This window comes from Larus michahellis, chromosome 2 (assembly GCF_964199755.1).
Source record: "Larus michahellis chromosome 2, bLarMic1.1, whole genome shotgun sequence".
NCBI classification, from domain to species: domain Eukaryota; kingdom Metazoa; phylum Chordata; class Aves; order Charadriiformes; family Laridae; genus Larus; species Larus michahellis.
In genome coordinates, this window is record NC_133897.1 from 126,446,889 (window position 1) to 126,591,067 (window position 144,179).

Sequence of the window (144,179 nt, forward strand, 5' to 3'; positions counted from 1 at the left end):
AACTTTGAAGCAATTAAAATTCTCTAGGCAATTTTCATTTTACTTCTGCATTACAATAAGCTGACATTTGCAATGTGCACCTTTCCTGAAAAATCTTAACAAGTTTTAATGCTGTGTTTAAATTTACACCCAACACCAATGGCAGAATGCTGCTCCTTAGATAGCCTGAGAGTACCTCTTAAAAAAGTCCAAAAAACCAACCCACTCCCCTAAATATCTTGTTATTTTGAGGTTGTTTAATGCTGGATTTGATTGAAGGGGAGAGGAAAAAAGGAAAAAAAAAAAAAGAAAAGAGGAAAACAAAACCCCACCTGCACAGAAGACAGGTTTTTAACTACATTTCATTACTATATACTTGCTCGTTATGCGCAAACTTTTCTCAGAGCAAAAGTGAGTTGCACTGAAAAGTTACTCTACACAAGCCGTCACATGAATAGCAGGAGAAAAATAATCGTATTGACACAAAATATTATTTATAATTCATCAAGTAAGAAATTATCACAAAATCAATTTATCCTAGCTTGAAAGTAAGCATGGTTGGTTTGTCTTGGCATTTATCTAACCGCAGGATATCATTAAGCTCTAACAGCTTTCCAGTCCACTGGTATTCTTTCTTCAGTCTCTGCACTTCACAAACCAGTAGCTCCCACAGAACGTGCATACTGTTAAGGATGCTCTTTTCACCAGCCCGCTAAGCAGTATTAAAATTGCATGGGCTCCTTCAGCCAGCATATCGTGCTTTACAATGACCTTTAAATTCCAAAGTCATTAGCACAATACAAACAAAGAAAAAACCCCCATATATATCCTGAAGGGCTCTACTATATAAAGACAGATTAAAATTTATCACAAAATCATCAGGTACTTATGCGCTTTCTGATTGCAAAGGATATCTGAAAAAGATAAAACGATGAGAAAGACTATCACAATGTGAAGTAATTTTTAAACAAGTTTGCTCTAAACTGTACTTAAGAACATGTGTCTTCTGCCACAAAACATATAATGTCAATGACATTAATGAAAATCTACACTAATGATGTAACTAAATTAATCCCAAACCTTTTAAAATGGTAAAACAATTCAAGATTAGTGATGATCTAGTGAAACAGAAGCTAATATACAGCTGTGTGAAACTGAGGTGAAACTCATATGGATAACTACTAATGATCTATTTCAAAAGGCACGTGTTTGAAAGGTAATACAATCACTTTTTGCAGAATGAAGACGTAAATTCATCAACATGAAGTTCTACCTAAGCTGGTGTGGGTTGTAAGTTTCAATGTAAAATTCACATATGTGACCACAAGTGGAATCCTGAACTCTGGATAAAAACCAGGCATTTCCTTTGCAAAGCTTGGAAAGTGCAATAAAGGACTTCAAAGTGGGATTCACAAAAGCCAAGATCCTTGAGCGGATATTTACCTTCTGCTCAGTATTACTCAGAAAGAATCATTCAGTAACAGAGATTTTAAAACTCACTCTTTCTTCTGAGCAAGTTAGCAGAATTATATATGGGGAAATGCCTTCTAACTAAGGATCTGAAAGATGCGTTTTCTGAGCGGCAGAAACCTCTAGCCTTCCTTACGGAAGAAAGATGGCATCCTTAAAGATCTACATACACACACACACACTTTAAAAGAACATGGCCCCCTCTTTTTCTCTACTGGATTAGTGTAAAAACTAGCTTAAGATGTAGGGCAACTACGTTCCAGTCTCTCTTTCGTCCGAGAGGATTCAAATGTCCATAAAGGTAATAAAAACAAACCTGCTACTCTTGGATGGGAGATTCGTCACCAGATCCATCACTGCACAAAATATCCGAATGTACTGGGGCAGCCGTAGCACGACTGCAGCTCAGTAGAGAGACCAGCCAGCTGGGAAGCGAGATACAGTCCCAGCCCCACCTCTACATCCTTCAGACACATCCTTCAGACTTCGCATCCTCTCCAATAGAGAAGGATAGAGGCAATTTCAGACAACGGGGAAAACCGAAGCACCTGTTGAACAGAGGTGCATCCAAAGCTCACAGCTGGGCAGTTTTATTTTTGGAAAATGAAGCATGAATAGAATTTAGGCACCTATGATCTTTTTTGCATCTAGTTCTTGGGCTTCATCTTTCACTGCGAGAAAGAAACTGTTCTTTTTACCCTGGGGACAGAAGAGAGAAAGAGTGAAGGCTGTTGCCAGAGCCATAAGGTAACACTAGGTGAAACCACGTTTTATTTGAACTCCTACGTGGATACACCTACAGCACAGAAAGCGCTGTCACTGTTCTAGTTATTTTCATGAAGTTCAGATACAATTTGTTAAGTACAGAAAGACAATTACTATACTTTCTCAAAAGATTATTTTCTTAAGTGTCGCAGTCAGGCATAAAGATTAAAGGACACGTAGTATGAGGAAGGTTGTGCAAACCAACCTCTGCCTGCCCTCTTCGTATGCTGTGAACAGCGGTGGAAATTTAGGTCTACTTGGCATCCAATTTGCAACCATTTTTAACATAATTTTTTGGACTTTGGACAAAGCACAGCAATTCATATTAAATGTCTGTCATTAGTTTGTTGTTTTCTTACACAACTTGGAAAAAAAATAATCAATTATGCATCTTTAAGTAACTCTTAAGCAGCAATCCTGCCAGAAGACCTACATACAGGCTAAAAATAAACCCGTTCTGTTAGTAGAAAAAAGAATGTTTTCTGAATTAGGGCATCTATATCAAATAAACTGAGTTAAAAATGGTTTTATATAAAGCTATGCAACACAAAAAATGTTGTTTTTCCTTTACAGTCGAGGAATTTATTCTCCAGGAACCACATGCACTCTTCCCATCCTCCCATGAATCCTTTATACATTACCATGATAGACCTCCTCAGCCCCAGGCTTCGATAAATTAAATAATATAAACTTAGGTATAATGAAAGAATTTAATCTCTTCAAAAGATGTTGACACGTTTTTTTTCTTGAAAGCGCATCTGAAAGTACTTCTAAACATGTGCACTGTTAAAAAGCAGGCTCTAACAAAGCAGTATTTATATCATTCCACATGTGGAAAAGACCATAAGTTTAATAATTTATTCTCACCTGCAGGTCTATGATTGACATCAGATACTCTACATCTCAAAATCCAGTTCATGAACAAAATTAATGTCGTTTATATGAATTTAATTTAATTTAATATTACCTCCCCAGCCAGTTCATATTGTGGTGAATTGGATAGCTGATGTTATTAGGACGGGCTACAACACAATGCCTTTGTTTATTTACAAAGTCTAAACCAAACTTGGCTGTCAAGCGTGTTAAGCAAAACTGAACACTCAAATCAGATTTAGCTGACTATTTTAAGACATTCCTAGAAATAATACCTACTGATATAATGTAAAATACATGCTTTGAGCAATAAAATTTATTGCATTGATCAAAGCTGGTTACATAAACAAGCTTAACCAACCACTGCAATAGAGGTCATCATCTCCACTAATAAATTTCCAAACCCCATGGCCATAAATATAGTCCTAATTCAGAAACAGTATGTACAAACTAGAGTTAACTAAATTGTGATTTAGTTAACAACTGAGTTTAACATAATTAGATAAGTTAGATACCTTTTCTCTTTGCAAAACTAGTGAACACAGCAGCAAGAAACAAATTCCATTCTTAGAACTGAACAAATATGGAGAGGTAAAATACATATGGGAGGAGCGTGTATGTTTCGGACTGCAAAAAATATAGCATATTATTCACATAGTTAGAAAAAAACAAGCCAATTACCAAAATGTTTAATTGGTAAAAGTTTAATGTCAACTTACTTATAAAAATGAAAAAATATTTTAACATTCACCATACAATTGAGCAACCTGGCCCTACCGACTATCAGCTATAAGGAAGGCATTTAAGGAAATGATGGTTGTGTCAAAACAAAGGCTAATTTCAGGCATGTATGCTGCTTTAAAAAAAAAAAAAAAAAGAAAACAAAAAAACAAAAATAAACCAAACCAAAAAAACCTCTTGTTTGCAGGAAGCTAGATGCTTAGCCTAATTTTTAAAGCTAATTACAAAATCCTCTTTCATACTGGTCCAGATGTCTTGAGAATTTCTTCTTCTAACAGAACTGTCAAAAGAAAAGAATTTTTATGAGATCTTCATATAACTTATTCTAAATCTTTGCAAGAAGCAGAAATATGACACCATACTTAGGATATGGAATTTACCAGTTAAAGTATTTGCTCATATCATAACCACCTCTTCACTCAAGCATCTTTATATGGACACTCTTGTAACCGCCACCTTACAGAAAGTTTTAAGGACAAATGAACTTTTCTAGGTACAGCATCAAACAATTTCTAAGCTTTATAAATTATTTAGATATCTTGGGGTATAGATTTGAACAATATTCAGTAATAAGATATGTAAAATAAGATGTATAAAAGAACTTCTTTTTATGCAGTACTCGACATACGCTGCGCAACATGGTTCTGCAGAGCTGCAGCATTCTTAACACAGAAAAAACGGCACAAGGGTACCATGCTTCATATTGCACGCTATCATATCTTAAGTTGTAAGTTGTACAGGCCTTCATTTCAGTTTTTCTCCACTTTATCGGACTACCAGTGTTCCTCAGAAGCTTTTATAATTCCCATCTCCTGAACTTAAAAAAAGAATTTAAATGAAGTTATCACTGCCCTACACTTATCCTGACACAGGAGTATGGCAGCAGTCATCTCTTTTTTTTAATTCCCTCTTCTTTTCAGAGTAGAAAAAAAAAAAAACCCAGATCCAAACAAAAACAGAAAAAACAAAAGGGCAAAAAGGCCTATTCCACTCATCGAAGTAGAGATTAAAAATGGTGAAGAAAGAGAAAACACAGTGACTAAACTTGCCACTACTTTGTATGGCAAAGCAGCATTGTAACTAAATGTCACAAGGACTAAGTCAGTGTCCTGACTTCTCTCCCTCTGCCACCGCCCTACATGTGTGATATCACACCTTCAGTCAAAAATACTTTTCTATAATCTAAAGCTATTTTGCAATATTGTGCAAATTTTACGTTTGTAATATCATTAACGGGCTAAGAAATAACCAAAAGTCAACAGAAACTCATTTGCAATTTACTGTAAACCAAAATTAAGCAGAGAGCCTGGCTGTCTGCTATCAAATATGTAGAGCAGTCTTACCTTCCATCTGTTTCCACATTCATTACAGACAACAAACGTTGTCATGGGTTCATCAGCGCTGCGGGTTTGAACCTTTGGTAAAAGCAAGAGCCAGAGTGGGAAAAGGAAAATTACTATCTTCAATTTTGTTAGCATGTGTTCAATATAGAGGTTTAAAAATCAAAGTTTAACATTAAGGAAACACATTTGCATAAAAATACAAATGAACTTTCCATATCAATTGAAATTGTTTTTTTGTCTAGACTATAAAGCAATCATAAACTTATGTTTTGACAGATTTAGCAGCATTAAAATACCCATTTTGGCATAGAAACTGTGCACATACTTCTAGGAAAAGATTCTGCAGTAAAACTACGTGTTCAGCACAGCTTTATGTATATTTACTGATGCAAAGGCTTAAAAGTCTCATGATTCAAAACCAGCTTTCTACTTAAAACATTTGATATACAATATTAAATTATAAACCCAGCTGATCCTATGATCAAAATTACATGCCCTGAAGCACTGCTGAACAAATTAAAGCCCTCCTTCTTGCACATACTCCCCAATTAAAATAGAAAAGAGTTGTAACAATGATTGTAAGTCAGGGTCTAGTGTTAGTCAAATGGTATATTTTATATATATAAAAAATATATATGTGTATATATTTTATACATGTGTATCATTATTTTCTGCTATTTATTCCTTCTGTAAAGAAAAGTTTACACACATTAAAAAGAGTAAATTAGATCTCCCCCACATAAAAACATATTAATAAGATGTAATAAGAAGAATTAGCAAAAACTCAAAGAAACTAACGTTTCTTTGTATAGATACTCAGCTTGGATTTACATAAAATCTTTGGTAAATTGGTAAATCAATACAACAAACATTCTTTATGTAAGCATACCTAAGTAGGTCCAACTATCTTTGTGTATTTTGTAATTCGTTAGCATTCTGTTAAAAATTCATTTTGTAATTAAAACCTTTTTCTCTGACAATCTGACAACAGGACTCTAAGCTTTGAAATAGGAAAACAAAGAGTATGAATAACCACGTACCTGGGTGTATGTACAGTTCTTCTTTTTGCACTTGCCACATGTAAACAGATCAGTTTGGGTACCTCCTGTTTTAGCCATCTGGTGCTCTCTGATAGCTTCTTTGGTCAGATTTTTGCGCATTTCTTTCAGCTCATCACTTGCCATTTCCTATTGGGGACAAAGAGCAGACAGTTTACCAGAGAGTTTTAGTTTTAAATAACTTGGTACCACTGTGCGAGCCCATGCTATTTTTTATTTAGAATCCAGGAACAACAACTCTAATGAAGGGCAAAGTAATTGTACACGTGTTTAATTTTACAAGACTTGAGGTATTTCACATCACAGAAGCTACAACAAGTTAAAAATGGGTGGTTTTTTTGGTTTGGTTGGGGTTTTTGGAGTTGGTGTTTGTTTTTCTTTTTTACACACCTGGAAAAAAAAATCAGTAAAAGTTACGATATTAGACACCTAGAAACATTTCCATGCAAAAGCATTTCTGAAGTTCAGAAATGTAACACAGAAACAAGGTAGAGGAGGACTTGAAAGTTCTCCAGAAAGGAGGAAAAAAGTCCATCCCCTATGTTAGATCCTTGCATAATTATCTCACTGATCTACAGAAGACTATTATAGGAAAAAATTACACTATTTTGATTATTTCTATATTTGTACTGAGAAATACAGTATAGCCATAATTTAACACATTACCAGAAGTCATATACACATAGTTCCAAAATACCAACCAGAGAGCTCAGATTCACTATTTTTCTTTTTCCTTGAAAACAGTTCTAGTGTGCAGGATCTCCACAGTGTTTAGCAATCAAGTGTGCACAGCAAAACCAAGTTGTTCCATTTTTCTTCAATAAAGTTTTACTCCACATCCCATGGAGATGCGGAACACAAATCTTGCGTTAATGCTGTTTCACTTTAGAAGTAATCTTAACACTAAGGTGTTTTTTAGCCATTCTAATTTTAATCCAAGACATAAATTAAAACAAAGAATGGGCACTCGACAATACAAAACTTATGTTTGTGCATTTGTATGTACATACACGTAAAATGAACAAACTCAAAATACACACCGAAGATACAATATATATTCCTTTACACATTCCTTTATCGACCTCTGTTTGCCCCAGCCTGCATGTAAAGCTACAGAACAAAAAAACCCAACCAACCAAACAAACAACACCAAACCTTTCCTTTAGAATAAAACTAAACATGATTTTCATTAGTTGATCGTAAATTTAATTTCTTTGTCTCCAAGATACTCTTTTATGCCTGATTTGGGGGGGAAGAATCAAACACATACACGCAGAACTACAAAACTGAAATGAAATGCTAACTGTGCTTTCATTTTTCTCTCCCACAAAACCTAACTTTTCCTTTGACTTCCTAGATTTATTTTGATTTGTAAAGACAGTGAGCATCTGAATGGGAATTTCTATTCAAGTGTCCAAAATGTTCTTTCAATAACATAAATTTAATTTGATACAAAGGGCAATTCTCCTAGCTGCTTTCCCCTATCAATTATGGCTTTTTCCATTTATTGTGATGAGTTTCCTTCAAAATCATTTGAAGCATTCTGTCAAATTTGAGATAAGCTTTAAACGAACACTGAAAATGCCAACAGGAGAGGGACTCATCTTTAAAACCGCAGTGCTACACCTTGCACAGGTGTGTAACAGCAGAGGTCAGCATTTGAAAAACAAATGGTAAGACAGGCTAACACTTACATACGCAGAAAAGTGAATGGGTAAGGAACTTGGAGTCACTAGCTAGATATATTTACATCTTCTGAACTTAAAAAACTGTCACTGATACATCACGTGTCCTTTCAAAAATGGCACAACATAACTCTGCTTCAGGAAATTTGCATGCAACAGCTTACCTGCCTTCCGACTTAAGAGACCAAAATCAAATGTTTAAGAACCACTAAAAGACACCACTCTCATTCCCTCTGCTCCCAACACAGTCCTGACTGCGCAAGCCACAAACAAACCATAGTCTTTCAGACATGCGGACAGCTGACATAAATTCTTTTTATAGCTAATAAATACAAGCCAGGACATGAGTCCAGTAGGGAAATAGTTCAAGACCTGTGCTTTACTTACCTCTGCTGTCATTTTGGCAAACTTGTCAGGGGGAATGTTCCCACATAACACATTTTTCCTTAGGTTAGGATTCTTTGCATCCTTGAGATTTGCTATCCTACTTCGTACCCTATTTTTGTATTTCATATCGGTGTTTTTTAATTCTTGAAAAATAGGTGCTTTGGATTTAAGGAACAAAACATTAACAAGTAAAACAGAGCATTATAAAGGTTGCATTCTGGGGGGCAACTTTTCTAAAGCAATGTACTTCTCCACTGCTGATTGAGTCCTTCCCCCAGTCCCAACCCTAAACCCAACCAACAGTTACTTTTCTGTTCTACACAGCAGACTTCACGTTCTTCTGAAGCCTAATCATAGTTCAGCACATGGTCAGTGAAAAATGAATTTTTGGGTAGTAGGACCTAAATTTAAATTGTGAAAAGTCACCCATAAATTTACGTCCAGTTCCTTGACCTCATCCTGAGGATTAATTGATTTCTAAACCAAATATTCAAACACTGGCAGACAGCTCACTAACATAATTTTAAAACAGGTTTGCAACAGAAACAGGAAATTCCTTAACAGGAAAGGTGGCTGACTGAAACTACCAGAGGACATCAGCAAGTTAGAATCATGAAGCTTAGACTATTTCTATGCTTAAGAACACCCCCCACAAAAAAAAGACCAACCTAAAATAAAAGACAATCCCAGACCTTTGCTCTGTAACTATTCAAACACTGCTACCAGAACAACCCTTTTGAAAATTCCAAAATCATTTAGAAATAAACTTGTAGAAATTAAAATAAAGACATTAGAAAAATATTAAATCTGTTAACAAGAAAAGATCTTAAAATAACAGAAAAGCCCAGCATTTTATGTCAGAATGCTTCAGTAAGATATAATGTTGCTGCTGCAAGGAAAACATACTGAACTGAAAAAAAACCCACACACACTCACCTACACAAATTCCTACATGTTTCAAGGCAAACCATTTAGGTTGTGCTTGTTTTTTAAACACTAAATTTCTGCACTGATGTGTTGAATGCAGTTTGCTATTTTTGTTTTAAATTAAATTTAAAAAGACTCGATATATAGATCAAGTTAATTATTTTTAAAATTATCAATGCTTTTAAAAAACAGTCTTGTTCTAGAGCACATAGGTGTAAAACAAAGGATATCTTCTTCAATCTGAGAACCCAGCTCTTCCTCATCAGCACCAATAGCAATGTAGTCATCTGAGGAAAACAAATATTAAAATATTAGCAACCTGACAATCTCATCAGTGTTCTATATTCCTGATGGCCCATTCGAAACTCTGAAACTCAGCAAATTATGAAACAACCACAGTGAATTTTCCTTTTGTACAGGAAATTGTGAAATTCCCTATACTGTATTCCTATTTACTGTATACTTATCCCTTTACTGTATACTTATCCCTTCAAAACTGTGTTAATGTTACTTGGAAGAGTAAAAATAAGTGAAATGAAGAGCAATGGAAGTTTAAAGGAGTAGAACAACCCTAAATCTTTCACAAAAACAAAAATTCTGACATCTAGTTGCAAACACAAGTAGAAACAAAAAACTCTGCTATACAGAAAAATTTTAAATATTCTAATAGGCTTGACAAATACCCATATCCACAGCGTATCTGTACTTGGAACAGACTATTCGGAAAAAAAACCATTTTGTATTGTGTTTCATCAATTCTTTCAGTCCACACAATACAAGCATAAGCAATTAATGTTTTGCAAGCATGCAAGAGAAAGATCTGATTAGAAACATAGTAATTAAATAACAGAAACAATATTATTAGATATTTATAAAAAATGCAAAGCAGAGATGTGTCACAAAACATGTAAATTAGAAGAAATAAATCACAGCAATCTCGAAGACAATGCAATACTTGTCCTAAGCTACCTCGGAAAGGGCAGCCGTCTTTATGAGTAAGGGTTTCAGTCAGAAACAGTAAATAATTATCTTGAGACATTTTAGGTCAAATTAGACACATTATGTGTTTTCCTCCTTCTCCTTTTAACATGGGTGTACTTCAATGAGTAATCCAAACATTTCTCCTCCAATTTCATGCAGAAGGCCATAAAATAACATTTTTTGAGATTGGCATTAAATCCATGGATGATCATTTTATGTGCTGAAGAAAGTAACGTAGCAAAAAGAGTTCTTGGAAAACTAGCTAAAATTAAGACTACATAGAATTATGAATAGTAAGATGCCAGATGCAACTTTCTGGTCACAAATTACTTTAGAAGTCTATGAACTACATATCCAAAGGACCACAGATTCATGGTCTTTAGTCAGTTTTGATTACTGCCTGTATCTGAATTCATGCAAATTAAAAGAAAGAATAAAAGAATGAAGAGGGTAAAACGGATGACTCAGAAGTCTGCTTACACTGGGTCATGTTACACTAAGCTAAGAACAGAGGAGCTGGGTTGTAAGTTCTGGTAGAAGAGAAGGACCCACAAGAAAAAAATCAGGTCATTCTGAGCAGCCCAACTTTTAGTTTGCTCCTTATCTAGTGTATCATTTAATTTGTCAGTTTAAAGACACCCAAGTGCACATGAGGGGGAAAAGAAATAAAAAAACCAAACCCACAGTCAAGGAATTTACAGATGCCCAAAAGGTATGAAGATAGAGCAATGCAAGACTCTCGTATCACGAGTGAAACTAACTGTAAGTGAAATTCTTATTGCAATGAAACTTCCATGATTAAATCAAAACAGAAAGGCAGGCTTCAAAAAACAAAATCTGAAGGCCCACAGGAACTCTGGTGTAAGAAAGGCAGGCATCTATATAGTGGCACTCTCAGTCAGGGTTAAGACAAAAATCCAGCAGCTTCCACAAAATGATATAAATGAGGCTTTAAGGAGGCAACAACCTTCCTGAAAAGAAGTTCCACTCTAGGCAAGATATCAGATGAACAGAAGCCACAAAATGTTCTGTATCATCAGCAACAAAAATGTATTTCAATACATATATTCCCATGCTGTCAAGGTTACTCATTCCTTGCAACTTGGGTGAACTGGCTTGTGGGTATATGCACAAAAATAGACGTTAACAAGGTTTATTCTACCCTACGGAGCAGGAGAAAAACAGAGTGGGAAGGACTGAAATAGAGAAGAAGGAAATAGTTAAACTTGAAAATATAGTCTACAAAGCTCACCTCCTGTTCTGAGAGCCGCAGAGAGCATTTCTCTACATTTCACTCGTACAGAATCCGAAGTGCTTGGAGCCCGGGGAAAAGAAGGGATGAAAGAATTTGAGGGAGCACTACCCTCCTCCTTCCTGCTGCTGGAATTGCTACTTGAACTGCTAAAAAAAGGCAAAAAGGAAACTAATATTAATATTTTTCCCTCCCCTTCAAATAACTTTGTTCCAGGGCAAAACACAGGTCTTCTCCTACATCCATTTGATGGTATTCCAAAACAAAAGAACACAGGCCACTTTTTTAAAGCTACTTACTGCTCTAGAGTTAATACAATTTTAAAAGTGCCTTCAGAACATTCACCAGAGTATTCCATACAATAAAAATACAGCAGGTATTGGTTGGACTAGATGACCTTTAAAGGTCCCTTCCAACCCAACACATCCTATGATTCTATTCCATTCCATTATGTGGCATATAAGTTTTAATTCTCAGTTCTCTACATTAACCCCTCCCCAGAACTTTATTTTAAAAAACAGTGAAGATACATCACACTAACATTCAGTCTGCTTACTGTACTGAAGTGGTACCACGGTCACAAGCAAGCAATTAGTGTAGTTTTGCAAACTGTAAACCAAGAAGTTTTCAGCTTGCAACAGGACAAATGGTTAGAGGTTAAATTTCAACTTGAAAACGGTTGCTGGAAACAGATTCACTAAAACCAGAAACATATAGAAGGAATGGGCTTGCAAATACTATTTTGGAAATGTTTTCAGCTCCTATAGCGTCATTAACATGGGCTAACATGAGCTCATTTTTCTGATAACATGTATTTCATGTTTACCAAAAAACATGCACGATGAGACTGTTCATTAAACGTAAAAGCTAGCATACAAAAGTAGTATTCTAAACCTCCAACATAGGCAATTACCACAAAGCTGTGACTGAAAGCTGTTTTACAGTTCTCAAAGCTCAGTGCTAGCATTGAGAGAGGAAGGAGTATTTGACAGATGAGACAGATGGAATAAACAATAACCAGTCTGGCCATTTCTTAACCTGCAGCTTTCATGGTTTTTTAATGTCAGCAGCAGCAGGATTTACTTCCCTAATAACACACCATTTCTTGTACAGTTCTACGTATTTCAGAAAAGAATGTGGAAGCTGCCTCTACTATGACAAAATTGGACCAAATATTTTTAATGAATGAGGTTATTTGTATAGTCATAAAGAATTAAGCACCTTTCTTCTCTTGCTTCAGGGCTGTTTTGTGAGGAAGATGCAGGCTCCTTTTTCTTTTCTTCAGAATCTTTATCAGTTGAAGGTCCATCTGGAAATAGAAAACATGAGAAACTTTCTTTTACCCAGAAATAGCAATAGATTTAAACCAGTGGTAAAATATCTTTGATGATTTCTCCTGCACCAGTTGGAAATGCTAGCAGCTCCCACTCTCGACTTTGACCTTCTCTTGCAGTACAGCCTTCCACTCCCCAACACCTTCGCCAGCCCAGCAAATGGAAAATATGACAACACTTCAGATCCTTTGAGTCAAGTCCAGCATCTGCTTAAACTGACAGTGAAGACATGATGAAAATGTAGACTTTTATGATTTATTTTTGCCAGCTCTGCTGCATGAGGTAGACAATAACTTCTCAAACTACTGTGTCAAATCTCTGGAGTTGCCTCCCGTGTTTTAAATATAAGTTCCTACTAAATACATGTCATTCTTTTTAATTATATTCACAGGATTTCTACCAAAGGACTGAACCAAATGAAACCGTAGTGTGAAAGTTACCATGGTTGCCAAAAAAATATAATTTTCATATGCTTTTGAAGGAGTTTTCCAGACACACAAACAGTATTTTCTGCGATAGCTCTTAAATTCTTTGTCTTAATGTTTATAAATATTTGAATTTTTCTTTACCATACAGGCCATGTTTAATGATGATTTTATAAAGAATAAAGCTGAAAGCCTTTATTAAAAAGGGCACTCACAATATTTAACTTTAGCCTACTGAGAACACATACACCCTTCTATTGTAAAGAGGAATTCAGAGTGGCTAAATCGAGCTCCTGCTTTGATTTGCTCTCTAAAAAGGCTGACTCTCCACTCCCTACAAGATTGGCATCACTCACTGACAGATTTTGTGAATTCCTCTCTCTAAGCCCTCATAAAGCTGCCATTACACTTCTAACTCCATAGACATATATTGCAAACTTTAAAAAGTACTAAAAACGATCAAGAAAAGGAGGGAAATCTGATAAAGCTCAAGTCTTTCCCACGAAGATGTCCTGAACTAAGGTACCTAAATCCTTGTTTAAGCATCTACAAGTATCCTCATTTCCAGGAGAGCCCCATCCCCACATTTCCCTGGGGGAACTTGGTGGTATGGAACATGTATTAACATGCACATTCACGTGACTACTCTCCATGGCAAGAAACGCTTATATGATATATAATTTAAAAAATATTCTAAATATGCACGTAATCTCATTTACCCTCCTCATTTTTTAAGTACATGACCATTTTTGTCAGAGGTTTTACGACAAACTGATAGACGAAACAGGTATCTCGGGTACAGCTCAGGTTCTACAAAGCAGCATAGCTGCCTTAGAGCAGAGCTCTGCTTCAGCCCATTTATAGAATCATAGAATGGTTCGGGTTGGAAGTGACCTTAAAGATCACCTAGTTCCAACCCCCAACCATATTTAGCTCCATATTTTTTTCTGGCACACAAGTCGTCAAATTCAGAGCTGACATAGGTACCTCCTGCATATTTTGCATCAAATAGACCACTATGGTATAGCTGGTACCTAGTTTTAGTTTACCAAACACTTCCATTTAGCTCTGCACCATTTCATCAGAGAAGGCAGGCACCAGAGAACATCTGCCAACACCCCAATTGCTTCTTCCACTTATGGAGGGCAGGGTGTACGTGAGGCACGGGGATAAAGCAAGAGGTAAAAGCACAGCTCTTCAGACACCTGCAGACCAGTCTATGCAAGTGTGTCTCAAACCAAGGTCAAACTTCAGCCGCTGAGACAACTGGACCATCTTCAGGCAAATATGTCTTCAAACCCACAATTTCTTTAATCGCTTATAGACACTTTTGTTTAATCCGGTTTCAGAAATCTGAAAATAAAGTTAACAATACTCTCTGCTCAAAATATTCTCCTAAGCGTTTAAGTCATTCTCTCTTATGCATCACAAGTTGGAAAGCACTGAGAGGAGATGCAGTGCCAAGCAGTATTTATTCTTAAACTCACACATTAATAAGGATTTCTTATTTTATTAAAATACTGTATTGACAAAAGAATGGAATGCAATTAACAGCCTGCTCAACACTATTTCAACTATCCTCTGGGGAAAAGGGGAAAAAAAAAAAAAATTATCCTTGAGAAACTAGAAGTCCCTACTAATTAACTGTACTTTCAACAGCCAGACTCTAATGCAAAAGAAAAATGACAGCTAATGGGAACTACAAACAACCACAGAAATTCTAACAAAGTAAGATGGAAAAAATGTCCCTTCTATGAAAGATATTTAAAAATTTCAATGAGCAAGTGATTCACATCAGGAAGTCTACAGAACATCATAAATATTTATATAATATAAATTATAAGTTGCTTTAAAGAGGCACAATTACCTTTTCAACTTTGTACAGCTATTAAAACTTGACAGAACTTTTTTTCAGAAACAAAATGAAGTTGTCATCAATTTTAGGACTGAAAACTGTAACTTCACAGTTTTAGCTACTGCAGCTTCAGAATGCCATAAAAAAAAATATAAGCGCTTTTTTTTAAAAAAAAATAAGGTAAGCATTAGCTTCTTTAAAATACAAAGAACAAGCTAGTAACACGAATTGACTATTGGCCATTGGAGTAAGACTATCAAATTCTGAATACCGCATTGAAGGTAAAACATGACATGACAGTGTTCTCTGTTACCAAAACAAAATTTTTAATCTAATAATATATGGTCAGAGATAACACAATTAATCTGAGTGTTAGAAGCCATTAATAGCTTCATTGTAGATTCTTCTAATTATAATTATATTACGGGTGAACTCAAGACATCTGCTAGTAAGAAGAAAAAAATTAGACAGTAAAAAGATGTAATGTGATTAATTTATAAGTTTAACTTTAAATTAAGAAACTTTTTCAAGTAAGAATTTTTCCGAAACGCTAAAAAAAGGTGGCTAGTCATCCCCCAGAAGCACATGAGAATTTAATTTAGTGGGTTATTTTATGTTACTGATTGAGATATCAGCACCAAAACTTTGAAAGTTTACTGAGCATTCCGTTTAAATAAGTTAAAGGAAAGAGATATGAGATAACAGGTATGAGATATGAGAGATATAAAGAGATATGAGATAACAGGTAACGGATGGCATAGTTATTACTTTAACAATGACCCTCATATTTAATAATTTTTTAGGCCCCATTTTCCAGACCCTGACCAAAATAATCTTGAGATGCACAAGCAGCTACACTTGCCAGCAATTCCTCTGCAAGATGTAGTAAGACATGAAGGTAAGATCAGAGAAGCTTCTTCCTAGTAGCAGCACAGGGAGGAATAATATCTAAAGTCTATAAATAAAAAACAGAATTATGAACTGTTTGCCATTTTTAAAAGATTTTTTTAATCCTAAGCGACAAAAGAGCATGACACACTAACTACTTTGCTATGCATGTTTTTTCCCCTATACAGTATGATGTAATTTGCCTCAAGTGTTATTATCTCTCCATTTATAATCCTAACAAATTATAGATCTACTAATTGTACACGGAACAGTTCCAAATATACATCTGATAGGAGGTGATTTCCACAGCTCATACTTGATATGGAAATGAAACTACTGAAATTATTTTTGCACTTGATTCTACTTGATATCTTATAAAGACATGTACTCTTCTTATCAATAGTAAACAATACTCTTGAAACACTATTAGACTGCAATTTAGGAATTTGTTTTGTCAGTAACAATTTTTTTGAGCAAAGCCAGTAGGTTATTTGATGTCCTTGAACAATTTTCTTACAGGTATGCTAATGCTGTCATTAAGTATAGTGCTAGACTGTACCAACTTGCTCCAGTAGAATCGAACTCGGGTTCGAAATAATAACGGACTGCATGAACAAAGTAATCTAAGTAAAACGCTTCTGTGAAGTCTGGCTGGTGTTATCTTCTCCTGACAACATTAAACACTTAATTATTCTTTTAAAATAAAATTACTCAGGCATGCATTTTTTTGAAATAGGCATTTCAAAATGCTTGTGGTTTCATTTTTGTTTTTTATTACTGCAATAGATGAACACACTTGCACTTAATGCCAAGATTATTGTCTAATCATTCTGCATTTCCAGTTCAGTACATAAACTTATTGGAGTTGAGCTTACTTAGAGGTTTGGACATTCTTTTTCACTGTATACCATTAGAATTCAGTAAGTAATTACTTGTGATGGGGAATGTTACATTTCTTAAAGATTTTTTTTGTGTTGTTTTTTAATATAAATGAACACTTCTCATAACCTAAATGGATATGCATAGATTCATTATCTGCAAACCATACTCTATATACTTGGCAAAAAAATCATTATTTGAAAATCCCATGTTATAACTGAACGGTATTTTATTCTGAGACCAGAATTTGCTTCCTTATGTAAATTGTGACCAACTGGGCTGTGTGGTTTAACGTTTTTACAGCAACATCTAAAAGCGATCTTCCACTGTAGCTCACTCAGCAAATCACTTCAGACAAGGCTTGCAAGACCTCTGCTGGGCAGCTTCCGACCCCCCTGAAAAAACACTCGTAATCCAGCATGGCTCAGGTAAAGCCATCAATATCTGATGATTCACAACTTTTCTTTGTCTTCTTCTCGTTTCCCATGCATTCTTAAAACCTAAGTTCCGATAGCATTGAAGTTAAACAGTACATGCAGCCTAAACAGTCAACAATTCTTGCCTAAATTCAAAATGTCATTTATAAAAATAACTCACAAAGACTTCAGATCTCTGAGTACAATGCTTGGTACGATTAACAGCTGTCCGCTTCTGTTGCCATCTTTGATCCATACCATTTTACATGCACTATAAACAGCATAATCGAAACTGATTTCTCAAGCAGCTCAACATACGGTATTCCGTATTCTTCTGAGAAAGTCAAAACTAATGATAAAACAGAATAAGAGTATTTTGTAAGATTCCCACCCATACTTCACACAGCCCAGATACCCTACCTTGCACAGTTATGAGATTTTAAGTTCTAATGAATCACTGAGCAGTGAGACGAGAGGTGAAACATTTGCCCTACTATGCTTTATTATAAGATCTACAAGACAGTCAAGGGGATTTTAACTACATAAGTTTTGAATATAAGCAGTGCTATATTTTCAGGAATAATCTGATTTTATATAATAAGTGTACAACCACAACTATACTAGACGAGGCGTAATAACGTACACGCAATAATATCTGCCCTGTAACAAAAATTAGAGCATGAACAAAGGTCATATACCCACTGCCTCAAGAAGAAAGTATTCAGTTCTGATTAATGTCAAACATCTGCTATTTACTTTCCAGTTCCTCACACGTTTGGCTTCACCTGATGCAAGTAGCCTTAGGCAGAGTCTCCCAACTGTCTTAAAATAATCTGAATGTAAAAGCCATCAAAAGGGGAAGGTCCACCTTGCCCCAGCTGTATGTTACTGCCACAATCCCAGTGCAGGAAACAGTAACTGCAAACAGGCTGGGCCAAAAAAAACCTGATAGAGCTGAAATTTAAACCCAAAGAAAGGAACAGAACAATTAGTTTCCAACTGGTCAGTTCCCAGCTGTGGTCTCCTGGATAGCCACCTAAGCACTAGTTGTAGCTCAGGAGGAAGCAAGGAGTCACCTGTGCAGAAGGGAAGCCAGGACCACCCCTTTCAGCAGCAGCCTACACCCAGATTGACCTGCTGTGACCATCAGGCACCACGGTCTTGTTCCAAACTTCTATGGCATGAACACTCTCTGGTCTGCAGGTCAGAATAATACTGCTTGTGTTTCACAACATTTGAACACTTACAGATCAGTCAGCTATAAGTAACAGTATAGTAAGAGAAGTTTGACTGATTCAAGATATTGTGTTAAAAAAAAAAAAAACGGGACCGAAGACTATTTTTACTGTCTCAAGAAAAAAATAACAATTCCTTTGCTTAAAGGACAGTGATACCCAGAAGAGTCAGCTCCCCTCCCAAGAAAAGCAGTATCCGAGGACACTCCCAGAAGTTGAGAATTCTTGGGGGGGAGGGAGACTATTTCCTCTACTTTGTTGCCTAAACTAAGTTGCAGTATCAAAAATGCGAACTTTAGAGTAAAAAAACCAAACCAAACCCAAAAGTCTGACAGGGCCTTGCTGTTGCTTTTAGAAGTCTTTAGAGTAATTCAAGTTAATATGCAAGTCCATTTCTCCACTTATGTATCTTACCACTTTTATGCACTGGATATAACACAGTTGGACTTCAAGTTGCAAGTGGAAATTTAAACATAAAAAGTGCATAATTTTCACTATTTACCAGTGAACTCTGATCAGATCCTCTATAAATATGCATTTAATTTATAATAAAAGTCAGTACCATGATTTAAAATTTATTTTATCAGCATATCTAGTATTATCTAAATTTAATTACTAAAACTAACCTAACTAGTATTATCTAACTTTTTAAAGGTAGGTTAAAAAAATACGTTGATTGTAGAGGTTGTTGCTTCTTATTAGAATATTGAAGTTGAAAGCTGTGACAAATTGTCCATTTCTACACAGATATACTGCCAGATGGATTCAAAGTCATTTCTACATCATTTACAAGAGGGTAATAAAGTATCTGACAAAATACTACATAATTGATAAAAATGAGTCTGACTTCAAATGGCAGGGGACTCTAACACCTCATGGTATCTAGCATATTATTCTAGATTGAATGGGAAATATTTAAATCACTAGAAAATAACACAAACTGTTTTCTAGTTCAAAATTTTAAGCTTCCTAAATCTTAGTTTACCTAAAATTAGATACAAAAAAATAAAATAGAGTACAGCATAGTCTATGAACAAAAACAGCTGGACACAGTTTGAGATTTGAGTGTTTTCAAATGCATTAAGTACTACAAAATACCCTTGAATAAAACCCTGCTAACAGAAAGGTTTCATTAACTGCATTCATTGCTTTAAGAAAATTAAACAAAAAGTATTAACTCATTAACTAAGAAGTTGTTTAAAACTATGAAGGTTTTAGAAAGTGCGGATCTATTTTTTTGCTACCTGTAAGTTCTAACAGATTTTTAACATCAGGTTTTTTACTGTTTTTTTTCCACTTCACAAATTACTTTATAACCAAACTTCAAAGCCTCCACACTCCCATATGAGATTCTGCACAAGTTCTTCAAAGTACCTGTTATATTTGACAAAGGAAATAGCCAAGAACAGGTTCGTTAGTGCTTAGTACTGCAGAACAGTCACTCTAGCTCAACAGCAGGCAACGAGACTTCAGAAATGAGTCACGTCACAGAAGCTGGCTTCCTACTGCTTGCCAGCCCCAATAAAAATACATTAACTTTTTCTCTGAATACACTTTCACAGTAATGCACTGGTGCTCGTCAAAGAGTAAAAACCAACTACATCAGTGCAAAAAGTTTCAATACTTACACAGGACCACAAATGTATCTAAAGCAAGGCAGTGTCAAAGATTTGCACCAAGACTGAATATAGTTAAAACACGCAAGAGCAGGAGGTAAAAAAAAAAAAAAAAAAAATTGTGTCACCATACCTAACAGTTTTTTCCAAGACTTGATAAGAGATTTTGCTAAAGATGTAACTTCTTCATCTGTGCTTTGCTTGCGTATTGCATTCACTGACATTCCAATTCTGGTAGACTGCAACAGAAATAAAAATACACATGATAAAAGGCAACATGTAGACAATTTAACAAGTAAACACATATAAAGTTGTACTTTGACATCATTTTTTTTTCTTTGTTTTTGTGAGATTTTTCTTTTAAGACTACCAGGATGAAACGCTGTAAGCCTTTACAAAACTTATTTTAACAACATCAACATTTTAAAAAGAAATACAACATTATTACCTTTTGTCTCCATCACAGAAGTTTTTTTTGGGGGGAGGGGGCACAATGGACAGCAGGGTTAAGGGGAGTCAATCAGAAGATTTTTGCTCCCAAACTGTTTCAAAAAGCTCTGCAGAACTACTTACCTAAACTAAGTACAACATCCAAAACATCTAACAATGTGGAAGTCATATATACATCTTAGTGTTACATAAAATTTTTAGCAAAGGTTCTAGCCTCAAAACCTTATTTTTCTGTGAAGCAATGACTGCATTTATATTTTGGCATGATCAGAAGCTTGCCAACTGCTTCAATGACTTCATATCTTAGAATTCACATTTAGTGGCTGTGGAAGAAGCTGCAGCATCAGCTGTGATCGACCACTTTTTAGGTTCCTAATAAATTTGACAATACTGATATTCTTCAAAATCTTAAGTACAGAGAGTTCTGTTTCTATACGGAAACAGCAAGACTAGCCCTACCTCTCTCAAAAGGCCAAGATAGTGACAGGGTTTAAATTTTTGGCACTACTGCCACCTATAGAGTGAAGAGGAGATTAATTTACAATCCACTCTTAAGACTCAGAAGATGACATAAATTTAGCTCAGCAGCAACAAGTTTCATTTTAGATTTCTGACTACCATGTTAATCTAATAAGTAGAACATTTTCCACAGTTTTAGTTTCATGAGAGAAGAAAAGCATTTAACAACACAAACAAGTATTTTATTATCATTTCATATTTTGATTGATGAACAATGTTTTTGAATTGTTCTTAAGATGTTTGGTTTTGTTGCATTTACTATTTACAGGACTCACTAAATATAATTTATTCTACTTACTTTTGCAGTAGTTCATCATAAATTTCCTTCATCTTTAAAAAAAAATTTAAATCTTTGTGGCTCGCTAAAAATGGAAATGATTTGTTCCTGTAAATTACTCCTTACAACCCACACAACAGTTTTTGGGGCACCATGGATATGCTAAATGACTGGAAATGTACTGAAATATTCCAGAGCTATTTCAGCAAAGGAAACACATCAAATAACCTCAGGTCTGAGCATCAGCTCTAAATGTGTATTTTGGATTAAAGAAAACAGATGGTTACTCACCTGTAACTAAAGTATTTCAGGACGGACTCTGTTCACTGAGACTAACAGTACCAGCCAACCCTCTTAACATGTTAAACACATACTCTGGACATTATGTGCAGACAATAAAAAATAACAAGTGCTTGGAAATACATAAAATACTCATGATACCTGAATGAGAAAAATGTATCTACAAAAAAAATAATCCTCCACTGATAACTGGGCACAACCATGGCCAACTCTCATCAGCAAAAAGGAAAGACACCAACTTAGAGACTTACTTAGGTAAGTAAAACTCAAAAACTCAAGTAAAACTCAAAATTAATTGGATAAATTCATTTCTTCCTCTGATCACATGCAAGAAACAGATTATGGTAACTATCTAAACTGCTGGCTTTCTTAAGGCAGGACACAAATATAGTTCATTTGTTTGTGTTTACAGAGCACCGGATCTGGACTGCCTAAAGATAGGGGAAGGAATGATCTACCAATTTATTTGCCTGCAAACTGGCATAGGTAAATCACAAGATCAGTGTTATATTCTCAAAGTAACTGTGCTTTAATTACAAACTAGCTGTCAGCATTTGAAATTTCCTCAGACTTCCAGCTTATGGAGCTGCTGTTCTGAGAGCCATTTCAAGTGGAAAACTAGTATTTTTGCCTAAACCAGCGTAGCCTGTGGAATTGCTTTATCTCTGTGCCAGTTTGTGTGTGCAGGTATATGAAAACCTTCCTCAGCCTGTCCAAAATGCATATTTAATGGATCATTCTTCCCCACTTCAAATTCTAGAGCCCTTTTCATCTGCTTTCTGAAAGTAACGAGACTCAAGAGACAACACAAGGCAGCTGTTTTCCCCCCGAAGCATTCAAGCTGGAGGCCAAGCAGCCTTCAGTTGGTCTGAGCAAGTTAGCATGACCCATCTCAAAACAAAGCATACAGTGGCAGCTACTCTTCTCTAAACCAGACCAAATGAGACAACATAAAGAACATAGCTGGGGAAGAAAAGCAACCACTGAAGCAAGTACAGGTGTTACCAACTTTAAATTGCAAGAGAGTATGAGGACAGAGAACTGGTGACCAAATCAACCCCTGAAGAACAACCACCTCCAGGTTCCCAGGTCTCCCTGGCTCGCCAATGAACTGTCAAGAAGTCATTAACAAGGACTGCACATCACAGCCTAGTTCTGCATACATGTGTGTCTAATTTCCGGTAAAACCTGTTTGTGAAAATAAAGACCGTCTGTCTCACTCGCTGTTTAGCTGCGCATTACCCACAATTAGCACCAGTGACACGATGCCTTTAATGCTGGGCGGCTGCTAAACAGATTTGCAACTCTGACCACCGGATAAGTCACGTGTGAGGAAGGCTACTGGCTCCCTGCCCAGCTAAGCAAGGATCAGCTTGCTTACATAAAACTCGTTGGGTATGACACAGTCGTATTATTGTCTGTAACTGCTCCAGCTTTCTGGGACAAAAATCAGGCAAGAAAGACACAAAACACAAGCGCAAGTCCAGACTACTGATGTGCACCTTCCTATTCCACACACCTGTAAGGTTTTCAGAGGACCTCACCAGGTCAGGCTGAAGTAACAGGCATGTTACAGGAAAAATCGTCACTTCTCTTATTACATAGGAATAAAAAACTATCATATCAATTAGCAGAGCTTTACTCCACATAGCCGGCTTTCACAACTGCCTAAAAACGGGTGTGGAAGTATGCTTTTCACTTGTGTCCTGTGTTTCATGAGTTCAAACACATCCAATAGATATCTCAGTCTACACAGAGGAAGTTAGTGCTCCCACTCTCTCACAATCATCACCCTTCTTGACAGTAGCACACTATTGATCCACTACCAGATTACTCTGCATTTCAAGTGTTGCTCCGAGTCCTCCATTGCTTAAGCCAATGTGGGAGACTAAGGTAAAAAATTTATGGCAGACTCTACATATTTAGAAAACTCTCAACAAAAATAGTGTCAATTTGAGTCCAAACATGTTGCAAAATGCAATCTTATGCAGCCAAACTGTTTTGAATACAGCAGTGGATACTTACGAGGCTACTTAACTAATCTACAGTCAATCTATTACTGTGCTAAAATGCCTGATCCCTTTAGACCTACTGTAACACAGAGAAATCTTCTGTACAAACTCATATGGTGCCCACCCCAACAAAGATTAAAAACAATCTTTTACTGCAAATATTCTTTCACTCTAAAACCAGGTACCTGTCATATGGACGGGAATAAACAAGCTTCTTTCAAGCAGGATAGAAAACTGGACAGAATTAATATGCAACCCTATATAAATTAAGTCAGGGTCACGCAAGTGCCCTAAAAGGCAGACAGTTGAGCTTGTTTGTACTTAGCGAGATTAAGAGTCCTCTTCTGTTGATAACACTACTAAGGTTTTCATTGCATCTGAAAAAAGAATGTACATTCTTCAGATCCTCATGGTTCAAGGGTAAAATTGTTCTGTGTAAAGTTTCTCCTTCTAGTCTCATTCTTCACACTAAGCAGAATAGCAGCATTTACAGGATTTCCAGAGCACTTGCAGAGAGATTTTTCATTCCAAAGGCAAAAGCCCCACTATTACAGAAATACTTTGTATTAAGACCTGCACAAAGAAACTCAAAAGAATCAGGTTAAGAGGGTTTTTCTGGGTTTTGTTGTTGTTTCGAGTGGGGCTTGAGGGTTTTTTTTTCAGTGGGGTTTTGGTTTGGGTTTTTTTTAAGGAAGGAGGTTGGACATAGGGGAGAAGGTTGCACCATGGTATCAGCCATGCTCATTCATGCATGAAGGTGACACTTTCAAATTCCTATTTTCTGTCACAAATGGTATTAGTAATAAGGTACTAAGTACATTCTGTAAATATATAGGATGCATACGTCAAGAATGGCATTGTTACTGACACTTAAGATTTGAACTTTATAACTAATTCTGTATCTGTGACCATTAACTGTCACTGAGAAAAAAGTGACTTTTCAGTCTCTTCCAATTTAAGTGGCAAGCACAGCAAATCAGGTCTTACATTTACCTCTGCCATTTGAAAATTTTCAGAGATAGGAAACATCTGGCAAATTTGATGGCTTCACCTTCATCATTACGGAATTAATATTTGCAACATAACAACAATAAGAAAGTCATACCTGTAACAACTCAAGGGTCATGGGAATATTCTTAAGCTCCTTCAATAAATCAAGAGCTCCAGCCTGCAAAAACAGAAAGAAAAAAAAAGAAAAAATTTAGTAGCAATCGGGTACTTCAAATATAATATCAATGACATACTCTTATCTACCTTTAAGGTCACAGATTGAATTCAAGCCATCAGTTCCCAATTTATCCACAGACCAACTACAGGATAAAGAATGTTCCGCTTCACAAACTCTAAGCATTAACAGGCCTTAACTCAGAAATCAAAGTATTCACTCAGAGACTAGGTAAGTTTTATCCCATACAATTCAAATGCCAGTTAAAGCATTCTGTCAATTACTACTTAACCATCACACATCCTCAAGAAAACAGCCTCAAGGGTACTTCACTTAACAGCATCAGAAACAAGCCAGACAACCACAATTTTCATCTCAGAACAACCTCACCTGTTTTAGCACAAGAACCTGGAGTTGATAAGCTCTGCACAGTCCATCAACAGTGCGCATATATATACATGCACATATAACTATATATATAAAACATATATAGCCAACATTCTTAACTGTATTTGCAGTTGTGTGGTAAAGACAGAAAAGTTTACTGGTTTAAAAACTGTGATCAGATTACGCTACTTCAGTTGACACAGCCGTAGCTCCCCCAATAGAAAAAGACAATTTTGTGAGTGTGTCTACAAACAAATGCCCAAATAAAAAATAAAAAAAAAAACTGAGCAAGACTTGCTTTCAAGACTTATTTTCAACTCCTAACTTTAAATATTAATTCAATGAAATACATAGATTAGGCTGCATAGATTAATGCAGACAACGCTCTTCAGCCTATACCAGGCTTGCCAAACGTCAACATGTTCCAAACTAGAAGCCAGAGCCCATCCCAAGGTGCTATAACATCTGAGCTAATGCACTTGTTTATTATTCAGCTGTCATAGGTTTTTCTTTTTTTCCTTTTCCCCTGCTCAGGCCATAAGGAAAAAAAAGGTACAAACTAATACTGTGTAAGCAGCAACTTTCTAGATAGATGAGTTAATTTCAGAGATTGTACTGTTAGGCTTTAATAAACTCCATACACAGCTACTCTGACTGACAATTCATTCCTTGGCAATGTTGGCCTTACTTAAATAAAAAAAAAAATATTCATAAATGTGATCTCCATAATTTACTTTAACCTCTACATCCTTGAGGATTTACTGCCTATACTTAAGCAAAGTTCTGCACCACCCACTTCTTAAGGTGCACATGGGTTGCCAGACTATAGCAACCTCCTAAAGGTTGAGAGGTTTTGCTGTTAATCAAGTGCGTATGGTTCTGAACCTGTGACCTCTAAACCCCAAGAAGGTAACTGCCTTCACATTCAAGAGGTCACTCTACCTAGGCTAAGCACACTACCTTCCCATTTTTTTTTTTATTTTTTTTTTTTTAATTCATGAAGTTTGGAAACAAACCCCACAAAATTTTCAACTTGCAGATATTTGAAATTTGATTCCTTTCTCTTTCCTTACCACTCTCTTAGCTCATCATATTTTGTTTACTTTAATATGCTTTTTGCTCATCTTTATTTTTAAATTCTCCCTAATCAGCTTCTCATATGACACCTGTTGCAATGAAACTCTTGTAATCTCCTGCTGCATCTGCAGGTCTTACAATTTAACCACTAAAGATAGCGCATAAAATAACCACCAAGTGGCTGAGAAAGATGAAAGTGGAACTTGTATGTCACATCCAAACAGGTACAGCTTTGGACGCTTTCAAATGTCTGCTACAACCTGCTTTTTAAACACATCTGACAGCAAAAAAGCCTTGTCCCACTATGTCCCTCCCACCTTACACAAACCCAATACATTTATAAAACAAAAGTTTCACTATTTTGCCATCATAGCAAAAAGTCTTATTCATGATATACAAAGCTTCTCCAATTTCAACCGCAGAATTTTAGCAGCAATGATGCAAGACTGGGAAATGTCATGCTGTTTTCAGATGCTAAATTGAGTTAGCACACTAAAGCATTTCTTTCTCTGAAGAGCCATAAGCGTGGTTTCTACTGTGCAAACATAGATCCAAGTAAAGCAAGTTAATTATCTTCACTGCTACAAACCAAAATCAAATTCAAGAAAACTTTTCTTAGCCAAAACAAAATGAACAACAAAAGTCAATATGCCATTTTCAAAAATATAATCCAGTAACACTTACCTCCAAATCAATTAACTTACTAGCAAAATGTACATGATTTCAAAATAAACACGGGTTATTGTAGTCCGCAATTTCAGCATAACAATGATACTGTAACGCAAAGTAGGAATTATAGAACATTCTTCACCTCATCTTAGAAACACAGTCTAATCAGAATTTCTTTGTCTCTGTAAAATCTTTTTTCCAATTGTAGGTGTCTAAACAACTTCAGTATTCCCAGTCTAAACATTTTCTAAAACTAGTAACTTGATATATAGAAGGTTAACAAACCATGCAACAAGTAAAAAAAAACAGGGACTCTCTCCACAGAAGGTGTTACCTACATTTCTTGCTGTTTCCTGTACCAAATTACCAAAATTTCTAACACGCTAATGCTTTCTAAGCCTTCACTCTTCTCTAATCAATTATATTAGGTGTACCAAGAATGAGATGCCTTAAATTTAAACTGAGTTTAAACTCATAGCAACTGAAGTTTTTCTTAACTACTTTTCTTTGCATAAAATCAAATGCTCTCTTTTCCTCCAAACCAGAGTGAAAACTGCACAGTAAAACTTGTAATTCCTATTTTTCTAATGTAAGACTTCTCTGTTTAAAAAAACCCAGCCATTAAGAACATAATTATAAATCTTCTTTTAAAGGCATTGCTATAATTTTATAGAAAATGAAAGGCAATGCCCCATTTGACTAGGCTGGTTGGCTTCCAGTTTACCTTGTTACTTGAAATAACAGAAGTCAGCTTCATACAGATTTAGTAGGTTACTCCTCTCAGCTTCTCTCGGTTGATCAGATCATAACACCAGAACAATGTTCTATATAACGCTATGCTTCAGGCAATAGGAAATGGAGTATGCTTCTGAAGACAGCAGAGCTATCCAGTTACAATTCTGTTCTACTTAAGGGAACAAACATTTAATAAAATGGACAGTTTTACATTTTCTTCCCTAAACTTACTCAACTGTTCTTGATTTTTTAATCCATGGGTGCAACCTTATTTTTCATACCTATTCATTACAGCAGCTTAATGAAAGAAAAGTGTACTCACGTACAATAAAAGCTACAAGGCACTGCATGTGTTTTAATTCAATCACAGTTATTCTGAAGGAGAATTAATATCTATTTCAAACATGCAAGCAATAGTTGAAGTAACAGCAGAAATATGTAGCTCACATTATTATTTTGTCCTTCAAAACAAAAGAACTTCACTAAAATAGTGATGAAATCTGCACAGTTGCAATTAAATCCTTAGTCAAGGCAAATCACCAAGAGTCTGACTCAGGAAGGGTGTCTGCACAGCCTGCCTTTTCAACTGATCAAAAGAAATGCCAAACAGCACTTTGTCACAAGCCACAGAGTCGCCTTTTGTATGAGAGATGAAGCGTCTCTTGCCATCTGAGTCTTGACAACTTCAGAGTGAAAAGGTCTCAAAGCTTTTTTTTTTTCTTCCCCTTTTATTGATGGGTTTCATCAAATCATTCTCACTCAAAGACATACAGCAAACACCTGTTCTTCTTCAGTAAAAATGGAGAAATTAATACAAGAGGTTGTCAGGAGCATCATTATCCAGAGGGTACTTAAGTAAGAGTGCATTTCTCAATTCAGCTTCATCTTTGTGAGACAATAAAGTACCTCTTCATAGAAATGATCTTAATAATTTCACTAAAGTTCGCATTTTAACTGCAAGGCAGGATTAGGTAGGAAATCACACTGTACAATGACAGAAAAAGCCTCCTACTAGACTAGTAAGAGAAATACAGAGGCATCTCAAGTTAAATAGTGAAGTACTTCCTCTCCTAGCATACAGCTAAAGGTTTTTATCATGGTATACACACATGCTTCAGATAAACGGTCAGATCTCAACTATCAGCTATATAGGCAGCTCAGGTCCTCAGAGTTAAAAGGTTTTTCAGACAGCGTCAAACTAATGACAGAGCCACTTGTGTGCAGTAACAAGCTGGAACAAACGAGCTCCGTTCCAACAAAGTACAAAAGCAAAACTGTTTCTGGTGCTGCGCATGGTCTCACTCCTGGGACAGGGGTGAAGATGAAGACTCCGCTGCTGGCTCTGGCCGGGCACAGCTGCCCGCGTTGCCTTTGGCCAGATCAGACGTAGGCTGACCCCAGCAAAGACACCGCACCGCTCCCTGGAGCTTTGAAAGTTAATTAGGTTACACACACTAGAGCGTGAATACACATCCCCAGCTGCTACTAAGAACTACATCCAAACTCCTAAGCCTTACAGGTCACAGAGAAATACGCTGTGGTCACTAGCAGGATCTCTGGTATCGCTGCAGCGATGCTACCCAGCATCAACAGTCCTTCCCATATTACCTGGGAGTTGCCGTTTTCTTTCTGTTGTCAGAAGTCTTCCAAATAAAATTGAATTGACTGCACTTTGTCATTCGCATTACCACGACATTTAAACTTTTCACAGTCAGTACACTTTCACCCTTTCCACATCTCATAGCAAAGAGCCACTACTTCAACTTTAGAGTCAGGAAAGTGAGACAGTGAATTCTTTTATGCTGAAAAGCACGGGGGATAGAAATAAAAAGAAGGAGGGAGGGGACAAAAAGGCAAAAAATTATCAAATGAGTAAACATTGGTTGTAAAACATTCTTTCCACTAGACCTGTATCATTAGAAGGTTAAAGCGTATCAGAGCTAAACCATACAACATTATGGAACATCAAGGATTTTGAAACACAGCAAAGCATGGCCCGTGTGTACTTGCAATGAATTTGCTTGGATTCTGAACCAAACACATTTCACTGGCTTAATACAATCAGTATGTCTATAAATATCCAAATATTATTAAAAATGTTATTTATAATTATAATTTCCTTAAATAGGAAAAAAAAAGACTTCTATAAACTGAAATTCCACACTGCTCAGTTCTGAACTACCACTAAAATTACACACTTAGTGCACTATTATACTCAGTGTATTAAAACAGCAGTTTGCAGGAAGAGCAGCAACCACAAATATACACATTACAAGAGCACAACAGTGTGCCCACTGGATAAAGAGGTAGTAAACAGAGTTTACAATTCACTTGTACGCTATTTTATGTGTAACTATAATCAGGTATTTGACTGTTGCTGCACATTCTGATTTTACTTACTTTGCTGGTTTTATAAGAATAGTATAGATGTTATACATTAACTAGAAAAAGTTCTATATCAAGGGCGTGCATGAGAATAACACTTGAAGTAAACTAACTGAATTCTACCCAACCATATTTCACTGCCAATCTAAGGCAGAAATCATTCCCTGAATGAATAAACACAGTTAAAGTGATATTTATACATTGTTTCAGCTTTAAGAGAGGAAAATAAATCCCAAATGAAAGTGGCTCACATCCCCCATCTGCTTCATAAGTTTGCCCACACACCTCTGGCCACCCTGCCGAAGAAGCATTAGGGTTTTTCATTCGTATTTTAGTTTGCACGCCCCGCACAGAACTCCCGATTTCACACTTGAAAGCGAAAACAACCCATCCGAAGGAGGACACCGCCTCTGCAGGCGTTCTCCTCGACCTGACCGGGCTTCCTCCGGCACTGTCGAGCCAGGCCAATATCGCGATTTTAATGAATGGGCAGCGGAGGGAAGCCCCGTTCGAGCCAGGGCCGGTGCCCGGGGGCAGGAACCCCCCCAGAGCTGGACACCGCCCTGGGGCGGGGGGAGGCCCCGCTCCCTCCCCGCCCGCCCGGCGCTGCAGAGGGCGGCCGGGGACAATCCGCCGTGGTGGGGAGGAGGAAGGGCTGACAGGGCCCGGGCCCCCCCGCAGCGGGCAGGCCGCGCCGGCCGGCGGCTCCACGTCCTCCCGCGGCGGGGGAAGCGGCGAGGAAGGCGCGAGGCCGCCGGACAGCGGGGGAAGAAGCGGGGGTGGGTGAAAGGCCGCGGCGGGAAGGAGGAAGGCCCCCGGGCCCGCTCCGAGGGGGGAGCGCGGGGCCGGCCGGGGCTGCGCCGGGCCCTGCGGCGGCGGCTCCCGTCCCGCCCCCGCTCACCGCGTTCTTCTTCTGCACCATCTTGTCCATCTTCTTGGCGATGCGGATGATCTCGTCCTCCGTGGTCATGGCGGCTGCGGCGGCCGGAGCGCGGCCTGACGCGGCGTGCGGGAGCTGAAGCCGGCGGAGCGGACCCCGCTGCCCTGCCCTGCCCTGCCCTCCGCTCCCCGCGGTGCCGCCGCCGAGCTCTGCGGACAGAAGCCGAGCCAGGCCGCGGCGCAGCGCCACGACCCAACAGCCAGAGCGGCGGCGCCAGGCAGCGCGCGTCGAGCGCCGGCGCCAAGAACCAGGCAGCGCTGCCGAAGGCCGAGAGCGGGGGCGGGAGGGGAGCGGCGGTGCGTGTGTCGTCCCCCTCCCCTCCCTCCCCCAAAAACCGACAGCAGGGCTTTGAAATGCCGTGAGCCCTTACGGTGTGTCATTCTCTCCTCACAGCATCGCTGGTAACGAAGGGCTGCAGGCAGCAAGCACCGCCAGCCGGCCGCGGTGCGCCGTCCCGTCCGTCCCAGGCAGCCCCCGCAGCAAATCACGGCACCGGGAACGCGGGTCCCGTATCCCAGCCTCTTGCTCGGCTGTCAAAAGGGTCAGAATTGCAGCAGACACTCGCTTTTGTTAGCTTCAAACGGATTCCCTCTTCCCTGTAACTGAAAAGTTGGGAGTTTGTTGGGGTTTGGGTTTTGGAGGTTTTTTTGTTTGTTTTTTAAAGTCTATCCCTAAAGAGTTAATTTTGTATAAAATGGAGTGAGGATTTCAAATGGCAATTTTGTAAGTAAACTCTGGATTTACAAGTTCTGAGTCATGACAACAAGGACAGAGATAAACTTTTACATTGGCCAGGTATCCCACTGCGATGCGCTGCAGCACTTCCAAGTCTTAAAACTCGTCTAAATCTTGTACACATTCCAATGGGAAGAACCACACTGATAAAAGTTCGACAAATTTATATTCCGTCCCATCAATTAAATTCTGTTCATGAATTGAGTTGTATGCCACGTGACTGGGATTTTTTGTTGAAAGGAACAGCATCATTAAACCATTTTTGCTGTAAAATGGAAGCGTGTACTTGAAGAAGACGGTAAGCATATCTGAAGGTTACAGGAAGATTGCACAAAGATTATCCCCTGCTAAGATCCAGGAGGTGCTTATACGCGCTGCTCAAATCTATTATTAGCAAGCAGTTTAATGCTGCAGATGGCCGAGTTGTAAACTGAGGACTGTCAAATACGTACAGTTTGGAGAAGAGGCAAGATGGGCATTTTCACTGAAATGACCCTCAAGGGAACTATTAGAGGAAGAGCTGCCACCGCACTCGCATGTCAGGTACTTCACGGCAAGATTGTCACGGAATCACGGAATCTTCAGAGTTGGAAGGGACCTCTAGAGATCATCTAGTCCAACTCCCAACAACTGTCTCACGTTCTGAAGCCATAGAATGGTTTGGGTTGGAAGGGACCTTAAAGATCATCTTGTTCCAGCCCCCACATAGAGAGAGGTGGTTTTCAGTCTCTTCTAGGCGGTGCTCAATGCACACAGTGGTCGCAGCATCTGCCGGCTGACAGGCCAGCACGTACACAGGCATATTAGGAGGAGTTACAACTATTTGGGAGCTAGATAGGATCTTCCCACGGGCTCGATCTGGGCCCTGGACTGGAAAAGCATACAGAAAGTTCGCAGCTCTTTCGCTTGTTCTGCCCAAGGGAAAAAAAAAAAAAAACACCAAAGGAATGATTTCTTAAGGAAAATAATACCTTTTCTTTCAGGGACAGATTTTGGGGAGAAAAAAAAAATAATAAAGTAGCAGTGCTCACCACAACATTTAAGACATCGTGCCAGTTCAGGTTAAATTCCATTTTGTGTAGATGCAGCAACCTAGTACCTGTAATAATCAACTCAGGTGTGAACCTCAAATTACATTTATCATTGTTTTCCCCACAACCACATCAATGATACACAGTGAGAGAGCTATTGCTACACGATACGGTAAACAAGCTGGTACGTGCTCTACAGTAGGTGCAAGTAAGGTCAGGGATAACACTATCCGAAAACTAGAAATCTCAAATCAGTTGGCATGGTTTGTTTGAACACATTTAAATTCTGGAATAAAATCTTCCAGTATTAATTTCTTTTAAAAATACAATTCAATACCTTCTTCATTGAAAATGCATGGAAAGAGTTAAAAAATTCAGATGAAACCTACCGACACCCAAAACGTATCATGTGAAGAAATGATAATTGTAAATTAAATGCTACATAGCACTTAGAAAAGGCCTGCTGCACATCACATTTGTTTAACATCTAAACTAATAAAAGTAGCATCAGAGAAGTATTTCAGTAAGGAAATCAAAGACTAACCAGATGGTAACGTACATCCTTTTTTGCAAGTGGATGCATTAAAAGAAAACAAAATACAGCTCACATTATTTGTACTGTATGCTACAGTATCAGAATTATACTCAGTTGATGGAACCAGTACTAACCAGATTCTTTATATTAGCTGCTCTATCATCCTTGGGACAGCAATTCTTTATTGCAAAGAAACACACAGCATTCTCCATGCTTGTTCTCTCTTAGCTTGTTCTAAACCAAGCAGCTTTGTACAGCATCGATCTCTTCTATAAGTCCAAGGAACAGTAGGAGAGGGAAGAGACCAAACAGAAGTTAAAACTATGCAACATTTTCCTTTCAGTTTAGCTTCTTTCTCCTAAATAAACCCATTAGAAAAAAGAAATAACACAGTCCTCGTTCCAGCTGGGATAGGGTTAGTTGTTTTTTTTCTAGTACCTGCTGTGTTTTGGATTTAGTATGAGAATAATGTTGATAACACGTTGTTTTAGTAGTTGCTATGCGATGTTTACACTAGTCAAGGACTTCTTCAGTTTCCAGTGGAACGGAGAGGGAGCATGACAGGACAAGCTGGCCAAAGGAACGCTCCATACCATAGAGGTCATGCTCAGTATATACCTGTGGGTTGGCCGCGGGACAGGGATCTGCAATTGCTGCTCAGGATGGGCTGGCTGGTCAACCCATCAGCAGATGGTGAGAGCAACCTGTGTTGTATCACTATCTTTTATATGTTCTTTTACCTTTCTCCCCCTCTCCCCATTCTATTAAACTGTCTTTATCTCAACGCAGGAGTTTTGGGGTTTTTTTCCCCTCACCTCCTCTGCTCCTTGCCCTGTTGGCAGAGGGTGGGGGAGTGGGCAAGCAGCTGCATGGTCCTAGTTGCCAGCTGGGGTTAAACCATGACACACTTTATTTGTTGCACTACATTTACCTGTTACAGCATATTCTCACCATTCTTTTGCAACATTCTCTAGAAGGCATCATCCACCTGCTGCTGCAAAGAGCCTGGGTCTAACTCGCTAGAGCCTGCCATATGCTGGACCGCAGGGCCTTTCACAATATTCAGACTTAATAGGCAGAGATGGCTCTCCTAAACAGGCTCCCATGCAAAATGTTGTAGATTTTTGCTAACTAATTTCATTTGATACGAGACAGCATCTTGAGAAGTTGGAGGGAGGGCAAACAGTAGCACACACAAAATTCGTAGTGAAGGATCTCTGAATTCATATCAAGGCATTTAAAATATTCCATTTTCAGGACTAACATTCCGCATGGAAAAAGCTCTTCTCATCAAGTGTTAACACAACTATGCAAAATATAAAATTCACAGCATTCCAAAAGGTTTTATGTAACCACGTGTTATACCCATTATGCCCCTCCTCTTTATCTGAGCCCTCAGTGTAAGAGTGACTTAGCTCTACTAAAACAGAATTTCAAGTGGTCCAATTGATCCCCTATCTTTGCAGAAGAGACGAGTCCAACCGCAGATACATTCTGATTCCTCTTAATGGCAAGATTTTCCTCAGAAATTTCTGAAACAGTAACATGCATCTTGATTATTTGTTTCTATTGTTCTTCAATGGATAGGCCTTTTTTTTTTTTTTTTTTTAATTTCCTCAGACTAGCTCTAGATTATAATGGTACAACCTGAAGTTAGGCCAAGTAGAATTTCCAAATTCTAACATTTGCAGTATGTTATCAAGCTCATTTTCAAAATGTCTTAACTTTTTTTTTTTTCAACTTAGAAGCAGTAACTGAAGGCAGTTAAACACAAAAAAAAAATTAAGAAAAAGTTTTGGGGTTTTTTTTTGGAGTCATATTATTAGACTGTCACCTAGACAAGCCACGTTGTCTATTCTGGGGCAACCTCTACTTATTTTTTGTACATAGACTGAAAATATTTAAGCCTTTTAAAGATCTCCCCCAAATAATTTTAAATACTATGACATGCTTTTGTGTAGAAGCTACTTCAAAAGTTCGCTCGTATTTACAATCACGAAACATTCAAACTCCAACTTTTAGACTCCATCTCCTCCACCCGTTCATGCAGACAAATAGACTTTTTAAAAAAGAACCTTGAACAAGCTCTGAGGGAAGTCTACCTTCTCCACACAGAGAGGCCAAACCTCCCACTCAGATGCCTGAAGCAAAGCTGACTACACCTCAGCAAACTGGCTAGTAGTTCTAAGTTTTACAAGTTGTGCAGAGAAAAAGGAGGCAAGAGGTTGCTTTTTTCTAGCAATTGGAGCTCAGAGAAAACCATTATCTACTGATTCACTTTGTGGATGCCCATTAAATTACACAAGTACTTTGTTTAAATCAGCTACATCAAAGGCACTTGTTTCACTCAAGGAGAATTAATAAAACCTGTTATCCCAAAGGCATACGGTGGTAACATGAGAGTGGAGAGCAATGAAAAGAAAAAAGGCAAAAAAAGGAATAAAATAATCTGTTCTACAGCTGTTATTCTTCAAAGAATCCCATTTCCAAGTTAACAAACAGACACTTTGAAAACTTTTTCAGAGTCACCTTCCTCACTTACACCAGTGGTCTTACACTGTATTTGATAACGTTTAATATAATAGTACATTGTAATTTTGTGCTACACTAATTCAGGCAACGTTTCGCCTCAGTTATCTCCTCAGGGATGACAGGGCTGAAAATAAATAGAAACTGAAGGTGGCTCAAAAAGTTTTTCATAAAACATAAACTGACAAATTACTCTGTATAGTATTGTATTAAATATATATTACTGTATAGTATTAAAGATATACTATATCTTTACTGTTACTAGCTATTCTTATACCCTTAAATTGCCACAATATATTCACATACAGCACTCCATCTGATGTGCATTTCCACACGTTCATGAACTTCCTAACTGTACTCCACGCTGACTTTTAGACTTCACAGTCTACGGAGCCTTTAGTTGCCTTTTAGTTGCTTTAAACTGCCTGAGGAGAAAGATCTACCTTTACTACACATTCACCCCATTCCCTCTCAAATTTTCTCTGGAGTGCCCCACACTAGGTATTACCCCTGATCAGCCTCAAATATTACAGTTAACCTAAAGAGCACACGTAACCCGTGACCTGAAAACTGCTTCTTTAACAAATGTGTTAAGTGGTATGTATGCGAAATCTAATATAACTTCTCATATAACTTCCTGACACTGCAGAACCCCCAGAGAAAGGTGTAGTAGTACACAGTGAGAAGACTTTCTCTCTTTAGTGTCCTGGAATAAGGCTACTAGAAAATATTTTAATTTCTTCTACCTTTCAAAACGACTGCAGATTCCAAGAAAACAAGTTAAAATAAAATTAACCCAGAATATGAAAAAAAATAATCAAATCATACTTAGCATTCTCCCAATAAGGCAGCAAAACACAAACTGGTAAGTGGTCTTGTCTTTTCAGCGACTACAAATCATCATTTTGTTGTATTATGGCATCATGCACACATTACCATGTAATATATTTCAAGAAGCCTCTAAAGCGCCTGTGTCACAGCACATGAAAGCTTCACTTCCTTCAGTTAAGTATGGAAAAAGCCTTTAGTACTTTCCCAAACAGTGACTGAAATTTATTTCACAATGATAAAAATTGAAAGATTTTACATTTTCCCTACTACAGAAATAATTTCCAAAGTTAAGATTTCTCATCATAAATAAAATGAGTAAACTAAGTAAATTACATCTTGGATGTTTATATTAAATATAAATGGCTTATACTTCATAACACAAAAAGTGTTCAGTATTTCTTTATAAAATTTAAGATACACAGGCCTTGTACATATGGCTTCATCGACATCTTATACAGTTTGTTATCAGTCATATCCATCAACACAAATAGCATCTCTACATAAAAGATGCATCCTAATTATTTCAATGAAGTGCAGTATACTCCATTAGAGAGAACATGTTTTAATTAACAGTTCTAATACCAGTTACAGTGTACAGTACTTTTACCAATCTACTGTGTTGTAATTATACAAGATCGGAGGAAGAGACCAAATCATACAGCCCTCACAACAGTACAGACCCCAGTACAGGTTTCCTTCAAGAATGGCTGGAAGATTTAGCTTATAATACATAATTCAACATGTTTATTAAAAAGCGGGCAACATATTCCAACAAGGTCAGACTTGTGACTGCACAAAACTGCAGTCAAATTGAAGTACCATTTTGAAATTAAAAACACATTAGGGAATTAGATACCCATTGAAACAAACCAATCTGCAAGCAAGTTATTTTCTTATCAATGCTATCGCAGGTTTAACAGACACCATCCTCTTTTGGGGAAAGTCTAACATTATAAAAAATCAACTTTCTTATTGGACAGTTTCAAATTGTAGTTTATAAGGATAGGACATTCACATTTAGAACACTGACAGTCCAACTTCTCCATTTTAATTGAATATTATGAAAACCCCCACACCACACTGAGCTATCATTCAGCCTAAAAATACATGCAATTATGACAATAATCCCAGCATCAGATCACTTCAGGTAGTGAAGAAGTTCAGCTATAAGATCATACACACAGCTTTCTAACCAGCTGGGAAGTTACGAAAAACAGGAGCTCAAGGTACACACTGTAATATGGGAGGCAACAGGAGAGGCTTCAAATACGTCCTTGAAGTTTCCTCTAGCTCCTGGGCTCTTTAACAACCCCCAGCTACAACATACACATACACCCCTTTAAAAAAAAAAAACAAAACTTGAGGGGAAGAATTCTTCCTAGAATACAGAAATTCAGAGTAAGTCACAACATTTACTTTGGTAACACAGCTCTTTGTAGAAAAAGCAACAAGCAAAACAACAGTATGAAAAAAATCTTGTTATGATAGCTGAATATTTGAACAAAGTCAGCACATAAAGCATTTCTAGAACAACATTTGAAACCATCATGGAGATGACAGTTGAAGCTGACTTGGATTAAAACACGTAAGTACTAGAAACCGATCACAAGCTGTGGACACAGTTCACCAAAATGAAGAAAGTGTTATGAAGCTAACACAGAATAAAGCTAGGACTGATCTCATTTTAACATTTTAGAAATATTTTTTAAACTCATTCTAACAGAGTAAAAAAAAAAAAAATATGTGAAATGAGCAGAGTCAAATAGAAGTTGAACAAGACAGCTCAACAGCATTATCCAACAATTTGCAAACAGAGTAAGAAAATAATAAAGAAAAAAATAGAAGCTTGTGCAGAACTTTGGAAAACAGGCCAATATTCAGGGAATTACTTAGACAACAGTGGAACAACGATATATCTAAAAACTAGGAGAAATAACATATAGTTTGCTTACCAAGTTTGCAATTCAGCAGGACTGCAAAATTAGCTAATGCAATTTGGGAATGACTCCAAGCTAGAACACACTGTTTTCTCAATAGAACTTTGGCACAACTACAGTCAGAATATTCTGGTTTCTTCTGTGAACTAAATTAACTGAAAGACAAATTGGCAGATCTATAGAACAGAGTGACTGAGGGAAAAGACTAATTAAATTTCAAAGTTAATAGACATGCCCTCTCAACCACACAGATGGAATATCTAAAAGTGTTACAATACCACTTAGAAAAATACTCCTTTTCAATTTTACATATTGAGTTGTTTAATAATCCAGAGGCAAGTGGATTAGAAAAGCAAAACAGCTTCCTAAAAATGAAGTGTGATACATATAAAAAAAAGCACTGAAAACTGAGAACTCGCACTAGGTGAACAAGTCAGATTTCCAGCAGTAGCTGTGTTAAAGAAGGGATATAAAGGGGTAATTCCCCATTTATGCATTTGTACTGACAGATGCCTTAGATGTAAATCCATATACACTGTAAGAGGATCACTGGAACAAACTGGGAGAGGAGAAGGTACCTTAAATGCAGCTATGAAGCACAACGCTGACATGACAGATGCATCCAAAAATAGGAATATTCTGTGCTTGCAAACATATTACAGTATAGAACATTGTTATGCATCATATTATGTAATAAAAACTGTAGTGTATTTTTTAAATGTTCGGTGACAGCCCCCAAACTCTACAGAACAGCAGCTGTTTCCAGAAGTAAATTATGGCTCTTAACTGGAAAAAGCTCTTCAGTGTGCATCAATTTCTGTAACCAAGTTCATTCTAGAATTTTAAGCTTCTGAAAGAAGCGACATTCCATATCTTGCAGATTTATTTTTTTCCCATAGTAGGTCTTGATATTCCTAAGCTATACTGATCTAGAGAAATGTAGAATGATATATTTGAAAATAAAATTATTTGTTCTTTTTCAGAAGAAACTCATTTCTCAATATGCACTTAAAGAAAGTACTAGATGATATCAATTTGAAGTTTAAGTTATATCCCAACTGGACTTATATTTCTATTAAAGAAAAATAATTCAAATTAGTCAATGCCTGTGTTACAGATGAGACTTCAACAATATGCAAAACTACACAGCTGCATTGTTTTCAATTAGTTACTCCAAAGCAGACAGAAAAATCAAAACTACATGCTGGAATTGCTCATGTGAAATACCTCAACATTTCTACACAAATGAGAGCTACACAGACCAAAGCACAAGATAAATACTCAGTACGAAAACAGGCATTTTTAAATAAACTCGAAGTAAATGAAACTATGTGCTTCTTCAGAATTCTGTTCCAAGTCAGCATTGACGTGAGTTTATAGTAATTAAAAAAAAAAAAAGACAATGAACAACAAATGACAATCTAACAAGGAATGAGTCCCTTTAGAATTTCCACATTATCTACCTATATGAAAACAGTTAAAAATTGAGGTGATTTAAATTTAAGAAATATCTTTGCTGACTTCTAGTCATTCTAGGAGAACAACCCTCCTTATCTGTAGTAACAATAAACATTTCATATTTAAAGCTTGGTAACATCTATTCTACCATCATATGCCCACTATATTACATGTTGTGTACTTTATGCATCCATTACATAAAGGAAATGCTTCAATGAGTATGAAGAATAACCATGTTTCAAGTATAACTAAACTGGTCACATTTATGTTGCTCGCTTAAATTGAGTTTTTAATTACTTATACAAATAGTTTAAAATTCTGCAATCAAAAAAAAAAATCAGACGTCTTAAAACAGTATGCTTAGGTTACATTGTCATTGTTACCTAGCTGCCTCATTCATATAGTCCCACCAGTGGATGATTAATACTAAAAAGATTATCGTTTCCTGTACATGTGTATTATTTAATCCTCATCCTAAGTATAAATTTGCAACACAGTAGTAACACTGCAGGTATAGAAATAATGCTTCCTATCAGGCATATGAAAAGATTAACACTCTACCACAGTTGATGCTGGTGCATTTATATAGAAGGTTTCTCACATATCGTTTCAGTCTACGGGAGGTAGATGTTTGTCTATGAACTGTTTTACATCCATCATCTCCTGTTTAAAGATAAAAGTATGTATTAGTTGAAGTTCCCTACTGATACATATTCAGTTACACTAAATCATGTTTCAACATTTCAGTTATAACGAGCAGCTGGGCTACAAATATTGACTAATGGTTATTTATAAAATCATACCACTTTGCACACAAGTCAAGGCTGATAACTGCAAGGCACTATGCACTCATAAGAGGCTAAAATACAAGAAAACCATCAAAAACTACTTTTTTGCTCTCTCTCTGGAGTTGAGCAGGCAAGCTACACATTAATCATCAAATTATCTGAAGAGCACTAGGCTGAGCACAGATAGGATTTGAATGTAGCTAAAGCCGCAGCTTCCCCTATGCTTTAAACTTTTGCAAGTTAGCAGCAGTGTGAAAAGCCAGCAGCTCCTCCTCCTAACCATTCAGTTTCAAATTCATGATGCTTCCTTCCTTAAGGAAAAGCAATACAGCAAACTAGACTGGGAAAAAAATCCATGTTAAAAATAATTATAATTTTTTTTTGTAAGAAAGAGCACATTGTTAATATATTCGTGTGACAACTCAATGCTGTTACTGTCTAAACACAATACGATTGTGTAAATGTCACAAAGAGGTTGTCCAAAAGTACAGTTCCGACAAGATGCAGCAATCCAAATTAACAAAGTTTCTGCTGCTGACAAATGGCAGATGTGTTCCTTGCCTCCTCTTATGTTTCTTGTTGCTACCACACACTTTGTGTAAGTTCTGACGCTTCAACTCACTACAGCTGCAAAAACTGAAGCCAGCAGCTTTTGCCATTTTAGTAAGTTCAAATGGTTCAAAGAAGTTTCTGATCAGCTCCAGAGCTAGTGCAAGGAAAAGAGGGCCACAAGGTCACGAGCAGAGGGAACTAGTCCACCCCTTTCTGGCAGCAGCAAACCATTACATCAGCTCAGCTGCCTGCTGAGCCAGAACCATAAATATAAGTTCTGAGGCTGTCTCTTCTGTAACGTCAACCCTCCCTTCCTATCCTTCGATGTCTCCATCCATAGAACTAACAGGATTCTTCTCTCCAAAATACCAAGTTGGATTTATGCTCTGAGAATCTGCCTTCCAATTCAGTGATATTTTTTTTTAATAATCAAAGAATAAAAATTCAGAAAAAAGAGAGTATTTTATAGACCAACTAGCCTAGTCCCAAAAATACAACCTTATGAGGAAGTTCCCACTAGACATACAAACTTCTGCCTTGAATGTTTTTTTAGCCAGGCATTCGTTTACTCACTGAAATCAGTCAGTAGCATCAAGCATTTGTTACTAAAAAAAAACCCAAAACCAACAAAAAAAATCCTGACCCAAAAAAAACCCCCACCCAATACATATTTGTTTCAAGGAGAAAAAATTAACCATACCCAGCTAAAACACTCTCTGTTAAGAAAATTACCTCAATACATGAACTATGCATCATGCCAGAGTAAGTCCTGAAGGTTACGTTGGCTGGATTTATCATACTCTTCAGCTTTTCAACAGTGAGAGAACCAAACATTAAAGGAACCAATGGGTCACAGTCCCCATGGCACTGAAGAACAGCAATCTCCTTGTTGACACCACTGATAGGGCCCTATTAGGGGTGGAATTAGAGGGGAGAAGAGAAGAGACAGTAAGTGAAGGTAAGGCTAGTATCTTTGAGATAAAATAACTCCATGCCACTATGCCCTGTGTCATGACAAATAAATTGAATTCTGAAAAAAAACTAAACCCCAAAACACCACAAACACAACGTATAACCAGCAAGCTCCTTATGAAGTAAGCGCTGTGCCTGAGAACATATTAAGTTCAAAAACCTGCAAATAAAATTTTGTCGCTAATTTCAGAACAGAATAACATGATTGCTGCCCAATTAAAAATAAAAAAATGGTACTTTATTTAAATATCTAGTCTCTAATAAGATACTGCCTTGCAGATGGAACACATGGCAAATAGAAAATTACTCTTCAAAGAAAATTTGCTGTATCCTTTAAGTTTCCTAGGAATGTCATTTTAAGCAGAGATAGCTACTGAGTATTTCCTCATTTTCCCTACTTGACAAACTCTAAAATTCCAGGGCCCTATTTTAAAAACCTTTCGGTTATCAAAAAACAGTCAATATTCAGTAATAATGATGGCTACTAATTCCTGCACAAGGTACAATCTTCAGATATACTCGTTACCCAAGTGCAAATTAGCTTAGGAAAGAAACAAATACCTGTGGAAAAGAAGCCCGTAGGGGAAGCCAACAGCTGAGGGCTACAACACCTGCTAATTTTTGGTGTGTTGTAAGAGCTGTATACAATGACAAAGCACCTCCCTAAGATAAAGAGATATAAGTATTAGAATGGCAACAGTAATGTTCCTCTTAATGCTTGTTTCAAGATCTCTGGTTTCTCCTTTAAAGGTCTTCTTCCATTCCAACCTATTCTTCCTTAGAACCAATACTGAAACCAGTATTCCTATACAACATTTATTTTGCTTTTTACCCCCGCTCCAAGCCCACGAGATCAATTCAGAAGTAAAGCAAGACATTTACCATAACTAACAGCTAGGAAAAAAAAACAAAACACCAAAACCCAAAGCATGAAGTAAAGCACCATCACTCACGACAGTATTATTACTACTTTAATATTTTAATTTACTTGCATGCAGATTGGTGAGTTGGTGTATGGACTAATCAATCTACTAACCTACCTACCGCAGGTGTCTTACAAGTATGAAGGAAAGAATTTCCCAAATAAATCCAGGCCATCAAATATCTACTAGTTAAATTAAAAATACTAGTAAGATTGTCACGCAAAGCTATGTATGTTACGTCCATAAAGACTTTAAATAGACTATTAATTTTAGTACCTTTTTTCTACATGTATGCTCATTTTCCAGTGAATAGTAACTATTTGCATAAAACTGGAAGACTTAATTTGTTAAGACAAAGGAAAGTTGCTACTTTAAAATTTTAGAAGCATCTAACGTCAGCTCTTCTCCAGTCAAGCATCTGGATTTCCCACCTTAGGAAAGCTAGGTTACTTCCCTAGAAAAAGACACAGTTCTTTCCAACCGTACCTTACCTGAGAAAAGCCTCCCAGAATAATTCGATTAGAAGGAATTCCATTTTTTACTTCTTGATCTATCAGTGCTTTAACTGCAATATAAATAAAGCCCAGTAGTTAAAGCACACTCCATTCTGTAGAAAGTCTAGAAAAGGAGAGAGACCTTCTCCATGATGTCAACAGAAAGCTAGTGAAAGGAAAATCTAATCTGCTATAGATTAAAAACTATCAAAAGATCTAGAGCATGATCAGAAATTCCAGTGCCACTATACCATTTCCAAAACAAAAACCACACAAGTAAGTCTCACAAAAGCCCCACTACCAGGAAGATGGTATCCTCTTCTAACTATCCAGCATCACAAGTGGATGCTTGTGCAGCCCTGATGTGCCATGCCACCCAGAAGCTCTTAAAAAAACAAACAAGAAAAACGCAAACCCAAATACACTGGCTCCCATGTACATTCCATATTTGAGAGTATGAAGTCTTTGTACTGGTGAATTACTCTACTTACTCATGAAGTTTAAAAAAACAAAACAAACTATGCACTTAGGTAAACTTTGATCAGCAATAATACAATATATACATATTACTTTCCCTAACCATTTTGTCTTTGGAAAATATGTTTCAAACTGATAATTCATTTTTAAGAATACATAGAAGTACTTTTAAGACATACAAAGTACTCCTAAGCATACCATTCTCTGCTGCCTGCTTGATCCCAGCTTCATCTTCTTGTGAATCTGGAGAAAGTCCAATGATATCAAACCTTACAAAAATATCAACAAGAGCATTACTCATTAAAGCATCCATGCCACTTCCTTAAAAGACAAATAATAAAACTGGGATATTTTCCAGACAATAGTGTTAGCTGACATATTCGTTACTACCAACTACCCATAGTTTACAAGAAATAGTGAACAATCTGTGAATGTGGCTAAAAAGCTAGGTCTAGCCAACAAAGCTTTTCTGAGTTTTGCTATCTTCTGTAATTTACTGCAGCTTAAGCAGCTCAGTTTTGATAGTTGCTCCAAAAATTATCAGCAGGAATTTCAATTTATCATGCACATACAAAATCAAAATACTGTTTGAAGAAACATAGGAAAAACAAATACACATTACTTGAGGGGAAAAAAAACTGAAGAGAACTGGTTTAAGACCATTGAAATCTACCACATTTTTCTTGCTTTTTATTCAGAACAGGTGTTCTAAAGAACAGTTTCTAGATATCTTACTGACCCACCAAATATTACTCACTAGCAGCAATTATGTTTCCATTCCAACTCTCTACTGCTACTGCCTATGAATTCACACACTATACATACTATACTTGTAAAATAAATCGGGTTTCGTATTTTGAGACATATTTTGAGATTAGTCCTGAGAAATAACCATTACCTTAGGTACAAAAAGGAGTTCGAGCATACCTGTGAGAGCCCTTTTAGAAGAACAGAACTAAAGTAAAAAGGTTTTTATACTTACATCTGATTAAAACTAGCTATTCAGGTTGTTCATTATTTTTAATTAAGAACAATGAGTTCAAACCCCTAGATATCTTTTGATTAGAATCATCTGTAATTGAACAAATACTTACCATGATGGCATAGCCATGTTCATGTTCAAAGAAACTGGCATAACTGGCCTAGGAATAAGAATGAATAACACTGACGTAAGATACATACTGAAATTTAATAATGCAGATGCAGTTATGTCATGAAATTACATATCCTTAATTCTTACTTTTAAATCATAGTTAACATTGTCTACTTTGTAGCATCTCTTCAAGAAATCTCCTTAGAAATCTGCCAGCCCAAATACAATTAATGTTCAGAGCTCAATTACCATTCTCTATGGAGAGCAAGCAAAACATTAACAGGCTGCTTTATAAAAATATATGTGAATGTGTGTGCGCGCATATACAGCATATACATATGAAAGATGTATCTATCACACACATATGTACCTCATTTAGTTATTTCTGTGGAGCAGTCATTTATCACAACTCTATACACACGCCCAGTGGATGAAGGCACCTTACACAGCAGCATCAGCAAACCTAAGGAAGGAGCCAAATGCAGCATAGTGGCGGATACCAGTCTGGCCACACTCAGTGCTTCTCTCAACAGCAGAATGTGCTTAAGCAGTGCCTCCCTTCATTGCAGGACTCATTCCCACCCTTATGCTGCTGTATGTATGGCATCTTTTCAGATATACCAAGACAATTCCAATGGACCATGCCATGGATCAAATCTGCCTGTAGTTTTAATCCACTGACACTGAAGAACACAAATTCTGCAGGGAAACACTGAAAGAGGACAAAGGGCAAACCAAAAGAACAGCAGATATCGCTAAACTCTTTTTGAGTGGTTCAGCAAAGTGTGGCCATGTGGTAAAATAAATAAATAATCACAGCCCAGTAACCAGTAATACACCAAAACACTGCTTATAATACACCAAAACATTGATTACTTATCTCCCTATCATCCCTGTTCTATGTCTCCCAAGACTGCTGGAGCAAAAAAGCAATCTGAATTTTGTGTTAAAATAAATTAAGCTTATACTTAATTAGTTTTTCTATCATTAAGTAAATGCTAGATAGATCTTAATGCTTTATTTACTGACTTCCTCACCCTGCTCAGAAGTATTTAATTTCTCAAATTGCACAAAGATAGCTCAAATTGCATTATTTGCTGAAAATATGATATTCTGTGAATCTTCGAAATTTGACGTAGGTAACAGGAAAATTTCATCTACTATACATGCACCTGAGTTTAAGAAGTACATGTATCTAATACAAAGTATATTTAATGGTCAGTAAAATAAAAAAAAAAAAATACTACTTCTTGTTAAGACTGGCTTTTAACAAATGACTGTTGGGGGAAAAAAAGCAACAAACAATTCAATGAAAATATAAAGTCAAAACAATCTAACTTTGCACATAACTTTCCAAATACGTTTTCAGTCTGAATGAGTAAAAAAAAAAGGCAAAATATGAATAAAAATTCAATTTTGCCATAAAGTAAATCACAGACCAGTTCCTAAAAACAACAAAATATTTAATAGCATCAACATTATTTTAGCACGGTGCAGAGACACACAAATCCCACTCGACTTCATCATCTGTTCAAGTGTCTTAATAAGTAACTCTACAGAAAAATGTAAGGCAAGAAAAGTTACAAACTTACGCATGTGGGCATATGTATTTTACATGCGGGCTTTTGATACCTGCAAGCGCTTCTGACCATCCATGCCTGTTAACAAAACATATTTTAAATGGCATTTATGTTTTGTCTTAGCTCCTGTATCTATGTCGATGCAACAGCACAGAGCAAGTATGAAATATGCTGAATTAGATCAATATAAACACATTTCTAGAAAATTTTTACATCAACTGCAGTATGCTACAAATACAGTACTAAACTTAAAAGGTTTGTTCTGCCTCTGAATATTTGTTGCATATATACAGTCAAGGACATTTCATCTAAATTGACTAGAATAGTTGCAGCACAGCTGCAGAAATACCACCTTGGCTCTAGGCAAAGCCTGCTCTGTATCTGGCTGGGTTTATTAACTTGGGTGACATCTGAACACGGGCATCCTGCTTCCAGGCAGCTCTAGCCCAGAGGCTGCTTTGCTGCTCCTGTAGAGTTAAGGCAGCTTCTTTCACAGCCAACTTTGCTTTTTCTAAACCAAATTTCTTGATGTGGGAGAGCAGCGAACTGACATCTGAGCTAACTCCACATGGAGCCAACCTAATCAATCAGACTCATTAACTTTGGCTCAGCTCGAATGCTCTCAGATTTAGGCAGTCCTGAACAACACTCCACATTGCAGGTATTTTTTTAGTCTCAAGCTTGTGCTGTATGAATGCACAGAACGATGCGAGATCTGCACAGCAAATGAGTTATCAAGCTTCCTACAGACCAGGAAACTGGAAAGCATAATTTAAATGAACAGCTCTGAAAGACTCATTCCGGGGCTCATTTATACGTGAGTCGAGCTGGACCCAAATCTGAACCTGTACAAAACCACTGCATGTGTCCGCACTTTGCTTTCCAGAACACTCAAAGGCACCTGTATTTCCTGATTTTTCTCATTATTCAGCACTCCTAATTCACCCACTGAACTGAATACTGGAAAGTTGATCCTAAGCAGAAAACACCTGTAACAAATTAATCAGTGACACAGCAAAACTAATCACACCAACAGCAGACAAGCGATAAAAGCACGCGTGGTTTAGTTTTAATATCATCCTGAAAAGTTAATGTATGCTAAAGATAATGTATACCTCAAGCTAATGTATACCTAAAGTTAAACATGTTTCAAACACACAGACAGCACAGACATTTCAAACACTGACTGTGTATCTCAGCCTGTTTCCTACCAATACTTTTACATACACAATTAACAAATCATGGGTGATATTACTTGCATAATATTTGCAGTACCACAGAAGGCCAAATAAGAATCTAAAGGAGAAATAAGACTGACAAAAACTAGTTTGATAGAAATTTGGGGATGTTTTTTAGCTGACTATAAAGATTAATTTGACAAATTTGGAAAGCAACATCATATACATGTTTATGCAGACTCTTTAGAACAATCCTCTATGTTCAGATTTTGAAAGTAGGTACCAATCTTTAAGTGCCATTTATATAGGAGCTAAGACAGAAAAAGAACATAACCTCTGTTAGACACTTCTCAGAGTGAGCAATTTAAAAGTTCATGTGAAGTAGAACTGTGGAAAATTATAAAATTGTTAATTAGTTCTCTTCAGACAATTCTTTTTTGGGTCACTACTACAGCTTTCTGGGGAAAAAAATGGCAGTTTTAGCTAATCTGATGTGCAATGGACTAGAGGAACAAATACAGTTAAATCACTCTATTTCCACAGAGGTGTTACAACTTGTTAATGCATGTATTCCAGTATGCTCAGTGCATCTGCAACTTGAGGACTGTGCGTCAGCTTTGTCACCAAAATGGAAATAGCACATTTGTATAAGGATTACAATTTATGTTAAAGAGTAAGTCCTTTTTTTTTTTTTTCCACTTCACAAAACCAACATCGACCCAATTTGCAACGACTCAAATTCTGAAGACTCAAAAGATTCTGCAATCACTTGCTGAACATTTGGTGCCAAGATGCAGGAAGCACTGCTGCCTCAGCTGCCTCCTACCAGCAGAAAGGAAGAAGGATAATGCAAACAAGGTGGTGTGTCAGCACACCAAATAAGAGCAAACATCTCCACTTGTAGAATACTGCCAAGTGCATGGACTTGACTCTTTTTAACTTGTTAAGTGTCCAGGTTACACAAGCTTAAATTTTGACAGCAGACTTTTTTTTTTAGTTCTTCAGAAAAAGTTTATATGTTAAACATTGTAAGTTTCAACCTTGCATTGTTGCAAGGTTAAACATTCAAGTTCCAGGTAACAAAACCAGAGTTCTTAAAAAAAAAAAAAAAAAAAAAAAAATGTAATTTTGCCCATAAGGGAGCACAACAGACAAAGCATTCATGCCACTTATTTTCAAGTATCCAAGTGCCAATTCCTTTAAAGTCATCTACCAAAAATAAGGTTTCAACACACTCCTAACTTGTTAATTCAATGGCTTTAATGAATTTATACTTATATCTCAGCACACACAAGCTTTAAATGGAAACATTACACCACACCTAGAACACCTGCCAGAAATTCCCTATCTTTCCATTTCTGCTCAAACGTGGAAATAACAGGAAGAAGGCAAACACGTTATTTCACAGCTTGTTTGAGGTTGTTTTTTTTTTAATTCTGAAGACCATATTTCAGACGGAGAAATCTGTAGCATGAGGTGACTACTCAGGAGTTTGCTTAGATGTATCAAGTAAACCTGGATTTTAACATATGCATGACACACTGAAGTGTGAAATGTGACATGGCCTAACTGCACCTACTATCAAACCAGCAATCCACAAGTCCGGAAAAAAGAGAACTCTAAATTTAGACAAGCAGAGGAATAACTAGGAACCCACTCTCAGGAAAGCGAACGATCAGAAACCCACAGGCTTCTTTTTCCACCCAGTTTGACTCAAGAACAAAAGAGAGATCACATTCAGACCAAATTAGGTAAGTGATTGAAAAGAGAGAAGAAAAAGCTTTTCAGGAGTTATACTGGGAAATTTTAAATAAATAGATGTCACCATTATTTCAGCATATATGAAGTTTCATCTGTCGTTAGCCACTGCAGTCAACTAAGGGCAAAATAAGAAGCTTAAGTAACTTTCAATTGTTCATGTCTTTAAAACACACAGCCTTACATTTGAAACTATAACTGTTAAGTCTGTAATAGATCAGAATACACACCCGGTATCTCCCAATCCATGAAGAAAAATGACCTAAAGGGGGAAAAAAAGAAAAAAACAACAAACCAAGACAGTGGTGTAAGATCACTACACTATAAACGCACCTACCCCACGTACCACAGACACCCACACAAGATCACACCCCGTCCGGAGCACGGCAAGACTTTCTCAGAAGAAAACTCTGCTCTGCTCCGTTCCCTTCCTGCCCCGGGCCTCCCCGCCGCCATCAGCGGGCGCACCCCGGCCGCGGCCGCCGCACGGCGCCGCCGGCCCCCACCGACACCCGTGACCTTCCCCTGCCCGGCGCCGACTCCAGCCGCCAAGAAAGAGGGTCCCCGCTCCGGCTCTGACAGGAAAATAACGGGACAGACCTGTCAACCATCCCGGGCCGGGCCGACACACCGTTCCCCCTCACACCGAGCGGGCGCCTGCCCTCAGCCGGGCCTGACGGCGGCATCACCCCCAGCCCGCGGGGCCGCCCCCCGCCCAGGGCCGAGGCCGCAGCGGAGAACAAAGCGGGGCGCGGGGCCACCGCCCGCCAAGAGCGGACCCCCTTGCCCCGCCGGTGACTGCCCGCGGCTCGCCCCCCGCCCGCACTCACGGCAGCCGTCGCCTTCCTGGCGGCCGGGACGATGGCGGGAAGCGGCGCCGACATGTTGTTGCCGCACATACACCGGGCTGCGAGGCGGCCAGAGGGACACCGGCCAGGAGCGGGGGAGGCGGGACGGGCGCCGGGCCAAGAGGGCGGGAGAAGGTGGGAGGGGCGCGGGTGGGCGGGCGGCAGCCGGGGCCGCTGCGGCAGCCGGGGGCGGGAGAGCGGACCTGGCACCCCACAGCCCCCCACGCCGCTCCGCCGCGCCCCGCTCCCGGGCAGCCCCCCGCGCGCGCACCGGGGGCCATCCCCGGAGCTGATTGGCTGCCGCCGGGGCGCGAGGTGGGGGCGGGGCTCGAGGCGGCCGCGCGACTGAGGGAAGCCGTTGGCGCCCGCCCGCCCCGCCCTGAGGTAAAAGATTATCGTGGCCTCCGGGGAGCCGGAGCAGCGACCCTTGGTTCCTCTTTCGGCCTTGTACGTGCCTTCCCGGGGCGGCCTGCTGCGTGTAAAAGGCGGCAGCGTGGTGAACTGCGGCCTGGGCAGGCGTGTGGGCGCTGCAGGCCTGTGGGGTGTTCCGGCAGGCAGCTAAGGCCTGCAAGGGAAACCCCCTCAGGGGAAGCCCAGCAGAAGCCTGGTGTATGACGGGGTGGCAAGTCTGCATGTACTGTTTAAAAGGCGAGCTCTCCAAAGCTGCTTCTGTCTTTGGCTTTCCAGTGGTTTCAAAGAGTTTGAACAGTTTTTCACCTTTAAAACTACGCTTCAGATGCCCATATATATCTGCCAGATGAGACCGCACTTTTCTAGTATAATTTGTACATGTCTATGGTTTTGAATATTTCCTGTAAAAATCATGCTGTATTATAAAGCTTAGCGGAAATGGGAAATTACAGTATTCTTAAATAGGTAAATATTAAAATAGTAAGTCATGGGAAACAGGAAAACCAGCAAAGAGCATTGTTAGACAGAACTCATTTGTCCTCATCAGATCAGATGCCTTCATCACCAAATTAAATCTCTTGGCTTACACCCCAAGAGTCAGTGGTTCTCATTCATCTTGATATGTATTGGGCTATTCAGGCACTCTGTATTGAAATTACTGGATCATTCCAGTCCATCCCGAATACTTAGACCAGCTCTGAGTAAGCATGGCAAACACATTGCTATCAAAATGAAATACTTTGTTCTTTGTCTTCTATTCCATATATCTTTGTCAGACATTTCCTCCCAGAAAGTCAATCTACTCATTGTATTTGCTGGGTGGTATCTGGCCAACACAGATGCTTTTTTGGCAGCTCAAACAGCAGCTGAATGCAGGCTATACTTCTTTCACATCCTTCCCCCTGGCATGTTCCATACCAGGCAGGGATGTTTTTTTTTTTCGCAAAGCTATTGCTCAACAACGTTAATATTTTTATCAGCATGGCTGCATAAAATATATTGGAGAAGCCTTTGTGCCAACTACGTGACATTAAACATGCAGGCCCTTTTGCTGTGATTGTTATGCTGCTTTGATACATAGTATTTATGCTGGGGGATCCCTGTTATTGTTAAAATCAGTTCTCACATGTAGCTTTTTGTGTTTTGGTATCTATTATACGAGTGATGTTTTTCTACCTAAATTCAAAGTCCTGCTTCAAGTAGTGAGAGCTTTACAAGGCAAAGCATGCTCTAAACTATGTATTTTTCCCTATCCTAGTGGCTGAAATGGATTTAGATAAGATGGTTGTCCAGATCAGCAATTAATGTGCATTGTTACATCATTTTTTATTAGCTTTTCTGAAGGGGGTAAGAAGCTTGAGAGGTGGTCCCATGACAAACTCATGAAGTTCAGCAAATCCAAGTGCAAGGTCCTGCACTTGGTCTGAGGCAATCCCAAGCACAAATACAGGCTGGGTGGAGAATAGATTGACAGCAGCCCCGAAGAGAAGGACTTGGGGGCGTTGGTTGATGAGAAGCTCAACAGTGTGTTGCACTGTGTGCTCGCAGCCCAGAAAGCCAACTGCATCCTGGGCTGCAGCAAAAGCAGCGTGGCCAGCAGGGTGAGGGAGGTGACTCTGCCCCTCTACTCTGCTCTGGTGAGATCCCACCTGGAGTACTGTGTCCAGCTCTGGGGCCCTCAGCACAGGAAGGACATGGACTTGTTGGAGCAGGTCCAGAGGAGGGCCACGAAGATGATCAAAGGGCTGGAGCACCTCTCCTATGAGGACAGGCTGAGGGAGTTGGGGTTGTTCAGCCTCGAGAAGGCTGCAGGGAGACCTTATAACAGCCTTCCAGTACCTAGAGGGGGCCTACAGGGGAGATGGCGAGGGACTTTTTACAAGGGCATGTAGTGATAGGATGAGGGGTAGTGGCTTCAAAATGGAAAAGAGTAGATTTAGATGAGATATTGGGAAGAAATTCTTTATTGTGAGGGTGGCGAGGCACTGGAACAGGTTGCCCAGAAAACTTGTGGATGCCTCAGGCTGGATGGGGCTTTGAGCAACCTGGTCTATTGGAAGGTGTCCCTGCCCATGGCAGGAGGGTTGTGAGTGGGTGATCTTTAAGGTCCCTTCCAACCTAAACCATTCTGTGGCTCTAAGCTCTACATATTTTATACTGAAAGTCACAAATGTCTTAATTCCATTTCACCCTTTTTTACTCTCAGAACAGGCAGAGCCGTTGCGTGACCATTTCTCCAAGATGAAATCTGAAGCAGACGTTCAACGTGGAAGGTGGATCTGGTCAAACAGACGTTTGAAGATGTGACACCGAGAAGCGCCGGGTGACTTTCACAGCGGGAACTGGCCTTTCTGCTCCGTGATGTCTCCGCGGCTGCTTACCTCACGCTGTTCGTCACTCCGGTGAGACTACACCCTGCCCCGCCCCGCACCAGACCCACATGCCGATTGAAACTGCTGTACGATTTTCCAATAGGTCCGCTTTTTAGATTAAAATAATAAAAGTGATCAAGTACCGCAGCGCTACAAGGGAAGTCTCCAATAATAACACACGTTCCCGCCCCCCCGGCGGGGGAGCTGCGCGACACTGTTGGGAAGGCAGGGGAGGCGCGGTTTACGGTTCTGCCGTAAAGCAGCTCTGCCAGGCGAGCGCCGCTGCTGCCCTTGGGAAGTGAGGGGACATGAGCGGGAACGGAGGGACTAGGGCCCTGGAGCTGCTGCGGTCGCTGCCCAGGGTCAGTCTGGCCAACCTAAGGCCCAGCCCAGGCTCCAAAAAGCGGGTGAGTGCCTGCAGCTTGTCGGGTGTATCGTGGGCATGCTTTCCGTCCGGCGGCAGGGCTTTGCTTCTGCAACGGGCACGCCCGGCCCTCTTGGCGATTGCCTCGAGGGCTGTCAGAAGGTCTTTGGGGAGGCTGCGGCAGGCTCAAGAGAACGGCCTCGCCGAATACGTGCGGGAAGGCTGAGAATGTGTGGCAGTGTTGTGTGTGTTGTCCCTGTTTCTGTCTTGTATATGTCTTGTAGCTGGTGTGTTTGGCCATCTCCACAGAGAACTAGCTGATGAGTGCCCCTAGCTAAACCCCAGGGCCATTGTTGGGGGATAGGCAGAAACAGTAAAAAAGTATGGAATACCAAGTGTTTATGGGATAATACGTTTGAAAAGGGGAGGTTCAAAGGCTTAAAAGAAAAGCAACGTGATGCCAGCCAGCGCTTCTTGTTACTGTTGCTTGCTGTCTCCTTGTGAAGTGATAGAGGAGTAAAGAAAAGAAACCAGGAAGAAACCCACCTCATTTGGGGGAAATATCAGTGAACAGGAGGATGAGCTTCAAAAGCTGAACTCATACGAATAGAGAACTGACAGGGAGCACCAAGCAGCACTTTCCTATCAGTGCTCAAAGCTCCTTAAAGATGGCTGCAGAGCTGGTGAGTGCTGCAGAGTTTTAACCCCTTAGACCTGTGACAATATAAGACAATGGAAATTTTTCCCTACTGCAGCTGTTGGGGTTGTCTGTTACCCTGACTGTCAAGTTACTTCACTCGGACCTGTGAATGCCCAGCTTGGCCAGAGTCAAGCAGAGCTGAAAGAAGCAGCCCTGTGCAGGACTGGAGTGGTGATTCTTAAGGTTTTTTAAAGTAATCCATGCTTCAAAACGTTTTTTTCCAGGCTTAGCATACAGAAGTTGTGAGATAGTCTGCACTTGAGGTTTACTAGAACCGATGCTTTCCTGACCGTGTTTGGCCTCGGGATTTTTGTTTTTCGAGGTAGCTATTGGGTTTAGGAAAACACTTTTTTTTTAATTTTGAAAGTAGAGATTTTTGTATGCTCACTGGGTCTTTAGCAAGTAACTTGCAACTCCATCTAGGAAATGAACATATTTTTCCCCATGTTACTGCTAACTCTTTGCCTTCAGTTAGAGTTTGTACAAGTGATCTCATCTCTGTTTCTCTGGTATTTTTCTTTTGGTGTCTGATAACCTTATTCTGTGATTAATGAAGTTCTCAAATAAACAGATGTAAGAGCATTTGACCTCACAAGCAGAAGTTGCGGGGAAAAAAAAAAGTTTTGATTGGTTCCTGATTGATCCTCTGACAATCTAAAGCCTGGTCAATGTACTGATTACATTCTGTTTGTGACCAGTTATTGTTGGTGTATTTGTATTAACTAAAGTCATCGCGTAATCTGGTGTGTGTATGGGCAACTATCAGAAAGAGTGAGACAGCTGTACCCTCCCTCTGCCTCCAGGTGCTCACACCTGCTGTTTATGTTTAGTACTGCTGATAGAGGTTGTACGGTGAGCCAGAGCAAGGAACTAAACCACCTGCAAACTGGTTAGACAAAAATTAGTTCTCATCTAGTTTAATTCCCTGACCTGTCCAACATAGAGCCACACAACTGCTTGTGTCGGCACAAGAGGCACTGTAAAGAAGCATAACGTGTGGGCTGGGGACAAGTCATCTGCCTTTGGTGGCAGGGATAGTTGTCTAGCATAAAACTGCACTTGAAGTCTACACTATTTATTATTAATACAGGTAAGTTGTGCATCTTAGGTTAGACGATGTTTGAAATACATTAATGCATTTATTTTTTTTATATACGTCTGTACTGACTTTTATCCTAATATTTCAGTGCACATTAAGTGCTCCATAACTTTGAAAAACTTACAGGCACATTAAAGAGCAGAAAACATCAAATTTTATGTCGTTATGGTGTTAGGCTAATAATCAAGTACCATGATGTAATGAGCAGTTTTCAGACTGAGTATTCTGTGCTGCAGTCTAACTGCATAGGGTGATTTGTAGGATTAGGTGTGCTCGAAGTTTAGCTATCTGAGCGTTGAATACAAAAAATGAGAAATTGAAGAGGCTTGCTGTATTCTCTTTAATAATTAATTATTTATATCATTATTGATCCAGCAGTGAACTATGCTGTGACTTAACCAAAGTTAGTTTATAAGCAGTACAAATACCGTTTAGAATGTGTTGCTTGAATGCCTCCCAGCGTGACTGAGTCACATTGAGGAACACAATGGAAAATAACAAACTTGTGAATTGCGTGTTGTGCAGAGATATGAGACTAGTTAGCAACATGACATTGCGCCTTCCATGTTCGTTCACACTCCAGTGAATGTTAGTTTAAATGAGAAAAACTTTTTAAGATCAAATGGATCCATCAAAGCGATGCGCAGATGCAATCATGACTCGTCGAGCTGAACACTGAACGCTACCCCATGCAGCACGTTTGGTTCTGTCTTATCCCTTACGAAGCGTGAAAGACTCGGAAGTGAGCCTTAGTGCTGCAAATTGTTCAGTATATGAATTAAATGAAGTCACCTTACACAGAAAATTCTGTTAGGTCAGAGTGAACTGGCACCACTTCATTTAATAGCAGTCACCCCCAGCTGCTCATTTCCACCCTTGCTTACTGCCTGTTTTGTAATCCTGTAGATGTTTGCATACCCATGAATTGTACTGATGAGTGCAACTGACCTGGATTTTAAATTGAAAAAAAAAAAGAAACAAGTTTTACCTTTGCTTATCACTTTGAGTGCAAGAAGATTGCTCAACTGCTACTTATGGCTGCAGTGCTAATTTAAAGTGCTCAGGAAACTAACAGCTTAGTATTACAGTCTTAATTCAAAAAAATAATAAAGATTTAAACTACAGTCTTCTCTTTTGATTTGTAGTCAGTAGAAATTGCAATGGTTGCAGACTCTTCAGAAAGTCTGAGTCCATGAAAAGAATTACATGTGTGCATAGCATATATAGTCTGTTCCTCTGCCCCTTGAAGTGGAATTGATTATTTTTTGCTTTTTTTTTAAATTTCTTATTTTGTTGTCAGTGTTCGGAAACTTCTGAGCACTGAGCAGCTTTCTCATGAAATAGGAGGAAATATCAATAGTTAGTTCAGGAAAATTCTCTAACTTGAGTGCAAAGTGTAGGAGGTAGGATTAAATACTAGTATTCCTTTTATTGCAATATGTATTCATGTAAACTTTCAGACTATTTGTGGTGCCTGCCTAGAGCTGTCCTCTGCAAAAATCACATTAACTGCTTTTCAGACTATTTCTATCCTTAGAAAAGAGCTCTCTCTTATTTTTTCTCAAGAATCAGCATTTTGCACAGTTGTTTATGTCTCTGAAACCTTATGTTTTATAGATACTTATTTCCAAAGTAGATGACTAAATGTATCATTGATTGTTTTCAAGGAGAGAAGACGTGGCCGTGGAAGATATGGAGGTAGGAAGTGTGGTCGAGGTCACAAAGGAGAAAGACAAAGAGGAAATCGCCCCCGATTAGGCTTTGAGGGTGGCCAAACTCCATTTTATTTGGCCATACCAAAATACGGGTTTAATGATGGACATAGGTAAGTGTCGTCATGTTTCCTCAGAGATTAATCGTTGTCTGCTTCTCTTGATCTTTCTCCTGAAGACAGAATCTAATATGCCAAAACAGGCCTAAATGAAAATGAGACATTCCTCTCAGATTGTTAGCTTCCTTACCAGCAGAATCTCCCATTTCTTGTGAGATTATTTTTCTAATTTACTGCTGTTTTTCATCTCTGCTTATTTGTCCTTTTCTTTGCATGATCCCTCATATGTAGCAGTTACCATTCCCTCCTGCAGCTGAGTGCGTTTCTCCTCTCAGACCGCTCCTCCATACATGCTTGTTTCGCTCTTTGCCTGTCTGCACAGCAGATAACTGTTGAACCGACTGGGAACAGTCCCATTGACTTGAGTGAGGGTGTTAAGCATGGAAGTGTAATCCAAAGCTTTGCTTTGTTATTTCTCTTTGCTTTATTCACCTGAAGCTCTGATCTGCTGTCAGCCAAACAATTCTGCTTCTCTTCATGACTCTACTTTTTTAGCCCTGCAACACTGCAGTCTTTGCATTTCATCTGTTCCACCTAGGATCTCAACAAGCTCTTCAATATCATATCTCTTGGATGAAGCCATTACGTCATCTTTCACAGTTGTTATTCTCAGACACCCTGCCTTGTTTGACACTTCTGTGCCCTTTGCACATTGTGCTTGTTTGTGCTATGTCCTTCTTTCACCTTTTTAGTGTTTAAAATGATTCTTCTAACCAGTTGCTGTTCTTAGCTGGAGGTCTGTATGCCAGTGTTTTATTCATTTCCTTCACTATATCGACAATTACAAATTTTGTTGTTTAAAGCTGGTTTTGTTTGCTAAAAGGCATGTTTGTTACCTTTGTCACTGACTATTTTGTTGCTTTTAGGTATGGTCGTGAAAGCATTGTATGAATACAGATGTTATTATAGGCAGTAGTAACAAAAATGTGCCACACCTAGCAGTTAGTTTAAGAATGAAAGGACTTATGTGAATTTATTTGTGAATTGTTAAACTTACAGTTTGATTTTATGTTTAATTTGCTGTTACAACTTCATCAAATAGCTGTGCAATTTTTATATTGCCGTTCTTTATGCATGCAGTATAACCTACAGACCTGTTCTTATTATCAAACGTTTTCTCTGTCAGACTTGCTAGTTTTGAAGTGTGATTCAAACTGTATTTCCAAGTACTGTAATTTCCTCCTGTTTGCTACTAATTTATAGTAAACGAGAAGCACTTTTGATACTAAAGACACGGTGTAGATCCACAGTTCCACAAAAGAAATGTAGCAGAATGCAGGCACTGAGCTTCTTATGTTAACGGTTGTCACAAATTCACAAATAGCCAACAGTAAGAATCCAAGTTTCTGCAGAGACAAGAAATTGATAGGGTCTTGCTGTTCTTAACCACATCTGACAGCACGTGGAAAAAAAAAAATAGTCTGTAATTTCTTTTCTATATTGTTGGCAAAATTTCTCATTGTTTTGTTTTGTGTTTTGTTTTGGTTTGTTTTCCTCTCTCCAGCCTCAGACGTCAGTATCAACCGCTCAGTCTTCAGAGGCTGCAGTACCTTATTGATTTGGGTAGAGTTGACCCCACACAACCAATTGACTTAACACAGCTCACTAATGCCAGAGGTGTAACAGTGCAACCTCTCAAAAGGGATTATGGTGTCCAGCTGGTGGAGGAGGTATGCGTACAAGACATTTGTTAATTCAGGCAGTATAAAGCCTTGGGTTTTGGAACTTTGGAAGCAGTATAAAGCTTTGGGTTTTACCAGGCTGTTTTGGAAGCATCCTAGCTTTTCTGTTTGCTGTGGTATTTTTGTGGTAATAAATCCGCTAGAGGGCACTGTGTGTTAGGAAAAAAAACCAACAAGGATGGAGTTTTAAGACCTGGGAGACTACAAAAATAACAGTTAAGGAGCACATAACAAGAGGTCGAACAAGTATTTTACAACAGAAGACTAGAATGTACTGAAAGAATATCTTGGACGGGCAAACTTTTTTCATTCAACCGAGGTGACTCAGAGCAATTTGGTTACCCATCTTGGTGCAGGGAACAGATGAATCATAATATTTTGTGGGATTTAATGTTTCTTACAACTTTGTAGAGAAGAATACATGTATGTCCTAAAATACGCATTTTCATGTTACTCTAATATGTGTTGAAATTTACAGGGTGCTGATATCTTTTCAGCAAAAGTGAATATTGAAGTGCAGAGGGCATCTGAATTAGCAATTGCAACCATAGAAAAAAATGGTGGTGTTGTAACAACATCATTCTACGATCCAAGGAGTTTGGGTAAGAATTTCTTTTCATTTCTGACTTTTTGGGTTTTTTTTGAATGTGCAAAGATTAAATGATCCAAATCTTCAAACATAGTTCTTACTGGAAAATCATCCACGTCTTCTATTCTAAAAGATTCAACAACACATTGTTATACAAATGCTGAACTGGAATGCATCCTCAGTTTTGCTTTTCTTAACCGTTCACCTTTTTAGCCCTGTCAATGTTAGTAGTCACTTAATAATCAGCCAGTTAAAGAAATCCAAGTAGCTTTGTAAATAGAGGAACTAATAAAAGATTGTTTCTTTGAATTTTTGTCTTCTAACTTTCTCATGTGTTTAATAACCCTAAGAAAATTCAGGAAAGAACTAGATTTAAAAAACACTGTGGATGTTTATATTTTTAATTTAAAATATTTTTCCAGTTAAAGTGAGGAAATAACTAAGTTACAGAAGCTCAGAATCGTTGCAGTCAAAATGGCTATTGTTTTCAGAACACTTTCACTGGAGAATGAGGCTTTGCTTTGCTTGAGGCTGCATCCTGCCTAATATTCATTCATGCAGTTTTTATTGACAATAATGGAGCTTTCATGTGTGAATAAGGCTCAGAACAAGAGGAATAGATGTTTTTAGTGTGGAAAATATCTTACCCTGGAGTGATACAATTTATTTTTTTCCAATCCAGAAAATAATCAAGATATTAAGGTTAAAAGGATCTGGAATGTAATTTGCCAAACTCAGTAAAACTTGAGGAGGAGAGGGTAGTCTCACAAATGGTTCGTAGGTGCACATGCCATTGATTCTTTATTTAAAATACTTACAGAAACACTAAATTTGACATTTGTTGGTACACTGTGAATATCCATGCAAATGCATTGCTTCTAACCTGGAAGCCAGGCCTTTAAATAAAGGGTGGTATCTAGCTTAGTTGCTGTATCTTTCCAAAGTAGGTATTCTAAATGCATTATAAATAATGATTCATTCAGACTGTCACTATAAATATCAGTTAAAACGGAATTGCTTGTTTAGTTAAGTGAAACTTGTAGAACACTATCTCATTCTGAGCAAGAATATTCTTGAGATGTTTATTTTGCTTGATATTTTTTAATAAGAGTTTAATTATTTATTTAGTACAAAGTACTAAATAAGAAGGTGTCATTTAATGTCTTTGAATATGTATTATAAAGGACAGTGTCTAATTTTCTCTTGTGTTTGCCCACAGAAATTTTATGTAAGCCAGTAGTATTTTTCCTGCGTGGCCAGCCTATTCCAAAGCGAATGCTTCCACCCGAAGATCTAGTCCGTTACTACACCGATGCCAGGAATCGTGGGTACCTGGCAGATCCATCCAAGGTTGCAGAAGCCAGGCTTGAACTTGCCAAGAAATATGGTTATGTCTTACCAGACATAACTAAGGATGAACTCTTCAAAATGTTAAGCGCACGCAAGGATCCTAGACAGATATTTTTTGGTCTTGCTCCAGGATGGATCGTAAACATGGCAGACAAGAAAATTCTCAAACCAACTGACGAGAGGCTGTTAAAATACTATAGTTCATGAATTCAGAACTGGAGACAACTGCAGGTGCACAGGAAACATCTGGGTATGAAATAATGGATACGAAGTGGTGTTTGTTTTTTTTAAGACTCCTGTTATACTAGACAAAACATAAATTTTTGTTTATGTAATCTTCTGGTGTAGCTCTCAACTTTTTTTATTGTCATAATACTGCGTATGAAAGGTCTTAACATTTGGAAACAGTGTAGAGTCTGACATAAAGTGTGTGATCGGGCACTTTCTCTTGCAATGATTTGCCAGTTATTTTTGCAGACAAAATGTTTTTATGCTACATTATTTCAGAGGATGATTCCAAAGAGTAACTTGACCTAATAATTAGTTTATATTTCCCCCCGCTCAATTCTAAAGTGGAAACATGGCTGTACAAAACTAATATTAGTTTTACAATCATATTACATAGCATTATATTTCATGTTTTAGAAAATTGTGTCTTGAATACCTCCAAGAGGTAGACCATCTATTTTTGGATGGGGGAAAAATAAAAACAACCAGAAATAATAAAGTACGGAAGAATTCATTAACCTCTTCAATTCCATAGCAATGTTTTGGATTTTGCCAATGTCATCAGTAGCACTAGAGCTTGAGAGGTCTTGATCTTTGTCTTATTCCTTCAGATGGAATTGAGAAAGACAGGATATGCAGTTTAAAAGAACTTTCTAGCTAATTTTTTTTTTTTAAAAGCTAGCTATCTCAAATCAATGGCTTTTATTATTCAGACAGAGTTTACAACTTGTCCAGACACAAATGTAATGTCATTAATCAAAATGCATAGCAGAATCCAGAGGCAATGAGTATTAGACAGTGACAGTAGATCGTGAGGGATGGGGATGTGATGAACAAAGTACACGATCAGGGTTCAGTTTTCAGCTTGATCACAGATTGCATATGTGACAGTGGACAAATGAATTTAGGTGACGTGAAAAGTTATGAACAAATTATTTTTATGGGAAACTATTTTAATCACACCAACTTGATATAATCTTGAAAAATATTTTCCAGCAAATGTTTCTTTCATCAGTCTCTCCAGAATACTATGCAAGAGTATTCTAGGCTTCATACGGAAGCTGGGATGATGAACCAAACAGTAAATTGAAAGATGAGAGAGGAGACCAAGTTAATCTATCAGAACTTGACCTGACTCCTCAGAAGTTAATGAGATGCTTCATAATTACATGAACTTTAATGGACGCTAATTTGGCTTTAAAATAGGGATAATTTTATTACTAGGATACCGGAAGCAGTCCGTAAGGCCAGAACACAAGAATAAGTCTTGCTTTCCAATTTTCATGTGCCTTTGGAAATGCTACTTACAGTTTCCTGTAGCTGACAAACCATCCCATCTCCTAGGGGAAGCCCTCTGAATGCCAGAATCTCCTGCTTCTCTTGTGTATACACCTGTATTTCACCTTAATGCCTTGGGGGGGCAGAGAAAAAAAAATTTAAAAATATCTTCTTTTTCTTTCAGAGAATAACAAGAAGCGGATTAATTTTTTTGGTGGTGTTCGTCAACGAGGCCAGATTTTTGCTTTACTCAACAAACTGCCTTGTAAATTAATATGAGCATCTGTAATCACAAAACAAAATAAAACAATTCTTCTATTCTCATGCTGATTAAATAATATGAAATCCAGAGATTAACAATGGAAAGTCACTAATTTTTGACAACTTACTCTCCAGCTTCTATTGTCCGTTGTTAACGTGTGTTAGATGCTATCAGTAATGGTCATTCTCCTGACTTGTGGTTTAAGCATAGGTGAAACATAGCAAAACACCACCAATATAAAACTGGATTGTGAATAGCAGGAATTTGCTCTTAGTGGTGTTAACATTCATGTTTTATAAGGTGCACAACACTTCTTTGGCACATTAAGAATAATACTGTGTGCCAAAAAAAGTATAGCTAGTGTTAACTTGAATGTGAAGTAAATAACTTTCTCACTTTAGATGTATCCTGTTCTGCATCCTGATGATTGTTGGTTTGGAAACTTAAATGACAAGCAATACTTTTTTTTTTTTTAAACGTTTTTTTTTCTTTTTGTTACTACAATACTACTGCCTCCATTTGGGAAGGAGTTGGAGGGGGGGAAGAGTATTTATTGCCTTCCCTTATTTGTGCCATAATGTTTCTGTTTTTATGAATCGATTCACAATTGTATTTTGTGGAGGTGGTGGTACTCAACAGGAAAGCTACTTAACTGGAAGCGAAGAAGGAAGTTAGTCATATTAGTGAAGACCAGAAGACAAAAGTGTTTATGTATCATTGTGTATTTTGGGGAGGAGAAGGGGGGGGAAGGGAACTTTGTTTCCACTCCTGCTCTTTGTATTAAAATGAACAAACTGCTCTCAGCAGGTTTTTTTTCTAAATCAACTTCTTTGATATACACACGCGTGCACGCGCTGGTTTCTGTAGGTTTCTAAATGATTTTCAGGTGAAAGGGTAACTTGGATAAAATGATAACAGTGAAAGAAAGAATGAAAACAGGAAACAGATGTCTGGTGACGTCGAGGGATTGGATAGCTCTTATTCAGTGAACGATGTCTTAGTCACAAGGCAGCTGTATCCTGGCTCTGATACTATAACGCTACAAATACATTGGAGCCAAAACAGCCACGTTCCACAGAATCCGGTCATTCTACTTTATAAAGGTGATCTTTTATCATCTTAAAATGGACAGGGCAAAAAGGGCTGTGTGTTGCTTTATTTAAAATATGCAATGCTTGTCGTCTTTTCTCTCATCTGTTTACAGTAGCTAGTATTTTATAACAGTTGTTCTGATTTTTATTTACTAGTGAAAAAAGTGACCAAGGCTATAGAGGATTTCCTGTTCATTTTATCTCGTCAGGAACACAAGTATCCTGGCAACTGAATACAGAATTATCAAAAGCACAAGTAAGTTATTGACAGGGTTTCTAATAAATCTGTAATAAACAGCCTCCCAATGGATTGTTGTTTAAATGAGGGTCAGGCTCACTGATGCAAGACTGTAAGCTAGCACTTGCATCTAGGGCCATTCTCTTTACTTAGGCACACGTACCATGTTTTCATGTTCATAGGATAAATGATTGCCTTGGATATCCTGTTTTGATAGGGATTTTTCATATACAACAATGTATTACACAGCAAGAAGCACCCAATCTGCTGTAACCGGAAAAGCACTATTAAGTAGTTGGGGAAAAGAAATGTTATTTGTGCCATAAAATACTGAAAGCCGTGTCAATTTTTATCAACAACATCATGCTTTTGAATGGTTCCTTGATAAAACTGATTATGTATGTGAGACTGAAATCAAAATAAAGGCCTCTGAATGAGTACATACCTTCTTATATCATACTTTGATAACTAGAAATCACCATTTCTTATGAGATTGACTGGCTGGTGTTGGTAGTCTTTACCACCTCTACAGGTGGCTGGCTGCAGACTCAAACCGAAGCAAATTAAAATAAATGTTTTTTCCTTTTACTTATATGTACAACAAAGACACGTTGTCTTTTAATTCATTATACTTCATAGTATAGTATTTATGTTTAACAACCAAAAGTTAACTACCATTCCCTGATTTCCAAAAAGGAATAAATGAATAAATCAGTGGCCCTGATCTGAATCTTCACTGGCAATGTGCCAACATTGTTTTGACATACAAGCATAATTGATGTAGTGCTCCAGGAAGTCATATAAAAGTGATCAGTTATGAAGATAGCTTCCCATTGCTATTTTATTATTTTCTATTTTACTGCTAAAATTTAAAATGCTAGTGTAAAGCTAATTTTGCACTGTGGAACCCTCACAAGTTCTGTAAAAATTTGTCTCTAGTTTGAAATTGTTGCATGAGTTTCGTATTTTAAATATTTAAGTATTATATTTACATATATCTAAAGTAAGAAAGATGATTTGGATGACCCAAATGGCCAGTTTAATATTTCATATGCAGATTTATTTCTTAGAACTTCTTGATCGGTGATCAGATGGCAAGAGTTTTACGTAACTTGCAGTCTGTACTTCAGTTTATTATGTTACGGTTTAGTCTATGAAAAGATGTAGTTACAAGTCCTGGTGTGACAGAATTCTTACCCATTAGGAAAATTATGAACTTCTTAAGCTCTTTCATCTCCTAGCCCAGGTGTCCCATCTTGAGCTTTGGTAGCAGAAATATATGGCATTGTCTAAAGAATTACTGGTTTCTCAGTGGAAGCAAACTATGCTCAGATCTATTCTGTCTCCTTTGGTTAATATTCCCTCTGTTGCATCTGCATCTTCCCAAGGTCTCTTCTCACTTCTCCCGTTGTAGTGGTGGGAACTACAGGGCTCAATCATTCTCACAGTGTCATCCTGTCTGGCCCACTCTGGGTTTGAAAATCTGGTTGTTTTATGTGCCTCTGGAGCAGGAAAAGTGTTGATCATTCCTGCATCTGTTTATACGAGGAGGTTTTTCGTGGCTTGAGTTTCCTGGACTGGTGTTGCTTTTGTTGTTAAAAATGTCAACAGCAATGTTGTTTACTTGTTAACCTTGTAGATCCCAAGACACGTGCTGACTGAGTTGAGGGGCCTTTGAGCAATGGATTCGGAGTTTATTCAGAGACAAGGAACACTCCTAGAACGGTGTCTGTGCACTTAACTCAGAATTACACACACCAGATACAAGTCTTAATGGACAGGCAATTTTGCGTTCGATGCATCAATGCCCAAATCAGCCTCTCCTTGCACCTTTGGAAATCCAGCCTCTGTAAGGTTCATTCTAATTTTCATGATAGGATTGTCTTGTCTGCTCTTTAATCTATAAATAAGGGCAAATTAGCCTGAAAGTCTGCCGTTTCTTGGTGGTTTTATTTTTATTGTTATTCCTTGGGCAGGTAATGACAGCTAGAGGTTTATGTACATAAAGCAGTCTATGAAAAATAAGTTGATGTGTAAATTTACAATAAATTCTCTGTGGACTTTTTTTTGTGATGCTAGTGTAGTTTGTCTTACAGTGTGCCTTAAATTAAGAAAATATTAATATTTTAACATACGTTAAATATTTTAGCTCTTAATATCTGACAAGGGAGATGCTTTCTTTATTGAATGTAGCTGCGGTCCAGAGCTTCAAAAGTTGGAATCCAAGTTCCCTATAAATTTAGTATAGTGAGATATTAACTTAATTTCAAAATTAATGCAAGTCTAAATTTACATTAGTCATATGTAGACAGTTCACTTCATAGTCAGTAAGAATCTGATTGATACAGTCAGTGGATCCTGGAGAATCACTGCATTTAGCCTGTAGCAGGCATCTGAGCAACTAAATTGCACTTTAGGCTCCACTGTCTCTGGCCATAGTTTTAACATATAGTGCACCTGTATATACCTAAAACATAAGTATCTGGAACTGATTCTCACTCTGTGTTTTCAGTGAGCCAAGATGCTTGAAGGTAATGGTGGGAAGATCTTGCAGATCATGAGTCACCAGTGTGGATTGCCTAGCTCAGCACTGGGAACTTCTGAAGTTTGATGTACTTGATTGTGTTTGTCTTTGAAAATAAGCATGCTAATTTAATTAAAAAAAACAAGTTGGAGGGCATCTTGGTGCCACAAGGGGTGAAATGCTGGCAATTAGATGATCTGTGTTATTTTACAACTGTTGGAGAGCGCAGCTTTTCCAGGATATAGAAATCGGTGGCATTCTCACCTAGAAGCCTCTGAGTCTTTCAAGGTGGATGACTCCCAGTTCACAGCTCTGCACTCGTATTGCCATTCAAAATTTGTCTACCTACCTTCTTTGGCCCTCATGTAATACATCGATGATGTTTGTGCTAACTCTATGCATTTACTCTGTAAGCAAAACATGGAAGTTAAAGTCACCTGAACTTGCAAATGAGAAAAAAGGGGAGAGGATAGTGTCCCTCTGAGGTGTCTGTTTCAGCAAGTGGTGCTTGTAATGGTCAGAGAAGGTGACTGAGCTACTTAAACACAGATGTTGTCTTGCAGCTCTCTGAGAACACGCGGTCCAGTGTGTCTCTTAGGGCCCTTCCTACAACTGCTGTGATTAGTTGTATGTGTATAAAAGAGAGATTTGGGACTGATACTTCTACAGATTTTGACTTGCCATTTCTTCTGTTTTCAGTGATTCTGGGTCCCTGATACCTCATAGGCATATTTGGGGTTTTTTTTTGTGTAGGCAATCATTTATCCCTTCTTTTTTGGTTGTGGTTTTGGGTTTTTTTGTTGTTTTTGTTTTGTTTTGGCAAGGCAATTGCACTAATCACCAGTCTGGGTAGGGGCCATGTACTAGGCTTGAGTCTGTTCCAGTCAAAATATTATTCTACTTGGTTTATGTTGGGCTTGGCTGGCTTGCCATTGCTGCTGCCCTGACGTCTAGGACTTGTGAAATGTCTGGGCTAATTGTGACTTTGTTGTTGGGTGTTGTTATTGTTGTTACTGGAAGGCTCCAGCCCTTCCAGGTTCATCATTAAAGACAGGTGTTTACTGTGTGATCATGAAACAAATTATCATAGGGAGGATGTGAATATGCTGCAAAATTCTACTTGAGTTAGTTTTTGTGCACTCATCTGTAAGTATTTGAGGGAATGGAAACACTGGGGTGCTATGATTTTGTCTCTAGTTACTGTGGAAAAGCTTATCTGCCCATTAGGAGAACCTAAGAGGAAAACGGAGGGTAAAAAGCTGTCAAGTCATTTTTTGCTGCGTCTTGTGAAAAGTGCACGTTTTCCCCATATGAACTGTTACTCTCAGCTGAGCTGGATGACTTTGCTTGCAGCATATTAGGAAACCACAATGTCAGGAGACCACTATGGGCAGTGACATGCAGCTGTGGTACTGTAGTTGGCCCTATCAAAAGAAAATATAATCTGTGCAGGCTTGGGAACGTGAGAATCAAGGTATGAAAGTTTCCATCTGAAGAGATTCCAAAATCAGAAACATACGAGCATTCTGCAAACACCACTGAAACTCTGCTGCATGTTTAATGAGTCTTTGTTTTTGCTGACTGTACTGTTATGAACTGTAAGTATTCAAGAAATCATTTAAAGAATACATTTTAGGTTTTCTTTGTTGTCCTTAGAGTTTTCAGCCCTGCGGGGATCTTGTTTCCAAGCATTGTTCCTGTATCCAGCGAGGCTAGAAGCAAATTTAAGGAGTGGGAGCCAGCATTTTCATGTGATGGCATTATTCCAGGAACTGGTGCTTTAGGATAAACAGTAAATGTTGTGAGGCTCGCAAAACAGTTACTGATTCATTGCTTATACCCTGCTGATTTCTTCATTGTTTGAGAGCATAACTCCTCTGCTGTCTCTGCAGTTGACCTCCAGTCACGTCTTCTTGGCATGCAGGAAACATGCTGTGGTTTCCAGCATCCAAACCTGAGGGTAACAAATGTTACGTTACCGCGTACATAAGCATTCCACACAAACAACATCCTCCTGCTCCTTTCCCCAAATTACAAGACTGCTACCATCATTTGTAGAGATGCTGAGCGTTGCATCTGCTCACTGGGATAGGGAGAAGGTCCAGTGTCCTGGTACAGGCAAGGCTGACATCTAGTGACCAGAAGGATTTGTTCCTATGGGAATTCACTGAAGTCTGGTTCAGAGGTTATTCGCTCTTTTCTAAGTCTGGAAGGTTTAAACTTCAAAATGAATAGTTCATTTATTTCATCATCACTTTTGGCCTTTTTTTTTTTTTTCAGTGTTTCTAGTGTACTCTTCTAAAGGTGAAGTTAAGGTAGCTTGAAAGCTTGTTCAAGCTTAATATTGGAGCCATGAAGGTTTTGCGTGTAGTCTCCTGGGAGCTGTGCCTTGCAGCTGCTCTGAGCAAACTGTAAGATGGCTGATAGCAATCAGCGGTAAGTTCAGAATATAGTCTTTTTGTGGTTTTTCCTTAACAAAGTCATGGCTGACCTTGCCCTTTGGATTCTCTCTGCTCATCCTATTTTAAAGAATACAAAATCAAACTTAATGGGATATTATCCGAGCTGGAGATTTTTTTGTCTACTAATGTCTGCTGACCAGGGGTAACATCTTACAATGATGGTGCCACCTGGAAAGCGCTACCTGCTCCATCATCATTGCAGATCCTGCTGGAAATGCTTTGAGTTCCGTGCCTTAGTGAACTGTGTATTTAAGAGGAAGAGTAAAACATAGCTAAAAGAGTCACCCAGAATGCTTCTGATTTTTCTTTGGTTATCAAGATTAATATTTCAAGACTATAACATACTGCTGAGTATTGTGTGTGACCTTTATCAAAAGGAGTAGCCACGTAAGTTTGGGGAAACAGCCCCCGCAACGTGAATCAAAGCAGTCTTCTCCTTGTAAGAATAATCACTGACTCCAAAAATAGACTGCAGAGGTCCTTGGTGTTTCCCAGTGTCAGTGGGTTTCACATGAAACCCTATACTAAAGCCCTAAAGAAGCCGTCTTGGAGCAATCCTTGGGAAGGAATTTTTTGTCTTTTAAGTGTCTTTTGTCATGTGAATATTTTTTGAAATACTGGAAATAAACATTTTGGTTGATTCAGCATGAGTCTCTGCTACTAGCACTGGGTTTAGCTACACAAAGAGTCAGAGCTCAATGTTTTTCTGTAGCTGAAAGGAAACTTTGATTCTTCCTGAATGAAATAACTAGGAACTTGCACAAGCCCTGTGTTGTTGAACGGAAAAGGCAGGCTTTTTTCCCTTCAGATAATCTTTTATATCTGACTCAGAACTTTACGTGTGGCTCAAGTTCTGTATCTGTGACATGTTTCTAATTAGCCCATGAAAAAATAAAGGTTCTGTATTTTAAAATCCACTGATTTTTTTCATCTGCTAATCGTCTCTGATAGGATGTGCCTCTGGAGAGAGGGCTAACAAATTCCCAAGGCAAAAATCTCCATCAAAGGCAGCAGATTCCAGCCTCTGAAAAATATGTACCTCCAAATAGCCATTGTCTTTCTGTAAAGTCTGGGATTCAGGTGCTCTGACGTTGTGCATGCAAAACTTTTTTTTTTTTTTTTTTTTTATGCAGAGTAGTCCACATCGTCGTGGACTATTTTTTTTTATTTTTTTTTCATCATTGCTGCTTGCACAGTTTTGTTCCAGGGCTGCAAGGGCACCACCAAGCCTGAGTGACCGTCGTTGCCTGAACTGCCAGCCAGTGTACTGGTCCCCTCCCCAGGGGCTGGGGCTGCCCTGGTGCCCCCAGCTGCCCTGCTCCTGGCTGGGGAGGTGGGACAGGCTGCCAGACCCTGCCCTGCTGCCCCCTCACGGTGCTGTGGCACTAGGAATAAGAATAGCAGAACTGTCTAAAACCGTGCATGCGACACAGTTCTTTTCCGTGTCAGAAAAACTGATGGTACAATTTGGCGAGTGACTCAAAACTGTCACCTGGTAACGTCTGGCTGAAGGGAAGGCTGTGTTTTCTCACTCATGTTTGCAGCTGTCCTTGGTGTCTCTCCAGAAGGAGCTCACAAACAAGGTTAAAGGATAATTAATTTGCATAGTCAATATGAATCATCATTTAAAAAATTTCACAAAAAGTGACTTCTAAACTTTAAGATCATTTCATTCACACTGGAAAGCTAATGATCAGTTATGAACGAGAGTCACAGAACAGGTAAATGTGAGTTTGACCAGGTATAAGTAATAACAAGACTTCAAATTCTTCATTTTAAAAGCTAAATATTGGAGACACTGAAGGCCTTGGATGTGCTCTTTGAGTTTATAAGGAATGTAGTATGTAATTATTCCCTTTTTTGTTTGTTTGCTTTTTGAGGTAATGGGAGTTTTGTTAATCGGTCAGACTAAGACAATTGTTTTCATTATTTCAGGCCACAAGTGTGGGATTCCTGCCTTTGTTCAAAGCAGCATCGTGGGGAAAAATAAAGCTCTCCAGTATCAAAGTAACTTCTTATACCTACGGGGAATAAAGCAGGGCATCTATTATGGCTCCGTCTCTGTGGCCAGGTAGACATCACTTCTGGAAAACCTACTCAGAGCCTCAGGCAACCTGTGTAGTCTTTGTCAGTCCTGTGCTGCTCTACTTGCACTGGCAGCAGTAGTACCCAAGCAGCAGGTGCCCTAGGGTAGAGCTAGGTCCATACGTCTGCTCCGAAATAACACGTGGTATGGAGCTCCAGCAGTGCAGGCATGGGAACATGTGTGGGCAGAGCCAGGGGAAATCACTTGGAGTGACCCCCTGTGCTCAAAACTCCCCCTGAAATCTCTCACCTTGTGTGGTGGCTACGCTCCTCCAGCAACGTCCCAGCCTGGAGATGATGGCACATGGAGAGCCCCATGACCCAGGCAGGTACTGCCACCTCCTCCTCTCCAGTGCCGGGACCTGGATGGGGAGCAGCTTATGTGCCACCCCCTGCCCTGGATCACTGAGTTGGAAGCCACAGCGGTGGCCTGTTCCCTCATCTAGCAAGGGGTTTGGGAGGAGTTTTTTTCTCCTCTGATGGAGCTCACCTGCAAGGCCCCTGCTATCAGCTGCCACCTGGTAACGTGGAAAGAATTATATTTCCTTTTTTGAATAATGGTAAACCCAGACAGGACCGTCACAGGCCTAACTCTGCCTGCTCATACAACCGCCATCATACTAAAGAAGGGGTTGATCTTTCAGACTCATGTGCCTTTGTCAGCACTGTGCATGTGGTATTGTAGGAGTCAACAAGTAAGGCATGCAGCTCTGCGGCTTTTCATTTTATTGTATCCAAAATCGCAGGAGCTTTAGTGATACTTCTGACTACCCAAGAAGTCAGGACACTTTTACACTTCCTTTTTTATATTACAAGCTTTTCTGCCAGTTCACTTGGATTTTACCAGGGTTTTATCCATAATGTAACTGTAACTTGCAAATATGAAGTACAAAGGCATTTCCAAATTTCAGTCACAGCAAAAGTTAAATGAAAGTTAAAGCTAAATAAACATCTTTGATTTTAGTTCTCATAACGTCTGGCCACTGCACATTCACTTGAATTTTACACAACTGTGTTCTAATAAGACCAATTGATGAAACTTTAAAATTTTACGCTGATAGAGGTTGTTTGTTGGAGTTTTGTTTTTGACACGAAACCACAAGGAAATGCATGATTCAGCATTGAAACACTGCAGGGGAGAGACCTTTGAGATTATATCTCTGTCCACTAATATTCTTTATCAGAAGTCAACTGTTTGTGATCATTTCTGCTTATAGTGTTATTGACTCTTTTTTCAAACAGGGATTCTTGAAAATTCCATTTTCCTATAAAAGCTTATCAGCTGGTCTAAATAAAGAGAACGTGGTGAAGTATAGGCTCATGCATTAACCTATGCAGTACAATGCCATTTAAATACTGATGTATCTTTTTGGTTGAATTTCTGAGCGATTTGTTCAAACAATTAACATGAACAGAAAACACTTACTAAAAGAGAGGTGAAAGGGAGAATGTAAAGATCTCTCATGAATGAAAAAGTTAGGACATGGAAGAAACTTTAAAGGCTATTTTTTGGGATTCAAATGTTTTCTCTCTTTTCTTTGCCCATTTCAACCTCTTCTGTGCCATCCTTCCTAGGATGCTAAAGCCTCTGACTACATCAACAACAGGTCTGTGGGGCCCACAGGACACGGGTCATCCAGACTTATGGCACAGTTCTGTTCTGGTTAACCCCTCTGTACTAGTTTGTTTGGATCGATTAGATTACATATATTCTTTGGTTTTTTCACATCCAATCCAATTTGTTTTCATCCAATGAAACCTATACCAAGGTCCCTTATTTACTATGAATATACCACAGTTTGTTACCCCTTGACTGATCACAGAATTTTCTAGGTTGGAAGGGACCTTTCAGGTCATTGAGTCCAAAAGTCTGGACTTTGATGATCAAAGTCCAGTCAGCGAGCCACTCCCTGGCTTTTTTTTTTTTTTTGGTAAAAGTATAGCGCACATAAACCACTGATTTTTGTCAAAATACAGCCTGGAGGCCAAAAATACACCATCCCTGTATATAATCTTTACAGAGTTTTCAAGTAAAACTTGAAACCTGGATGCATGAGGATAGTCTGCATTGTTTCTGGAAGACCAGTAGTAGTAGTCCCTTGGTCACAAAGTTTGGGAGGCACAGACAGAGCAAGGGCTGGTGATGGTGGCATAGACACTTCTGCAATAGATAGCAGAGCTCTCAGCTGTGGGTCCACCCAGAAAGGAAAGGGAACACACTTCAATACCCAACAGTAATGCCATCTGACATTCCTAGGATATGATAGCGTCCTATCATAACCTTGTACAGTCAGAAGCTGATTCCCTTAATCAGATTCAGGGAGCGCTACGGTCAAGTTTTCCTGTGTTTTAGTCTGATTTCCTAAGAAAAGGAGGAGTGTGCAAGAGCACACACTTCTCCATTGGTGTATCCAGCTGCTCCCTTGCCATTTCTTTTGAAACTTTTTGAACTGTTTCAGCTCTGCTTGGTGGAGGAGTAGAAGTGTCAAAGAGAGAAAGGTCCCACAAGCCCTGTGAAGACAAGCAGCTGGGCTGGGAGAAGAGGCTTATATGTCCCCACTGATAGACGAGCTTAAATGTGAATTCCTCTTATCAGACATCAGCAAATGTTGCTCCCAGACTTCAGCTAGAGAAGCCAGGCTTCAGCAAGGCTGCTGCTCATGGGTGAGGGCATCTGTATCCTGCCCCTGGTGCTGTTCGAAAGATGCACACAAAGGTGATGACTGGAGAGGGAAATGATGAAATTGAATCCACAAAAATTCCTGTCAAAAGTAAAATACAAACATTTTTTCCCCAAATATTTTTCAGTCACAGCAGTTTTAATTTCGCTTGTAACAGTAGTAAGAACAACACTTTCAATTGTGGTGTGATTTATACAAAGTTGACAGCCCTTTAAGGTCAGAAAAAATAATTAGAACCTTCTGTTTTCACATCAACAGGTTTAAAACTTTCAAAACTATTCAAAGTACATGTAATGCAAATTCAGTTCAGTAAGTTGAATTTTTACATACTGCTTTTCTCCATTTACACTCTGCTTTGTTTTTTTTTTTTCACTTGCCACTCCTGAACAAGAGAGACAGATTTTCTTGAGCAGTGTCAGAAACAGATAGCTGTAGAGCACAAACAATGCAGAGAATAAGAAAGTTTGGGAGCTGCTATTAGCCTAGGAGAAGATTTTTACTAACAAAGTAACATCCTAATTTTCTGTGAGAAGAACATTCGCCCTTATGCCATGCCTGACTTGGTGGTGACTTGTTGGTCACTCTGACAGACATAAAGAATGTTTTGTATAAACTTATTTTGCAGATGCAAATTTTCAACCTGCCTAAAAAAATTCTTTCTTTGCTATTAGTTTACTTTGGGAGAGGAACCAGCTCCTTTTCTGCCCTGGCTGGAGCTGGGAGAATGCACCTGCCTGCGTGACTCAGTGAGAAACGAGGAGGTAACTCAGCTACGCATGGGGCCAGCGGGGCCACTCTGTGTTTCACTGCTCAAGAAGGAGGCCGGCTGGTACTTCCTGGCATCTCCCAAGGGGATTTGGCCACCAAAATATGCTTATTGCTAAAATACCAGCAAAAACAAGGTGGGGCAGCCGGCTGCCCTGCGAGGGCTGGGGTCTGAGGCCAGGGGTAAGGAGGGGGTCTCCAGTCTGTGGCCATGTTTTTCAGCTGTGTGGGTTTTGTACCACTGGTGAATAAAGTGGTTGATGCGTGTTTCTTTCTGATCAACAAAATCTGTCTCTCTTGGTTTAGGAGTGGTAAGCGGGGAGAAAAAAATAAAAAAGCAGAGCGTAAGCGGAGACCGGGTACAAAGCTGGAACAAAGCAGCGTGCAAAAATTCAATTTACAGGACTGAATTTGCGTTTAATCCACTTGGAATAGTTTTGCCGGTCTGAGCGGTAATCCGCAGAGCTCTGTGAGTACAGCAGCACCCGCCGCTAACCAGCAGGAAGGTGCATACGGAGTTACACAGCGAGGGGTACACCCATCGCCTCCACCGCCTTACGAGAAATTAGAATTAAGGCTGAAGTGTGTGGCGGGGGATATGGGGTTTTTTTCCCCCCCCAAATTAACGTACAAAAACTCGGGAGGACGGCAGCAGGGTAGTGGCCGCTGGGGGGAGATCTTACCCCGGCCAGCCCGGCCCGGGGGCGAGCGCGGCTCCCGAGCGGCGGGGCGAGCTGTCTGGCTGCATTTCGGGTCAGGTATTGAGTTTAAAAGTCCCTTAATTCGGGAGGAGAAGTCTCGGGGGTGTTCTGAAACAGGAGTACGTCAAAATGTGCTTTGTGCCAAACCAGAGAGTGGTGTTTAAAACGATGGGAAACATCCCCCAGACGTCTTTTTGTAATTAATTGGTCATGAAAGCTTTTAACGCTTTCAGTGGCGCGTGGAGATTAATGAGGCAACAACTTTTGGGGGAAGGAAAGGAGGGTTTTGAAAGATAATGGTTAGTAAATGGGAAAGCTGCTACGCTCTTACCTCTACGTTTCCAGGTGTTAAAAACTGCAATCTTTGAGGATATCTGTAAGTCAGAAATGCAAAGATGTATGCTCTGGTTACGCTGAAATAATGAAGCGGTGGTGAACCCTTTAAGATTGTTAAGAAAAGAAGTACTAACAATACAATAAGCAAAGGTCTCTTGCAAAGACACTTTTTCTTTCTCTTAATAGATTTAAACAGTGATGGAAAGTATTCAGTAAGCATGATAAGAATTTTTTCACTATGAGGGTGGTGAGACGCTGGAACAGGTTGCCCAGGGAAGTTGTTGAGGCTCCCTCCCTGGAGGTGTTCAGGACCAGGCTGGATGGGGCTTTGAGCAACCTGGTCTTGTGGGAGGTGTCCCTGCCCATGGCAGGGGGGTTGGAACTAGATGATGTTTAAGGTCGCTGCCAACCCAAACCATCTTATGATTCTATCATATGTTTGGACCAGTTTTCAAGAGGTTTAGAATTACATTATGCTACATCACTCTACAAACAGCCCTACTGACGTGCTTATGAAGTTACTGTTTAGTGGGAGTAAACTTATTCCTCTAGCGCTCTGCTTACAAGTTAAAGACCTGAAGGCATGCTGAGATTTAGTCTTCCAGGTGGGAAAACAGCACCAAGCAGTCAAATACTGGAACGAGTATCCTTGGGAAATCAGAGACAATACAAATACACACCATTTTCATGTTCTTTTCTATAACCAAAATGTTATGGGAAACCAATTTTGTGATGTGCAGTCCATGTTCATAACATGGCAAGAGGCACTGTAAGTGCCCTACTGGAAGGGAAAAAGGTATCTATTCTCCTTTTCACGCTAAAATCAAGCAATGTACCTTTCTGTAGGCCCAAGCACAAAGCGGCTTATTCCAGGATCCTCTGTATCACAAAAAAATTAGAGCACTATATTTCTGGATTGTAGCTGTGTCACCTCCTGGTTGTCAATAAGCAATGTTAAGCTAAGACATAAAGCAAACTATCTTGCTTTTACCATTAGTGTGTCATCTAATTCTTCTTCATCTTGTATTCAGGGAAGATGTGAATGTATAGTGAAGTAAGATCTTCAGATTTCCTCAAGCCTGGGAAATTTTTAGCACAGTCTTGCAAGATAAGTGCATTGGAGAAGGACTGTCTTGTTTTTAGCTCTGCTGAGGACAAGGGTTTGGGGTTTGGCAACTTAGTGGCTTTATAAACTCAGCTACTTTCCTGAAGTCCTCTACTGTCAGATGCTTTGTTAGATCGAAAATACACTACTGACTTTGGGAAGTTTTCTGTTTTCTTCCATAAAGCACAGCAAGGGCTTCAAAAACCAGTTGTCCTCAACTCCTCTGGTTACAGCCTGAGAAAACAGGACAAATGTGAAGAAGAAAAACAACCTGTGTAAGATCAGACAATCACTGTTGTCTTCCTCTCATGCCCTAACACAATGTAACATCTCCTGTGACATGTTAGAGACCTCTCACAAAAGAGATCTTCCACCCACAACAAAACCAGACTAAGTTTACTAACTTCAAAAATGTTCAAAAGCAAGATCCATTTCGTTTGTCTTCAGTCTTTCTCCATATGTGCACCAAGTGTTGTAGATGCAGTGATCAAAAGGATCATATAGTGAAGTCTACTCCTTTTTGATGTAAATAGTCATTTCCCAAAGTCAATGGATTTTCTCCCATGATGTACCCATGGAGTGATGAGCCCAGCTCCAACCCAAGACCTCTTTCCTACACATTTGCTGAATGAAAGCTTTTTCCCTAAGTTTATCTTGAATTTTCAGTGGATGTTTTGTGCTTACATTTTGCTAGTACAAGCAGGGAATCAGTATCAATGGGTTTCCTCTCCTGCATGGCACGAAGAACAGACTCCTTAAACTTTCTGTCATGTGCAAATGCAAAAATCACTGAGATCACTGAGAGGTTTGTTGACTGCTTGCATCTTATGAATTGCATTGACCTTCAGGAGACAAGAAGCCATCTTGGAGCATTCTGGAATAACATGAACTAAATTGCTCAAGAAGCCCCTTTGACCTCTGTGCCTCTTAATTGTGAAACTCAAGTGCACAACTAAGCCTGGATGATTTTATTTCTTATGGATGATAGCTCTAATTTACACAACAAAGGCATAAGCAATATCAGCTAGAAACTGCTGTCCTTCAGAACACTCAGAAGATCAGATTCTGCCCAGCTTAAATCCAGTTTATGCTAAAGTCAAAGAGCAAGGGAAGTGTCCACCTTGAAGAGCCTTTTCCATTCCTGTTAATCTTAAATGTCTGTGGAAGAGAAGAAGAGAAAGGTCTCCTGGCATGTAGAAATGTATAAACCCGCTCTCCAACATGGTAGAACTGGGTAGCCATAGGAAATATAATGTACTCTGCCTTTTTGTCATGAGTGATGTATGAGATTTTTGAGGTAGAGTTCAATAAATGCAATTTATTGTTTTGGAAAGTAAAAATGATTCTTGCAGTTTCTGTCATCATCTCTTTGATGAAAAGATTAATCAGAATAAAATGCTGAGCAGACTAATAAAGGACTTTTTAAGCTCTCCCACTACCTGATGAATTTTTTATAGTTTTGAGGTAAAACTATGGATCAGCATGTGAGACTTGGCCCACGTTCAAAGAGGAATTCTCAGATACCAGCGAACGTGCTCCATGAACTAAGCTGAGATCTTACTGGTCAACTGCTCTCCTCAAGTGCGGACAAGAAAATAAAATCCTGTTTATTTGAGAGCTTTCCGCAGCATTTCCACAGGTTTTGCGATACTTCACAATGGATGGAGATTCAGAACAAAAGCACAAGGGCAGGTTCAGCTCCTTCTGAATTTAAACCTTCTTCTATGCAGAGTCTCTTGTAATATAAAGAAAATCCCTGCTGAGGCAATCTTCTACTTATTTATTTCAGGATCACATGAACTGGCAGAGAATGTCCTAAGCTTTGTTCCTAGCTTCCAGTTTGACAAGCTGTCCAGAGTCAGAATAACCCTGGCCTCATACTTCTTCCTAGAGTCTCCTGCTGAGTGTAAAATATGGCTGTCTTGTAGTTTGAATAAGGCTTTTAATGTGCCATGGGATGTCACGGTCCACAGAAATGGAATACAGTGTTCTGCTTGCTGAGAAACAGAAAAAAAAGCTAACCAAACTGGTTTCTTCCTCCTGAGTACATAGCGACTGACTGGATGTTCAGTCACTGCGACTAAAAATATCAGCCTTGATCACAAAAAAAAAGAAGTATTTGACAGATGGATTTAGTCTTCCCTCAGCACCAACATCTATTTGCCACTAAAAGTTTGGTGAGTACACTGAGGCCAAATAATGTGGTCTGGTCTCCCAATGCATCATTAACAGACTGTGGGGTAAGGCGGATGTTATTTCTTTGAATTAAGCCCTCCAAGAGGGAATGGTCAGAGCTCTTGCAGAAATCATGCCGTTTTAAAGGCTGTACATGGCGGGGGGGAAAAGAAAAGTTTATCGAAGAATATAAGGAGAAATAACTTTTAAAAGCCGGGCTTTTTTCCTCCCTGCTGCTATGCTTAAAGGAGCTGAAGCGCTGACCCCCTGGTCCTCACACGTATGCGCGCAGGCACAGACTGCTCTGACCAGGCTGGTCAGTCATTTCTGTGGCGGTGCAAATGTCAATGAGTGTAGGAGCACTTCAGGAACAGCAAACAAGGAGTGCAGCATCAAACATCTCCAGTGCTGCTGAGTACTCCTGCAGGTTTCTTACTGCCTCTTTCTCCTTTCTTCTTCCTGATGCGGTGCCATTAGTTGCAGCGCAAGGCAAGATATGAGACAGATCTGTTCTGTCCAGCCCTGATGGAGACTCACCTGCGGAAATAGCCACTAGCTGATGATGAGATTTCAGAAGCAGAATAAATCAGCATTGCTTTGGGTCAAATTTTGTCCAGTGGACAGGAAACTGGCTCAGAAAGTGTATGGTGAAGGCCATGGCTGCAGGCTTTGTGCATAAGTGCTGGAGTATGTGGAAGAGTTGGTGAGCAGCTTAAAGATACCTTCTGGAAATCTTTGCTCTCTCTCACTGGCTCTGCGTTGGAAGACCCTGGCACAGGCCTGATTCTGAGGGTAATATTACTTTTCAGCATTTTTTTACTTCCAAGCCAACACTGAGCTGTGTTTTCTTCCAAGCTTTACAGCGTGTTGGACTCAACTAAGGCTAGTCTCCATTTTAATAGATGTATTTTCCACAGGAAATTAATGTATTGTTTCCCCAAAGCTATTTCGGTCTGTAAACTTCACTGCCGTCTGCCCAGTTGCACGTTATTTCAGCCAGCCAAACGAATCTAGTGCCCCCGGCAGTCCTCTTGGTAGTTTTAGCCAAGGGAATTGTGTCAGCCTCATATTTACTACTTGGATCCTTCAAATGACTCTGGTGGCTGAATATCCCTGTGGTTTTTCCCAAGGCAACCCTCCTTACAGAGAGAGTACGGTGTTTTAATAATTGTCGTATTAGTTCTTTGACTGTATGTGTATTGTGGTACCTATAGATACCAGGATATTTGGTATATATGAACTGCATGCGTATCATGATACCTATAGATACCAATATACTCTGTTTCTGACTGTGGATTTGTATGTTTTTTCAAGTCTTTTCAGTCAAGATGCTTGGGGTTTTTTTTAATTAGCACGGGAGGTTTGAGTTTTTCCTTTTCTCAGGAGGCATTAATGAAATGGCAGCAGGGGCACAGCTTCACTTTTAAGTTGACAAACCCTTGCAAATGACAACGATCCCTTCCCTGAGCCATTCTCTGTCGAGATGACAAGTAGCTGGCGGCTGTCAGGTCTGCGTAGGAAATCTCCACAGTGGCGCTGAGAATGTTTATTGTAGGGAGAGAACTTTTGCCCTGTGAAGTCACCTCCTACTAGTCACCAGTAGGTTTCTGATATTCTATCACAGGAAATTCCTGGTGGACCACAAAAGCAATCCCCTGAGTCCAGCTGCTGGGGGGGGAGAAGCGGTGCACCGCGCCGCCGGGTTGAGCCTCAGCCTCCAGCGTGGGGCAGAGCACCTGTGCCCTGCAAAATGCGAGCTCCGTGCTCCTCAAACAATGTTAAAATGAACTATACAGGGGGGCAAAGGTCAAGTGAACCGTTATTGTGCTGCATTTTATGCAAACAAAAAAAATGTATTAGAGGATGTGCTTTGTATTGTAACAAGGTACTGTAAGATTATATTTAGGCTTCATGTCTTTGAAGCCCTTGGTAACACAACTGTATAATCACAGCTCTTGATGTTAATGAGGAAGTTATATTATAAGGCACTCCATCTAACTGGGAACAGTGTAGGAAGAATTAATAACCTTTAGGAGAGCGTATAAAACCAGCTATCAAGACCTCGAAAGCTAGCTCTGTCAGATGAATATATACACATTTCTGCAAAGGAAAAAGAAGAAAGATAGTAATTGGCAATTACTTTTCTCACCTTTGAATGCAAAGGTCTTGCTTTTCAGAAGCTAGTTCTTTTTCCTGTGCACCTCAGAGGGCACAGCCCTCATTGACACTCCATTTTCCTCTGCTGTCCTGCCAGAGTTTCAGCTATTCCATCACAGTAGCTACCTCAGTGAGCGAGACTGGATGAACCTTCATCTGCATGAGTTAGTGCACAACAGGGAAACCGCCTTGGAAAGGTGAGCACCATGTGTGTGCTTGGATGCTACGGGGCTGTGTGTCCTTTAACTAAAAGGCATCAAACTCTTCCTTTCTTTTAAAGACAGGCATGCTGTGGAAGCGAAATACTGACCCCTGCTAAAGATAGAGGACATACTTCCAGCGAGCTGCTATTAGCTCCTAACCAATGGCTGATTTCATCCGCCTGCAACCCCAGGACGTGTAAGTCTTGTGGAAAGGGCGCTCTCTGGGGCTTGGAGGATGCCACACTCCTTGTTCGATGCCCCTCAAGTGCTCCTCAGTTCATTGACTTTTGCATCGCCGCAGCATCGCTGAGGAGCCTCGTCAGAGCAATCTGTGCCAGTGTGCGTAGGTGCGCGCAGCAAGGAGCCAGCACTTTAGGTGTCAGCTCCTCTAACCAGAGCAGCGCAGCAGAACAAAATCATGCTTTGTTTTGTGTATTTCGAGGCTTTGGTGGGGGTGGGTTTTTTTGAGTTAATGAGTGTGGCTATCTCCTCCTCTTTTTTGCAGAGAATATTTTTGGGAGGGGGAAACTAGTTGTAGCTGATCGTAATTACTCCGGTAGCCTGCAGCAGCTGCACCAGGTTCTTGCAGTCCCAGAGCACGTAGCCTCTAGACCTTTCTCCAAAAGCGTCCCTGTGACTTAGAAGCATATGCACCACTTTTTAAAAGTGACTTGCTGAGAAGTGATGGGCTGGGTAGGGCCTGTAGAGAAGTCAGATGGGCATTTTTGAAAACTGTACCCCTTATTTTAAAAGAAAGGAAAACGTGAGGCAATCGCAGCTGATTCAGCATCCGGCAGTCTCAGCCAAGTCATATTTTACCTCTTCCCTTCCCTCCCCGCACAAAACTTCCAGGAAAACCTGCAAAGAAAAGGCATATGTGGGTAGGAGGAGACCTGCTTTTAATTTCTGTACCTCCTATTCAACACAATGCCACACAATGCACAGGATGCGAATATCCCAAGGCACCTTATACAATACAAGTAACAAAAGCACACACACATGCACAAGAAAAGGGGGAGCAGCAGCATGATGACAGGGTTATAAAACAAAATGCAGGTAAAGCTGTCTGCAAAATGCCTATGTAAAGGAGACTCATGAAAAGATAATCTTTAGAAAGGAGAAAGTGCGTGTGTGGGGGAGGGCTGAAAAAATATTCAGATGATCATGAGAATTTGATTTCCATTTCAGAGCAGGATTTATCTGATCTTCTCTATTGTGTTGAACATAGCGGCCAGATCTTCATTATCAACAGAGGAGGAGTCTGGTGAAATTCATCCTCAGTGAAACATCTAACTGATGCTCCTATGATACTATCTATGGAGCAACCTGGAGCCCACACTGAGTCATACAATGGCTGTAGTGATAGCAAGCAGCAATTGCTGTGGTTAGAAGCATATCATGGCTATCCCTTGTTTTCCCTTCTTTTGGCTGCAGAGAGAAGAGTGAGTGTAGGAGCTGCTGACTCCCAGAGGGACCCACCACCTCATCTGCTTAGATTATTCAGGGGACAGGACCAAAACCACTATTCTGATGAAATGGTGCAAAGTGTTTGGAGAAACACCTAGCATTAAGGCTACTGTCAGCACTAGATGAGTGCATCAGAGCCTGATCAAAGAAATCTAAGTTTTCTTCAACCCTCTTGCTGATGCATTGCTCTACATTTCCATTAGAAAGACAGCGTTGTGGCTGAAGAACGTGGAGCCTTGTGTGACCTGCTCCTGCTTGCAGGCTCATGCACGAGTTACTGGTAAACGAGCTCACAAAATCCACAAAAAACCCCATGTAGCCTCAAGAGGTTTGCAGCAAGAATGTATTCTGTGTTTTTGAACAGGAATAAAAGCAAAAAATTTTAAATAAAAAGTGACATACTTTATTAAAAGGACCCTTTTTTAATTTAGAGAGCTTCATACATAGGTAGGAAACACTAGATGACTTTTAGTCACAAGAATGTTAGCTGGAGCATCAAAATCAAGTGTGAACATACAGAGGCAGGAGAAACTGCAGGAAATTTAAGTGGGATATAGCCATGAATTACTTCTGCCTATGGAATGTGGTCACTGAAGTAACTTACTACACATTACCTCTGTGTTCATGAAACAATGAAGTTGTCACTTTTTTATTACATTTGCATGTTGATGGACAGTTGCTCTCAGTATAGTGTAATTATAGTGGATAAATAGGATCATTTTCAATACTTTAGCTGCCTAATTCTGAATCAAAAAAATGACCAATACAGAAATCTCCCATAATAGAGGCTTGGTTACCACATCAAATCCATATTTGGTGTAGTGTTACTGGTAAATTCACTAGGAAGGAGGAAGAAGAACAATAAAAATACCAGAGAAATATTTTTTTTCATTATACAGTGAGGCAAGGCAGAGATTTTGTGTAATGGCTCTTGAAATTGTGACCAGTGGGACCAGATGGCCCAGACCCATCAGCAGTCATGGTATGACTGTGCCTTCGGTGGGCTGTAGAGCTGCAAATGCTGCACTACTTAAAACTACATTAAAGTTTTCTGTAAATGACGTGCTTATATAATATTGTACATCACTACTCCTTGCATTGCACTCCGGGTTTCAATTTCGTTTTTCTAGGAAAAAAAAGAAAAAGAGGAACAAAGAAAAGGTTATCTTAGCTGTGTGTAGTAGTATCTTTTACAGAAAGAAGATATTTAGGGTTTTTGGAAGGTATGTATAAAAACGATTTTGTACTAGGTAAGTAAACGTTACTTAAATAATTAGCTTATCTTTTGTGTGTGTTTGTGCGTTGTAACCAAAGTTTTGTGTTTTAATGAGAAATTGGATAAATAAATAGTCCCTCCTTCAGCAGGGTCCAGCCCAACTCCCCAGCGAGGTCCTCATCTACTGCTTGTGTCCTGTTCCCACGCAGCTCTGCAGAACCTGGCCTTGGCTGGTACCTCCTAATCCTGGCCAGCTCAGGAAAAGGAGTCATTTGTTGCCTGGACATTGGACTAAGTGGTAAAAGTGACCAAAAGTGAATCAGTAGGTTAGTTCCAGTAAGTGATTTCATTTTTCTTGTGTATAAAAAAATTTACTTGTCTCAATGCCAGTGATTTGCCTAGAAAGACGCTGAACACAAACGGTGCCTGCTCTGTGAAAGCTAGCCTGTACCATGCACCCATATCCTTTTAGCGTGTTCTAGTATCTATAAGCATGCAATTATAAATCTATCTTTTTACAGTAAAATAGCTCCCAAAGCTTATCCCATTGATACTCTGCACATAGGGTTTTTTTTGCAGAAGACAGAGCTCTTATCCGTGTGTGAAATCTGTCGATATATTTCCAGTCATCCAGAATCCAAATTCCCGTGCGAACAAGTGGTTAGATGAAGAGTCAATTTTTGTAGTGTCTTGGCTCTTGGATGGGGATTGGATGGACTGAATGAAAAATTATGTTTGCTTACCACTAAACTTTTCTGCCGTTCAAAATTGTTCCTGTTCTGCACTGATGAAACCAAGACCTTGTGAGGGGACTGGAGTTGTTAGGTTTTGTGTATGTAAAAACAGAAAGACTGAACCACCGCAAAGTAGCCTGAGACATGAGGCCAGGAATTTAAGGAATATTCCAAGAGTCTGGCCTAATCAACAGAGTTTTGTCTGCTCTGTAGGGAAGCTGTAGAATCATAGAATCATTCAGGTTGGAAAAGACCCTTGGGATCATCGAGTCCAACCATCATCTCCACTCTACAAAGTTCTCCCCTACACCATATCCCCTAACACCACATCTAAATGACTCTTAAACACATTCACGGATGGTGACTCCACCACCTCCCTGGGCAGCCTATTCCAGTGTCTGACCACTCTTTCTGTGAAGAATTTTTTCCTAATGTCCGGTCTAAACTGTTGCAGCTTGAAGCCTTTCCCTCTTGTTCTATCGCTAATTACCTGTGAGAAGAAACCAGCACCAACCTCTCTACAATGTCCTTTCAAGTAGTTGTAGAGAGTGATGAGGTCTCCCCTCAGCCTCCTCGTCCTCAAACTAAACAGTCCCAGCTCCTTCAATCGCTCCTCATGAGATTTATTCTCCAGGCCCTTCACCAGCTTCGTTGACCTCCTCTGCACTCGCTCCAGCACCTCGATATCTCTCTCGTATTGAGGTGCCCAAAACTGGACACAATACTCATGGTGTGGCCTCACCAGTGCTGAGTACAGGGGGACAATCACCCCCCTCCTTCTGCTGGTCACACTATTTCTAATACAAGCCAGGATGCCATTGGCTTTCTTGGCCACCTGGGCACACTGCTGGCTCATGTTCAGCCGCTTGTCAATTAGAACCCCCAGGTCCTTTTCTGCCAGGCAGCTCTCCAGCCACGCTTCCCCAAGCCTGTAGCGATGCATGGGGTTGTTGTGGCCCAAGTGCAGGACCTGGCGCTTGGCCTTGTTGAAGCTCCTACCGTTAACGTTGGCCCATCGGTCCAATCTATCCAAGTATCTCTGTAGAGCCTCCCTATCCTCAGGGGATACTTCTATACCTTGGGATACTCAGGGATCCTTCTATACCTCTTACTCGTGGGCCACAATACCAGTAAACTAGTTTAAGCAAAAATGTACTTTGTTGAGCAATTAATCCTGTTATTTTCCATAGATCTACTTTTGAATGGCAAGATAGCCTTACTTTGCACAGAGTACTAGCTAAATTGTATCTGCTATCCTGTGATTCCAAATTTCCTCCATCAGATTCTGTGGCAAAAGAAAAAAAAGAGAAAGAACAAGCTATAAAAAGCTGAATAAAATATCTAAAACCCACATAATGACAAGCTGACACATTTAGTTAATCTTGAAGGGAAAAAAGTTTTTCTATTGGGGTGATATGCATAGAAAAGAGGAAGCTTCATGTGAGCAAAGGTACAAAGAGAACCCTGCTGAGATCTTTGGAGTGTAATAAAGCATAACCCAATCACGGGTAACTATTTCCCACCATGAAACGGTTTTGACACCCCAGTGTTTCTCCGGTGCATGCAGAGCTCTGATACTCTCCCTGATTAGATGCTGTCTCATAACCCAGATGGACAATAAACACCACTATGGACAACCTCAGCCTTGCAGGGCAGGGGGAAATGGGTCCAAACCCCAAACCCTAATGTTGTGGTTAAGACTTCTCTTTCATTTCAGTTTGCTCCAGAACCACAAATGCAAACATCTCAGGTTCCGTGGGTTGTTAATACACAGAACCTGAACTCAAGATCAGAGCCACCTCCTTCCCCTCCTCTTCTTGTCCGCACTGGGTTCCACCAGACTCTCACCTAAGAGTGACAACAGTGATAACAGTGATATTTGCTTTCTACTATCTCTAATAATGTCTTCAGAGCAGAAATGCAACTTTGGCAGCTTGTGACCCATATTCAGTTTTGACTCATGTTTGCATTTCCAACTAATCACCTCAAAAAACCAAAAAAACCCCAAACCTAAAAAACCCCCACCCCAAATCAAACCTTTCTACTTTTACCCCATCAGTGCAGCACAAACATGTCAGACAAGATGACATGTTCTTCTAAAGCTGCTGGTAAAGGATCATGTGGTCTTATGCTTAGGAACAAGACATGACACAACAGAGTTTTGTGCTTGTGCTGGTTGCTACTTGGAGGAATGAGCAGGTTATTGACTCCTGCATGTTCCAGGACCAAAATTTATTTTAATAGCTATGCTGTGAATTTGAATCCCCTTCCTTGAATAATTAATCTTGGGAAGGTGCGATAAAAACAACAAAGTATGTCTGCAGGTGGTGAGCACGGGCTACTCTGTTTTTAATACAGGTTTTGGCCAGGAAGCTTCATATCCAATGGACATTCTCATATTTATATCATGAGAAAAAAATCACGGTATTTATCTATGTGTGTTTGAACAAGACTTGTATGTTATTGTCTCGGTTATAAAGTGACTCAGTGCAGCAGGAATGCCAGCTATGAGGAGAGGAATCCTTTACATCCCACCCAAGGGAGTAAGAGGGAATCTCTGGCACATCCCTGCACACGGTCCAATGCAAGACAGCTTCCAGCTGTTGGACACGGCAGGACTTAAAAGTCAACTACAAAGTAGGAGGGAGCGTGGGTGTGTGTTTTGCTTTGACTGTGCTGTAGTGCACAAAGGAGAGCTGGTTTTCCTCTTGATTTTTTTTTTTTTTCATCTCTGTTTGTGTTTCTTTAGTCTGTTTATTTGGTTTTTGTTGTTTTTTTTTTTTTAAATTCACTTGTTTGCCTGTTCCTGGAAGACTCTGTGACTAAGCTGAAATAATAATAATACAGGAGTGAAAGCTGAGAAATCAAATGGAAGGATTTACTGGTGGACTTGGCAGTGTTAGGTTAATGGTTGGACTTGATGGTCTTAAAGGTCTTTTCCAACCTAAATGATTCTGTGATTCTATGATTTCTGCAACTGGGGCAGTGTCAGCATTCCTCAAAAGGTACAGCATATAACCCAGCCATCTCTGCCATCGTTAACATGGCACTGACAGCTGAATGCTAAATTTCTTGTCCATGTAGCTGTAGGGTGCAGGGGTGGTTAGTTCTGCATACTGACAGCCATTAAGTACCTTGTGCTGGATCTGTAAGACATTTTTCATTCATGCATCCTGGTGCTGGACAAAAGAGATGAGCTCTTGGGGTAGACTTATAAGGATCTACTTCCACTTTCAAAGTTCTTATAGTCGGGTGTACTTGATTTTTCCCACTCTGTTGCTTCCCCTGCTCTAGAAATGCTAGATTGCATTTAGGGAAGCGGCAGAGACCTCTATATGCAAAGTCTTCTGCATTGAGCCTGCCACTGCAAAGCTTGACTTTTCTGTGAGGCACACCACTGTTTTGTGGGGGTTAGACACCATCTCCCATTCCCTCTGTATTTATCCAGCCCCAGAAAGAGGACGGCCCCAACTATGATGTCCAGCTGCAGGTCCTCACTAGAGGAATAGAAGCAGGGAGCGCTGGCATCCATGGTGTCCCTGCTAACTCCTGGTGTGCTGAGCACAGGGCTGTGTGAGCGGGCCCATCACAAGGGCTCTGGGGGCAGTTGGTTGAAAGGGGCAGTGCAGTCCCACCCCATAACAGCTGCCCCCCAGCCCAGGTGGACCACGGGTGGAGCATGCAGCTGTAGGTGTCCAGGCACATGCTCTTCTTGTTGGCGCTTTGTGGAGATGCCAATGGGTGTGTCTGTTCCCCGGGACCCAGTTTGTCTCCATGAGAAGGAGGTGTGGATGTGGGTGGTCTGGGGAGCATCGGTCACCACCTCCAGGTTACTGGGGGGAAGAAAGCCCAGACAGGTGACATTGGAAAGGGACATCTCCCAGCGTTTTCCTTCCTGCAGCTGTGGATTGGTGAATGCCATCAGGTGAGTGGTGATGGGCTTCTGCTGCAGGTCAGTGAGCTGCTGCTGGGAGAGATTTAGAAGGTTATCTGGATAAATGCATGTGTGCCAGAGCAGCAGGAGCAAGTGGCCCTCTTGTGGGTGCTGGACACCTTCACGCAAAGAACAAATTCCTTGGACAGACCCTGGGGCAGCTGGTAGGGGCGCATTACATCCTGGGGTAAACACCAGAGCAGGATAGCAGAACGTCAGCCATTGGTATTGAGTAAGTGACATGGATTTGTCTTGTATGTGGGTTTTGAAGCCAGACTCGGTGCATGTGCCAGTGGGGACGTCTTCTGACAGTTCTCTGTTCCTCTTTTAGGGCCATCACTATTGCTTCACCCCTTGAATTATACACTAAGTGCTCAGGGCAGAGGTGACGCCTTTGTTCTTTGCAGTATTGTCTGGCAAGGCGATGGAAGGTAAGAACATCAATATACAAACAGATTTGGAAGGTACTTCTTTGGCCTTCATTTCAGGCCCACGATCTCCCAGGTATTCATACTGTAAAACCTCTTTCCAGCTGATGTTCACTTTCTCTGGGGGGACATTTAAGCCGTAATGAAAACAGAGGCATTTTGGTGATCCACTTTCTACACCAGAAGAGGATAGACAAAAAGATTATACAAGCTCACTTTAAAGAAAAAAAACATCAAGAGGGCTAATCAATCTCTGTAGCCTTAGAAGTGATTATTAGACATAATAATTTAGTTTCTGTTTCTGTGTCACTAATTGTAGATCACAGCAGTACCCTTAAGGATAAATCTGGCCACAAAACCCTGAAAAGCATCTCACAGCAGGGATGGCAGATTTTGGAATCCATGGATGAGCAGCGGTTGAACTGGCTCAGCAATTTCATGAGCTAGGATTGATTAATACTTCTTTCTAATGCTACCTGTACAAAACAAATAGGCCTTTGCCATTTAATGTGGTGGCTGTTCACTTGCTATTGGTTTAATAGCAAGTTTAAGCTCTCCCATTTCACAAGTACTGCCTTTATTTTTTGTTGTCTGTCTCTGGGTTTTGCTCTTTTGTGTACCTCCAGATACAATGCATCATATCTGAATTATTTTCTTAAACAGTGCTTTGGGGAAACTTACAGATCAACTAGAGGCCTATTGTAGAATCCCCAAACTTTCAAAATCCTTGTATCTAACCACTGTTTGAGCTTTCAGTGTATTGGCCATGAGATTCTTCAGAGTATTAGCCTTGCTCCTTCTGAAGCTACTTGTTAGTGTCTTCTACCTGGAGTGAGCTAATCACATGATTTTTCTCCTGCTAATTTAATGTCTGACATCATACGAAGCCCTGAATACCAGTGGTGTCTCATGCATAGATTTTTTTTCCTACCCGTACCTTGATTTGAGCTTAGATCTGGTAACTGTGCGCGACTGCCTCTGATGAACGAATTGTCTGTCCGTAGTACCGGTTGCCAGATTCAACTGACAATGTATTTTTTTAAGATGTTAATCAGTTGTATGGTCACTGATGACATTTATGACTGAAAAAGTTAGGGCTAGAGTGATGAGGTAAAGGACACACTTCCTAGTGTCATGTTGCTTTTCAGTGCTTAAACTTATCATTAAGGCTATCAAACCCATTATTTCTTCCAGGTATACAGCATTACGCAGTTGAAGGGAGTTTTCTAGTTTAATAAAAATTATTTATTAGCAGCATCCAGAAGGAAGTTATTGAACGGATGGGTGTCTGCTCTGCATGGTGGAGAAAGAATCACGTCCCCAAGTGAGAATGACCTTAATTTATTGAAATCCAAAATATATCACTCTGCCATATCCCTTTGAATTTGATTCGGTGGTTTCTGTCTTTATTTAGTTTGCAGCCATATTACCTCATTCCAAGTGGGCAAGGCTAGGCCACCTGGGAGCTCGTGGGCGCTCTGGGAAGCGCTGGTGATTCAGTGCGGTTAGGTGGCACGCTGCCCTCTGAGTCACCGTGGAGAAGTCCTTCACCACCACACGATGAGCACCGTCCACAGAAGGAGGCATCTTTCAGAGGAGGTATGAAACCGATCCTCGGAAACTCAAGTGTGTTTTCTTACTGGAGAGAAAAAAAATGTTCTACCTAAGGAGTGTTTCTCTGCATATTTCAGCATTTCTCTTGAACTACTGAAATATATTCCAGCGTGTTGTTTGGTACCTTTCCTGTTCTAGCTTGAGTTAAAGGCAGTCGTGAAGGGTGAAGTGATTCACAAATGTGCAAGACTCCTGTGGGTGCATTTACTTGCAAAGCTTTTGAGGGTTTAGCACTATTCCAATAAGTATTGTTTAAGTTGTGAGGATATATAGGGTAAAAAGCTTTGTCTTTGAGCTAGGTTTGACTAATATACTAATAATGCCCAAACAAAATTCCTCTCTTTTAATTGAGGCAATACCAAGGGCTTAGATTTTAAAATGTGGCTCCTAATTGGGCTGCTGTGAACAAATGTCATAAATAGGTAACGGGGCTCCTTTCTGTGCATATTCAGTAGTGACCATGTGCCGAAAATGTGAATGTCCACAGCATCTCTCAAAGTGACTGTCACGGCTTACTCTCCAGTTAGCTTTTGCAAAAAGCATCATTTTCAGTAGAATTTTTCTTTCTTTTCTCGCAAAGATTTTTGGTTCCTTGACACGCTCTGCCGAGGTGAGAAGCAGGCTCTGCCTGCTGCACCGCTGTCCTCCGTCCCCCACGGGCTGGCTGGCGTAGGGCGGTGTGGCAGCAGGGAGGAAGCGGGCAGGGGGGTCAGTGGCAGCCCAGAGGGGAGAAGCATCCCGGAGGAGAGGCAGCCTCTACAGCGGCCTGAATCCTTCCCTTCTCTAGGGAGAGCTGCTGGCAGGAGCTGAGGAGACAAGACGGGCAGGAGAGGGCAGCTGAGGGAACAGCTTCAGTTGTCTGACCACCCTGGCTCTGCTCCTTCTCACTGCTGACTCCATACACGAGTTTGGAAGAGCTTCTGCGCGATGGTAGGCACAGAAACGTGGGGGGCCCGGCTACAGGGGCAGCTTCTGTAGGAGGGAGTGGTACTCTGCATGAGTCAACAGAGAAAAGCAGGAAAGTCCTGTCCCCTACGTAATGTGGGCGCTTTTCAGGATGTTTCTGAAGTGCACACATTCAAAAGTTGTAATTAGAGCTCAAAAGCTAGAATAAAGATAAAAAAGATAAAAATTCAAACTTAACATGTGGCAAAGGGGTTTGTGGGTTTTACTCAAGTCTTTGAAGGGCCGTCAGCTCTGCTGCGCAAATGCAATGAGCCGATAGATATAAAACACCTAAAATGGCAGAATCTGGTTAATCATATATTTGAGACAGACTCTTCTCTCTTTTATCTGAACTCTGCTTATCTGAGCCTGATGACTCCAGTGGAAATAGTCCTCTGGACATCAATCCAAAGTGAAAGAGAGTTGGTCCTGATGCCTCTGTGCCACTGATAGATACGAGCACGGCTTCTGAACTGGAGTCTGGCAGTCGTATTGTGGATAATACACCTTTAACCCTACCTCCGCAGAAGGGGTTTGCATTATTCATTATTACTTGTCTCTATCCAGTTCAAGTTCATGGTGATAAATCTAGCTTATAAGGCAGTTACAAAGATGGGTGTGGTGCGCTGATAGCATTCATGATTAAGTGCTTTCCTGTGTCAAATATAGCCTGTAATATACTACAAACAGGCAGTCGATTTTTATACAAACTGATCTGGCTGCTATCAGACTCTGACATTTTATACTAATACTTAAAATAAATCTAGAAACAGGAAAGAAAGTACAGAATTATTGTTTTAAGCTAACTGTGAGGGCTTATCTTCAAAGTGGCAGAGTTTCTATTGTATTTAAAGAAACTGCGCAGTATACTGGCATAAAGGTTAGAAGTACGCATGAAGCTGGAGTTGAGTTCCAGCCTCAGTTTTCACTTTTGATATAGAGCCTCTAACATGCTTTTTGTTCTAACATGAAGATTTAAAAATACTTTTGCTTTATTTTATTTTTTTCCAAGCTTGCCAACTTTGCGTTAAAATCTACTCCTATTGAAATCTCTGGGAATTTTGCCATGCATTGCAAAAGGACTGGGATGTGGCAGCATGCATTACAGTCTGTGTGATTTGCTGGACACTGGAGTCTACTTAGGCAAGAGCTGGGGGCATGAGAGCTAACTTTAGCAGTCTTTTCTTTCCATTTCTTATCTCATGTAACGTTTGCATGTCTTTTTGAGTTACCATTTTTAAAGGCTAAGAAAATGCTAAGAGTTGGGTCCCCTTGGAAACGAAGACGACAATTTTCTGTCTGAAAGTGCTCACCTTAACCTATTTCAGAGAGCAGACACTTGACTATAAGAAAATCGTGTAAGGTCTAGAGTGAGGAACTGAACCCAAATCAAGCTGAAAACAAAAACGATTTAGTAGAAAAGATTTTAATGAATTCATAAAATGGTTGTCTGCTGAACAGAGCATTTCCTAATTCTGCTGGAGATTTTGATCAGCTTGAGGCTACCTCCGCTGCCAGGTAAGGCTGTTCCCATGAGCCTACCTGAGACTCAGCTTGTCAGCCATCCGTGCGATGCATGCCCACGTTCAAACTGGATGTAGGCTTGGTTTCAGCTCTGGTGTGCTAAGGGGAAAGGCGGATCACACTCGCACTGTGGTGCAATCTGAGCTTCCTTTCCCACAGTCTGGACAGATCAGGTGTGACACTACAGTCCCCGGAAGATATCTTGAGTCTGCCTCATCATAAGCACAATATGAGTGTTCGGAGTTTGAGCTCCGCCTGGACTAAAAGGCAGCGGTTCAGGCTGAATGAGGACCAGGATGGTGGAGTTTCCCATTGTGAGCCTCTTCTCAGGGCTGCTGATAATTTTATAGTGTAGATGTTTCTCTTAATTTTTTTTTTTCCTATAAGAAAAAATTACTAAGTAAGTGTGGCATGCCAATGCTAAATTATGGATGTAAGGAAATGCAAGACTTTAACACAAAATGGCATTTCTACAATGGAGAGATTAAAATGAGAAGCTTCTTCGAAATGTGAAAATTTCGGGACTTTAAACAATGGAATGACAGCCTGTTCATGAAACACGCACGATTCTAAAAAGTCTATTGAATTTATTGGTCATAGCCTTTTGTTGTCACTGTTGCCACAGATTGTTACTCTTCTCATAGGTCCCAACCCTATGAAACATGAGCAGAGAACAACTTAAACCCAAGAGAAGCCACATTACTAGAACTTCTTGCATGTAAAAGGTTGCTCAAGATGTACATGTCCTTACTTACGGCAAGAAAATCCAAACTCCGATACTTTTTGCTATGAAAAGACAGATTTATTAGTCTGTTGGGCAGGTATTATCAGATTAAAATGTTTTTTGACTCCAACTGACTAGTCTGAAAATCAAACTCAGTATTTTATTTTATTGTTTTTTAAATAAGTGTAAAATGTTTTGGTTCAATACAGGTAAGGAGGGTTGTGTGTGTCAGGTGAGTGGCTGATAGTGGAGCAAAACTTTTCTAAGGAGCGCATCAGAACTTTTCTTTTAGTGGTTATTAGAGTATACATTCCACCAGTTTACCCGACATGAAAAATGTCACTCCAGCCTATTCCTTTCTGAAGTCACCTGAATAACTAAATATATGGCTCTTTATTTATCTTAAGTAGAATATTTTTAGCCAAAAGAAAGAGAGGAGAATATCTCTAGTCCAAGCCTATTTGCTTCTTCTTTCTGACTGGTGTTCTAATTCAGGTTAGAAATAGGAATTTCTGTGTAATCGGTACATTTTACTCGTGCAACACTTGTGCCATCAAAGGTTTTAATTAATTCCCAAGAAATTAAAATTGTATTAAAAAAATTTAAAATTATTGCAAAAACCACACTCCTGGAGTGTGGCAGTTTGGTGAGTCCTTTGAACAGGCTGGGTTTAACGCGCTGTAATGGCAAGGGGTGAGGCAAAATTGAAGGAAAAAATGCCTGACTGACAGCACTCCACCCAGATAAGGCCACTGCTTAGAGAAACTTGGGAATGGCTCAATGCAAGCGCTGTGCCAGGAACACACGCTCCGCTGCATCCAGGAGTGATTTTCAATCATCCAGCCCTTGAGAGGTCAACAGTAGCAACAGCCTGCAGGCTTGTTCTCTCCTCTCAACACAGGAAAGACTCATGCCACTCCTGAGTCTGATTTAGGTCCTTTTCCTTGCAACCTTTACCTTATTTATAGAACCACAGAATAATTTAGATTGGAAAGGACCCCTGGAGGTCATCTAGTCCAGCCCTGTGCTCCAGGCAGGGCTAACTCAAAAGCCAGATGAGGTTGTTCATGGCCTTGTCTAATCAAGTTTTGAAAGTATCTGAGGGTGGAGATTCCCCAACCTAACTGGCTGGGTTTAACCACTCTTACCTGATTTTTTTTCCTTCTTATACTTGCTGAGAATTTCCCTGGATGCAGCTTGTGGCCATTGCCTCTTGCCCGTTCCTCTGAGAGAAGCCTGGCTCCATCTTGTCTGTAGCGCCGCTCTAAGCAGTTGAAGATCACAATCAGATCACAGTTCCACTCCCAGCCTTTTCTTCTCCAGGCTGGACAAACCTGGTTTCCTCAGTCCCTCCTTGAATGTCATGCCCCGCAGTCTTGGTGGCCCTCCATTGGACTTGGTCTAGACATGTTAGTGCCTTTTACTAGGAAACCCAAGAGTGGACATGACAGGGGACTCCAAATGTGGGCTCACAAGTGTCAATTGGAAGGGAACAGCCTCTTCCCTCTAGCTGCTAGCTGCTCTCTTGCTAGTGCAGCTTGGCATGTGCTTTAGCTTTCACTGCCTCAAGGGCGCACTGCTGACTCATGTTCAACAACTTCTCCACCCCTGGTCCTGCTCTGCTGAGCTGCTCCCTCCCCAGTCAGTCTCCAGCTTGCAGGGGCTTCTGAATTTCACCAGGTTTCTGTCAGCCAGAAAATACAGTGCATGCAACATCAGCAAATCCATCATCCCTTCCTCCAGGGGAAGGTCTTTTCTATGTCTCCGAGTTTTAACTTTCTGACTTCTGCCAGAAGCCCATAGACAAGAAACTAGCCTGCATCCCATAACTCTGGCTCTCTGACAGCTCTGCATAGCAGAATCTCTGCTTTATAATCAACCTGTGTATGAGCAGTTAGTCTCAGGATTTATCTCATGCTTTACAGGTGAGGTGAGGTCTAACTCCTTTAGAAGAACCAGCTGTTCTGTGTTAGGCCAAAAAACATGAGAGAGAATTGCAAGTGGTTGTCCCACTGGGAAAAATGAAGAAACCACCAGTGAGTAAAAAGGACATAACCATAATTAAATTATTTTCAGGCCTCTGGAGAAAGTATTTAATAATTAGGGAAGATTTACAGAAGAAATACAAGTAAAAATACAAGAAATGTCATAGAAGAATTTTCATATAAGAAAATGTCATACAAGAAATAGTCACCGTAAGGGGAGCTCATCCTAACCTTTCTGATATCATCCCATGGACACTATTTCAGCTCTTGAAAGTGAGAAAGGGTGCAATAACAGCTCCTTCTCCTGCTGTTGGAAAACAAGAGAAATTTCTGGACATATGTGCATGAGAAATTAGGAAACATTCATTATCTGGAAGTACTTTATTTTAAGCACAGGTGGCAGAAAAAACCCAGAAGTCTGAATTTTGTACTGAATGCCGTGTGTCCTTTTCTGTTGATAGTATTCAGTAGAACGCTAACTGAGTCTATTGAGAAGGCAGGACTTTGAGGAAAACCAGGATGTTTAAACTTCACCTGATGGAAGCTCTTCCAGGCTTCTCCCTGGAGAATAGAGAGTGGTTGGCCATAGGTTTTCTATCAAATGGCTGAATACACAGACCACGGTCTCTGGAAAACTTAGTTTAGGTCCTAAACTTTTAAGAAAATCTTGTATAATTTGTGGAAAACTCTTAGCTTTTCACTTGAAATGCTGGAATGTCCCTTACTGTCTTTTTACTTGTGAGTTATGTATATTCTCTATACATATTGTATACAATATGTAAAAAAATGGGAGATTTTTTTGAAAAGCTTTTTAAAAGGCTAGATCATCAGCTGTTGTGTCAGCAATGTATGATTACCATTCTAATTAGAAAAGGCCTGATATTCTTATTAAAATCTGTGCGAGTTCTGCTGTTGAATTCAGCTGGGACAGATTCAGTGTCTAAATCACAACTAAACTGCTGCAAGGTCAAATAAGAGAGGCGAGCAGAGATAAATGGTTCCTTCCATTGTAATTATATCAATGATTGTGTGTTCATCCTGCAGAATGGGAATACCTTAGAGCAGGAGATGAACATGGGAAGCGCGCCAAATCTTGATGTCCTTTGTTCATGTCACTCTGAGGAGGAAATTAGGGAAACCCTCAGCGTCTGACTCATGGCAGACCACCAGTGGCATCAAGTTTGGAGTGAAGAGAAAAATGTAGCTGCCGAAGGCAGTAAAGAGAAATCATGGCCAAAGGCATTGGTGGGGCTGACCTCAAGGATCAGACTTGAAGGTGACAGACTGATCTAATTTCTTGGATTTGACAAAACCAACACATCTGGATGAAAAAAAAAGAAAGAAAGAAACTTATGTGAGGAAAAAAAAGATAGCTCAAAGTATCTGAAGGGCCTTTGCTAGACGTCCTCAGCAGTGCAGTTCTCACTGTTATGGATCACTTCTTTACTGTTTATCTTGAGTAAAGCCCTTTGTAATTAAGTTAATACTGATTTAATCATGACAATCATAGCTGGTAGATATCCAAGGCAATGATAACAAAAATTAAGCAGTGTACAGATCGCATCTATGACAAGAGATTGAAGAATAAAAGAATACTGCAGGGGCAGGTCATACTGCAGTTTTCCCATTGTAACTGCTGTTAAAAATAAAACCAAACAAACCAGAAGGCTAGAGCTGCTGCTTCTGCAAGTATTTACTCATGATTTGTGTAATAAACTTGGACTAGTTTGTTAACACAATCCCATGCAGTGGTGAAGATTTGACAGCCACATTATTACGTTGCAAGTTGGCTTAAAGGTGGTGGGAGACGCACTCATTGTGTTTTAGGTCATTTGCGTTCATTAGCAAGCGCAAAGTCATCAAAGCCATGTTTGCCTTCTCCTGCTAAGCGAGGCTGTAGCTCTCTCACCTGGGCTCAGCATCATTCAGATATGCAGCAAGGTCGTCCCATCTGACGCCTCAGCTCCTCGGGAGAATGAGTTGGGATCATGAGGCATTAGGCACAGCTCCGCTATTTCTTCGGGTTTTTTAATTACCTGGCGAGCTGTCTGCCCAACAGCAGCGGTGGATCGGAGGAGGCTTGGGGGCAGGTGGTGGAGCCACTACCTGCAGTGCCAGTACAATACTTCATCAGGCTTAGGTCTCCATCCTTAGAGTAGAGCTTGCTTAGATAAGGTAGCCAGCGTTAGCCGGGGAAAACCCTTTAGCATGATTCATGTGTTACCTGAAACAATGTCACAGCACCATTTCAGATTAGAAAACGTAATTACCCTGATCAGTTGTTTACAAAGAAATTGTTTGAAGCTTTCCAAAGACATTGTTTGCAGTCAGGGCAGTATCACTTCCATTGTGCATTTTGTGTACTGGCCTGATAGATAATGATGGGAGCTCCCAGAAAATGACCCTCCCTCGGAGCATCAAAGTTTAAAAAGTGTTTGTAGCCCAGCTGCAGAATCTCATGCAAGATGCGAAATCTAACAGCCTTTAAATCCATGACTATTAAGTTCATTATGTTTTAATTTGAAAATGGGACGCTCAGCTTTTCAAGGATTTATGGCCTTATCCTGCACACACGAAAGTTAATGGGAGTTTTGTCCTTGGCTTCATTCGGAACAGGATTAAGTTCTTGTGATGTAATGTTTGATCTCCGAGCAATGAATTCAAGAAATAACTAGATCTGAGTAGTTATCAAGATCACTTACAGCTAATCAGATAAAAACCCTACAGTTTTGAGGGAAAGGAGAGTGCCAGAAATTCAGGGCCACTGAATGCCATGGGAAGGCATAGTGGAGAGCATTTCTGTGTCGACAAAATTAAAATTACAGTCAGAACTGTTCTAAGCTAGCCCAAGCTGGAAAAACCTTGGCTGCCTGGCAGAGCTGAGCAGCTCTGAAGGGCTGCCGTTTCATTTTAAATTGCAGTTCAAAACTGACACCGAACTTCAATGTTACACCGCCCTGGGGTCAATTTAAGAGTCAGATCTCTCCCTGGTTATAATCTGGAAGTAAAATCTGGTCAGAAACATTTGAGTACTGGGGATTGCTACGTTTGAACACAGACAAGTTCAGACGTTTTTCTTTTTTTCCTTCTTCATGCTAAAGTAAGGCTGCTGGGAGTGGAGAAATGGGGGGGGGGGCAACTGGCAGTAGCTCTACTATATGCATTTTCTGGAATGGGAAGTTTTTCTAGAAGGGAGGAGCTTTGTAAATTAATTAGCTTAACATGGTGACAAGAGCACTAGAATACACCAATGAAGAAAACATCCTTAACCTTAATTGTGCTTTAATAAGGCTGATTTCACAGCTGATGTGACCACGTTCTACACCAACTTCTAGTGCTTTACAGATGGGCCTTTTGAACTTCATTTATCCTTATGTAGACAGACCCTCTCTCTCCTTAGTGTCTAAAGATGCTTGAAAATGGCAAGTCTAGCACATGCAGGAATTTGTGATACATAATTCACTAGTTTTCAGCTGCTGTAGAAGAGCTTCAGGCGTGTATAAAATGTACAGATTTTGATTAAAAGGATACCTTTATTATGGAGGATATGCTGTATGCAACATATGCTGCTCAGAAACCCAGCTGAGCTCGGTTAACTCAAATTGCCAGCACGCTGATTTGCTATCCAGTGACAAAACTGGATTGTAATGTTTCCTCTCGTTATGGTGCTGGTGCCTAATTGCATGCCCTGCATTGGTGTGGTGCTGGCACAAAGCTGGAGTAGAGATTCACATTTGCAGAATCTGGGGTACAAACCTGAAAATAACTAGCCTGGGAGGCAAGCCCAGGGAAATCTTTCTGTCAAACTTGTTGTATGGCATTTATTAACTCTTTATTTTCGATGGCAGGGGTAGGGCATTTATAGTAATCTTTCACCTTTCTTTTCTTTGCCAGCAAAAGGAGCGGTGATTTTAATTGTCTCTCAAACCCACTAGATTGCCTGTCCCTGTGCAGAGGTTTAGAGGGCTGCCAGAGCCATGTCCCCGTCATCCCTAAGCAGTGGTTTCAAAGATCTCCTCCCCTTCACCCCCCCCCGCCCCCGCTCCGACCCTACACCCCCCCTTCACTCCGCCTTCCTCCTCCTCCAGCCTGCCTCCAAGGGGTCCCACGCTGGAGGCTGTGCCAGAAGGAAAATGCAGGTCCTTATTTTAATTAACCTTAATGGCTGGGAGGGCTGTTGACACCCCACCACCACCACCTGTGTCCAAAATCTGCCCCATGAATATATCTCACGTTGGAATCGTTGAGAATTAAACGTTTGCTGCAATTCATTACACCGGTTTTACAAATCCAGAGCTACGTCTCACCTTCTCTGCAGTAGGGGTGTGGAGATCTCTCACCTGGCACTTCTGCACCACCATGCCACTCTGATGTTGATTCTGTCACCAGTCTTCCACTCATTTTTGGTAATTAGATTACAGCATTTTCACATACTTTAGTTGTCAGCAAAGAAGCGGTACTTGTCTCCCTGTGCCCGTGACTGCATTGCACAAAGCCACTTCCTACATCCAGTATAATGAACCGGAATTTCTCCTCCTATAGAAGGCCATATCCTCCCTCTAGTTGCATGCACAGAGCCTGGATATGTAAATGCATGTTAATCCATGGCCTTACACAGTGCCATTTCTCCTGATCTCCATCTGAAGTAGCCATCCAGGTAGAATCATTCGTGAAATCCAGATTTCTTTTTTCACATGTGCAGTAGCTTTCCAACATCCCGAAAAGGAGATTTCTTTGGAATGGGACAGAATAAAAATCTTGAAGAGTTGAAGCCATTGATCTGAGCTATTTCTCCCTTTCACAGAATAGCGTAGACAAAGCCCATAGATGCACATACAGGTATGAGTGTAGCAAGAATATCCAAGTGTTTGCAGCACTGGAAGACACTGAAAATGTGAAGGGGTCTGAAAAACTGGTATTTAATGCACTGATCTTTGGAGCCTTCACAATGAGGCATTGTTAGATATAGGATCTGCTAAACAATGAGTCCTTGATAGGACATAATACCTATTCAGAAGCTCAGCTTTGCACACTTGCTCTTAAAACATCCTTAGCTCAACTTAAATTTACCTTTGTTGCACACAATGCACATGTGACAGACGGTTGCATTCATTCATCTACTTTATTTAGATCTCTGACAGGCTTACCTACTGTCTGCCCTAAAGCTGAGGCTGTGATGGGTTCTTGAATCAACGCTATTGATAGCTAGTAGCTTTTGTGATTGTCACTGTCAGATGCTTCAGGTGACACTGAAATAACGTCGAGGTAAAGTTGAAACCTGGAGCTCTCTGAGCATAACCTGGTTTTGCCTAGTTGCCTTTTGTGCATACCTTATATGCCCTGCTTGGACAGTTTCTCCTTTTGAATGAGAAATGCAGTTTACAGCACATACTGTACTTCTGTCTACCAGCCATTAAAGATCCGAAAGTATTGTTTGTTGTTAGCAATCAGTTGAGCACCTCCTGTTACCGCAGGCCGGCAGCCAAGCTGGCAGGTCTGGAAAAGGTATGAGAGTCCAGGATGCGGTATCCTGACTGTACATAATGTACTCTGCCAGTCAAGCAGAGGCTTTCCGCAGCGAGCGCCCGTGGTTGGCATTCCTCTAGTACGACGGCAAATGACAGCGATGAAAAATGGCAAAGGTTTTCACCTGAAACACCTTGTTCCACTTTGGTTTCTTAACCTGGAACTGCCTTGTAAGCAAAGTTGCTGCTTTTATAAGCTTGCCTGCTCTTTCAAATTTCGCCAGCGCACCCTACACGCACCTGAACAAAACGGAGCATTTGAAAATATGTAACATTTTGAAATCTTATACATTGAAAAATGGAGACTTCAGGGCTCCAAAACCTATAGAAATGTCCTTGCCCATTTGTTCAGCTGATTTTAGAAGATCTGTTGACTATTTCCAAAAATCTAAAGAAAACTTTGGAAATAGGAGTGGTTTTCATATAAAATGTGTACAAAAATTATGGCTGTTTATGGCAGTTTCTGGAGACTCATTCAACTGGAAAAATGTTTCCCAGATGGAGGAATTGTCGAGATGCTGCCATTACAAAGGCCAAAAAACATACTATGGGCAGACGGTCCCTTGTAGTAGTTAAGGATTTCATTAGAGGTAAACACTACTTAGCTCATCTGATACAAATTCTGTCTGCCACAGTGAAGTGCAATGCTAATGGGGGAAGGGAGGAGGAGAAGAAAAGGACAGCTAAGTGAACAAGTTCATGCTTGTCCTTTGGACAAGCCTGTTCTTGCTACCCTAGGAAGGCAGTTTGCCCAGCACTTGAAGCAGGAATGCCAGGGTAACCTTTCAAGGAGGGGAATTTATGCAGTAGGAGAAGTAATTGCTGGCATGATGGGCCAAGTGACCATCAGAATGATCTAAAAAGCCCATCAGCGTGACTGTGATTTTGATCACGCACAAGGGTGAAGAGGAAGTAGTGCATTTGCATATGTGCCTCATTTAACAGTTAACAGGAGAGATGGAAATTAAAAGTAGAAGCTGTGGAATCTCCTGGAAGCAAATTTGCTACCTCTAAGCCATAAGGAAATGAAAATGAGAATCTTAGCTCAAAATTTGAGCAGAAGAGATTTCACTCACAGTTCTTGGGAGCCCGTTCATCGCTCACGTTCACTGCTAATTTTGGCACTGTGGTTGAGAGACTGACTGGCCCAAGTTTTACAGCTATTTCTAGTCCTTTGATAACTCCCACCTATCCCTCCCCTCCTACAGTGCTTTAAAATGACATTGGGTATTTACGTTTTTGATAGTGAAAAATATAGGCCAGCCGTTTAAATAGCCATCCCTTTCTGTTACCAGGCAGCCTGATTATCTGTGATTGAAGAGGGCAAAAGTCGTTGGCATGTAAATAAGGTGCTTGGTGAGGTGGCAGACGCAGGGGCTGTGGATTGGCCTGCAGAGCCACCAAGGCGGGGAGCCAGTGCCGGACACCGTGACTCATCGGCTTTGCTTGGAAGGCTCAAAGTCCCACTAAAAAGGGCTTGTTTCTTTTTGGCCCCTGGCCACTCCTTTTCCCAAGTCTAGGAGACCGTTCTTGAAAATTAAGGCATCTTTTCTGTTAGATAGTCATGTATCTTAAACAAAAATCATATAGATCTGTAGGAAGAATACAATCTCATCTAGCTAAGAATGAGACTAAATGCTTATGTCTGTTCAGTTTTAGAGAAGAGGCTAGCTGCATTAGAATTGCCTTGTGATTGTTTTGTTTACACAGTGTTTTCGGACGTGGTTTCCTAAAGGTTAAAGGGAATGAGTTGCGGGGTTTTGAGCACAAATGTCAGCCACCCTCTGCGCTGGGCTTTACCAGCTCTATGTCACACCTTCTAACAGGGATGCCTTTATCGTCACCGCACCCACCTTTGCTTTCCTGTCCCCTGGTGCAAATTGGGATAGAGAGGCACAGAGCTCACTATGCCCAGGTTTTACAATTATTTCACCATGCACTGGATATTAAAGGCAACTGGAAAAATTCAGAGCACAAGTCCGCCTCAACAACAAGTAATCAGATATCTGCTTGTAAAAGAATCCCTTGATAATACAGAGGAGTATCACTGGAGGTACATATTTCATACACTTTATGACTTATTATTTACAACCCATATTATAGCTGCCTTATCTGAGTAGAGGCAGTGGAAATGAAACCTTAAGTGTTTTGAATCATTTCTTCACCAAAACTGCAAAAGCTTTGGGAATTTCTTTGATTGAAAAGTCTGATAGGGTGTACGTTATTTGTTAGGGCTAGTTAAACAATATTCTCATACAACATGTACATTATTTCTTAGGGCTAGTTAAACAATATTCTCACACCCCGAAGAAGAGAGTGTTGTCTGATTCATGGCTATAGCATTCCCTGCAATTCACCTGAGCCCCTCACAGTCTTCTGTCAATTCTTCCACACCACCTTTACAAAAGGTGGTTATCCTGTGTCATTTGAGATAGCTGCTGTGCACATGCAGCATAGGGAAACCTGCCCAAAGTCACACCAGATGTCTGTGGTGGATCGGAAACCTTGGTGTTAGTCGCTTGTGTTCTACATCAGTCCCCTGAGCCAGGGAAATACATACTTTCCAGAGTTCTCACTTTTTTCTATAGCTTGGATCCCCTCCCCACTTCCCAGCTGTCCTCCCTGTCTGTGTGGCTGCTTGTGGCTCCTGTTCTCGCACCTCCAGCCTCCCTCATACCAAACACTCTCTTCCACTGCCAAAAAATCCTTATGCCTCCATGTGTAGCAACTTTGCACCCTCTTCCCGAAGCTCCACATTGCAGCTTGGCAGAGACATGCAGATTTAACCACTAACTGTTTCTCTCTGTCCCTGGGGGCCAGGTCAGCTCAGTGCACCCAGCCTTGCCTGCCTGCCTGCCTGCCTCCCCGGGTACCTGCGGCCACTGCAGCACCAGGGCTGCCAGGGTTTGCTCCTGGTCCCCCCAGTCACTGGGCCCCTTGTTTATGCCAAAAATCTTACAAGACAAGGAGTCACCCTTCCCACAGCAGCATGACCTGTGAGGATGTGCCTTGACATCCTGACTGTGTCACCCTGCCTGGCCAGCCTGAGCATCCCCTGGGCAAACTGCTGGCCCCATGGGGCTGGGGCAGCTGCTGCCCTGCGGTTTTTTGACCTCAAGATAGGAGAGGTGGGGAAAGCGAAGAGAGAGGCAAAGAGAGGAGCAAGCCAGCTGCTGCCAAACATGTGTAATGAACATCCTCTGGCCTAACTCACCCACTACTCCGCCATGCACACCGCATCAGTGTTGTGTGATGGGAATGCCGCGGGCCTGGTGGAGAGGAGAGAGCCAGCAGGGAGGGGAAAAGAAACAGGACAGGAAGAGTGAAAGTGAGGGAGAGGCAAAGTCAAGGTGGAAGTGTTCAGTTTTACTGTTGCAGTCCATGTTCTGATCCCACTCTGAGAACTGCTTCTGCGCTGGGGAATGGCTTAAAGAGCAAGACTGGCACCATGAGGATGAGGGCCAAAGCAGGCAGAGGCGACTGGCTTATTGTTAGTGCTGGGAGTCACTGTAGTATGGGCAAGGCCAGCATTTTGTCTGGGGAAGGTGCTTTCCTTCAGGGTAGGGGGCAAAGAAGAGCTGGCTTTATTGCAGGATCTTGCAAAGCCTGCAGAGCTAGTTAGTGTCAGTAGTGTGAATTACTACATAGTGAGTTCTGTGACTGCTAGAAATCTCTATGGTGCAATTAAAACTCGAGTATTGAAGTGAGGAGTAAGGCCCAGGACACTACAGCTAAGATAACAAGCCTAGAGCTAGGTTTTTTTGCTGGATTCGATAAAAGCTGCAGGGTTTCTAATGACAAGTTTATACAGTGAATTTTGAAAATGTATTGGGGTCACTAGGCAAAACTGCTGCCTCCATCTCCAGAAGGAAACATATTCTGGGTAATTTTATAATCGTATATAACTACTTTGTCGTAGTCATAAACCAGAAACTTAATCCAGAAACTAATTACCTTTAGTCACTGCTTTGAGGTGATCATAGCCCTCAATCTGTTCCTGTGGGATCCTGCAACCTCCTTCGCTTTTTAGTTCCTACTGTCCTAAATTCAGAGGTCATCTCCAATGCTAAGCTTAATGCAGGCTTCTGACACGATCAACAGACTCCCCATTAACAAACCTGAAGCCCTTTGCTGCTGTCTCCAGCCTTTGCCGGGCTTTGCACGCTGCCTTCTGCTCCAGCCGGTTCTAGCCCCACTTTTATAGCCCATTAAGCCCAACCCTGTCAGTGCTGGTTGTTTCAACACCAGTCTGCATCTTATCCAGTTCAGGCATCTCTCTTGGTGCCTGCCCTCATCATACTCCTCCAGGTATTGTAAAATTCAGTGATAAAGCGATCTTTTCATCTCACGTTGTCCCCAACTGGAACGTAAGTCCAACTCTAACTGTAGGGTAAGGTACAGCACCACAAACTCATATTTGTGCCAGAACTCAGCAGAAGTCATTCTCCCGTTTTGGCTTAGTCTTCATCCTACTACTGTAGCTTTGCACGTCCAGTAATAAAATCAGCTCTGTCCTGGACACAAACTCTAACCCCAAGATGAGACTGTAGCCTGGTTTTGTTTATAAGGATGATGGCCGGAGTTAGCAGAGCTACATGGTTTGAAGTGTGCTTTTTGTGTCATTGTTTATGCTGCAAGCTACACAGGGTCACTCAGCGATCATTAAGCCTTAGCCCTGAGTATCACAAAGGTGAAGACAGTTCACTGTTGGATTGTACAAGCCCTGGAGGGCTAGGATGAAGGTTCAGTGTGACAGGTGAGAACATTTTAAGGCAAGTTCTAAAATATCTTGGGTTCAAGCTAGGGCTGGGTAAAATTTCTCACAACTAAGTATGGAAGATGTGTGTTTGTGCTGGGTTCTGCTAGAGTCACAGCTCCTCTGGGCACTGACAGAGGAAGGCTTCTCGTGGCTAGAAGTCCTTGGGCTACCATTGAATTATGGTTAGTTTAAAATGTCTGCAAAAGAAGAACAAAGAATTGAGGTTGTTACTGGATGCTGTATTGTCATTCTAGTTGGCAGAAGTGGGGTGAACAATGAATTGAAGAATTTTGTGATAGCCAAGAGTAACGTGGGCTGTGGGTTGGGTTTGTGCTTAGGTTTAGGATAACTCCAATAGAGGTAGCTTTATAGTTAGACAGATAAAGCTCTTAGAGATAAAGTGAAGACCAGAACCATTAACATTTAAAGAACAAACATGTGCTATTTTTATTTCTGCTGTAGGAAGGATTTCTGGGCTGCAATGAGGCTATTCCAGGGATTAGGGTAAGGATTCTGGACAGCCAGAGCTAGATGTATTTTTGAATCATTCCAATCACTGCAAGGATGTGGGCTTTTGCTAGTCATGAGAAAAGTCTTCTGATTAGTGCTGGGGCAGGTGCAAGTCACTGGGATAAGGTTCAAGGTTAGCGTATGCCTAAACACAGCTTTATTCTCCCTCCATTTGCCTCTGGACAGCAGCATATGCGCTTCCTGTTTGTGACTTTTCTAAAAATGAGACAAAACGGGAACAGTTCTCGTCTGAAGGGTCTTCAGGTTTTGAGAAAACTGGGGTCTCTGTTTGAAATAGGCAGTCCTGCTTCCATTCATCTGGAATTTGGAAATGTTAAATATTGGGTGGGAAAATATCTAGAATGCAGCGCCCTGCTTAAATTTTTGTGATTTTTCAAGAGCAAGCGTTGCAGCAGAGCTGTAGCTGTCTTTCCTGGTGGCTGTTTAAGCCATGCTTATTTTGTTAGAAAAGAGCTTAATTGCCCAGGGTGAAGAGTTAAAGTTTATTTTTATGCCGCTCTGTTTTTAGCTGCAGATTGACATAACTGACTAGTAGTGGAAGCCTCTTTGTATGAAACATCCCTTATCGTATTTGTCCCTCGAGCATATTGTGTGCCAAATTATCATTCCTAATAGGCTGGTTGACTTTCTGGACAGAGGAAACATCTTGATAAGTTTGCTAAATATGTTATGTGAGAGAAAGTGTATCGCGGATCTTTTATCGTCCGCATAAGGACACACTCGGTTCAGCTCTGAAGTGCCAAATTCCCTAAGCTCACCTGTTGAGCAGCATGTTATTCACAGCATCTGATTATCCAACTGTGTACACTTGGCTGCCATTTTTTTCAGAGACACTTACGCAGTGGCGTTTTGCAATGACGTCAATTCTTTTCCTGTCTGACCTAGAAGACTACAGTGACTCAATGTTGGCTAGGCAGCCTTAAAGATTAAATCGAGGACACTAGCTTAATTACTTTAACAGTCCCTTTAAAGGATTTCCCAAGAATGAGAATCATAACAAATTGTAGCTTAGGGGATTTTAGTAATTCCTGAAACTGAAGCTAATGATGCAACCCAAGATATGTTCTGCATTCCTGTTGACACACTGTGGATTTCTTAAAAGAATAATCAGCCTTGTGAAGACTTTTGTGCTACAAATCCTAAGTGCATTTGGAGCCTAATTCTGATGCATGAATTTGTGAGATGAGTCCTATTAGCCCAACTGGAATACCTTATCCAAGTTAGAGTTGCAGGATTTGGCCATAGTGGAGTATTTGCAAAATATATTCAAAACTTTCTTATATCTAGTTATAGTGACTTGTGAAAAATTAGAAATAATTATCCTGTTAAATATTCAAACCTTTCGTCTAAAACTATCTTCAGATTTCATTTTCATCTGCAGAACTTTGCCGCGCAATGTGGAGAAGCTGTATTTGCAGTTGTTTAACAGAGGGGCCCTTTTGCTAATAAGCACAACAAACTAGATTCTAATTTCTGCTACTCCTGCATAAATATGAAGTAAAGCCAGTGACTTTCACCCTATTGCTCAAGGAGTACTGTTTTTTAAAAATACATTTAACTTTGCATTTCCTATATCTGAGCAGAAATATTGCGGGGTTTTAGGTTTCTTCACATAAGGCATTCTATATTGGTGTTACATCATTAAGAAACAGAGTCAAACCTTTGCCTCAGTTACACTCATGTATTTCGAAAATAACTTTAGTACAGTTAGTGAATTCACTCTACATTTATACTGGAGCAAATAAGAGAAATTATTAGCAACGTATTCATGATTGTGAAAAAGAATCCATCACAAACTTGATATCTGCTAGCTCTGCATGGGTTCTCGCTATGTACAGCTCACTCCAGCTTACAACATCAGATCTGCAGGAGGAAAAGAATCTACTTTTGGAGAGCTGGAGAGAAAGGAGGTTGAGTAAGTCTGAGGAAATTTTGGGGACTTCTATGCAATGCTCATCACCTCAGAAAAGCCTTCTCCCTCCATCGTGTAGTTCTCCTAACGACAGCCGAATTTTCCGTCCCATAGACTGCAGGACTGTTGGGGAAAAAACCCTCAGGTAATTTCCCTAAAAATACTTTACTGCAGGTAAATTAAGATTGAGAATAACTGATGGTGATTAAAACATAGTATTGCTTGTAAGAATACTGCAGGCGGTAAGTCCTCAAATCCAGAGAAGTCAGGGTAAAATGCACTGAAAGGAGATCCCATGTGCTTGCAGCTGAGGTACCAAGTTTCAGATCAACGAGAAGGGAAAAAAAAACCTTTGAAAGTTTTTTAGATTACCGTGGTTAGTTTTAAACTATAACTTTGAAGGTGTTTGGCTTTTCATTTAGTGGTAGGTATTATCGGCGCTATTTAAAGAATGGCTTCCCAAGACGCATAGCAACAAACTGAAAGTAGGACACCGGGTGGGAATGCCTGGCCATCGGCTGCGTGGCATGTCCATAAAAAGGCAAAGGAAAACCAGTAGTTCAGTATCATCAGTTAAATGTGCCTTTTTCCCCTCTCTTTTGTTAAATTTACTAATTTGAAAGGATGTGATATTGAATTTATGATAACCAATCAGGTTCTGAAATTATTTACAATGGTTATAAAACCTAGATATGCATGTTTTGGCTTGGTATCAATCTACCTCTCAAAACTATCTGAAGAAGAGATACCTTTCACAATGTGTTAGCTTAAAAAGTAGCCCCCTCAAACCTGTAAAGAGAACAGCCTCTCCTCCCTGGGCTGGGGTCCTCTGGCTTGACCATCTCTTTTAAGAATATCCTCAAAAAACCCTAGAGTACTATGAAATACCCAGCCTATTTACCTTTGATAAGAGCAACAAGAAATGCAAAGAGAATTGTTTGCAATTGTTTGCAATAGGGGAGAGGCAGAGCTGGATGATCTGAAGAGTTTTATAGCCAGCTGTGTGTACGGTGCATCCTGAATTCCACAGTAGCCCCTTTTAGCAAGGCTGGAGATCGCTTCTTTCCCAGCGCTGAAAGCTGACGCCTGCTGCCTGCAGCTTCTTTCATCCAGAGCAACCCCGTTCAGCCCCCTCTGTAACATTTTTAGAAAGCATATTATTAAAACAATGTGGCGATCCTGTAAATCCCATTACATCCAGGCATCTTGGACTTTTTATTGGTTGTTTAGTTAAATGACTTATTTTGAAAGAAATAATAAGTATGTGAGGGTATAAAATAAGTGCTAAACTTGGAGTTAACCTGCTTATGTTCAAAGCAGTAGGGGGAAGAAATTTTCAAAGATGCTGTCCTGAGAATCAAAGAAGTTGCCTTGGACTTCTGTGGGAACAGACGTAGAGGAAAAGAGCACTTTTGAATAGTTTGGTATCTTGAGAGCACGCTAAATAATAAAAACTAGCTTTGAGGAAATTGCTGTGTCCTGAAACACAGTCGTTATTTCTAAGTAAGTGACATGAAAGAGTCACAAGGAGATGGCTGAGTGCTAAGTCATGAAGGTAAGCATGCACGTGTCATCTTGGGGGAAAACAGATTCCGTCTGAAAAGAATCTTTGCCTTTCTTTCTGACTTGTCGTACAGATGCGAGGTATTAACAAAGACTAATCAAAAGGGACTTAAATCAGGAATAAACTGATATATGACTCGTCATGAAATATTCCTATCTTCACAGCTATTGTGCTCTTTATCTAATTTCCCTAGCTATCTGATCAGAGCTGTTTATTTCACTGTTGAATTATTGCTGAAGTCTGAGAGGGCGCTGCTTTAAACAATGGAGCTGGTCAGCAGTGTTAGCAATTCATTTCCATAGTATCTAGCCCTGTGTGGGTCTGCAAAGTCTGGCTTTGCCCTTGGAGCTTTCTCTCACACCAGATAGCTTCTGTAGATATGACCAGAACAGCGCCAGAGTTTAGTGATGGCGGGACACGTACTGTAGCGTGTTTTTTGTGACGAGTACACTTGATATTGCTTTGGCCTGTGTATTTGCTGCTGGTGGTTGGTGACTTAAATTTGAACTATAAGGCTTGGGTCCCAAGGAATAAATGAGAAACTTCTGACACTGGATTGCCTCATGTGGTTTTCTAGGCATTTTATTGAATAGTTGTCTCCTGGTTTAAGCAGCAGGGAGTTGACAATATGGCGTTCTTGTTTGAAGCATCCTTTGTTACTGAGTTGGCTTCCCTAACTCCATCTCCAAAGCTTGTATTTAGTAGACGTGCTAAAGCTGTATTGCCATGGGGAGCATGGAAGGGAGGGACAGATGGAGCTCCCCCTTCTTGACTTTGTATAGACATGACTAAGCAATGCTGCTCTTAGCGGGTTTAAATCCTGGACTGTCTGAGGGTTAAGAAATTATTGGGAATACAGCCATATTTCCACTTGCAACTTCCTACCCTGTTGTACCTGAATAAGGAAACAGCCATTTTATACCTGGGCCTCCTAATTCACGATAAGGAATATGTCCATGCTGTAATTACATGCATGATGGCAAGACTACTCAAGCTGCGAGAGACACCAGAAAGAAACGGTGCCGCATAGTGACGCAGTGACCCAGCCTTCACTGTGAGCCCCCCACCCTGAACCTGCATCCAGCCTGAGCCGAGACCCAGGCCGGCAGCGTGAGACTGCCCTTGGCCCGGCAGCACAGCACGTGCTGCTGCAACCTCCTCACGTCTGATGGAGAGGCACCTGCACGCAAAAAGCACGGAGGGCTAGGACAGGGCTGAGGCTGCATCTGCTTTTTTCACCTGGCTGCGGTATTATATAAGCTATTTTTTTAAAACCTGGCAGGTTTGGACAGTATTTCTAATAATAAGCGGTTGGTGCGCCATCGTTAGCATTCTGAAAAAATACAGGCACTACCAGTGTGCGACCTCAGGCTTTAACCTGCTGCAGGTGAGATGCCTAGCAGATAGCACCAGGGATATTCCAGGTTTTTCTCAGCGCTGATCAACCAAGCCAGGAGGGATTGTCTGCTGGCAGTTTTCCAAGTTTGAAACTGGCTGTAACAGAGAGGCAGACCCTGGCAGAGTGTGTGTATGTGTGTAGGGGTACATGGTAGTGCTACTTTTATACCTTATTTTATCAAGGGCAAGCCCATTGTGGTTTTAATGAGAACTTTAAAATGCAGATGGCCCAAGGCAGTCGCTGAATGTGCAGTTGCAGCATACAGTGAAGGAAGTGTCAGCTGCAACCAATCTCTGGAAACACATTACAGGAAAGCTGCTGGCCTTAGGTTGCATTCCTGGGCCATAGAGCAGGCTCTCAAACTGCTGTCCCCGGTGAAGGGACATATGACACCAGCAGAGAAGCTGGCTTTCAGGAGCAGCAGACAAGCTCCCAGAGGGAGGCGAGCCCTGCCGGCAAGCTCAGCTCCCTGCTTGCGGTGCCTGGGGAGACCCAGTGGGACCTCGTCCACTTGTTGTTTTATCTCTGTTGATCTGACACAAGAGCTGGGCTGGGAGGTACCATTTCTCAGCTATTCTTAGGGATTTTGACACCTGCTATAATTATCCAAGCGGTCATTTGCAGGGGGCCCAAATGCTGCGTCTTTGCGCGTTGTTCTGGCAGCCAGTTTCGGCTTCTTCCCTGGATATGTCCAGACCTAGTGAAAACAGAGGAGAATTTCCATGAACGCCAATGAGGCTGCATCCTAGTTAAGTTGGGACTGGTTTTGACGCTAATTCTTTCTTGAGGAAACTGTCACTGATAATCAGTGCTGATCTGTAATCACCCTCGCTCTGTACCCGGTGCTGTGCCCGTCCTCTGCTGTTGGACAAAACTAAGGCTTTAAATATTATCAGTAAAGGAGGTTCATCTGGATTTACTTTGCAGAGGGAGAGCTCTAATTTGGTTTGTGATGGCTTGATTTGAAAGTCTGATTCCTCAAAGAAGTCAAAATTCCTAAGTTTTCCATTGAAGAGATTTCAAAGGTGCCTGAACTAAAACAAAACAGGTAGCTCCTCGCTCCCGTTCGTGTGGATGCAGAGTTATTCCTACTGTGAGCTCAGGGCCACGCTACCTAGAAAATGACATCTTTGGGAATTACCAAGTAATATAACTTGTTTTTCATCCTGAACATTATACAGTACAAATAGGAAATAAAGTATTATTATTGGCAGTGAGAGACGACAAACCTTGGTTTTTTGCTTGTACACAAATTGTTTCCATGTTTCATTAGCTTCTGGAGGTATTCTGCTTCTTTCCTCTCCTTGGGGACACAAAGAGGAACTCGAACACAGAGTGTAACCCCTTCCATACCATCCTCTCACTGACTGCAGAAATCCTGTCAGAAATTTAAAAAACTATCACGACTGATCTGACTGTTGCTTTACTTTATGTTCATGCAAGATTTAGGAAAACATCAGGCAGGATGGAGATAACTGCAAGTGAATAATTGCAAAGAATAGAAAGGGGTAGATGGGTAATTACAGAGCTTCTCTTAGGGACAATATTACTTGTCATTAAATTTGATGGACTGATTTTCTTTAGGATAAACAGGCAAATGCGCCTTCCTAAACACTTAAAGTTACTTCCTAAGAAACATACATTTTGTTTAGGCCTAATTAACCCTTCCTGAAGTGAATAAAATGCTCTTAGGAGTAAAATCCTTGAGTGAATTGCTAGGAGTTACATGTGGATTACAGAAAGTCAATCACATAAATTTTTCATCTCCCTGTTCAAGAAACAGGACAAAATTGAACAGATTTATTATTTTGATTAAGTTAATTTCTTTGTGGCTCAGTAATATTACTTGTTTTGTGATGATTCCTAAGATGGGCTGATCCCAGGCTCTTGCATCTGAGCAGTCACAAGCATTTGAGGAGTTTACCAATGTAGATCAGTATTTCAAATTTGGCTCCTTTTGGACTAAAACCAAACCCAAACTTTTCCCCGAACTTTAAAAAAATTTACTTTCAAGACCAGATGTGAACCCAAACACTGCAGTTCCAGCAGCGGTGGGCACAACATAACAGCAAAGGAATATAAAACTTCCAAGGTGCTTATACTTGTGATTCAGGCAATTGTCTGTTCTCTGACTCTGAAAGTGATAAAAATCCTGCACTGGGCAATTAGGGGAGTACCTGCCCCCAGAGGAAGCTTTGCTCGGGTTGCTAAAAATGATGGCTTGGCCTGTGCTTTAAAACCGGGCTCCTCGCTGCATCGCTGCTGGCGTTTCCCATACAGTCGCACCGGGGCGCAGGACGTGGGGTGCAGACCCGGCTGGCGGGTCCTGCTGCTGCTCCCTGAGGGGCTGGGGACTGGATTGGAGTCGTGTGGGACACCCCACCTTTGAGACCCTGGCAAGGCCCCCATAAAGCAGCCTCACCGTGGATCAAGACTGTGAGTAGGTCATTTGAATAGCGATGCCTTCAAGCATGAAGACGTTCGTGTTTTCTTGATGCTAAAATTATTATGGTGGATATCCCCATATCCACATAAATGTCCAGTGCTTGTGAATCCTCGCAACAGGAAAAGACAGCATCCCAGAACTGTCATTTACAATAATAACCAAAGAAAGAGGTTAAAAAAAGAAAACAAAAAAAAAAAAAACCAAGATAAAAATATACCGTAGGGCAAGTCTGTTGCTGTGCTGCTGTGGGGTGATGGAGTTTCCATCGACATTCCCTTGGCAGTGCTGACTTGTGAATAACGTACACATCCCCAACGCCTGGCAACCCCAGCGCAAGGGTACGTGTATGTGCGTGCACCGCCCCACACCACTGCAGTCTGTACGTGAAGATAATTTTTTCCCCCTTCAGGGTCGCAAAGAGCAACTGTACAAAAGACTTTTTTTAATAGAATATGTTCTTATCTTTCGTAAAACATGGACCCACCCGACACTTGGACTGGTCTGTGGGCCCCACCCTTGCCCTTTTGTTTGGAGCCTGGGATCATACGATGAACTGGGTTAGTATGTTGCTGTTTATATTCTTCAAACCTCATCTATTTTGTTTTACAAGAATACATCACGCTGCTGCGGACTTAACTTGTGCCGTGGTAGGGAGTGTTAGTGGGTAGCAGGGAGCAGGGTCCAGAAAGGGGAGGGAGGATGTGACACATCTGTCAGGATCTTCTGATGTTTCCAGGCTTGGGGTTGGTGACAGCACGATGCTGGCATTTTAAAAATTAAAGGGCTGGAGCCTCAGTTCACAGTTCTAAAAACCAGGCGCAATTGCACTGAAATCAGTGGCTTCTCAGAAGTGTAAAAATCATGTATCTGAAATCAGAATCAATGCATTTGAACTCCTAGGTTTTCAAAAAATCTTAATGTGTTGCAATCCAGGTGGTTTATGACATTTCGACAGGCACCTGGGGCTTGCAAAGCAAGTGTCCTTGGCCTGCTTCTGATGGTTCCCTGTTAGATCCATTCACTTCACCAGACTGATGCCTGGTTTGCAGTGATGCTACCGAGGTGCTTCTGGTGCCCAAAGCCCAGCATTGAAGCCCTAACACAGACCCTGGAAGTTGTGCGTTATTGATCGTGTTCTGGTATTTGCCACTAAGCACTTTTCCCACAGGACAATGGGCTACTAAATCAATACGGTAAGACTCGGTGCCAGACGCACGGAGGCTGATGGCAGGGGCTCCATGGAGCCAGTTGTCATGGAGGAAGACCCGGGAGGAACCTTGTCTCCAGAGATATAACCCCGTCTGTCACAGAGGACAAATGAGCCAACCCTACCACCCTTGAAGGAGAAGGGCTTTGTCCTCTGGCGCAGACAGCAGAGGAAGGTAATGAGGTAAGTAATGGCCTTTCTCGCCCCAGGCCCCTTCTGGGCAGCTTGCAGTGAAGGAGAGCTAGGAAGGAAGGGCTTTTGCCCGTCTGTGAGAGCAGGGTCCAGTGTTATGCCTGACATTTCTGCGTAAGGGTGCAAAAGTTACAGCAGTTCCCCCGGCATGTGAAGGGGTCCAGGTGGGGCCAGATCTCATGGGAAAGTAAACTTTTGAGTTAACATCGACATTCACTTTGGGCTGGTTTTGTACGCTGGTTTGTGAGTCATCTTTGCTGTGTTTTCCATCCAAATCATGTTTCACACAACATCACAGAAGAGTGTGTTGATGGGGCCAACAGTTTGGTGTGAAAAGCCTCTTTACCTCTTGCCACCCCTCTCCTGCCACTCAGCCATGACACTGACACTGTCAGCTTTCCTGAGGATACAAGGAACCCCGGGGAGGTGGCTTTCAGTGAGGTGGGATGCCCAGAAACTATTGGCCTGGTGGTGGCTCCAGGAGGCAACTAGTGGTTGATGGGGGGACCTGAAATCTCAGCTTCTTCACTCCATGGTACAGGACATGAAAGCCTTGGAATAGGGGGTTTGGAGCCAGGGATTTTGGAGCACAAATGGTCCAGATGCACTGTACTCAAACCTCAGACCTTGGAAGCACAGAGTCCTCCACTGCAGGACAGTGGAACTGGAGCAAAGGACCCAAGAAAGCACTAGCGTCCCTGGCTGTAAACTAATTTGTAGAAATTGTTGGTGATTCCTGCCCTGGGTTTGGTGAAAGCTTTTTGAACTCAAACCAGTACACATGAAGCATTTTATGCTCTACAAAATCCTCAGCCAGTTCTAGTGGTGACAGACAAAGAAAACCACTTTATATTGTTCTGCCAGACACTGGGCAGCATAGGTAATATCAGCTAACATATTAGATAGTCTTGCAAAATCCTAACTCCTAAACTTGCTCATTTCCTAAATTTTGCAAAAATAATCAGATTTGTTTAGAAAATAGCAAGATAAAGTACCTTGAAAAGAGACATCACTAAGACTTGCTTGCAACATGTCTGGTCCTACCATTAAAGGATTTATAGAGTAAAATGTCAGCGCTACGTCAGTCCTGAGGTTACCTGTTTCAGAGGGCATCTTTTCGTCTTTTCAACATTTGTTCCAGTTGAGGCCACACTTGATGTTGGTCTGGCAGGATAGCCATGGTAACAGTGTGCTTCCAGGTATTCATCTGGGTGGGGTGAGGAGTTGGACGCCTTCCAAAATTCTGCTCCGTGCTTTATTAACACCCTGAAACCCGACTTGCAAGTGCTACAAAATGGGGGAAAATAAGGATTGGAGGGGGGAGAGAGAGAAAGAGAGAGAAAAGCTGCAGTATTTGAATCTTTGCCATAATAAAATTCCAAATGAGGTTTATATATCTTGTGTAAACCCAGCCTGCGTATAATTCTATGACTTAAAGTTTGCTGCAGCGCAAGTGAACATGGCTCATGGAAGAGGACGTGATGCTTGCAGAGCAAAGACTTTGGCAGGCTTTTGAGGTGAGTAAAATAGAAGATGACAAAGCAAACATAACATTGAGAATACAGAGCCTGCCATACACGCTTCTCAGTTTATTTATTTGTCCCCTTTTCATTCTTTCATGTTACTATACAGTAGTCTTCTACATCTGATCGTTGTATTGGAGAGTGGCTGCATCCCAGTACCTTTGCACTCAACAGGACTGTGCAAAAAGCACACTGTGGCTGGAGCAGAGAGACTGGGATTTAATTTACTAAGGGCAAATTCCTGTTTATGTCTCCTTATTCACCTTTTCTTTCTTGCAAGAAGTGGCAGTGAGAAACAAGAAGCATGTCAAAAAGGAAACCATCCATTTAGAAAAGAAAAATAGCTAATTTGCAGAGTTGGAGTATCAAAACCCAAACTCTGCTTATTTAGCACCATGTGGGCCAGTGGAACTGTTCCTAAACAGTGTTGGGGAAGTGAAAAAAAAAAAAAGAACCCTAGATACTGTCCACTTACCAGAACAAATGTACTTAAAAAGTACGATAGTTCCTGCTACCTTGGTTGACACATTGGGCGTTACACTGGATATTTCAAGTATGAGCTCTAGAGCTTGAACTAAAGATGAAAGGCTTATATATATTGTACACTGCAAAAAGCGCGTACCCCTGGTGCTGCACACATCAACCTATCTATGATTCCTGTTTCTTGCAAAGTGCCCCAGTAGCTTCTTTCCCAGTGCGAGGAACTGGGCTTGTTGGACTACCTGACAAGAAACATGTCTGGTGCGTCAGGTCACAGAGCAGAAGAGAGAGCAATGTAAATGGGCAAAATTCATGGTTTTTCATAAGTAGTTGTGGAGCAGATTTTGACTGGTCTGTTGTTAGTAATGCACTTTCCAGTTTAGGATCTGTCCAAATATTCTGAAGAGTAATTTCATTTTTTAATGGCTTTACTGTAATGATTGCATTCTTTCATAGGCAGATTTGTGTAAATCAAAGCATTCAGAAAGGAGGGTGGGAGGAAGAAGGTCCATATTTCCTCATGGGCAACACAGATATGTCTTACGTAAAGGTTTGCTTCTGCAATTTCTTTTCTTAAATTTCTGATCGTGTTTTTATAATACTGTATAAAATTACATGTGGAATATATTTTAAAAAGAAAAAAAAACAGCAAGGCAGAGTATTTTCATGGGTGCAACATCTAGTTATCTTCTCATTTTGAAGACTCTGCAATGCTTGTCTCGCAGAGCTGGCCTTCTTGGCCGTGTTAACCCTGTTCTGCCACAAGGCCATGTACAGATTGCACCTATTGCTGATCACATACTGAGTTCTGGTTTATGTTTTGTCACTAAGCAATTTGTGGGCCATACGTAGCAGTTCATAAACCACTTTAGAGTCAGCTCAGCTGTTTGGGCAGTGACAGTCGCCCCAGTAGACAGGGAACAGTTCCATCCACCAGGAGCATGGATCAGAGACTTTAACCAAGAGAAAGATGGGGGTAAGATTTTGGGGGAGCAGAGCTAGGTAAAAGCCAGTGTTCCACAGATAACATCTGGCGAGTTGCTCACAGATACGGGTACGTGATTGAAAGTGAATGAGTTAACGCATTTAAAGGAGTCACCATCCCTTAGCAGGAAGTTATTATCCTTCAGCTGAGGAACAGTAGCTCTGTGTGTTCTGCTCCATTGTGGTGTTAAGGACAATGGGTTAGTTTAAATCATCTTAAAGCATGCTATTTTGATAAGTTGCTTCTGTAGGAGCAAGCCCAGATTTTGCATCAGTTTTTGGAGGAAATATAAACTATTATAAGGTTTTACGAGGACTTTTTTGAGATGGGATGTCCCACTGATTCTCACAGGCACTTTGGCTCTTTGGCTGGTTGATCTCATTTAGAGGACTAAGCTCCAAATTTGAGACTTTCAAATGCAGGATGTTTTGAATTCACTTCATAGGCCTAGCATAATTTTTTTTTTTAATAGGACTTTTTATTCTTGCATGACTCTAAAATAGTTGAAGTGATTTCATAAGAACTTAGCAAAAATGTAAATGCAGAAGTTCACTTCTGAATAGAATGAAAAGCGTAGCCTGAAAATGGTAATGCTTTCTAGTGAGAAGCACATGAAAATGGGGATTTAGAATAGAAAGTTTTGCAGAATTATCATTAGCTGTAACAGTGTGACTGTTTATAGTACAAATGAACCATTTATTTCTTAACATTTTGAGTTTTTGTAGTTTTAAAATTAGTTTTTTCTCTGTCTCTCATAATTAATTAATTTGCCTGTGGCAAACCATATCCTAACTCCTTTGCTCATTCACTGAGCTATACAATGACTTACTGTTTGGATTTTCTTTCTCCTAATGCTGAATTGAATGGAATTCTAATAAGTATATATCCCAGGAAGCCTAACTATATAATCAAAGCAGTTTTTTTCAGGACTGCCGTACTGAATCTGTGATCTGTGGGCATGAAGGGAAGAGAAACAAGGTCCATATAGTGCAAAAAAAGGCCATGAGACCTCCAGGTGAATCATATCCATTGATCCATCTAATGGGTATACTTCTGTTTGTGTTGTCCACAGAGAGAGAGGTTGTAAATGTGTCACAGACTGCAGCAGATGAAGGTTAGAAATCTTTTCTCTGTGACTCCCTCTGAGATTAATAGAAGTTTTATACGAAAATAAAGAAAAGGAACTTTTTGGGGTAGAAATGAGATCTTATTGCCACACAGAGATTTCTCTTCAGGTAATGGGATCTCTGCTCCCAATTGTGTGAAATGGAATAAGCCAGCATATTGAATAAGCCAGCAGTTAACATTTGCAGGATAGAGCTGTACACAACATTAAACTCAGTTCTGTAGTATGTAATTTTAGAATTTAATCTTCCCCTCTTAAAATTAAGTGCTTGACAGTTGAGACAAGACTTGTAGAAATCATCATTTGGGGGGACCCACTTGTGTGACAGGTCAGACATGATCTTATTAGTCTATAATGAATGACAGGATGAGTCACGTAACTCAGGTAAAAAGGAGAGGAGAGGACTGAACGATACCGTTCTTTTACTTTCCAGTAAATCGAATGCAAGCTGTGCTGTGTCAGTCTCAGTTACAGCCATGCCCAGTAATTTCTATATTGCTGTCTTCTCCCTGTTCTCGGTGTGGCGTTGGGCTTTGACTAAAAGAGATGTGCTGACCTTTGGAGAGAGCCCTTCTCCCATCCTGCCTTCAATCTTTCCCTTCCTTGCTGAGACGACGGAGGGCGAGGGTGGTAGTGGTCCTCTCCAGTCTGCAGCCGGAGGAGCAGCACGTTTCCAATATCAGTCCCATACAAGTATTGTTATTTTTCCTGTCGTGTTTGTTGGGGTACAGCTTTTCATTTATTTTTCTTGCAGAAAGGCAGGAAAGCCAATCTGGAAAAAATACTGCTCACATGTCATCAGTAATTACTTGGCCGTTGTGCCAGGCATTGGCTTGCTGACAGTTTCAAGGCGGAGAGTGGGTGAGACCCAGCTGCAGCCAACAAGAAGAAAGAGGGAAAGAGATCTTAATCTGACTTGGGCTTCACTTGCCCTCCCTTCTTTTCCCCTCCATCTTTCTCCTCCTTGGGGAGCCACAGCTATTTCTTCACACAATTAGCTCTGCCCATTCTTCACAGGACTGCCAGTCCCTGGCCTGCGCAGCTCTCTGTCCACTTTCTTCCACTCATTAAGTGTAACATCTAAGGAAACAACTTTCCCTTAGGAGGCAAATGCCTTCTGGGAACAGAGGCCTTGCCCTACCTCCAGGAAAAAAGATAAGTTTAATCTATACAGGGTGTGAGAGCAACAAAAAGGCTCATGATTCTGCAGATGGTTTTCAACACCTATTTTTAAACTTGGGCAGTTTCTGAAATGAAATCTACAATTTACTTGTATCTTAAAAATCATTTAGGTCATCCCCTGGAAGGGATGAATAGCGTTCATACAACAGCTCGATATGCCAACCTTGAATAAGATATTGTTGGATACAGAAACTAGGAATGCCTAATATTGCTCAGGTGGGAGATCTGGGGGGCAGGAGGGGTAATGCGAGGTATGGAGAGTCAGCAGACAGCCTTTTCTCCCTGGCAGAATTGCAGGAATGCCTGAACAAAGGTTTGCAAAGCGATTACATGATGTGTGAAAAGAGGCTTACTGTGCGTACAGGACAGGCCTGTGAACTGACCTTGTGCTGCTGTTTCAGGTGATTGGTGGCTCTTCGCATAGCCAGGCTGGAAAGTTTTTGAGATTTTCAATATTTTTCTTTTTTTTTTTTTTGGTTACCCTCATTCAGAGTTAAGCCAAAATCCTGGTATCAACTGTAGTGTTGGTCTACTGCCACATTCTTCTTTCCTGTGGCTCTTAAGCACTGTGGTGCTGAATGCTGCTTACACAAAGTGAAAAGGTCGGTGCTGGGGTAATCCTGCATGTGGTAGAAAGTAAAGTCATACCCACGGTCTCAAAAATGTGACCGGGGCAGCAAAACCAACACAGTTGGCACATATAACCACTGAGTGCAGTCTGTAAGGCTGCAAATTCCTACTTTTCCCCTTCTCCTCAACTGATCATCCAGAAAACCTGTTCCAGAAAGCTGTACAGTACACTAAGAGGAGCAGTTTCCCTCCAGAAGCCCTTTATGAATGCAGGCTAAGTCCTGGGAGAAATTTTTGTTCATCTTTCCCCATTTTGCTTTGGCTGATGTACTGCTGAATGGCTGTTCCTGTCCTGTTCCTCCTCTTCACTCAGATCCTTCCCGCAGATTCTGCAGAATCACTCTCACTACCCCAAATTGATGACAACATCCCTACTGGCAATTACAGACCATATTCTTAGAGAAGAAGGTAGCAAAAAGTTTGCCAAGAGCCTGATTTTAACACACAGATTACTTCTTCACTTCTTCAGTCAGCTCGATGCTGTCTTGCTGATTGGACTCATCCTGCAAATTAAGAGGCTATGTTCAAACCGTGTCTTCTGAAATCTCTTCCTGCATTGACATTTTTCTCTTCATTGTACACAGAGATTTGCCTGAAAATCATGGTTTATTGATGAGAGGTTTGTTGATGTTGTTCTTGTTTTCAATTTTAAAAAAAGTAACTTCTGTTTTGAGGAAAAAATCTAAATAATTCAGGAGAATTTACAAAGAGATCTGAGAACACCTGACAGCATCAGTTCATTGGTGCTATTTTGCATGACAGAAATCAGAACATGTTTCTTTGTGGTATGTGCTAAAAACCCAGCTCACACTGAGAAACCTTTTTCTCCCTGGCTACACCACCACCAAACTGTCTAGCACTTGCCAACATGGATTTAGATTGGATTAATCAGCTTAAAGAACAAGACTGTGATAGGAAAATACTCTCCACTCTCTGCAAGCTATGTTTGGGTTCAGCAACGAGAAGATCTGGGGAGCCAGCATGGTTAACCTGTGGATGAAGTCTGTGTAGACATAATCAATAAAGTGAAGAGTTTAGTACTTCACTATTGATCAGCAGTGCTTTGATTTAAGAATCCCATATTAACCAGTGATAAAACATGCTGCATTGTTTGTCTGCGTTTTTAAAATGTACTTTAAAAAAAAAAAAATCAAATACTTTTTGTGGGTGGCCAGATCTTCATGGCTCTGCTCAGTGTTATGCTTCAGCCAGGTAGGAAAAATCACAAGGCTGAGTGAATATTAACTGGGAAAAACCTTTCAGGCTTACAGAAAGGGAGGTGTAAATTTGCAACTGGTACTTAGCAGCAAGGGGGACCCAGCAAATCTCTGCTAGCTTTTAGGCAAGCGATGTAGCTGATAATGTAGATCTGTTGCTATCAAACTGTTATCAGTATCATGTTAGTACCTATCTATCTCAGTATTTATAAACTGCTAACAACAGGGAAGTGATGTGGTCTAATGACCTGAGGACAGGACTAGGAGCCAAGAGGAAGTGGGGAAAGGAAGCTGCACAGAAGAACAACTTCTCTGAACAGGATGTCTGGTCCTGCTGCAGCCCAAATTTTGTCATATTTTCCTTTGGATTCCAGTACATCTTGGAGGGTCGTTCTCCTAATTCATTAGGCATGTTTACAACCTACAAAGTTACATGGCTGACCATGGTATTAATTGGTCAAAACTGCGCTTTGGCTGGTCACTTCATCATGGTCACCTGGCACAATGCTAAGGGTAGTTGCCTCCCTTGGCAGAGCACTCAGTCAGGTCACAAAGTCTCTTCCATTGCAACTATTCAAAGTCCTATTTTAGCAAGACAGCTTTCCAATGGTCCGCCTCAGGTTATCTTGAGAGATTCACTAGGATCTCTGAAAGTTAAAATTCGGATGTTTTCCTCTTGTCTATCATTTTCCTGAAAGTTTCTTAGAAGTATGCATTCTGGGGAGAGCGGACTTAGCTGTATCGGAATTAGTAAAACCAATTTCCATTGAAACCCCCTGCTTCTCCACAGGTTTTGTTCAAATAAGTGGAAAGTCAAAGCCATCTCCTTCATATACCTTGGGAAAAGCTGTATAGCTAGAGCAAGATCTAGGTAAAGACAAAGCAGGCAACTGCTAAGGCAGAAGAGTGACCATATATGCAAAGTTTTCTTTGCTTGTACTGGACCTGTAGAAGACCAAACTGGAAGCAGTGGCTGCTCGCCTACCCAAGAGCGGGTTTCATGTCCGCAGGGCAGTGGCGGCAAAGAGGGTCCCTTGCAGAAGCAGAATAGCTAGCTGAAATCTTCAGGGCTTCTCTTGCCTGTTCTAGATCACAGAATCATAGAATCGCGTAGGTTGGAAGGGACCTTTCAGATCATCTAGTCCAACCATCAACCTAACTCTGACAATAACCATCACTAAACCATATCTCTAAGCACTATGTCTACCCATCTTTTAAAAGCCTCCAGGGGTGGGGACTTAACCACTTCCCTGGGCAGCCTGTTCCAATGCTTAATAACCCTTTCAGTGGAGAAGTTTTTCCAAATATCCAGTCTAAACCTCCCCTGGCGCACCTTGAGGCCATTTCCTCTTGTCTGATCGCCTGTTACTTGGGAGAAGAGACCCACCCCACCTCGCTACACCCTCCTTTCAGGTAGTTATAGAGAGCCATAAGGTCTCCCCTCAGCCTCCTTTTCTCCAGGCTAAACAACCCCAGCTCCCTCAGACACTCCTCATAAGACTTATTCTCCAGACCCCTCACCGGCTTTGTTGCCCTTCTCTGGATCCGCTCCAGCACCTCAGTGTCTTTTTTGTGGTGAGGGGCCCAAAACTGGACACAGTATTTGAGGTGGGGCCTCACCAGTGCCGAGTACAGGAGGACGATCACTTCCCTACTCCTGTTGGCCACGCTGTTCCTGATACAGGTCAGGGTGCTGTTGGCCTTCTTGGCCACCTGGGCACACTGCTGGCTCATATGCAGCTGGCAGTCGACCAACACCCCCAGGTCCTTTTCTGCCAGGTAGCTCTCCAGCCACTCCTCCCCAAGCTTGTGATGCTGCCTTCCCCCTTTCCTGCTCCCCATAACAGAAATGGTCATGGCTTTGCCTTCTATTTCAGAGCAGCAAAATTCAATGATTCTGAGAAACATTGAGTTGGCTCTGTACACCTATGCCTAATAGGAAAGATGCTACTTTTTACTGCTGTTTGCTGATGACAGCACTTACAAACATGCTACATGAGTCACGGGGGATGTGTGGAAGGTGATCCCAGCCTCACTGAATGCATGCATCACTTATAAATTATGAACTTGAGAGGCAAATGAGGCAAGGGATGATATAAAGTTGGAGAAAACAACAAGTGTCTATTGAGGATGATTATATATCCACTCACAGCAGTGGGGGTCTCGGCCCACTGGCTTTAATTCAGTTATTGCCAGTGTACAGCGGCACAAACAGTAGAAGAAGCAGCCTCAGCAAAAAGAGAGTCAAGCAGTGGGGATGAGGCTGTGATATGGAAATAGGATTAGGTTTGGCCATCTTAGTGTTTGAGTTGTTTGATGAGTTTCTCTCCTCAGCATACACAGAACTTTAATGAAGTAATGTTGTAAAAAAGTTCCTTTGGTCAGGGTTTGTGTCAGGTAAGGGTGAAACTGGACAAATAGATTATGGAAGGTCATTCCTATCTGCTAGAAAGAGCAGCATGGAAGAAGGTGCGGATATGTTTGTGAGATAAGAATGAGAAAGGAGTATTATGTGAAGGACGATTGATGTCACAATGAAAACATTTGCAGTGATGTTGTTAACAGATGTAGGAAAATGTGAATAATTTTTTTTATTGTTCTTTAATTTAAATTCCTGTTGTTTTCTTTACAGTGCCAATAATTTCTTAGCCTTCCTTGTCCTTGTACTACATTGGATTCTCGTAGAAGAGATGTTTTGTGCTACGTCTCACTTTTATGCCGCAATACCTATGTTGGTTACACTCTGGAATGTGTTTCTGGCGGCTTGCCAGCAACGGGTGGAAGGAGGTAAAGAGACCCTTTTTGGAAGAGTGAGGGTTAGGACAAGGACTGGGGCTGGTAAGCATGGCCATGGAACATTCTTTGCTTCAATTTTTTGAGAGTTTGTAAACAAAATGAGGTTCCTAATTAAAGCAACCACTAAACCGTTTAACTTGCATAACTAGAACTGACTGAATAGATTAGCCCAGGTCTCACTGACCCTGGCAGAGTGACAGGGCTTGTATTTTGTGGGGATGAAATGTTCAATAATTTCTCCAGAGCATTATGTGCAAATAGGCTTTTCTTTAACAGCAGGCATGCATGTCTTCTTCTTCCACCTTCCTGCTTATTTTATCAGTCAACAGATCTTAGCTAGACAATGTGAGAAATCATTACTTTCTCTTCATCTTTTTGTTTGGATATCTCAAAAAAAGGATCAGATGTTTATATAAAAAGTACAATCATGTTTCTCTACAAGGGAGGCAAACCTTGCCATATACTACCTCCAATTTAGGGGTATAAGTGGAAACTCTTTCTGGTGTGTACACTGTTAGCAGTTGGGGTTTCCTTTGCTATTATTTGAAGCATTTGGTGCTCACTCCCTTTCGGAGGCAGGATGCTGGGTGGATCCATGCCCACATCCTATGTGGTACGTTTGAAAGACATTTCAGCCCCTGGTAGTCTGAATTAAATATCAGTAACTTTAAAAACTAGAAAGGGCAAGTGAAAAGTGAAACCAATAACTACCATGTTGCTGCTGAGCTTCGCAACCGTATTTGTCCTCTGTGTATTCTGAACTTCAGCTAATACTTGGATCCTACATAGCATTTCCAGGCAAGCACCTCAAAAGCACGTTGCAAGCACCACAACGAGCACCTTTAGTATGAATTTCTACATACTTTCTTCATTGATGGAGATCCAGAGACTCTCTCGAAGTTCTCCAAAGCACTACATGTTCCATTTAAGGCCTTAATGCTGGTAAGAGTAGGGAAAGAAAAGGAGAGAGAGGACAGAAACATAAGGGCAAGCTTTTACTTGCTCCAGTAACAAGTGAAGATAAAAGATGGAAGAAAAGGAGAGACATCAATTAAGGGAAGTGATGGACTATTTGTAATAGGAAGCAATTAATGATATTTTAGTTTGTTCATTCGTTGTGTTTTTATCTGTTAGCTTTCTAATGTGACTTCTTAGGTCCTCTCTGTTTCACAGAAGAATTGAATGCCAGGTACTTCAGGTACACATGTGCTAAACTTCAAGCCTGTGAGATTGGTCTCACTGAAATCAACAGAACTCCTTGTGGTGTTTCAACGTTAAGCAAAAGTGTATCCTCTTTTGAGAATAGTGTAGAAAGAAAAGCCGGCTGATCGGTATAAAACTTTTTCTATATGTCTAAGACTCATGGTTTAAACTGAGAGGAAGGAGGATTCAGTGACTGAGGAACTTCCTATTCAGTCTTCATGACATTACATGAGAAATGACCTACATAGTCAGAGCATGGTCTGTCTCTGCAGTCTGTGTCCGATGAAGCAGCAGAAGACGCTGTTTGGAGAAAAGCCTGCAAGCCCAGCCGCATCCTGTGGTGCTTTCCCCTCACACTTCCCAACAACCATGATCGTTGTATGAAGGATATCTGGGGGTATGTCCCTGCCTGTTCCCTTCAGAACATGTTTATGGAGCTATTTCCTATGAATTTGTCTAACCCCTTTTCGATCCTGCTGCCACTGCCTGCCTCCACTGCCTCCTATGGCAGCAAATTCCCAAAGTTTACTACCTTCTGCGCAAAGAAATATTTTGCCTCGTTTAAACCTGTTTTCTAATAGTTACAATAAATTTCCTCTCATTCTGCTACTGCAGAACTGTTGATTAACAATTTCACCTTTGTCACATGCATCTTATCTACTGTCTTCAGGAAGATTTCGATCATATCCCCCTCAGCCTTCTCCTCTCCAGCCTGAAGAGACACAATTTTTCTTCAGTCTCTTTGTAGAACAATTCAGTTTTTGCTCTAATCCACTTACGTTACAGCAGAAGCTATTAGGCCTAGTCTCCAGATGAATTTCATAACAGTATAGCAAGTAGATATTAATAATTATTATGGAAATGAAAACATCGCTTAAATGTCTGTGACTCAAGCCTGCAGTCCCTCTTCTTCTGAAGTCCCTTCTTCTTCTAATCTCTGGAGGCAGGAGGACCTTCTGGCAAATTGGTTTCTGTTAGAGTTCACAGTAGCTAATGGTTCCTAAAGAGGAATTATTCTCCTAGTTGTTCTCTACTGATTTTTGCAGGTTGAGCACAGTCAGTGCAAAGGCAGCACGTTTCTGGGCTTCAAGCATGGCTTCACATTTTTTTTAAAAAAAATCACTTTGAAATTCTAGCAAGGAATAGATAGCTCAAAAGGAGAAGGTGATAAAGATTTCATGCCAGACCCATAGCTGGTGTCACTGAGCACAGCTGTTGTACTAGTTTCTCTGGTTTACAATAGTTGAAGGCCTTCAATATACTTGTGAGGTAGCACTGTGTTTATATGGATTTATAAGGCAATCATTACACAGCTTATGCTCTTAGCTAGGCTAAACTATGGATCAGAGAATAATTTACCAGCATTAAGGCTAGTGGTGTCTTGTGTTTTGATCATGCATTAAAATTCTATTAGCATTATCAGGTCTCTATTTAGGAAACAGAGACTTCTCTACCCTCTCTCTCTCTTCAACTGTAGGCCCCTCAAATGGTCCTGTTTTCTGCAAACAAGACAAAACAAGGAAATGAGCTATCATCCGTGCCTTTCTAATGAAGCACGTCCGCTGTCCTCTTGACAGGTAAATCTTGTGAATGTGTTCACCAGGGCTGTGATGTTGTTGTTTCACATTCCTCTTGTAACAGCATGTGATCACAAGTGAATCTGAGATACTTGGAGCAGTACAATAAAGACCCTGTTTGTTTGCTGCTGTACTGTCAGAGAGAATATTTTAGCACCTGATAGCACTGCATAGATTAGGCTTGAGAGGATGTCCATTCCTGACTAAAACAATAGTAATCTGCATCTTTTCTATTGATGGCTTCTCCTTGCACTCTGTACCTGATTCACTTCTAATCAAGAAGGCATTGTATTGGTGCTGCATGTATAACCAGGAAGGTGAGTGCCTTGTGGATTAGCTTTGCTTTCATCTCCTACACATTTTAGAGGACTAGCAAGCTAAATTAGGGTGAGGATGCATACTAAAGGCTTTGAAGTACTTGTTGGTAAACAGAAGTTTGATGTATCAGTCCCTCACTAGAAAATGTTATGCCTTTCATTAATATATGTCCTGAACGACATCTATTGGCTTTTATTAACTAAGTATTTCTTGAGATATGGCAAAAAGTAATTTATTTCAAAGAATGAGGAATTATCAATGTTATATGCATGCAGAGACAAATGAGTTCTCTGAAATGTCACCTGGAAAATGTTTTTCAACTGTGAAATGCATCTAGTGTCTTTTTTTTTTTTAATGAAACTATCATTCATTTCTACCTTTTTTTTTCTTAAAAACATAAATATGTCCATAACACTGGCTGTTCTAGGTCAGACCAAGGTCTGCTTAGCACAGTATCCCGTTTCTGGCAGTGGCCGAGAGCAGATGCCTAGGGGAACTATAAGAACAGGGCAAACATATATCTTATTTTCCTGAATGCCCTCCCGGCCTTCAACCATTTGAAGCTCTGGGATTTCCTGAGGTAGACAAGGTTTCTATGTAGGCAGTAACCCTTTATGAATTTCTCTTCCTCTGGCTTTCTCAGGCTTCCCTTGAACTTGTGTAAGTGGCTTCCATCCAGAGAAGCTCTGCAACTTCAACATATTTGAAGAGTTTATTGGCTCAAAATTTTGTCTGCTTTTCCCCCAGATGTATCAGATGGCTTAATACTGTAAGGTTATTAAATGTCTGTGCAAATCTTGTCTGTCTCATAGCTTTACTGCTTTACTGCTTTACAGCATTGCCACTACAAATTAGACTATATACTGAAATGTCTTCCCTAATGGTATTTAAAGCTGTTCATACTATCTATTTAATAGCTGGAAGAACATTCACACTACCCAGTTTAAGGCATCTAATTAAGGTTTCTTACTCGCTAGCTAATCTCCTTAGACTTGCTTTATATTCAGGGAGAGAGGTTCTGATGCAGAATTATGTAAATTAGAAATGTAACACAGTGCTCTGAATTGTCCTTTGGAGCAGCCGCTCTACCTCTGCAATGGGAATTTAGGGAGACTAGCTGAAGGACTTCAGGTTGCTCGGTGTGAATACTGCTGCATGTGACAATGTCTTGACTGGGAATGAACTATGTGTTTGCCAATTGTAAATGGAGAGACAATTTTAGATAAGCAGAAGGGTCAAAACAGGAGTACACCAAGATTAGTATTATTGTGCTTATAAAACGTAACATGAATTTCTGCAGAACACAAGAGATCAAAGTCTTGTCTTCATAACTGTTATATTTAGAGCTTTTACCTAAAATAGCACAGGGAAAAGTAAAAAAATAAATAAGAAAAAAGATTTATAAGGAATCATATGTTTTCAGTGTCTTCCCTACTGCATTCGCAGATTAAGGAGGTAAGAGGAAAAGTTTCTAGAGGGAATATTTTTTATTAGGACAACTAAAGAAGTTGAAAAACCAGGTAATTGTTCAGACACACAAAACTTGCAAGGGAAATCCCTTATATGCTTGGTACGTTGTTTCTTTCTGGCTATATTAATTGGACTGTTTATTGGCCTATTTTCAGTAAGGACACTATTTATCCCTACAGAGTTGTACGCTACTGTTTCCATTTCTCCAGCCCTTTTCTCTCTCACCTGCCTGCTCTCTAATTACTCTACCGTCATCTCCTTAATGCCTAGCCTTTGCCATGGGCTGGATCCTGAAAAGGGCCCTAAGACCTTTGTGGTAAGGGAAAAAAAGGAAATCTACTTAATCAGAAGCTTCTGAAGCTTAATAGTCCTTCTATGGCCAGAGATAATCTGTCTCTCAGGCTGAGACTAAGGTAGGTGTCTAAACTGGGGGAGCTGATCTCCTCTTTGCTACAAGGAAACTTGGAGTAGGTAACTATCCGTAGATGACTAAATTTTGATGAGGTGAATCCCATCCTTTAGAAGCAAGCACCTGCCCACAGTGACCCCAGGACAGTTACTTAGTAAAAAATTATGAAGCTAAATGCCTATTTAGCCCAAGCAAAATTTGGTATCCAAACCAGAACTTTGAAGTTTTAAGGTAAATGTTGAAAATTCATCCATTGAGAAAACAAGTAATTTTTCTTTAGATAAAATTGGTTATTTGATAAATTTATGTTAGGTGTACTTGACAAAACTGTCTAGTTCCTTTAGAGAATATTTGAATACAGTTTTACAATTAGTGGTTGTATCAGAAAGATAAATTAATTCAGTGCTGTTAAAACTGTGTCCTTTAGGAGCAGTTGTATACCAACATTCTGTTTTAACAGAAATAATAAGAAATATCTGCATATGCTAGCAAGGCTTTTTGTGAAAACAGCTGTGCGGAATAGATGCTAATGAATCTTGTTCAAAGCAGCATAGAGATTTCTAATTGTTATTTATATTCCCTTCTTAATTCATTTCTAATTAACAAATGAAATTAAACATCTACACAGTGGGGACCAGCCTTTCTTTTTATTTTATAAAGACCATAATTTTTAAATTAAACCCCTGAAAGTCTGGCAATTAGATCATCTTTTAGAAGTTGGCATCTGCTCTTCAGAAGTCATATTTATACATCTTTTTAGACAGAATTGTGTGTACACATTGTCTGTATAGGTATTTTAAGCAAAATTTGAAACACTAGGGTTTGAAGAAGCTACCACAGTCATGGACATATTACTAAAAATTATATTCCATTTTCAGTTCATCTTAGGGGAGACTTTTTGATGCCACTGCTTCCTTAGTTGCTCATCCTCTTTCTTTAAATGCACTAATGATTTGAGTTCAGGGATGCTGAAGGATAATACTTTTGTAGAACAGACCGGCTGGTCTGGGACATGTATTATTAATCCCAAATTCCAAAAGATAGGAACTGCTGGTGGTGGTGAATAAACCGTTAATTTAATACCAAATGACCAGTCATACTAGCATTCATAGAATTATAGAACGATTTAGGTTGGAAGGGACCTTAAAGCTCACCCACTTACAACCCCCCTGCCATGGGCAGGGACACCTCCCACTAGACCAGGCTGCTCAAAGCCCCATCCAGCCTGGCCTTGAACACTTCCAGGGATGGGGCATCCACAGCCTCCCTGTGCAACCTGTTCCAGTGCCTCACCACCCTTAGAATAACGAATTTCTTCCTAATATCCAATCTAAATCTACTCTCTTTCAGTTTCAAACCGTTGCCCCTTGTCCTATCACTACACTCCCTGACGAAGTGTCCCTCCCCATCTTTCCTGTAGGCCCCCTTTAGGTACTGGAAGGCTGCAGTAAGGTCTCTCCGGAGCCTTCTCGAGGCTGAACAACCCCAACTCTCTCAGCCTGTCCTTGTAGCGTAGGTGCTCCAGCCCTCTCATCATCTTTGTGGCCTCCTCTGGACCCGCTTCAGCATATCTATGTCCTTCTGATGTTGGGGTCCTCAGAGCTGACACAGTACTCCAGGTGGGGTCTCATGAGGGCAGAGTAGAGGGGGAGAATCACATCCCTTGACTTGCTGGCCACACTTCTTTTGATGTAGCTTCTTTGAGCTCAAGCTAATATGTTACTCTCAGCTTGGACAATAGAACATTTTTCCTCAAAAGACTTAAATTTCATTTATAACTTTTGATGTATTCTGATAGTCACATTAATTTTTACGAAAAGGAAGCTGTATACTGATCAGTATTGCTATCCCTGTTAACACAGGAAGGCAGCCTCAGAAGGTTAAGGATATAATTTTGTATAAAGACAATGAACTTAATTGGGCATCTTCTGAGCCTTTTGGTTTTAAAACTGAAGCGCAGAACTCCACGCTTCAGGTCAGACTTCTTGCTGAAGCGTGACTGTCGTAAGTTTTATACTCTTTTGGAAGCACAAGTTATTTTATTATTTTCCTGTTATTCTGTAGCTGAATTGCCACCTGAGTCAGGAAAGAAATTATTTCTAGGATGGAAATACAGCTGAAGTTGTTGATAATCAAGATGTTCAGCTGTTTTACTGTGGCTGACAGCCAAGGACTAAAAGACCTCTGCAGTAAAAAAAAAAAAAAAAAGTTAGCAAACTTTCATAGCTAGAGATAAGAAAGAAGAAAGCTTCCAAAGACCTTATAATATGCTAAGATTTGACTATTTTTACAGAATATACTGTCCAGAATTTCCTTCCATAAATTGTAAGGCTTTTTGTGGGGTAGAGGCCAGAACCAGTTTCTTTAGAAGATATTTACACAATCTGCTTTCAAGCACCTGCTCTGCATGGCCCTCGGAAGGAATCTATTATATAGGGAGCCTAATTCAACACCTGAATTAGGTTACATATACATATATAGGTCCCTGTAAATTAGGGCTGGCCTGTAGGCCTTACTATAAAACATATAATAGCAAGAAACATATATGGCCTGGAGCCAAAATTCTGATTTTTGTGCAAGAGAGGAAATTTGGACACTTCTTACCACGTTTTGAAAAACAAAATAAGTATTAGTCAAGTCCTTATTCTTATTTCTATGATACAATATTGTTAAAATAAAATATAAAACCACTTGATGAACTATCTGAACAGAAAGGCATAGAAGTTCTCATGAGATCAAAGTACTTCGCTTTTTAAAAAAACAGTATTGATGTTATTGTGAAATGCTTTAGTATCCATAAATCTGTATGTTCTGTCGCAAGTGACAGAAAATTTCTAAACAGCTGTTGATAAAAGTTACTGGCACATATAATTGTTAATGAAGCACAGAACACAGCATAATTCATTAAAAAGTGTCATTCATTCTTTATAGATAAATAACGCAGATAGTATGATAATTAAATGAACAGCAAATCCCAGGGGCTTGAAAGACATCTGAACTCTGCTGCCTGCAAAGAGAAGGCAACTTTGTGCTGAAAGCAATTAGGAAGGGACTTTCCCTTGGGTGTATTATTCTATAAGCGGAGCTTTCAGGGTTTCTTAAACTGCCTGCTCAAACCATAATACCTTTTATGAGTACTACCGTGCTGGGTTAGGTAGACTATAGATTTGACTCAGTTTGTACCTATTGCAAACTAACAAATACATTCTGTGACGCATCATCCAACTTGCTTTTGTTATACTTTGCCTATTAGGAAAATATGGAGGAGCTAGTTGTTTTAGTTTCATTAATGAAATCCTCTTACACCAGACATAAGAGCCACTGAAACACAACCTGCTCATCTTATCAACTGTTCACATAGCATTTTGAAATGGTATTGTCAATTTTACACCTTCAAATTTTTAGTGAAGTGACCTTCCTTCATATGGCAAACCCCCACATACCGTAAAATACTGTAAAGACACTGTAAAATAAGATCCTTCAGAGTAAAGAAATAAAATCTTTGTCGATCTTATCTGAGAGTCATCAAAAATAAGTTGTAGAAGGCCAGGTATTTATTGTCTTCATGACTTGCAGTCGAACATACTGAAGTGATTTTATCACATTCTCATGATTTTAATGTTTGATCTTGAATTTTTTTTTTAGCAAAGTTTCTAGTATGCTCTTTAGTTTTGTCTGATAGAGAATAGTGTGACCAGACTATTTCATTGCACTACTCTTAACAATTTCACAACTCCGGCGTTGAAACAGTTTCACACAGAAGAACTAAGTCAGAACTAAAGCTTGGCTGACTAAGGCATTGACATAGATATTCCAGTGAATCAAGCCAAAGAATTCACGGCCCTACGTTATGCATTCTGACTCTGCAGCAGGTTACCACTTCCTCAGTGTTAAATGGTATATTTATGTGTATCATACTTCTGTATCTTACCTACTTCAGTACAAAATCAGCCAATTTTGTTTAAAACCTTATTTGCCAACAGTTTAGGCTGGATCCTCTATTGAAATATCTGAGGCATCCACATATATTGTTTCACTGGTCCTACAGTACCACCCTGGCGCAAAGGCACAGCCAAACAGCAATAATATCTTGTTTCAACAGAAACTGTTTTTAAGTGCTAATATGTTAGTGCTATGAGAGCAGCAGAATTGGTTGCTGATGTTTGAAACACAGCCTTTGGGTATCAAGTAATAGCATCCATTTGACTACAACTGCTACTGTAACAAAGTTTGTCTAATGAAAGTCATACAGTTTAGTCACCCTGGTTTCAGTTTCTGGGCTGAGATTTTTCTGTTGTTCTAACAACAGCTGGAATTACACTGATGATATTCAGAAAAAAGTAGGTGAAGAAATCCTACCTGGGAGCACTGTTAGGAGAGAGGAAATAAGACAGTCCTATGATATTTGTGTATTTTAATGGTATATTCACAAAATTCTTGATTTTGGACAGTTCAACTCGTAAGTAGGACCTTAAAAATTATATACATTTTAGCAGAGAAAAAAATGAGGAAGTCCCAGGAAAGGTTTCCCAGAAGAGCCGTGGGGGCTGGAGCCCTCACCCGCATTAGCACCGCTTACTGCAGCACGAGTTGCTGGTCGTGTGGGCTGGGACTGGCTGCAGGACTGTGCAAACCCATCACCACCGCAGCCTCTGCCACCCCTGAAGAACCCCATAGCTGCCTAAATATAGCTTATCTGCTCTTAATGATGTGAAAGCATTAACTTTCAGTTATCTTTTTTTTTTTAATAGAGCATATAGTGATCTAATAAAATGTGCTTTTTAATGTGCTTTTTAAGAAGGAAATGTTTTTCTCAATCTATTTTAGTTCGAACTTCTATATAATGTTTCTATTCAATGCTTTCAAATGAATAAAAATGTGTTAGTAGAATAAACCTTTATGTTTAATGGCAGGGGGTAAGAAAAGGAGAGGGTGGAAATCAATCTTTCCTGAAAACATAATACAGCAATAAAGGATACCCACTCTTGAGCACTGTTGGCTGCTTTATGATTTTTTTCTCAGTTCAAACAAAGCTGTATTCAAAACAAGGATAAACATATCAATGCTAATTTTATATAAGACTCTTCCTTGTATAGTAATTTCACCTATTCTATTCATATAGCATAGAGCAGGATTTCTTTGATCTCTTCCTGCCATCTATGTTTTGCCGTTTAGGCTACTACTTAATGTCTTTTGTTCTGGTATATATTTGCTAAAAGTGGTAGATCATTCTGTTTATAATCTACATAACTGTCTATATTTCTGCCAGATGTCAGCTACTGTTCTTTCCTGTTAAAGTTCTCAGGAATATATCACAGTAAATAACTCCGTAACAAACAACAGAAAAAGGGGATGATGTTTGGGTTCCCATGTGAAAATCCGTTATGAATGGGGAGTATTTAAGCTTCACTTGTAACTATGGACTAAGAAAATAACAAAAAGAAGGTGACTTCCATGGGGTAAGACTTCTCCCAAGATGTTCGCACTGGTATCATTAGGTAGAATAGTTGTTTTTTTTATACTCAGGATCATGAGACGTGGTCCACATGCCTGTCTGTTTTTGCTCGTTGGAATGAGGGATGATACTTCCATGACTGGCTTGTTTGCCTCTTTGCTTACTGACTCACTTAGACATCCCAGGAGGGTGTGACTGACAACTGCTTTTCTGCCAAGAGACTTCAGCTGCAGCATGCATCAGTTTTCTACACACAGTTACTTACGTTACCCAAATCTCCATTTTTGCCTTATCAAGCACAGGAAAGACAGTAATCTGCTTTTCTTTTGGTTGGGATGAAACTAGGGGATGAATGACAAAAAGATATCTGTAACTTCATCAAAAGGGTCAGAGAAAATTCTCCAAATTAAACTGTCCTCTGCTCATTTACTCTAACATTTGTTACCGCTTATCACAATATCATTCAGTTATTTTCAGCTTTTTACAAAGTACTAGGAAAAATAATCCCTTTTTCTATTATCTGTCCATCCAAATCACAGAAATGATGGCCCATTTTAGATGGACAGTGATTCTGTGTATCGTACCCACTGATGGGCATCAAACATGATTCATGTTCAACATTCAGCTAAAATTAAGTTTGCTTAGAATATGAATCTCATGCAGAATGTTGTGGCCTGTATTTCCAAGTGTTTATGACTGTCTGTGATCTGCAGTAGCGATTTACTGACTTCTAATTGAAATTTTAAGGTGTTAAGTTGAACAACCTCACATGGGCTACCTGCCTAGAAGTCCTCCAGTTTTATATTACCATGGGTCAGTTCAGTGGGGGACCCCGTACTATCAGAAAGGGAGCAGCTACCTTTTTATTACCTCCCATTGTTTGCAATATTCAAATATGACAGTCTTTGGTATGTTGTGAAAACAGTGTTTTTGAAGAGGTGTCAAATGTGTGAGTTCAGGCTGCAGGCAGGAGTAGTCCATGGGGTGTGTAAGAGGCTGGGAGAACTTGGTGACTCTGCCGGTGTGCAGTTTCTTCTCCACTTTTCAAAAAGCAAGGTAGTCCAAGCATCCTTGCAGAAAGTTAGAGTGTTTTTCCATTGGGCACCTCACACTCCACAGTGCAACCTTGGTCTTCACTTGAGTGGGGAGGGTGGATAGCATAGCTGATGCTAGAATGATATGGCACAACTTCATTTTCACTTCTTCATGGAAAGTTTGGGAATGCTGTTATTTATTTTGTTACCAGAGCTAGTTTCCGCTATTATCAACATCCTTGCACTTTTCTCAAGCACTGAATTCCAATTTGCTTAAAAACAGAAAGCAATCTGGTGACAAAAGCATTTAAGAACAGATTAAGGAGCCCTTTTGCTTAGGAGCAGCCAGCAGACGCAGAAGATGGTGTTACTGCTTCAGGTGGTGCATAGTGGGAGGAAGAAATGCCTGGAGGAATTTTGTGGTTTCCCATCATTATCTACTAAGTCTCCTGAAAGCTCCTTAAAATTCCAAACCAAATTCTAATGGCAAACAACATACTCACTAAATCTTTCACCTTACAGTTTTATACCCCTCATTCAGTAAAGTCCAGTCTTCAAGGTGAAGAAAAGGGGATTTAATCTTCTACAGTAAACTAGAGGAGAGTAGAAGCCACTCTGGGAATGGAAGATTGCTCAGCATTTCATACTTTCCAGAAAGGCTCAGATTTACAGTCTGTGGTAGACAGCTTTGGTGGATTAACACCTACAGAGGTTAGCACCTGTGGCAGGGTAGCAGAAGGGATGTGTGCCTGCACCTCAGCATTTCTAATTCATAGTACAATGCAATGGTGTGCATCAGCCTTCTCAGCTGTTTCAGGTGAGATGCTATAAACTGGAATTGCTAAAGGATGGGTACGTGCTCTGGGGATAGTAATCTCCGGCAGACAGGAGAGGCAAACTGTTGTCATATCTTAAATTGCCGACACTGTATCACTAAAGCATCTCTGACAGAGTCTTTAACAGGGAAATTATGATGCTTAATCCCGCTGTTCAGATTTTATAAAATTACTTTTTTAGTTGAGATTTCTTCTGGTTCTGTAAGTGAAGCAAGGAATATTTTCAAACCGTTTCTGTAACGGCACACAGAGGAAGCAGGTAAATAGATGTATCTGGTCTGAAAACATTTTTTATGAAAGAAATCCAACCGCTGTGATTCAAAACATGAAAATCAGCTTTTGTTTGACTTTTAGGAAGACAAGAGACAAGAATGAGAACATCTGGGAAGAGCCCATAGTATTTAGTCATTGGACTCAAGAATTTACACAATGAAACCTATTTCCATTTACATCAACTTCTTTATTAAGCTTTTTCTAAAGTATCCTCCAAACAGCATAGTATCATTCCCTTTTTACAAGGTCAGCTCATTTGTCTTCCAGCTCAGTCACTTGAACTTCATTTCACAGAACCATTTTTAATCAGGTATTATGGTGCATGTTCTAGAGTACCTGTTGCTGGATGTAATCTTGTGAAAAAAGCCTTTCAGCTGTCTACTTGGAAAGGAAAAAGGATGTGTTTGTGGACCACCATACTGAGAAGAACTCTCTGCTCGGCAAATTAGACTAGATTTGTACAGAATGCGTCTCTCTCTCTAGGACTCTGCCACTTGCACATGGAGAAAAGTACCTGTAGAGGGCAGGTAAAGCAGTCGTATTTAATTTAAAGAAAGAAAAATAAAGCTAAAATTGATGCTGAAAGTGAGCATATCACTTACTGTAAACAAAATGTCATTTTTTTCATGATATATTAGCATTAACTTTATATAGCTGCTACATACGTGGAGTTGCATGCATCACTAATGATAGCTGGCAGAGCTTTTCAAAAGCCTTGTGAGCTCTGACTTGCAGGATTTGTGGATACACTTTCAGTTAATTTATTTTGGCCCACTCTTAAACTGTACTTTGATGTCTAAGTTCAAGTAAGTGTAAAAATTCAGTGCAAGCTTTAGCTGGACCAACCCAATTTTGCATCAGTTCCGTCTTAATAAAAATCTCTAGGTCGTGCCAGAAATTGTTCCAGTTTTGCTTAAAACCTGATGTAAAATCGAGCCAGATTTTGTCGGGCTCCACTAACTCTCCCATTATGGAATTGCCACACAATAACATTGCACAAGTTTGCTGTTAATGACAGGGACAAAGAATTACTTTTACACAAGTGTCACTATGAACTAAATTCTTCTATTACTTCTGCACAAACAGTTAAGGTAATGGAATCACATGATTATAAAACATGGCGAATTTAGCTCTATATGTTCTCCTCCCTAGTGTGTTTACCAATCTAAAAAGTAATTCATAAGTTCAAGTTACCTCCCAGTCTGGTTCTTTTGCCCCAGCGGTACTTATTCAACCCAGGAGAGGTCTCACTGACCTTGGCAGCTCAGGTAGGTAATATATTTTTAAAGAAGTGAACTTCTTTTCACCTTTCTCCATCAGGAATAAGCTTTGACTCTTAAAAGGAGTGAAATTGTACAGCATGAGATGCGTTTTCAGTCTTTTTGATTATGGATTTTTCTTTATGTTCTTAATGATCTTCCTGCTTTCTGATGAAATGCATTTTTGCTTTCCAACTGAACAGATGAATTATTCAAAGACAAAGTGTTTCAGCCTGAGAAGGGACTCAGAAAAGAATTTACCTTCTGTGTTTTTACCAGGCATGTGAACAAACACACTAATAAACACTAAGAAATGTCCACAGGAAAGTTCAAGTTTTGCCAAGTTTGGGCAAAGAACTGAAATGAATCATAAGTTCAGTTTTTGCACCAAAAAACATTATTTAGGATGCTATCACGCTATTCATAGTTCTTGCTGAATGGAGATCTGTTCACTTTCTGTTTCTTTTTCAGATATCAGTTTTCCCATTTAGGGTACCTCCTTCATAATAAAAGTGTTATTTGGAGGAAAATGTCACCATCCAAACCCTCTGGAACTTTGAGATTTCTGGCTTGGGTTCACATTCTGAAAGTCAGGTACTGCTTCAAAAGAAGCAGCTATTGGTGGTCTGGTGTATTCAAAACACATGAGTCCAGGATCTATCACCTCCCAGGTCAGGAAAATGGATGTGAAATAATGAAACTTGAGAAAAAACCCAAATTGTCAAGTTTCTTTTATTAAGGTTTTTGAGCTCTTCAAATTCATATTTTTTGTTCTACTAAGCAACTATGAGTTTTGAAAACTTTTAAAAAAGAATTATGTCTGAGATTTGAGAGCTGGGGCTTTAAAAATGCAACAAATATTGAATGTTGGCTACACTCCTGAAATAAAAAAGTAATTTAACTTGCCCCTAATCTCTTTCTGATAACTCAAAAAATGATAACTACAATTGTTTTCCTTGTCCACTGCTTGGATCTTTTTGTGGTTCCATTTTAATATTTCAATGATAAATATAAATTATAAAAGCAGTCTTTATGTACCTCTTTTTTTTTATAGGCGATTGAATAGTTATTTATATTGCTGAGTGGCTCTAAGTTTCTAAGACCTATATAAACATAATAAAAGAGAGTCTCTGTCTTAAAGAACACCAGGTGTCAAAGTCTGAGAGTTGAGGCAAATAAGCAATTATGTTTTGGTTTGTTTTGTCAGTCATGGTTTTGGTACCTCACCAGTAGTCATTGTTGGATGGCCACACTTCAAAGGCATCACAGCAGGGTTGATACCTCTTTTACCTCCACCAGTGCATTACAGCTTCACACTTCCCACCAAGTATTTGTCTCAACGATATCTTCTTTCTGTCATTTTGCTCCAATCTTTAGAAATCTCTATTTTCAAACTAAAGTTATTTTTTTAATCCAAATATGTCTCCAAATAATTTCTCAAATTTAATGCTATCAATGAAATTTCAGTGAAAATAACAATAAGCAGCTGCTGTCAAAAAAATGACCAAAACCTACGAATAAGAAGCACATGCAACAAAATCTTCCTCTCCTTCTACATTGACTTGTGTTCTCTGCTTTCCTCAGTTGTAAGCTGCTCAGAAAAAGCTATTTCCCTTCCCCTGCATTGCACTGCTTTGAAAACCAGACTGATGGTGAGCAAACAATCAATCAGTCTGTGATAATACTGCCGGATTTAATGGAAGAAGTCAACTGCCTGAAGTATGCAGTCTCCTTAAGAAAGTTGGGACTCTGCGTGGTCTTATTGAAAAGTTCAAATGTTTCCATATTTCCTTTTAATGAATCTCTTACTCATGCAAAGGCTTTGAGTTGCTCTAAAAGAGGCCCCAGAAAACAGGAAACTAATGATAGTCCTTTGGTTGGGAAAAAAAAAATATAAAAATTAAGGAGTCAGATTGGATTTATATTGCTTGCTTTTCTCTTCACTTCTGACACTGCTTTTCCTGTAGAAAAAGAATTCTACTAATCAATCTACAGCTCTTGCTTTTGGTGTAGATTGGATAGGCCTCTTGGTTGTTATTCCATAATTTAAGTGAGTGGAGTTGAGCAATCCCCACCAATTAATTGGGAATGAGTTCCTCTGCACCTAGTTGGGCCCAGATCCCAAAGCATGTGCACAAGTTTACTGTTGTGAGTAATTGCATTTTTAGACAGGTTTTTGGAGCTGGTACTATTTTTGATATCCTGCTTTCATTAAAGGCAGCAGGCACTGGCTTACACCCTTTATGTTGTAGATGGCCTAATACAATAGTAAATTGTTTGACTTCCATTTAACTGTATAAGCATAAAAGAGTAGCAACAAAATTGAAGTCTCTCTGTGCCTGAAAGTCATAGCACTACTGGAATGCAGCCATATATTTTTACATTAACTGACTTTAAGGATGAATAGTTAAATCTAGAGCTAGTGGGGAAGTGGGGAATATTTGGACAGAACACCTTTTTTTTTTTTTTTTGAAAAAGCTGATTTTTAATATCAGAGGAACATGTAAAATCCTATAAAATTCACAGTGGGACCAAGAAAGACACTAGTGCACTCTAGGCTACTTGGTATCCCCTGAACAAGACACTTAGAAGAATAAATGAGATCTAGGACAAATCTTAGTCTGATTCAGCATCATAATTACTGGCTCTGGTCTGTATCTGCCCTCTCCTTCCTGGCCTACCAGGTATCAGTTATTCTGAGATGGTCTCTTTCAGCATCAGTTGGTTTTTTAGAGATAACAACTCAAAACTACCAGAAGTCAGACTGCCAGGTTCCCTCCAACCCCCTCCCCAATACAGGTGAACAGCAGAGTAAGAACTTCAACCTCAGTAGGTAAAATAGCAAGTGAATGAACACCGTAGCAGGCCAGTGGCCCTCCTGTGGTTTGTCTCTCCCATTTTCAAAGGAAAAATCTGAAATGTCTTTATTTCATCACAAGGTGGAAAAGGACAAAAATGTAAATCCACTCATTTCATGGGATGGGAAAACCACTTGTCAGCCCAGTTTAGCTGGACTCCCTAACCTACTGTGAAAACCTTTGGTGCTGTAATACAGAGCAACAACCCCAGATTTTTCACTGTACGTGGCGCTTTTACAAGCCAGACTTTGTAAGAGCTTTCCCTTTCTCCTTAACTTGCCCTCTGATCTTTTTCCCATCGGGCAGTATATTGGGAAGCAGGTGATGTTTGGAAACATACCAGTGCAAACTAAACTGCTCAGATTCAGCTCTGACATGATGGATCAAAACCAGCATTAAAGCCATTTCCTTTGGTGTGCTCAGGGTCAAACTGAATTGCTATAAACAAACTAGTCTGCATCCCAGAAGAAATGTTTATGTGAAATAGTACTTTCCCCGTTGCCTTCCCCTCCTTCCCTCTTCCTCTTACAAAGCTGCTAGAAGCAAAAGGAAAACGAGGATTTTTACTTTTTTTCCACAGTAAATTTAAAGGGACAGTAGGTGGGATTTTGCGCTTGCAGCTGTTTATCTTGGGAAAATAGCGCAGTTGTTACATAGCCTAAATACAAGAGGCTCTGCTGCTCCCTTTGCTGGTCGGTCCTCTCTCAGGCCTGATAGTGCTTCCTTCCTGACCTCTCACGGCTTCCTGCCTCCAGCCTTATCGCAGCAAAAAACTTGACACTGCGCTGGCTGTGCCACTTGGAATGCATTTAAATTCTGTAAATGGAAATATCCTCACCTTTACATTTGCGAACAACTATCATCTGCAGATCACTCAGTAGTTTCCTTATTTTTTCTTTTAGATATGTTATTTGAAATAGATAAAAGAAGGAAGAAAAAAAAGGAGAAAAAAAAAAGGAAAAGGGGAAAGGAAAACTCTCCTGTTTCTTTTAGGTTCGCTTTTCTGCAATCTGAGAATCCATCTCTCAGGATACTGAAATCAACTTTGCAATAACAGCAGCCCTATGTCAGTTTAGATCAGTTGAGCAATATGTCTCCTTGATCTAATCACTTTAAAAAGAGAATATTGCAGAAGTTCAGTAAGTAAAAGAAATGAAGGTGGTGTATCAAAATCCAGTGTAGTTGCACCCCCAGTGCAGCAATAGAATTCTCCACTTACAATACTGTTTTTCCCTGATGCTTTCAGGGAAAGTGTAATACCACGAGCCTTTATACCTTTATATGACTGAAGGGATGGCAAAAGAATGATTTTACTGACTTAAGCTGACCAGACCCAGTTGTGTGGACTTGAATCATTATTTTCAATTAGAACACCGGATTTGTTAAGAGAGAAGTGTGTAGTCCACCTCATACTCTGCCCAATTAACCTCAAAGTCACATGGAACAAGTTAGCAACATCTAGGTGTAAGAATAATACTCTTAAGGAGAAAAATGTTTTTACAGAACTTCTCATACACACCATTTTATTATCATATTTTAGGGACAGAGGAGACTAATAATGATCACTAATCCAAACTCTGGCATTCACAAAGCTTAAACATCATCAGCTTTGAATTTGATGACAATCATGAAGAATTCAGAATATCACCACGTCATGTACTCCAATGGGTAAATTAGGGAAGCATTCCACCTATGTTGAGTTCCATCAGTTTCCACTCATTAGAACATCTTGTGGTTTCCCTGGTACACTAAAGCACTGTCTACTATCAAAAGTGTATTCCTTTTGTAAAAAGGAATTCACTGTCTCGTGGAAATATATAATAGACGCTTTCTTAGTCCCTTTCTCCAAGGCCTAGTTTCCACCTTAAAATTATTCCTGTACTTTTAAAAACTATATCCAAATATTTAATGTATTTTTCTGAAGTGTAATCATCAGAACTGGACATATTTGAATAATGATTTCCTTAATACCATATACAGAGGTGATATTACCACTTTATTCTTACTTA

General features: G+C 40.2%; 3 protein-coding genes across 12 annotated transcripts; 1 reads left to right on the forward strand and 2 right to left on the reverse strand.

Annotated features, from left to right (window-relative positions):
- Nucleotides 1-2,778: 2,778 nt before the first annotated feature.
- Nucleotides 2,779-31,485, reverse strand: TCEA1 (transcription elongation factor A1). 4 transcript variants are annotated; one of them, XM_074577031.1, is made up of 10 exons: nucleotides 30,987-31,485; nucleotides 24,773-24,835; nucleotides 20,243-20,348; nucleotides 12,683-12,770; nucleotides 11,462-11,610; nucleotides 9,459-9,515; nucleotides 8,302-8,456; nucleotides 6,212-6,358; nucleotides 5,172-5,243; nucleotides 2,779-4,108 (listed from the first exon to the last, which is right to left on the reverse strand). In XM_074577031.1, the coding sequence occupies exons 1-10, from the start codon at nucleotides 31,053-31,055 to the stop codon at nucleotides 4,100-4,102; spliced, it is 915 nt and encodes a 304-aa protein (XP_074433132.1). In that variant the 5' UTR covers nucleotides 31,056-31,485; the 3' UTR covers nucleotides 2,779-4,099. The 4 variants fall into 4 exon arrangements, with proteins under 4 accessions (XP_074433132.1, XP_074433133.1, XP_074433135.1 ...); XM_074577032.1 differs by having other exon boundaries at nucleotides 2,912-4,108; nucleotides 11,462-11,607; nucleotides 30,987-31,191; XM_074577034.1 differs by lacking the exon at nucleotides 30,987-31,485 and adding an exon at nucleotides 29,309-29,502 and having other exon boundaries at nucleotides 2,912-4,108; nucleotides 11,462-11,607.
- A 5,747-nt stretch (nucleotides 31,486-37,232) lies between these two features.
- On the reverse strand, nucleotides 37,233-50,999 carry LYPLA1 (lysophospholipase 1). 5 transcript variants are annotated; one of them, XR_012585739.1, is made up of 11 exons: nucleotides 50,727-50,987; nucleotides 50,127-50,158; nucleotides 46,973-47,038; nucleotides 45,382-45,429; nucleotides 44,486-44,556; nucleotides 43,808-43,881; nucleotides 42,955-43,056; nucleotides 42,154-42,330; nucleotides 40,643-40,744; nucleotides 38,639-38,778; nucleotides 37,233-38,023 (listed from the first exon to the last, which is right to left on the reverse strand). XR_012585739.1 is itself a non-coding variant. In XM_074577044.1 (10 exons), exons 1-9 carry the CDS (start codon nucleotides 50,793-50,795, stop codon nucleotides 40,691-40,693), a joined length of 693 nt encoding a protein of 230 aa, XP_074433145.1. In that variant the 5' UTR covers nucleotides 50,796-50,981; the 3' UTR covers nucleotides 37,408-38,778; nucleotides 40,683-40,690. The 5 variants fall into 5 exon arrangements, 2 of the variants coding, with proteins under 2 accessions (XP_074433144.1, XP_074433145.1); XR_012585738.1 differs by having other exon boundaries at nucleotides 40,683-40,744; nucleotides 50,727-50,981; XR_012585736.1 differs by having other exon boundaries at nucleotides 38,639-40,744; nucleotides 50,727-50,991.
- MRPL15 (mitochondrial ribosomal protein L15) lies at nucleotides 50,930-64,604 on the forward strand. Of its 3 annotated transcripts, none has more exons than XM_074577036.1 (7): nucleotides 50,930-51,191; nucleotides 53,362-53,934; nucleotides 57,358-57,515; nucleotides 59,026-59,191; nucleotides 59,682-59,805; nucleotides 61,012-61,392; nucleotides 62,833-64,604. In XM_074577036.1, the coding sequence occupies exons 2-6, from the start codon at nucleotides 53,836-53,838 to the stop codon at nucleotides 61,347-61,349; spliced, it is 885 nt and encodes a 294-aa protein (XP_074433137.1). In that variant the 5' UTR covers nucleotides 50,930-51,191; nucleotides 53,362-53,835; the 3' UTR covers nucleotides 61,350-61,392; nucleotides 62,833-64,604. The 3 variants fall into 3 exon arrangements, with proteins under 3 accessions (XP_074433137.1, XP_074433136.1, XP_074433138.1); XM_074577035.1 differs by having other exon boundaries at nucleotides 50,930-51,128; XM_074577037.1 differs by lacking the exon at nucleotides 50,930-51,191 and having other exon boundaries at nucleotides 53,746-53,934; nucleotides 61,012-64,604.
- The last annotated feature ends 79,575 nt before the right edge of the window (nucleotides 64,605-144,179 follow it).

Coding starts and splice junctions, on each gene's coding strand:
- LYPLA1 (XM_074577043.1), bottom strand. CDS start 50,795: ATGTGCGGCAACAACATGTCGGCGCCGCTTCCCGCCATCGTCCCGGCC. Junction 43,882..44,485: donor CAAGCAGGCAGCAGAGAATG/GTATGCTTAGGA, acceptor TTTATATTGCAG/TTAAAGCACTGATAGATCAA. Junction 43,057..43,807: donor TTCTGGGAGGCTTTTCTCAG/GTAAGGTACGGT, acceptor TCTTTATCTTAG/GGAGGTGCTTTGTCATTGTA.
- MRPL15 (XM_074577036.1), top strand. CDS start 53,836: ATGAGCGGGAACGGAGGGACTAGGGCCCTGGAGCTGCTGCGGTCGCTG. Junction 57,516..59,025: donor GGGTTTAATGATGGACATAG/GTAAGTGTCGTC, acceptor TCCTCTCTCCAG/CCTCAGACGTCAGTATCAAC. Junction 59,806..61,011: donor CTACGATCCAAGGAGTTTGG/GTAAGAATTTCT, acceptor GTTTGCCCACAG/AAATTTTATGTAAGCCAGTA.
- TCEA1 (XM_074577031.1), bottom strand. CDS start 31,055: ATGACCACGGAGGACGAGATCATCCGCATCGCCAAGAAGATGGACAAG. Junction 20,349..24,772: donor TGACCCTTGAGTTGTTACAG/GTATGACTTTCT, acceptor TTTCTGTTGCAG/TCTACCAGAATTGGAATGTC. Junction 12,771..20,242: donor GTCTTGGAAAAAACTGTTAG/GTATGGTGACAC, acceptor TTCTATTTCCAG/ATGGACCTTCAACTGATAAA.